This window comes from Macaca nemestrina, chromosome 15 (genome assembly GCF_043159975.1).
Source record: "Macaca nemestrina isolate mMacNem1 chromosome 15, mMacNem.hap1, whole genome shotgun sequence".
NCBI lineage: Eukaryota > Metazoa > Chordata > Mammalia > Primates > Cercopithecidae > Macaca > Macaca nemestrina.
In genome coordinates this window covers 61,763,890-61,908,068 of record NC_092139.1, presented here as the reverse complement: position 1 = coordinate 61,908,068, position 144,179 = coordinate 61,763,890, and the positions used below count along the sequence as shown (strand labels likewise).

At 39.7% G+C, this 144,179-nt stretch overlaps 1 protein-coding gene and 1 pseudogene across 2 annotated transcripts; both read right to left on the bottom strand.

Annotated features, from left to right (window-relative positions):
* Positions 1–23,674: 23,674 nt before the first annotated feature.
* LOC139358866 (protein sel-1 homolog 2-like) lies at positions 23,675–109,033 on the bottom strand. Of its 2 annotated transcripts, XM_071080929.1 has the most exons (5): positions 108,580–109,033; positions 106,613–106,751; positions 37,266–37,306; positions 36,818–36,977; positions 23,675–23,811 (listed from the first exon to the last, which is right to left on the bottom strand). In XM_071080929.1, the coding sequence occupies exons 2-5, from the start codon at positions 106,719–106,721 to the stop codon at positions 23,705–23,707; spliced, it is 417 nt and encodes a 138-aa protein (XP_070937030.1). In that variant the 5' UTR covers positions 106,722–106,751; positions 108,580–109,033; the 3' UTR covers positions 23,675–23,704. The 2 variants fall into 2 exon arrangements, with proteins under 2 accessions (XP_070937030.1, XP_070937031.1); XM_071080930.1 differs by lacking the exon at positions 37,266–37,306.
* Positions 109,034–116,160: 7,127 nt separating this feature from the next.
* On the bottom strand, positions 116,161–117,618 carry LOC139358781 (NADH-ubiquinone oxidoreductase chain 4-like; annotated as a pseudogene).
* Between the last annotated feature and the right edge of the window lie 26,561 nt (positions 117,619–144,179).

Sequence of the window (144,179 nt, the reverse complement as noted above, 5' to 3'; positions counted from 1 at the left end):
AAGTTGACACATTATCATCTGTAAATAATAATTTTGTAAGTTCTTTCATGTAACCCATTTCCTTTTATTTTATTGGGTAAAACTTCCAGAACAGTGTAATGAATTGTGGTCATGGCAAGTATTCTTTTTGTTTGTTTCTGATTTTAATATGGATGCCTGTTGTGGTTTGCTATTATATATACGTTTTGCTAATAATTTCAATTAAATGTTCTCCGTTTACTAACTTTTAGAATCAGAAACAAATGTTGAATTTTATCACTCTATTTTCAGCATGTATTATAATTATTTATATTTTTTCTTCTTAGCATATTAATAAAATTCACTTAATCAGCATTTACTAAGCAGATGGTGCTAGGTACTGTCCTCTGCACTGGAGGTTACAGAAATCAAAAAGAAAGTCAAAGCCTGTGTGCTTCTCTGGCAGAGGGTGGAAGGGCAGAAGGAACAAACTTCGTCCCTCAGGCCCTTTTATAAGGGCACCTAGTCCTATACAGGGGGCACCACCCTCATGGCTTAATCACCTCCTGAAAGCCTCACCTATTAATAATGTTATATTGGGCATTAAGTTTCAACATGAATTTTGGAGAGGACACAAACACTCAAATCACAGCAAGTACCATGAAGAAAACTGAAGCAGGATAAGTAGGTAGAAAGTGATACGGTGCTATTTTATTGAGATTAAGCTACAAAAATGTATTCTAATGTTGAATTATCTTAATATTTCTGGTTAAAAATCCTACTTGATTAAATTTCATGCTTTTCAATTTGCTAAAATTTTATTTAGAAACCTTATATTGGTGTTTATAAATGAAATCTGCCTGTTTTATTCTTCTGGATTCTTATTAAGGCATTTTAGAATGATATTTAAAGATCTTCTTTTTTAAAAATAATTTACATAATAGAAAAAAATTTATGATGGTTTTATTGTATAGAATTTCCTAGTAAAACTATCTGAGTGTAGTGTCTTTGGAGAGGCTTATCTTTGACATTTTCAATTTGTTCCATAGTTATAGGTCTAGTCAAGGCTCCTACCACATTGATATGAGTGTGACCTGTAATACCCTACAGGAGGAACTGATTTATATTTTCTGGAAAATGTCTTTATTTCATCTAGATTTTAATGTATTCACATAAAGTTGAATATAGCACTGTCTCATAATTGCTTATATTTCTTTCAATCTGTGGTTTTATTTTTAAATTCTCAATGTTACCCACTGGTTATTTTTTAAAAATTGTGATAGACTGGTATGTAACTCAGGGGCCCTGGGTTTTCCGGTACACACTGAAAAAGTGCCCACTTGTAACTGTTGCACCATGAGTTGTTTCAAAAAGTTCCTGGAAGAAGCTCAGCCCCAGAAAAACAAAAAACACTTGGATCCAGAGATGGTTGAGTAGGAGATGAACTTTGGCGAACTCTCATTGTTATCATCTTAAAAACCTGGCCCAGGGAGGAGCTTATTCTCTATTTTCTATACATGTGACATATGTAGAAACATAATCTGCCACTGCGCCTGTGCGGCCAGGACTCCTTGTCTACACACAATGATTCAGCTGACCAGCCCAAGACATGCTCGGTTTTCACGCCTGTTTGTGGGGGCACTGCTTTGGGGCACTACCTCTGGTGTCCTCCTTACTTGTTGCAAGCAATAAAATCCCCTTGTTAAATCCTCCTTGGTTATGGGCATTGGAGGCTCACCTGGCAACAACCAAATGCACCTATTGTGTGAGTAGCAGCTAGAGTTTTGTCCCTATTATTGGGGGCATTTTAAAGAATTAAAGAATTATCTCGTTTATATTTATGAAATAAGTGAGTTTGTTCTCTAATTCATTACATTGATTTCTGTTTCTATGTTTACTAATCCTTTTGTCCTACATTTATTTTGCTAGAGTTAATTTTTTTTCCTTTTTTTTTTTTTTTTGAGTCAGAGTCTTGCTCTGTCGCCCAGGCTGGAGTGCAGTGGCGTGATCTTGGCTCACTGCAAGCTTTGCCTCCTGGGTTCACGCCATTTTCCTGCCTCAGCCTCCTGAGTAGCTGGGACTACAGGTGCCCGCCACCATGCCTGGCTAATTTTTTGTATTTTTAGTAGAGATGGAGTTTCACTGTGTTAGCCAGGATAGTCTCAATCTCCTGACATCATGATCTGCCCGCCTTGGCCTCCCAAAGTGCTGGGATTACAAGCCTGAGCCACTGTGCCCGGCCATTTCTTGTTTATTAAAACACGTAAAGTTGTATATTTTCCTCTGCATCTGGCATTAGCCCTATTCCATAACTTTTACTATGTAGTATTATCATCATGATTAAGTGCTTAATATGTCAGTTCAATTTCGATTTTGCTATTAATTAGGAGACTTGTAATTTTATAAAAAATGTGACTAAGCTGTCTTTTTTTCATCATTTTGTAGTTTTATTGCTTCTAGTCAAAGCTACCATTTCTCAAATAAATTGAGATTTTTCTTTGTGGAATCATTTAAAAAAAATTTTTTTTTTGCAAATTTTTAAAAATTTTGTTTAGAATGCTTTTCTATATAGTCTTAATTTTGCATGTAGATGTAGTCAGGGAATACCTTTTGTCTGCCTGGATTTTCTGTCACAGCTGTTCATACTTTCATAACTTCAGTTAAGTTATGTGCATTATTGGTCCTACATGTGTCAAGTTTAATTGATATATACAATGTTCAAAAAGATTACGTTGAGATTTGGCATTAAAACAGAAGACTTTTAGGTGCTTTGGAAGGCGTAGAACAGAGCAGTAGAGTGCAGATTTCATATTGATAAAGCAAATATTCATTTGTAAGAAGAAGGACTACAACTTCCTATTTCCCTTCAAAGCAACAGTCAAGGTCCTAAAGAAACAAAGATATGCCAAAGCAGATTAAACTTTATTACTAAATTATATGCAAAAGGATTGGCTGTCACAGCCGAGCTATGCAACTGAAGGCAGGAGAAAATGCCAAATCCCTAGGAATCGCTGAAAAACTTCATCTGTGCTTGCTGAGAAAAGTGCATTCTACCCTTTCAATTCTGAATATAAGTACGCTTGTTACAGTTACTTTGGCTGTGGAACAAAGTACCCCAAAACTTAGTGTCATATAAAATCCATTTATTATGCTCCAAGATTCTGTGGATCAAGAATTGGGACAGGATACAATGGAGATAGCTTGTCTCTCATCCATGATACTGGGGCCTTAGTTGTAAAACTCCAAGGCTGGGGACTGGAATCATCTGAAGACTTGCTCACTCGCATGTCGGGCAGTTGATGCCAGCTGTTGGCTGAGACCTCAGCTGCAACTAATGGGCAGAATACCTACATGTGGCCTCTCCATGTTGTGTGCTCTCTTCATGGTGGCAAGCACACTGAGACAGCCAGACCTATATCTTTTGTGCGTGTGTGTGATTTAGCCTTGGAAATGGTGTAATATTACTTTCATTAATCTTTATTGGTTGTAGTTACAAGCTCACCGATACAAAGGGAGAAAAGATGGACTCCATGTTTTCATGATATGTGTTAATGTTCTGACACAGCATGTGACACTAGAAATCTTTCTGTTGCCGTTTTGGGGGCAGGGAAAGTTACTACAATTCTCAACAAAAGCCAGACAAGTATAGAAATATCCCACTCCCTCTCAGTAATCTACAGGTCTTGCCCTATTCCATCTATTTTTTCTTCCCTTCCCTTCCTTTCCCCTTCCCTTCCCCTTCCCTTCCGCTTCCCTTCCCCTCCCTTCTTTCCTTTCTCTTTCTTTTCTTTTCTCTTTCTTTTTCTTTCTTTCTTTCTTTCTCTCTCTCTCTCTCTCTTTCTTTCCTTCTTTCTTTCTTTCTTTCTTTCTTTCTTTCTTTCTTTCTTTCTTTCTTTCTTTCTTTCTTTCTTTCTTTCTTTCTTTCTTTCTTTCTTTCTTTCTTTCTTTCTTTCTTTTCCTTCCTTCCTTCCTTCCTTCCTTCCTTCCTTCCTTCCTTCCTTCCTTCCTTCCTTCCTTCCTCTCTCTCTCTCTTTCTTTCTTTCTTCTTTCCTTTCTTTTGATAGGGTCTCACTCTATCACCCAGTCTGGAGTGCAGTGGTCCCATCTCAGCTCACTGCAACCTCTGCCTCTTGGTTCCAAAGGATTCTCCCACCACAGCCTCCCAAGTAGCTGGGACTACAGGTGCATGCCACCATGCTCGGCTAATTTTTTTTTTTTTTTGGTAGAGATGGGGTTTCACCATGTTGGCCAGGCTGGTTTCAAACTTCTGACCTCAAGTGATCTGCCTGTGCTCGGCCGCCCACAGTGCTGGGATTATAGGTGTGAGCCACCATGCCTGGCCTACTTTTCCTTTTTGTAATAGAATATTTCAAATGTATGAAAGTAGTCCGGGTGCAGTGGCTCACACCTGTAATCCCAGCACTTTGGGAGGCCAAGGTGGGCAGATCATTCCAGGAGATAGAGACCATCCCGGCCTACATGGTGAATCCCTGGCTCTATTAAAACACAAAACATTAGCCAAGTGTGGTGGCAGGTGCTTGTAGTCCCAGCTACTCGGGAGACTGAGGCAGGGGAATTGCTTGAACCTGGGAGACGGAGGTTGCAATGAGCCAAAATCGTGCCACTGCACTCCAACCTGGCAACAGAGTGAGACTCTGTCTCAAAATAAAATAAAATAAGTAATATAATCAACCCCATGGTATCTATCAGCCAATTTAATTATCCATTATCAACTGATAGTCAAGTCCATTTATACCCACACTGATTTCCCCCAGCCATCCAGTTTATTTTGAAGCAAATCTTAAGATAATATAGATTTCATCTGTAAATATTTTAATATGTACCTATAAAAGAAAATCCTTTTAAAATAACATAACTATAATACCACATCCACCTAAAAGCATTAATAGTAATTCCTTAACATCATCAGTCAGTATCTACATTTGCCCAATTGCCTTATAAGTTTTTTTCTTCTTTTTTCTTTAAGTTTGTTTATTTGAATTGGTATCCAAATATGATGAGTACTTTGCAACTGAGTGGCATGTTTCTTGCCTTTAAAAAAATCTTTTTAAAAAATCTTTAAAAAAAAATAGAGACAGGGTCCCACTATGTTGCCCAGGCTAGTCTTCAATTCCTGGGTGCAAGTGATCTTCCCGCCTTGGCCTCCCAAAATGTTGAACTTACAGGTGTCAGCCACCATGCCCTGCCTCTTAAGTCTTTTTTGATCTTTCAGGTTTTTTTTTCTTCCATTTTTATTTTAAGTTGAGGGGCACATGTGCAGGATGTGCAGGTTTGGTACATAGGTAAATGTTTGCCATGGTGGTTTGCTGCACAGATCATCCCATCACCTAGGTATTAAGCCTGGCATCCATTAGCTATTTTTCCTGATACTCTTTCTCCCTCCACAACCCCCCATCTGACTGGCCCCAGTGTGTGTGTTGTTCTCTCCCACGTGTCCATGTGTTTTCATGGAGACAGCTGGTGGGAGAGGGTCCCTGGAAAAATGCCAACCAGCCTGCACACTGGGGTGAAACTGCTGGTGGGAAGCACTCTAGCAGGGACTCTGGCCTTGCAAGAGTTCCTGTTTCCTCCTTTTCTTCCTTTTGCACCCAATAAAGCCCTGTCTTATTCAGCATTCAAATTATCTGTGAGCCTGAATTTTCATGGCTGTGGGACAAAGAACCCCGTCTTTAGCTGAACTAGGGAAAAGTCCTGCAACATCATCATTCAGCTCCCACTTATAAGAACATGTGGTATTTGGTTTTCTGTTCCTGCCTTAGTTTGCTAAGGATAATGGCTTCTAATTCCATCCATGTCCCTGCAAAGGGCATGATCTCTAGTATTCCATGGTATATATGTACCACATTTTCTTTATCCATTCTATCACTGATAAGCATTTAGGTTGATGTTATGTCTTTGCTATTGTGAAATAGTGCTGCAATGAACATATGCATGGATCAATCAATTTATTTGTCCTGTAGAGTTACTCTTAGTCATTATTTTGCTGATTGAAACACTATTTTCTGTAAATTGGTAGGCAGACTTAGAGGGTTGTTCAAACTTATTGTAACTTATTTGACAAGACTGTCTCGTAGAAAGTACTATGTTTTCCATCAGGAGGTGCATAATTTATTGTCTCTGCTTTGTGAAACTAGAAGCCACTGATGAGCTTGCTTAGGTCTGATGTAGGGCAGACAAGCCCTAAAGTGGGGCTTAGCCTGTGAGGGTTCTTGGCTTTGCTCAGGAAAGAATTCAAGGGTGAGCTGGTGGTAGGGTGGAAGAAAACAGCTTCATTGAAGCAGCAGTGTTAGAGCTTCAGCAGTGTTACAGCTTTGTAACTGCTCCTGAAGAGCAGGGCTACCCCTCAGGCAGTGTGCTGAGTAGCAGTGCAGGGCAGCTCTGCAGTCATATTCATACCTACTTTTTTTGTTGTTTTTGTTTTTTTGTTTTGTTTTGTGTTTGAGACAGAGCCTCACTCTGTCACCAAGGCTGGAGTGCAGTGGTGCCATCTCGGTTCACTGCAACCTCTGCCTCATGGGTTCAAGTGATTCTCCTTCCTCAGCCTCTCAAGTAGCTGGGATTACAGTTGCCTAGCTAATTTTTGTATTTTTGATAGAGACAGAATTTCACCATGTTGGCCAGGCTGGTCTCAAACTCCTGACTTCAAGCAATCCACCCACCTCAGCCTTCCAAAGTGCTGGAATTACAGCCATGAGCCACTGCGCCTGGCCTTCATACCTACTTTTAATTACATATAGATTAAGGGGTGGTTTATGCAGAAATTTCCAGGAAAAGGGTAGTAATTTCTGGGTTGTCAGCTCATTGCCACGGAAAAGGGCAGTAACGCCAGGGTGTTGCCATGGCAATGGTAAACTGACATGGCACATTGGTGAGTGTGTCTTATGGAAAGTTGCTTCTACCTCATCCCTGTTTTAGCTAGTACTCAATTGGGTCCAGTGTCCAAGCTTTACCTCTGGAATCGAGTCCCACCTCCTATCTCGGATCCACTGATTCATTAGGGGTGGCAATGAAGACATTATAATTCTGTCATTCCTTCTTCATTTATTAGCTGAAATAATTCTGAAAGAAAACTGTCACCTATACTCTATTGTACAGAATAGGCAAGGTAAATACTTGACTCCTTTTATCAGTTTTCAAAATAATGTGAGTTGGTTCTTTAATGTCCCCCGAAGTGATGAATGAGTGTTGTTTCTAGGTATCATTATGAACAAATGAATTTAAATAGATTTTAGATGTTTCAGTCCATTGCCATCATTATTCATTTTGGTGCTTGATCGTTCCAGCTTTAGCCGGTGAGAGCCTATTTGAGTTGGCTCCTCCATCCCTTGGTCATGACCCTAATTTCCTGACACCATCCTTCCTATCGGGTATCATAAGATATTTTAAGATCGTCTTGTACATTTCTTCCCCACACCTGGAATTTGACATTTTCCAAATTGCTGGTCCCTTTTTAGTAGAAGAGGACTTCTGGTTTTTGCTTTAAAAATAATTGTTTTGAGAGGAGAGGGTTAATATCTAAATTTAACTTTTAAAATATTTTTGTCAAATTAATCAATGCACGTGTATTAAAAGTTAAAATTCTGGCTGGGCGCAGTGGCTCACACCTGTAATCCCAGCACTTTGGGAACTGAGGTGGGCAGATTATGAGGCCAAGAGATCAAGACCATCCTGGCTAAAATGGTGAAACCTCGTCTCCACTAAAAATACAAAAATTAGCTGGACGTGGTAGTAGGGGCCATAGTCCTAGCTACTCGGGAGGCTGAGGCAGGAGAATCGCTTGAACCTGGGAGGCGAAAGTTGCAGTGAGCCGAGATCATGCCACGGCACTCCAGCCTGGGCAACAGAGAGAGGCTCCTTCTCAAAAAAAAAAAAAAATTAAAATTAAAATGGTTCTGAAGAGCAGTTCAACCACTTTTAATGATTTCAACTGTTTTGATAATTACCATTGTTATGACTAGATAAATTGCTGTTGCTTAATTTACATATTTCACACATTATCTATGGATGTGCTATGGTAGATGATGATTTAGATCATCAGTGTCACTTTCTCATGGCTCCTCCTCACTCCTCTCAGTAGAGTCATTTTTTGTCAGAACAGAATTGTAAAAGTCTGCTTGGGTGTTTCTAGTATTTGCAAGGTTCTACTCATTTGGAACTCATGATTTCTGTCACTATTCTTAGACATTCATTCCACACACTTATGTGTGCCATTGGTAATATGCCTTTCTTTCTATCCTTCTTATTAGCAACACTCTGGTCTTAGCTATTCAACGTACTAGTCGAATAAGTATTTAGGAGGCCGAGGTGGGCGGATCACTGGACGTCAAGAGTTCAAGACCAGCCTGACCAACATGGTGAAACCCTATCTCTACTAAAACAAAAGTTAGGTGGGCATGGTGGTAAGCCTGTAATCCCAGCTACTCGTGAGGCTGAGGCAGGAGAATCACCTGAACCTGGGGGGAGATGGAGATGGCAGTGAGCCAAGATCGTGCCACTGCACTTTAGCCTGGGTGACAAAGCAAGACTCCATCTCAAAAAAAAACAAAAAAAAAAAAACTATTTGAAACCCATAGGGTCACGAGCAGAATCCTGTGGAGTACTTCAGAGACCTGCTTTCACCTTGACATTATTATTACTGTTAGCACTCTCCAACTGCCATTATCAAGTCCACATTTTTATTTTTGAGAATATCATGTGAGACTGTAAAATGTCTTCCAAAAATCAAAATACATCAAGGTCTTACAATTCAATTAAAACAAAAGTACATCATTTTTTAGGTTTATTATAATTTCAATTATATTTATTACAATTTCCAGTACAAAGAACTCCTTAAATTTGGAAATTGACTATGGAGTTCATTTCCTAAACACATTATAGCTCTAATATGCAGTTTATAAGCATAACTTGTGTCACTTATTTAATATATACACCAAAAATTAAAAATATATATGTATTTGGCCGGGCGCAGTGGCTCACGCCTGTGATCCCAGCATTTTGGGAGGCCGAGGTGAGAGGATCACTTGAGGTCAGGAAGTTTGAGACCAGCCTGGCCAACATGGTGAAACCCTGTCTCTACTAAAAGACAAAAGTTAACTGGGTGTGGCGATGTGAGCCTGTAATCCCAGTTACTTGGAGGTTAAGGCAGGAGAATCATTTGAAGCTGGGAGGCAGAGGTTGTACTGAGACGAGATGGCGCCACTGTACTCCAGCCTGGGTGACAAAGCAAGACTCCCTCTCAAAATAAACAAACAAATAAATAGACATATACATAAATACTCTATGATTCTGCCAATTCCTCTGATCGCAAACATTCCTCTTTTAGGAAAGTGGACCATAAAGGCTGTTTCTGCCAATAGAAGGCGTCTGGGATCCTGGTACTCCTCTAACCCTTGTAATATTTATATATATATGGCTAAATTGGCTCTTTTTAAGGATATCTTCTGCCAATATTAGATTTTTATTTTTCTTGCAACTCTTGGCAATTTTTGATTCTGCTCAATTTCGAATCTAATTTAGTTATGCAGAAACATTGATGTAAACAAATATACTGACCTTTTTTAATAAGAAAATAAATATACTGTTCTATTGAGTTGGGGTTATATTTTAAGATACTTTCACCAACAGTGGATCCTTTTGTGTGGTGCCTAGCAAACTATTTGGCCTGATCCTCCTGGAGAAATCTGTGAGCTCAGGAAGTTGTGAAGTGGGTTGTATGAGAGTTATAGTTCCATTCTGTGACTGGGGAGGGGCGTATTCCTCAGTATAAAGCTCACTCTTAAATGTAAAGAATCAAACCATGCTTTTACCAGCCTCAAATCATCAACCCAGGGTTACACTTCCACTCTCTTTAGCAGAAAACTAACAATGCGTGATTTTGAATTAATTCTCTGGAGGGCTGAGCTTTAATTTAATTTTTAAAATACTACTTGAAGTATGCCAGGACACTAGAGGAAGTCTTATGATCTTATGGGTTATCATGTAGTAAATATGCTGATTATAGTAAGCACGGTCCTATACTTTTTTTTTTTTTTTTTTGAGACGGAGTCTCGCTCTGTCACCCAGGCTGGAGTACAGTGGCGCAATCTCGGCTCACTGCAATCTCCGCCTCCCAGGTTCACGCCATTCTCCTGCCTCAGCCTCCCGAGTAGCTGGGACTATAGCCGCCCACCACTGCATCTGGCTAATTTTTTGTATTTTTAGTAGAGACGGGGTTTCACTGTGTTAGCCAGAATGGTCTCAATCTGCTGACCTCGTGATCCGCCAGCCTCGGCCTCCCAAAGTGCTGGGATTACAGGCGTGAGCCACCGCGTCCGGCCTGTCCTATACCTTAATACTTGGGCATTGTCACTTACCAACTTTAGTCCAATTTTAGTATTGGTCCTTTTCTGAGATAAAGGTGAGATAAAATGATATGGATTACAGAATGATTAAATCTTAATCCAGAAAAGAAAAATGTTGTGAATTGAAAGAGAAAGCGACATAATAGTGATGATACCAATGACACTATCAGTGGTTTGTAAAGGTCAAGTTCTGCAAATTGTTTGTAAGACTTGTTTATTTTTCCTTTCCTTTTTTTTTTTTTTTTTTTTTTGGAGACAGAGTTTCACTCTTGTCGCCTAGGCTGGAATGCAATGGTGCAATCTCGGCTCACTGCAACCTCCACCTCCTGGGTTCAAGCGATTCTCCTGCCTCGGCCTTCCAAATAGCTGGGATTACAAGCATGCACCACCACACCCAGCTAATTATTTGTATTTTTAGTAGAGACTGGGTTTCACTATCTTGGCCAGGCTGGTCTCGAACTCCTGATCTCAAGTGATCTGCCCGACTCAGCCTCCCAAAGTGCTGGGATTACAGACATGAGCCAGGGCTCCCGGCCCCTGTAAGACATATTTCTGAACTTAACCATAATGCTGTATTTTTAAGGAATTGTTGCAGTGGCTGGGATTTAAATTAATAGAGTTAAGAGTTAAGTTCAAATATTTTACTGCACTCTAAATTACTCAAGTTCCATAATAACAATTTAAGCATTAAATATTCCTCCTTCTACTTTTTATGTAAGAAATTATTATTAAAGGAGAAAAAAGATTAAGCAATTTTCCTTTAATTACTGCATGAAGCTTGAAAGCACCTGTGATCATTACTTTTAGCTCAAATTGCATACAAAACAAAAGTGTGAATCAACCCTAATGAACAACTCAGGTACTGTCTGTACTCTTAATACAAAAAGAGCATTAACATCAAGAAGAAATGCTCAATGCAGGTAATTCTAGAATTATCAAAATCATTAGGTGGATACTAAAAATAATTTTTTCTCTATAGTAGCACAGTGCTAATAACCTATAGTCCCTCTCTGAAATGCTTCTGTATTTTAATTTTTAAAAATTTTTTGGGACAGCATCTCACTCTGTCGCCCAGGCTGGAGTGCAGTAGCCCCATCTAGGCTCACTGCAACCTCTGCCTCCCAGGTTCAAGTGATTCTCCTGCCTCAGCCTCCCAAGTAGCTGTGATTACAGGCGTGTGCCACCACATCCAGCTAATTTTTGTATTTTTAGTAGAGACGGAGGTTCACCATGTTGGCCAGGCTGATCTCAAACTCCTGACCTCAAGTGATCCACCCACCTCGGCCTCCTGAAAAGCTGGGATTACAGGCATGAGCCACCACACCCGGCTCTATAATTTAAATTTGGAATAAACAAAGAAAATGTGGAATCTTTGCCATTAAAATAGAATTATTATAGAATCATAAAGCATGATAAAATAGGCAAACATATCTTTCTCTTTTATATGTCAGTGATGTTTATTTTTACATGATAGAATGAATTTTTTTTATAATCCACAGCAAAACTATTTTAAACTATGTAACCAAGGAAGTGTATACATCTAAGTTAAATATTTTTTTTTCTGATATCAAAGGTAATACATACCCATGAATAAAATATTTAGAGGAAAAAAAATCAGAGAAATATTTTTAGAAAGAAAATAGGTGGCTCATGCCTGTGATCCCAGTGCTTTGGAAAGCTGAGTTTGGAGGATCACTTGAGGCCAGGAGTTTGAGACCAGCCAGGAACATAGTGAGATCTTGTCTTTAAAAAAAAAATTAACAAACTATTAGCCTGGTATGGTGGCCTGTGCTTGCAGTCCTAGCTACTTGGGGGCTGAAGTGGGAGGATTGTTTGAGCCCAAGAGGTTGAGGGTACAGTGAGCCATGATTGTGTCCCTGCACTCTAGCCTGGTCAATGGAGCAAGATCTTGTCTCAAAAACAAATAAACCTAGAACATAATCGCCACATATAGTACCACACTTAGAGATCACCACTATTAAATTAAGTTTTAAGGGCAATACAATGCAAATGAGTAATTTCCCCTTCCTTCCTTCCTTCCTTCCTTCCTTCCTTCCTTCCTTCCTTCCTTCCTTCCTTCCTTCCTTCCTTCCTTCCTCTTTCTCTCTTTCTTTCTCTTTTTATTTGAGGGACAGGATCTGGTTCTGTTGCCCAGGCTGGAGTGTAGTGACATGATCACGGCTCACTGCAGCCTCGACCTCCTTGGCTGAAGTGATCCTCCCACCTCAGCCTCCCAAGTAGCTGGGACTACAGGCACATCCCGGCACGTGCCAGAACTCCTGGCTAATACTTTTTTTTTTTGGGGGGGGGTAGAGATAGGGCCTTACTATGTTGCCCAGGGTAGTCTTGAACTCCTGGGCTCAAGTGATTTCCTGCCTCAGCCTCCCAAAGTGTTAGGATTGCAGGCATGAGTCACCATGCCTGGCTGATCCATTTCTTGTTTTTTTTTTTTTTTCTTTGAGACAGGGTTTTGCTCTGTTGCCCAGGCTGGAGTGTCGTGGTGTGAACACAGCTCACAGCAGCCTTGACCTGCTGGGCTCAAGTAGTCCTTCTGCCTTGGCCTCCCGAGTAGCTGGGACCACAGGCGTACACCATCATGCTCGGCTAATTTCAATTTTTGTAATTTTGTAGAGACAGGGTTCTCATCATGTTGCCCAGGCTGGTCTTAAAATCCTGGGCTCAAGCAATCCCCCTGCTTCAGCCTCCCAAAATGTTGGGAATACAGGCGTGAGCCACCGTGTCTGGCCATTTTTGACTCTTAAAGCAAATGAGATTTCATCCAACCTTCTTGTCTGGCAAATTAACAAATTTCCTATCAAGGACAGTTCATCAATATTAAGGAGAGAGTGAGTCATTGTAATTCTAATTTCTGCTTCCTGGATGAGAAATGAGAAATAGAAAAATATATAACTAATCTACCTCCAGCTTGGTAAAGTATAATATTTTATAGGACATCTTCTAGGGTATGATTATTTGAAATTTCCTCTATTTCCACCATTTTCATGAAGACTATTCCGTTAATTAATAGTTCTCATTATTTGAAAGGTACAGAATCTCTGAAAATCAATTTAATGGACTCTGTTTATAACCTTAATTGCTTTTGTTGCCCTTATCTGGGTTTCCTTCAGTTTATTTGAATTTTTGCAAGGTAAACCACTGAAGGTGCATGAAAAAAAGTAATTCTGCCTCCTTTCCTCCCTCCAGCTTTCCTTTGTACATAGCCAGAAGTTGCATTTCTTCCCTTCTGTCTCCTTAATGCCACTTTAATAGGAATTCCTATGTTTTTGTTCTTGTTATTGTTAAATAGGGTCCCTACCAGACCTCTGGCACTCCAGGCTCCTCTCATCTGTTATATTTCAGTATTTCTGATTGTTCTTCCCTTTCCCCTCAGAGATAGTAGATGTCTTCATTCTCTCTTCTCTCAGTCTCGCTGTCTCTCTCTCATTCTCTCTCTCTCTTTCTCCAGTTTCTTTACCCACATTTCTGTTGCTATGTTGTCCTCACAGTTCCCAACACTTCCAGCAGTGCGGGCAGGATTTCTGTACCAGGCTGGCACAAACAACCCAAGAAGAAAGGTGGTCACTGGGCCAGCCTTATTAGAGAGCTGTGGGCAGGATGGCCTGTGGCCAGTCTGGTCCTAGCAACCAGCCATCAAACTATTGTTTGTGGCACAGAAGCTCTTTAACAAGTTGTTCCTTGCACAAGGAAATACACCAACTGCAAGGGGACTTGCTGCTGGAAACAGATTTTGCTATAGTGGTGACAGGGATGATAGTCAAAATATAGAACTGAATCCATCAAAGCACTGGAATTTAATCCAGCTATAGTGCTGGGGGCAGGATCCTGGAGGCTCCCTGCTTATCCAGATGTTAACACCTATGCTTGCTAGATCATGGGAATTTTTGGGGCAGGGGAATTCTAGTGAGGAATAAGGGTGGATGTTAGGGAGGGCATAAGAGAGGGTTGGGCAGATACTTGTAAATCAATCAATATCATAACATTTTAGTGTTTTAATAAACAGAGGGTGGGTGTGGTGGCTCAGCACTTTGGGAGGCCAAGGAGGGTGGATCACCTGAGGTCAGGAGCTTGAGACCAGCCTGGCCAACATGGTGAAACCCCTTCTCTACTAAAAATACAAAAATTAGCCAGGTGTGGTGGCACAGCCTGTTTCAGTTTCTCAGGAGGCTGAAAGCAGGAGAATCTCTTGAACCTGGGAGGTGGAGGTTGCAGTGAGCCAAGATCACTCCACTGCACTCCAGCCTGGGCAACAAATGAGACTCCATCTCAAATAACCAAACCAAACCAAAACAAACAATAACAACAACAACAACAACAACAAACTTGTTCAGCTGAATTTTGCATACCAGGTCAATGTCAGCCTTTTGGGCCATAAGTTTGTCCTCACTCATTTTCTGTCTTCTGGTTCTCCTTGAGACCAAAACACACATATCTAAGTAAATATCCCCATTTTACAGAAGAGGAAATTGAGCCCCAGAGAGGACAAGTCATTAGGGGTCAGCTGGAGCTGAGATGTAAAGCCAGAACTAACTGACCCCAAAGACAATGCTGTTGAAGTCATTAATGTTCTTTAACATTTGCTAAGGACTCTTGAAGGTATTTTTTGGTTCTTATGACAACCTTGTGAAGCAGTGTGGGTATTATTATCAATCTCTTTTTACCCTAAGATAATAGATACAGGTCTGGGAAACCCAAGGTTTAGAGAAGTAACTTCTTCAGAGATACTAAAAGAATAAACAAAAGATGGAAGAGCTATTATGTGGTAGAATATATGGACTCACATATGGTCAAAACTTCTGACTTGGGAACCTCTTCTCTGCCACCACGCTATGCCACCCTGAAGTCTGTAACTGTACATTTCTTAGAGTACTGTCTCAACAGTGCCTGTTTTTCTCTGCAAAGATGACTGTAATAATTCATGACCTGTGGTTAGACATTTAGAGTTGTTCCTCCTGGCACTGGGTTGGCACTCAGCCAATTACATTCTTCCACATGATTCTCCTTAAAACCAAAGGCAAAAAAAAGAAACAAAAAATGGCAAGCAACTGATGGTCACTTAACTGGGATTTGAGGATATTTGTGGCCATGTGATAACCACACTACTTAGAGTAACACTAGCTAGATGTAACTGACTAGATGTAACTACATTAGCTAAAGTAACACAAATTAGATGCAATAACCACATTACCTAGAGTAAAACTCCGACTTCGACTCTAAAATCCATGTGTTTTAGGAACCATTCATGTAAGTTTGGAACTTCTTTTCTGGGAGTAATTAATATTTTGACCTTGTATCAAATGCTTTATTTATATACAAACAAGTGAAATCTTTGATATTTCCTTTATCCAATATTCTAGACTGAGTGTAAATGTCACTTCTTCCTTGAAACACTCTTTACCTGCCCTAGGCAGAACTAGCCAGACCCTCTTCTGTGACTAAAGCACTTTATACGTACCTTAACTGTAGTCCACCTAAATTGTGCTGCTATTATTTGTATTTCAGGTTGACCTAGGAGGACTCTGACCTAGTAATCTTTTTCTCCCCATTAACTACATTATGTTTGACACATAGTAGCTATCCAAGAAACAACTGTTGACTTATTAACTAATGTATACACACACTAAGAAAATAAATTCATGTTGACATAGTTTGGAAAGAAATTAGGTGTTGCAATTTTTAGTGGTGGGAGTGAGGGTAACATTTGGTCTTTAGTGATACCATTTTTAGTGGAGGAAACTGTTATCTGTGGTAACATTTGGCCTGTCTTGGAACTTTTTATTTTTGATTAAGCAAATACAGGGAATGAAGGTTTAATAGCTCTCATATTTTATTATAACATTTACAAATCTGTTTATTGCATTATTTCACATGTAATTTCAAGAAAGAGTCCCTGATGTAAAAGCAGTATTCGGCAACTTAATTTAAATGATAATGATTTAAATAATTTAAAATGATGATGTCTGTCTGTATATATTAACATGGAAAGACATCTATGATACATTGTTAAGTGATTAAAGAGCAAGTTAGGAAGGAGCAACTGAAGTATTAGCTCGTTTTTGTAAAAAAAGAAAATTCTATGGAGTCTTGGAAAATATTCCAGAAGAATAATATTGGAGTAATAATATTATTTATATCCTCCTCCTTGCTTAAATCTTGTATCCTTTAACCAATATCTCCCTAATCCCCACTCCTCCCACATTTCCTTTCTCTATAATGAAAGATTACAGTGCTCCAGGTATGAAACTGTCTTCCCACATTATTTTAATCCTCACAATAACTCCATAAATTCACTTAAAATTAATTAATCAATTCCTCGTTCAACTTATAATTCTTGTCCCAGGCATTGTGTTAAATGGTAGAGATATAGCATTGAACCAGAAGGATGCAGTACCCAATGTTTCATCATTATCTTAACTTTACAGATGAAAATTAGTGAGGTTGCCCCATCCACCAGGGGTCTTCCAGTCCAACTTCTGGTTCAACTAAACATACAGACTCACAGGACACCCATGGGCTGTGTCGCCACCAGTGTATGAAGACAGGTATGGCATAGTAACCACAGTATGCCAACAGGGCAGCATCTGTACTTTTTTTTCTGTGGGAATTCTTTTTTTGTTTTGTTTTGTTTTGAGATGGAGTCTTGCTGTGTTGCCCAGGCTGGAGGGCAGTGGTGCAATCTCAGCTCACTACAACCTCCACCTCCCAGGTTCAAGCAATTCTCCTCCTCAGCCTCTCAAGCAGCTGCAATTACAGGCATGTGCCATGATGCCCAGCTAATTTTTGTATTTTTAGTAGAGATGGGGTTTCACCATGTTGCCCAAGTTGGTCTCGAACTCCTGGCCTCAAGTGATCCACCCACTTTGGCCTCCCAAAGTGCTGAGATTACAGGCATGAGCTACTGCACCTGGCCCAATTTTTTCTGTGGGAGTTCTTACAGCAGAATTCATACATTCTTCCAGGAACCACCATCTTTGGTCCTTCAGAAGATGGCTCAGATGCAAGGAGATGAGACCCACACTGGGTGGATGCAGGAGCCACCCTGACTTAAAAGCCTCATTCTCAATGTGACAACTCCATAGGCACAGTGTCCATAAGAAGTACTACCTTCATCTGGTATTTATAGTTCATGATCTTTTCTCCTAATTCAAAGGCAGTTTGCCAATCAGAGGTCATTTCTACCAGAAGCAAGGTTAACTAAAAATATAGTTGGCATTTTATTCCTATCAGATCACCAGGAAAACAGAACTAGAGAGTGAAACAAAGGTCAAATTTTCGTGCAGAAGAAGGTGAAAGGGTTTTGTAAAGTAGCTTATTCAATAAACAAATGAAAGAGTAGATTCAGACTTAGGTCTGTCTGACTCCAAGTCTAGCTTCTGAACTTCACTGGATAGTAACAAATGTGATCTCTGGGGGGAAAGCTTTTAGATTACTTTCTTTTTCATACTTTCTGAATTCTCAGATTTTTTTCCATAATCAGAAAAAAAGGTTTTCATAGTAAAGACTACAGCAACATGAAAATATGCTTTTGCTATAGCATTAAGTGAAAGTAGCCAGAAGCAAAATGATATATGCAATTGCCCCGTGATTAGGATGATGTAAAAAGAGAAACGCACAAAGAAAGAAGCCAAGCAGAAGTACAAAGCAGTCCTAACAGTAGTTGAATCAAGATGGTTGGCTTGGAAAAAGCTTTTTTTCTCCTGTTTTCCAGATTTTCTATGAAATGGTGATGTTATTCTTGGAAAAAAATGGAATGCATTTATTAAAATAGAAAAGGAATTACATTTAGCTTATAAAATATTTGAAATGTAAAAATCATGCAAACATATCACCCTAAGATAATATATATAGTTTCATATTTCTACATATAGGTGAATACATTTTATATAAAATTTAGCTGTTGGGGGTTCGGAAGTCCCAAATTATCTGAAAACACGTGCATGGTCATGGACAATAGAAAGGTGGATTAGAAAGCAGTTCTGTTCCATTCCCAAAAGTCACGCATGGAGCTAGAACAATTTGCCCAGGGCGGCTTCTGCTGCACTCCTGCCCTGACACCACTGTTTCAGTGCATTACGGTAACCTCCCTAGACTGGGTTCATGCAACAGAGCTGGAATACTATTGCTCAATTCCTTTCACATGCTGTCTACAGTTATTTCAGGATAGAGCTATTTAAGGTTTCATTTTCCTTCAAAACTCACGTTTTGGGCTTTACATGATCCTTCTTTAGCCAAGGACTCATATAATTGGATAGCTGCTGTTATATTTTGCATGCCAAAATTTCCAAATAGCAAAGCGTCAGCCATTTTCTCCATAGCTTTCAAGTTTCCCATGTCAGTTGCTTTGGCAAAAAATAGGTAGGCTGTGTTTCAAGAATATGAAGTCAAGTTTGATTTTCAAAAATGAAATTTTCTTCTCCCTCTTCAATACTATTCATACTACTTCTCTCTGACAAGCAGGGACCAGTTGTCATACAGTTTAGTGAAGTTCATTACATCTCTAGATCAGTAGATTTTTTTCATTCCTAAAGCAGTCCTAAGGTTATAATTTCAAATATATCTCACAAACAATAAAACGACTAAAAAGGAGAAATATATAAGATACACCATCTTATGCACTGATACAGAAATATGTAAGGTACACCATCTTATACACTGAGTAAGCTTATACACTGAGTAAAGTGAAAAATTGAGGAATTTATCCTAAAATAGGGAACTCTCCCATGGCCACCACCATTATTTATGAATATTTGTTTTATAAAATAAATTCTGAAAAAAATAAGAATAATCAAAATTGGAATGTAACCTCTAGGAAGTTGCTATCAGGAGTATGATGATCCCTTCATATCTTAAAATAATTTGCTAAACAGAATATATTCTCAACACAGCAAAGTCAGACTCTTTGGAAAAACAATAGTGAAACAAAACCTTAATGGCTCGGGCTCTAGATTCTGACTGCCTGGTTCAAATCCTGGTCCCACCACTTACTAGTTGGAGAACTTCAGCCAAGTTATATAACTTCTCTGTGACCCTCTAATCTATGAAATGGGGATAGTATTATAGCACCCGCTTCATAGGGTTGCTGTGAAGATTAAACAAGACAATCGTGGGAAGTGCTTGGCATTGTGACTGGTATAGAGTAAGCACTCAGTACATTTAGCTATTATTATTGGGACTGTTGCACTGATTCTAAAGTTTTATAGCATGGTAATTGTTCTCCTATAATTAGGTGGTAAGTGGTGTGAACATTTAGTGATTAAAATGATAGCTGCCACAGGATTACCTTACACTGCACTCTTCGAGTCCCAGTCAGAAGTCACCTGGACCTCATTGGTATACGAAGTGATGGAGAGTCTTGCAAGGTCAAAACGTGTCAGAGACAGAGAGTATTTTAGGCATTTATTTTCACTTTTATAACTTCCTTTTTGAAGGTAGAAAGACCAGAAAGCATTAACTTCTACCTGTGACCTTGGCTCAAATACAGGGAAAAAACCCCACAAAAATCTACCATTGCTTCTGACTCAGGAGAATCAGGAGACTCACCTTTCTGTACAGCCTATCCATGCTGAGGCTAAAATAAGCTGCTCTTGGGCAGAAGCTGGAGCAGAGTAGTCCAGGCAAGAAGGACCTCAGACAGAGAAACATCCAGGTAGGCATTAGAGTCCTGGATGTCAAAACACAGGGTGAGTACTCCAGTGGAACAAAAAGAGGTAGAAAACTGGAGTTCAGGAGATCAAGAAAGAAATTAACCCAGGTCAAAGCAAGCTGAAATTCTGGAGGTGGGAAGGCAAACAAGGTAGACGGTCTCAAGGTCACTAAAGGCAAATGTCTGGCACCCAGGGAGAGGCAACAGGAAGAGAGCCTGGCATCAGGATACAGTCTCCCTTGTGCCTTTCTGTCACGTGGCTTCCTGCTGCAACTCTATAGCCTACTGTGACAGGAGGAGCACCAGCATGGACTGGGGCACAGAAACCTGAGATAGGCTGCAGGGGCCTCCAGTAGTACACCTAGTATCTCCAGCATTTTATACTCAGTCTCTGGACCCGGAGGGCAGCAACAGGCTGCAAAACAAATCCTTCTAGGTATCTTGCATTCCAAGGGCAGTGTAGGCATATGGGTTCCCTAGGAGAAAAACCCAAGGCGCTATAAGGGATACTAGAAGCAGGAACCAGGGCTGGAGAAAGTTGCTGATAGGTAAGATTAAGATATGGGCTGCAATCCCCAAGAGGAAAAAGGTGGGAGAAGCTGGGCAGCCAGGGCAGATCCCAAAAGACAATTTAGTTAGTTATCTGGATCATCTCTACAGGGTCTGGCATTGGATGCTTAGGTGGGTGATGGGGGAGGAAGTGCTCAATGCTTCTGCAGGGCACATCAGAAACTTGGTATAAAACAATGGCTTATCTTCAAAACTTCTTTGCTGATGGGAATTGATTCTTAATGACGGGCCACCACTCTAGCTGTCAGTGAGGCTTCCTAACTCACTCAGACAAATTTGTTCTCTCTGACATATGCTTGCTTAGTATCTGTACTTTTAACAGCACTAACTTGTTCAGTGATTTTTTCCTAGTCATACAAAAGAAGAGGCTGAATGAATGAGTGAATGAACGAATGAATTGGTCCAGGATGTGGGTGTGGAGGAGCCAAAAGGATAGTCTTAACCTATCTTACATCTGTCCTGCCAACCCAGGAAGTAGCAAAGCAAAGAGGGGATAGAACAGAGGAATGAGCGGGAATGAAATTCTTCTCCTTTGGTCAGGAGGGTGTGTAGTCATTTTTTTCTCCACCTGCCCTATGCTTAGGCATGGCTGCACAGGTGTAACTTGCTTAAGGAGACAGCAGGCCATCCTGATAACACAAGAACTTCACCCAGCTTGCCCACAAACTCCTGAGATCTCTTTCTATGAGCCCATTGGATTTCAGTTCTCCATTGCTACCAACTCAAAAGGGTCAGGAGGCTGGGCGCGGTGGCTCATGCCTGTCTCTACTAAAAATACAAAAATTAGCTGCACGTGGTGGTGGGCCCCTGTAATCTCAGCTACTTGGGAGGGTGAGGCAGGAGAATCCCTTGAACCAGGGAGGTGGAGGCTGCAGTGAGATGAGATTGTGCCACTGCACTCCAGCTTGGGCAGCAGAGTGAGACTCCATCTCAAAAAAAGGTGGCGGGGGGCGGTCAGGAGACTGAGTTCTGGGGCAAGGATGTGGGCAGGACAGTCTTGGTAAGAATAGCGTGAAACTGAATGACACCCAGGTAGGCATGAAGGTTCCCACACTGATGGATGGTCTGCTATTAGGATTGGGTTTTCTCCCTGTTCTTTAGGCCAAAGAGGAAGATCCCTTTCAAGGTTAAGTGGATGGTTACCTGGGACCTTCTCAGAGTGATTTTGTCTCATTGGGCCAAATCCAGGGTTTCCTTGGACTTGATGTAACACACCTAGTGGGCCCCTTATTTGTGTGGGCTCCCATGCTATAGTCAGGGGTCATCTGAAATCTCAGGGACCAGCCTCTGCCTGGCGCTCCACGTCTGTTTCTTCTAGCTAGGCTGGCTGGAGAATGCTCTGTTCTTACTTATTTAGCCAGTGGGCATGTTAGTGAGATGAGCTCCTATTAGGCTGGATTTTATTTTTGGGATCTGATTTTACCCCGTCCTCATTATAACAGCCCCCAGGGACATTCAGTGTGAGGCCCAGGTTTTGCTGGGGTTGACTGAACCACTCCCTCACTTCTTCCTTGTCTCTTGGGACGAATTACATCATCTTTTTGACTCTCCATTTCCTTCTCTGTAATTTGGGGATAATTATCCATGTCTCACAGTATCACTGTGAGCAAAGAATAATTTACACATGTAAAGTACCTAAAACAGTAATTAGCACAAAGCAGGTGCTTGATAATGAAAGTTGTTGATGTTGTCATTACCAGGATCATAGCTGAGTGCTCCTTAGCCTCTGTATTTTTATACTTCTCAAAGGTTTGGGTTTTAAGAACTCATAGACTTTGTTGCTGCCCTGTCTGGGGCTAGCTACCACAGCTCTGGGATGCTTGCCTGTGACTGGTGTGCCTATTCTGTGTGAATACAAGAGATATCTCCTTATATCTCTTGGGAGTTCATAGAGTCCCAAGAACTCTATATGGGAGTTCAGGGCCCATACTTTCTTTTCTTTTCTTTTCTTTCCTTTTTTTTTTTTTTTTTTTTTTTTGAGATGCAATCTGGCTTTGTCACCCAGGGGCTACAGTGTTATGACATGGTCTTGGCTCACTGCAACCTCTGCCTCGTGGGTTCAAGCAGTTCTCCTCCCTCAACCTCCCGAGTAGTTGGGATTACAGGTGTGCACCACCACGTCTGGCTAATTTTTGTAGAGACAGGGTTTCACCATATTGGCCAGGCTGGTCTCAAACTCCTGACCTCAAGCTATCTGCCAGCCTCGGCCTCCCACAGAGCTGGGATTACAGGTGTGAGCCACCGCGCTTGGCCAGGGCCCACACTTTGTATTATTGGTTTAAAATACCCTTGCTTTCTTTGCCCCCATACCTTCAACTTACCAGTTAGGGGACTCAAGATAAAACTAACACACCTGTATTTCCTGGTTACTAAGTGCCAGGCACTATTGTAAGAGCTCGATTGTATTATCCAGGTCACAGAGAGGTTGAGTAACTTATCCAAGTGCACACAGCCAGTAAATGAGAGAGCTAGGATTTGATCCCAAGGCTTTGAAGGGTGACCACAAGTTGTGCCCCTCCACTGGAAGTGTGGGGTGAAGGGAGAAGATATTGTTGCCTCCCCTTTAGACAAGGTAGAAAAGTGATAAGAGAAACAATGAATAGGGAACAAGACCATGTGGTCACAGCTTGGTCACCTCTCAGCTGTCTGTGCTCAACTCCCTTTAACATGTTTGAATCTTTGTTTCCAACTCTTTAAAGGGGAAAAATGAAGCTCTTCTTACTGTTCTGGAGATAACACGGAATCACATACATGAAAGTGCTTTGAAAATCATAAGATACTGTACAAACACCCAGGCAGAATAAAGCATTTTAATACAACAACTTGCTCTAATTCAAATAACACATTTTATTTCATTTGAATTATCTAATAAATTAAAGCCAAAACATATTTCCGCATGAATGCTCAGGTCAGTGTCTTCATTCTGAATTTCACTTAATATGGGGACTGCAATCTCACATGCATTTCTCCCGTTTGTTTACAGTGATAATTTGTGGAATTCTTTCAATTCAATTTGATCCTTTTAAAAACAATAGCTTATGGGTAAATATGCTTACTCATTATCCCAATGAGCTTTTAATGATAAACTACATTTGGGATTTTTCTTTTTTCATAACCTTGAAATTTAACTTGGCTGAGGTCTCTGTATAAAGACTTACTCTTCTTTTTGTTTTTGGCTTTTAGACTGCTGGAGAACCTTGATGCCCATCTTAAAGAGCTGGTCTCCTTCATCTGTAAAATTTTTCTCTGCTTGCTTTTGTACTGTACATGAATAAACAAGAAAAAATAAAAATAATATTACTTCTATGTTCTATATTTTAAAAATAATGTGCTAATATAATTTGTTGGCATATTAGTTTGAGTTTTGTTCTACTTATTTTTTTAACCTCTGTATTCAAGAAGATCTGTTAATATTATTCCTTAGCTGAGGAGCGGTGGTAGGTCAGAAGGCAGAAGCTGCCTAAAAACGTATTCCCTGCTGGTTTTTGTGAAAGGATCTGGAAGGTGAAGTAGATAGAGAGATGCTCCTGATGGGAGAAGGGATGCTTTCGGTCTAGGGAAGGGATACAAGGTTCTCCAAGCAGAAGGCAGGAGATGCCTGGTATATCAGAAGGGCAGGATCTTAGCCCTGCCTGGCAAAGACTCCCAGCTCTTGGCCCTGGCTGGCAAAGATTCTCTTGTCTGAGCATAGCACAGCAAAACTCAGAGCCACAGGATTCCAAAAACACATGAGGACGTGGGCAACAGGCATCTCCAAGATAACCAGTGTGAATTGCTTTAAAAATTTTGTTGACTGGGTGCGGTGGCTCACACCTGTAATCCCAACACTTTGGGAGGCCGCAGCAGGTGGATCATAAGGTCAGGAGTTCAAGACTAGCCAGACCAGCCTGGCCAGGATGGTGAAACCCCATCTCTACTAAAAATACAAAAATTAGCCAGGCGTGGTGGCACACACCTGTAATCCCAGCTACTCAGGAGGCTGAGGCAGAGAATTGCTTGAACCTGGGACGCGGAGGTTGCAGTGAGCTGAGGTCGCGCCACTGCACTCCAGCCTAGGCAACAGAGCGAGACTCTGTCTCAAAAAAAAAAAAAAAAATTTTTATTGGCCAGGTGAGGTGGCTCACTCCTGTAATCCCAACACTTTGGAAGGCCAAGGCAGGTGGATCACTTGAGGTCAGGAGTTTGAGACTAGCCTGGCCAACATAGTGAAACCCTGTCTCTACTAAAAAATATAAAAATTAGCTGAGGAGTGACATGCACATGTAGTCCCAGTTACCTGGGAGGCTGAGATGGGAGAATCCGTTGAACTCAGGAGGCAGAGGTTACAAGTGAGCTGAGATCACGCCACTGCACTCCAGCCTGTGTGACAGAGTGAGACTCCGTCTCAAAAAAAAAAAGCTTTTTCTACCTAAGGCTTTTCCACCTCCCAGGACCCTTTCTAAGACCTGGGGGAAGGCACAGAGAGAGAATACTCATAATAACTTGCCTCGTAGGATGAGGGCTCAGAATCAGTTTTGTAGAATTCAAGGAAAATGAAGAAATTAAATTTTACCTGCTACAGTGATATTTTCCAAATGTTTATGTAACACTTTGCAATTTTAAAAAAATCATCATCAGTTTATAGTTGGGGAAAGCTGGCTGTGGGAAGAGTCAGACTTAAAGATATAAAGATCCTTCCAGCAATGCGTGCATGTGCACACACACAATTTCTCCCTCTCACACACACACTCACGTACATACACACACTCACACACATGCAGCCTTTTACAACATCACAGTGCCTCTTGAAGTCCATTACAACACTTACTGAAATCTTTGATTAGAAGAACCACACTTGAAGCCATTTCTTTCTTTTTTCTTTTTTTTTTTTTTATGGTTTGTGAGGCAGAATAACATTAGATTTTTCATAGAAAAAAATATACTGACCAATTACTGGTCAACTTATTATTAAAGACTTCTCACAAACAAAAACAAATATTTTGTTTTTTGTTTTTTGTTTTTAATTTATTATTATTATTATACTTCAAGTTCTAGGGTACATGTGCATAACGTGCAGGTTTGTTACATATGTATACTTGTGCCATGTTGGTGTGCTGCACCCATCAACTCGTTACGAAGCCATTTCGAAGGAAAGGCATTTGGGATTTGATGCCTCATTAACAAGACAACAAAGAACAAGCAGCTCTCTTGTTTTTTATCTTTCTGACAAGCAATCAGAGTTGCTCACTTTCCTTTTTAAATTAAATTTAAAAAATTAAAAATTTAAAAACTAAAAAAAATTCTTAACTGAAAAACCTATTTAAAATTATTTTGAATACTTCACGTTATCCAACCAATTTAGTAATACCAGGCACTTTCAGGATCTAATTTCTGCTCTGAGTTATCTATTATCTATACTTCTAATTAAAGGGGGAAAAATAATGGAGAAAACCTAATAATCTGTGTGTGGAATAATAACAGCTCCTATGAAAATGCTTTTAGAGAGTGAAAATAAATTTTGAAAGCTTGGCTCTGTATACATATACATATGAGAAATGATTTACCACTACAAATTTCTACCTATGGCTTTTACTTTTATTTGTAATTCTTTTTTGGCTTTCCAAATGCATTGCAATTCAATTATTCTTTTTCTTCACTCTGTTGTCCCGGCTGGAGTGCAGTGGTGAAATCTTGGCTCACTGCAACCTCCCCTTCCTGGGTTCAAGTGATTCTCATGCCTCAGCCTCTGAGTAGCTGGGACTACAGGCTCATGCCACCATGCCCACCTAATTTTTGTCTTTTTGGTAGAGATGCAGTTTAACCATGTTGGCCAGGCTGGTCTTGAGCTCCTGACCTCAAGTAATCCACCCACCTCAGCTTCCCAAAATGCTGGTATTACAGGCATGAGCCACCACACTCGGCCTCTGTTTATTAAAATACTAAAAAACTATGATATTGATTGATCAAATTTTCTTTACTCTAAGAGTGTTCAGGGCCAAGCGCAGAAACAGTCAAAATAAAAATGGATATGACTCACCTAATGGGAAAAATGATTTACAGGAAACACTTTCAATAATGTCAGGTAAATAAAGTATTATTTTCAATAAACAACCCATTGCTTAAAATACTTGTAACGACTTGCAATAAATTTATTTTAAAGCAAAAAAAATGTATTTATGGACCCATTTTTCAAATTTTTCATCCGTTGATATTAACTTATGTTCTCTATTGCATGATTCTGCGTGTTTGTAGCTTTGAGAAGCAGTAGGAGCACAGACTCGAGTCAGACTGTCTAGATTTGGAATGTCATTTGCTAGGTACCAACTATACAGCCTTGGGAAGATTATTTAACCTCTCAGTGCCTACATCACCTCATTGTAAAATGGGAATTATGATAGCCCCTTCTTCTCAAAAGCAGTGAGAAAATTAAGTACAAGAACTGAAACCTGTCGAGTATCTAAGTGCTTTTTAAGTTTCAGCTCTTATTCCAACATAATCGATTTTGCTTTTGATTCTTCACTTGTTTCATGAACCATATTTCTTTCTGCTAAATTAAAAAGTTTTTGAAAATGAATGAAGTCCTTGTAACAAATATACAATAATGCATAATTATATAATAAATAAGAACACAATTCCTGTTATTTCAAATTTTGTTGAGTAGATATTTGAAGAGAGATTTTCTTTCTATTTTTAATACAATTTGTTCACCATTTCTCACAATATGACTGGAGTTATTTATGTTTGACAATGATCTGGAGATTGCAAGTAAACTTGATTATTGTAAATATATTTGCTCTTATTCAAACATATTTGAGTCGATTGCATCTTTGACTAAACTCTTTACTGAATCATTCTTTCTTGGCTGAAGTGTTATTTTTAGTAATGGATCGTTATTCTTCCTCCACATCTAGGATTGTATCTTCCTGACACACATAAGGGCAAATGTGAAGAACTCTTCTGATGCATTATTCAGAAAATCTGAAGCTGAAGCTGGTTTATATTAAGTACAATTGAAATTAGATTTTAAAAAAAAGTATGCAGTGTCTGTGTAGGCTAGATTTTCTGCAGAGGAAAAGAATTTCCCATTTTTATCTTTGTATCATTTTAATGATGAAAGCACCTGATTTTTAGTCAGACTAAGATATTCACCTCGCTCACTTGTTAATTTTTTTAGCTCTATATGATCCTTTATGTGGTTTGTGATGTAAATATAACTTGAGATTCAAAATAATGGAATGTAGTTTTTCCTTTTATTTTTCTAGATAGTATTGATTGATTTGTTTTTAAATTTATGTATTAAGGTTTTAGATTTTGTAGTGAAACATATCCAAGACTGAGAAACGCAGCACAGGGCATAGGAAGGAACCAAGCAAGTATAGAGGTTCAGGAGAGGTTTAGAGCTTTGTAGGGTGGATGGCACTACAGGGTTACTCCTTTCCCACAGGCAACAGGGCTGGGCTGTTACATCCCCGCGTCTGTTAGACAATGGCTACAGGCCACCACCAGGATATCATATTTAATCAGCAGCACTTTTATTTCTTAGTGGCCGTAAAACAATGGTGTATCTTATAACTTTTGACATCTTAAATTTGACACAAATATGGTATATGAATTTGAAACAATACATTTCTCTCTAGTTACTGTTTTGGTGGCATTCTACAATTTTTATGGAGTATTTTCATTATCAATTATAAATATTTTCATATTTCTGTTCTAACTTATTCAAACAATGTTTAGAAGTGTTTATCACACTTTCCAGACATAAAAGGATTTTAAAAAATTGTCTCCTTATGGCTTGTAATTTTATTGCATTGAGATCAGAGAGCCGAGCAGAATCTCTGGTTTATGTTGAAACTTGTTTTGTGGTCTTTTTATACAGGTTCCATTTCTTTACTTGAAAAGATTATATATTCTTGGCTGAGTGCAGGAGCTCACACCTGTAATCCCAGCACTTTGGGAGGCCACGGTAGGTGAATCACTTGAACCAGCCTGGGCTACATGGGGAAACCCCAGTTATACTAATAATACAAAAATTAGCTGAGCATAGTGGCACGTGCCTGTAATCCTGGCTACTCGGCACAAGAATTGCTTGAACCCGGCAGGTGGAATTTGCAGTGGGCCGAGATTGTGCCACTGCACTCCAGCCTTGGCGACAGAGTGAGACTCTTCCTCAATAAACAAACAAACAAACAAATATATATTCTTTAATTATTGAATTAAATCCCATATATTATTAAATTGAGCTTTATATGTTCAAATCTTTTTGATTTTTAGTAATTTTTTGTTTGCTGAATCTACCAGTTTCTAAGAGATGTTAAAAAATCTTCAACAATTGTGGATTTGTTCATTTCCTATTGCAAGACTGTCAATTTTTCATTTTTATATTTTGAGGTTATGTTGATGGATACATGCTTAGAATTATCACAACTTCCTTGTGATTGTTCCTTTGAACATTGCATGGTGATTCTCTTTTTCTCCCTATTATTGACTTTACCTTGAAGTCTATTTTGTCTGAAGTTAATATGAGCATTCTTTTAATTAGTGTTGCCTGGGATATCATTTCCATCCAGTTAACCTCAGTTTTTGTGCGTCATATTTTAAGTATGTTTCTTACAAACAGCAGGTATTCAAGTATGGTATTTTTCTTTCAGTCTAAGAGCACCTGTTCTTTAACTTTTTTTTTTTTTTTGACCTCATTCAAGACAATTTCTTCTGATTTTTCTGGTAATTTGTTAATGTTCTCTTCTACTGTATCTGATCTTCTTAAGCTATCCTTTGATTTTTAATGTGAATGAATATGCTTTTTTTTTTTTTTTTTTTTTTTTTTTTTTTTTTTTTTTTTTTTTTTAGAGACATGGTCTCACTCTGTTGCCTAGGACAGAGTGCAGTGGTGTGATCATAGCCCACTGTAATCTCAAACTCCTGGGCTGAAGAGATCCTCCCACCGCAGCCTTCCAAGGAGCTGGGACTACTGGTGTGTGTCACTATGCTTGGCTAATTTCCTTTTTTCATAGAGACAGACTCTCACTATATTGCCCAGGCTGTTCTCTAATCCTTGGACTTAAGTGATCCTCCCACATCGGCCTCCCAGACTGTTAGGGTTACAGGCGTTTCATTTTTCTTAACTCTAGTGTGTTATTTTACATGGCTGCTTATTCCTTTGTCAGGATGCCTTGTTTTTATGCTTTCTTAACCATTTTAAAATACATTTATTCTGTAGACTTTTTCAGGTTGTCCTACTCTATCAAGTCTTGAGGTGCTGGCCGGGCACGGTGGCTCACACCTGTAATCCCAGCACTTTGGGAGGCTGAGGTGGGCAGATCACCTGAGGTCAGGAGTTTGAGACCAGCCTGGCCAGCCTGGTGAGATCCCATCTCTACTAAAAATATAAAAATTAGCTGGGCATAGTGGTGCGCACCGGTAATCTCAGCTACTCAGGAGGCTAAAGTAGGACAATCGCTTGAACCCGGGAGACGGAGACTGCAGTGAGCCGAGATTGCACCACTGCACTCCAGCCTGGGTGACAGAGTGAGACTCTATCTCCATCCCCCCAAAAATACTTGGGGTGCTGTGCCTCTTATTGTGTGTGTGCAGTCAGTGTGCATGTACGCTGACTCACTGAGTGGATTTTTTTCATTTGTGTATTTTCTAAAATTTTCTTGTGAGTTTCTCCCTAGTAAGGCTTCATTTGCAGGAACTGTGAGATTGTTTCTCCAGAGTGAGTTTGTGTTGCTTCTGTCAGGTTTCCAGAGTCATTATTTTATCAACTGAAGAAAAATTTTGTATTGGTTTAGAAGTTTTCACTGAAAAAATCAGGTGGCATAAATTCAAATCCAAATCTGTATGAGGCTCAGGGCTGTGGTGAAGGTTTCACCAGGGAGAGGTTTTTCCCTGTGAGAACTTCAATAGAGAACAAGTTTCCTTGATATTTGCCTACTATGGCGGGTGGTGATTGGTTTGTTGGTTGGTTTTCCCTAATCTTCTCTTTTGCTGTCTGAACATCTTCATGAAACTCCTAGCTTTCTTCATAGCTCTTCGTTCCAATTCCCTTCTCAAAAGTCCTAATGTCCTTTTTCCTTCCCCAATCTGGGACTTAAAATAAAAGGCTTAGCCTTTACCAACTCTGACTACAACTCCCCAAAACATCAACTACATACTTGCTATGGCATACTTTAGGCATCATTTTTAGGTATTTGTAGCAAGAGGATTTTCCTTTTGGATCAACCCACCATTTTGCTAGAATGAGAGATCTTTAGAAGTCTTCTTTTAAAATCAATTCACATACATAAAACTGTGGGCTGATTTAAAGAAAAACTTTTAGTAAATACTAGGAAAGGTATTAAATGGTGAGCAGGTTGGGTTCCTTGATAAGCAGACCATAGGAGTCAGGGTTTTTGTTAAGAAGTGACCTTCAGAACCACATCTAAAGAAGAAGTTGGACTGGGCAGAGGGAGAAACTGTGACGCAGGCTCACTTGGCTGCAAGAGAAACACCTGGCTGACCCCACAGGTGGAGCTCTGTGGAGCTAAAATGGCCTGCTAAAGGGTTGTCTCAGGTTAGGGTTAGATGATCCTGCCTGCATACTCCTGTATCAATTGGCCATTGGAAGTGAGCTGCCCCAGGAAGGAGGCATGACCTCAGCTATGCAGTCTCTGTACCTGAAAACAGTCCCTTCAGAGACTGACTGCCAAAGGCTGTCTATGGACTGTACTCCCAGCAATTGGGCAGCTAGTTCCTTGTTGAAGGGTGTCTGAAGAGCAGCACTCCACAGTGTCCATTCCAAATATACCGAAAAATAATCAATAAAATGGAATGCAAATATTAAATTTAGCCTAGCTGGTAATAGGCCCCAGAAGCAGCAGAAAGGAATGCCAAGACTGACTTAAAACAAGGTTCCAAGATACCTCCCTTCAACCTAGAGCACAGTGGTTATTGGGTACGATCATCAAAATTAATGATGATTAATTCTAAGGGGTGCCAGGAAGGACATGACCTGTAGTGTCCCAGTGGCCTGCAGGAATAGGTTCCACTGTTCCTACTGCATGATTGGTTATTCATTTGTCTTGCTAACAGTTTAATACAAATAATTATTCTTTTAGACTTCATTCTAACTCATATGGAAGAATTAGTTGTTGAAGTTATGGTGTTAAAATACCCTGAGGAGGGCCGGGCGCGGTGGCTCAAGCCTGTAATCCCAGCACTTTGGGAGGCCGAGGCGGGCGGATCACAAGGTCAGGAGATCGAGACCACAGTGAAACCCCGTCTCTACTAAAAATACAAAAAATTAGCCGGGCACGGTGGCGGGCGCCTGTAGTCCCAGCTACTCAGGAGGCTGAGGCAGGAGAATGGCGGGAACCCGGGAGGCGGAGCTTGCAGTGAGCCGAGATCGCGCCACTGCACTCCAGCCTGGGCAACAGCGTGAGACTCCGTCTCAAAAAAAAAAAAAAAAAAAAAAAAAAAAAAAAAAAAAAAAAAAAAAATACCCTGAGGAAAAGTGAACATGCCATTTTAAAAAAGGTAATGGATGGGAAAGCATCGTGTTCATCTATAAAATACTATCCAAATGTACTCTAAAAAAGTTAAGCCTTATTATTTTTATGTAGCACTATATTCTAATATAGCATACAGAGAATGCTAAATTTGGAGTCAGAAGATCTAGTTTACATCCTGGCTCTCTACAAAAAGAATTCAACTCAATGTAATTCAGCAAATATTTCTTCATTCCAACTATGCGACAGATACAGTGCCAGGCACAGATCTTGCCTTTAAGCTATGGGGGTATAAATGCTATTTGTTATATGTGAGAAATTCTGGGTAAAGAGATAAGTGGCAAAATTCCAAGAATGGGTAAATAGTTTTCTCTATTTTTTTTTTTTTTTTGAGACGGAGTCTCGCTCTGCCGCCCAGGCTGGAGTGCAGTGGCCGGATCTCGGCTCACTGCAAACTCCGCCTCCCGAGTTCACGCCATTCTCCTGCCTCAGCCTCCCGAGTAGCTGGGGCTACAGGGGCCCGCCACCTCGCCCGGCTAGTTTTTTGTATTTTTTTTAGTAGAGACGGGTTTTCACCGTGTTAGCCAGTATGGTCTCGATCTCCTGACCTCGTGATCCGCCCGCCTCGGCCTCCCAAAGTGCTGGGATTACAGGCTTGAGCCACCGCGCCCGGCCAGTTTTCTCCATTTTTAAAATGTAGAGAAATTTATTTATATTCTGGAACTATAATGATGTTAATCTCTAATTTTTAGAACAGATTATTATATGTGTTTTGTGAGCATTCCATTAAGAATAATCACTAAGAATTAGAAAGAATGTTTGAGAATAAGTTAAATCCCATTTCTCTTTTGTGAAGGACTGGTAGGTCTGTGGAATAGCATTTATAGAATACCTATATCTCACACATATCCTGTGCACAAAATGTTTAAATGGGAACTAAATAAGAATAGACTTCAATAAGGTTCTGAGACAGTCTGATAATCATGTGCAACCCATATTCTTGTTTCATTCCGCAGTTTATGAAGTTCAAACTCTCCTCCAGGGAAGGTAGCTTTTCCACAGCTTCGTCTACTTTGTCAACTCCTAGTTAAATAAGTACTGTTCCCAAGCTGTGTCTCATGGACCCACAGTGAAACTTAATATCTCCTTGAGTTGTCTCAAAAGGATATTTACTCTTACAAAACATTTATGAGGAATACGAATTTTATCTATGATTTCGTAGCACAGAAAGAGAAGATGAGTTATCCCAGGAACAAAAACAATTTTTAATGATCATCTTAGACATTGCTGACTTAAAAGTATCAGTTGGAATCCCCCAACTTTTAAGTTTCACTAACTTTTCAATTTAGTGCAGCCAATCACCATCTTTCTTGCTCCTCATATCTGCTGTTTCAAAAACAAAATGTCAACATTCCTCTCCCTGGTTCTGCAGGGCAATGTCTTTCCATCCTTGAAGACTTGGCATCAGCTGACACCAGGCTTCTGTGTTGCAGGGAGGTGGGAGGGCAGGAGGGGGTGTTTACCAGCCATGAATGCTTGTTAAGACATGACACCAGGCCCTTGGCACACTGCCATACAAAGGCAATGCACACCGTATAAGACATTCTGATAAATACAATTTTTTCACCCGCATCACATGCAGATTTTTATCTTATCTGTATTTGGTTAGATATTCCTGACCAAACAATTACATTTGCCCACCCACTAATAAGATACCCAGTCACCAATAAAACTCTAAAGATTTATGGTGTATTATTGTGGGCCCTAGGTGCTAAATTTGGCCCATCTTGCTAACTTCTCTAACAAGAACATGTGTAAAAGATTGGAAGTGATATGCTTGTCAAAATTTTGAATGACAGAAAGCTAGGAGAGAATAACTAATGAATTCGTTAATGCAATCAATAGGCTGGAATAATGGTCCAGAATGAAGTTTAATCCACATAAATATAAACTGCCTGTTAATGTAAATTATGCACAGTGAAGTTTAATATACATAAATGTAAAATATTACACTTAAATTCAAAAATGTAGACAAACACATAAGGATTAGGAGACACCTGGTTGTGTTGGTCAATTTCATGTGTCAGTTTGGCTTGGCTATCATCCTTAGTTATTCAAACAGGAATCTGGTTGTTGCTGTGATGCTGTTTTGTAGCTATGATTAAAACCCATCAAAAGGAGATGATTCTAGATAATTTGGGTTGGCCTGAATCCATCAGTTGCAAAGACGTAAGAATGGAGCTGCGGCTTCTCTGAGGAAGAAAAAAATTCCGCCTGTGGAGAGCAGCTTCAGCTCATGCCCAAGAGTTCCAGCCTGTTCTCCCTGATAGCCTGCTCTTTACATATGGGACTTGCCCCGCCAGCCCCACAATCGCATACGCCAATCTCTTACAATAAATTCCTAAGTATAGACATCTCCTCCTGTTTTTTGTTTTGTTTTGTTTTCTGGTTGAACCCTGACTTCTACACTGACTTAGTACTTTTAGGTGAGGACCTGCAACGTTCCTTTTCACTGTAAGAGTCTGAAACTTTATTTTACTAACTATGCTTCCACTGTGTGCCACTAAAAGCTGTTTATCCTTTTAGTTCATGCCATCTAATCTCCCCGGTCTGGAAAGCCAGGTGTGTTGGATATCTTCTAATTGCCTTTGCCTTTTTTTTTTTTTTTAGGGGAACGGAGTCTCTCTCTGTCGCCCAGGCTGGAGTGCAGTGGCGCGATCTCGGCTCACTGCAAGCTCCGCCTCCCTGGTTCGCGCCATTCTCCCGTCTCAGCCTCCCGAGTAGCTGGGACTACAGGCGCCCGCCACCTCGCCCGGCTAGTTTTTTGTATTTTTAGTAGAGACGGGGTTTCGCCGTGTTAGCCAACATGGTATCGATCTCCTGACCTCGTGATCCGCCCACCTCGGCCTTCCAAAATGCTGGGATTATAGACGTAAGCCACCGTGCCCGGCCTTTTTTGGTCTTTTTTTTTTTTTTTTTTTTTTTTGAGACAGGGTCTCCTTCTGTCGCCCAGGCTAGAGTGCTGTGGCGCAATCTCAGCTCACTGCAGCCTCCGCCTCCTGGCCTCAAGTGATCTTCCTGCCTCAGCCTCCCAAGTATCTGGGATTACAGCCACATGCCACCATGCCCAGCTAATTTTTATATTTTTGGTAGATACAAGGTTTCACCATATTGGCCAGGCTGGTCTCAAACTCCTGAGCTTAGGCAATCCTCCCACCTCAGCTCCCTGAAGTGCTGGGATGACAGGCATAGGCCATGACCCCGGCCTTTTGATTGCCGTTCTAGATCCCACTCCATCTTGTTCTGTGCCATGGGACTCTAACCCATAAGGACCACATCGCATCAATGGACTCCCTTTCCTTTCTGCTTCTGAAGAGATTTGGTTGAAAAGCATCACTAGCAGGAGGTATGAAGGGTAAGCAGGAAATGAGGTGGGACTGTTTCTTCCTTGCCTCCTCAATCTGGGTCTCTGCAGGCTGGCTTTGTCCTTGACTTGAGGCCATAGTTCTGTCACAGAGCCTTCTCCACATACCTCTGGTAGCCACCACTGCCCTGTGGCACTTCAGGGCCATGGGGGTAATGCCAGTCCTGCTACTCGCCCCAGGGGGAACTTTGTGGTTCCCCTATATCCTGTCTACGCCTTTAGAAATAGTCTCTTTATTAAACTCTTCTCAAATGACTCAATTTAAATGTGCCATTTGTTTCCTGCCAAATCCCTAACTTCAGTTAGCTAAGCATGTCAACATTTCGAAGTCATATCTAGAGCCAATTCTTCAAATGGGCAGTGAACCAGTCTTTTGGAGCTAAATGTGAGGAAAAAATACACTTAAATATTAAGATTTAAAAACGTGAAAATCCTTGTCAAAGCCGGACTCTCAGAAACAAGAGACTAACATCAATGAGTTCATCCAGCCCCAAAACTATTCTCTTTCTCCTCCATAACCCATGGTTCATAACCCATGGTTCTCAATTTCTGTCTATTGCTCTTATTAGCAGTGATCACTTTTCTGTATTTACTTGTGTCAGAAGAACACATTTTCTGATGATCAACCTTCCTTATTGTTGTCAGTTCAAATTCTGAATCTAAAATATTGGGTAACAGCCTGGGCAACATAGCAAGCCCTCATCTCTACTAAAAATTTAAAAAATTAGTTGGGCATGGTGGCACGTGCCTGTAGTCCCAGCTACTCAGGAGGCTGAGACAGGAGTCTCTCTCTCTCTCTTTTTTTTTTTTTTTTTTTTTTTGACATAGTCTCTGTCTCTGTCACCCAGGCTGGAGTGCAGTGGCGAGATCTCGGCTCACTGCAAGCTCTGCCACCCAGGTTCACGCCATCCTCCTGCCTCAGCCTCCCAAGTAGCTGGGACTACAGGCGCCTGCCACCATGCCAGGCTAATTTTTGTATTTTTAGTAGAGATGGGGTTTCACCGTGGTAGCCAGGATGGTCTCAATCTCCTGACCTCATGATCCGCCTGCCCCAGCCTCCGGAAGTGCTGGGATTACAGGTGTGAGCCACCTCGCGCGGCCCGACAGGAGTATTTCTTGAGCCCAAGGTGTGGAGGTTGCAGCGAGCCAAGATCATGCAGCTGCACTCCAGCCTGGATAACAGAGTGAGACCCTGTCTCAAAAAAATAAAATAAAATAAAATAAAACAAAGGTAGAAGCCTGCAGAATTTAATGCTTTTGTGTGTATAAATATTTATGACTATATCCTAAGACTTCTCAGAAAGCAGCTCTAAAATTTGATTTTATATTGCATGTAGTCATTTTAAATTTACATGTGAAAAGATATTCTACTTACAATGATTCTTATTTCTCAAGATATCTTTATTTTGAATTCCTTTTATTTTACATTGATTCTTCTTTTCTTCTAAGAGATTTTCTCTTTTATTGATTACATTACTTGATGTTCTTTGTTCCAATATGTGTGGTAAATATTGTTTGATTTCATTCGCTGATACCTACAAAGAAAAAGACTGTTGCTCATTTTGTTCATGTGTGAGTTTTTTCAAATGAAACAAAGGAAAGTGAAAAATTCATATATTCATGGCAAAAATACAAGCTTAATGCAATTACTCTAATTCTTGCTTTTTTCAAATCAAATTGACAGATGGCTTACTTCACTTTAGAAATCCATGTTTTATGAATATAAACCTTTTAAACCTATTATATTGTCATCCGAACTGCAGAACCAAGCATTAAAAGCTAAATGTTACAAATAAAATAGTAGGAGAATTTTAAAAATTTACCTTCCACTGGTAAGTTGTCATGGCAATGTCAATTGTGTTAGCTAAAAAAAATGAAGACGTTAATATTGCCTTACACATTACAACAAATTTATAATGGGTGGAAAGTATAGAAAATCTTCTGATTGACTTTAAAATAACAATATTTCCCAAAATATTAAAACAATATTTCCCAAAGGTCCTTTTCAGAAGTTATATAATTACAATTAATCTTTTTTAAGTAGGGTAATAGGCTTAGGGGATTATTTCTGAGTAGTAGAAAACAATGCAGGAATTAAGGGAGAAAATTAAAGCTTTATGAAAGTAAATATTCATGATTTACCTACGTAATTTTCAGGGTAAATTATATTGAAAGATTAAAATTTTTCCTTTGTCAATTATTACTATCATTATTATTATTTTTGAGACGGAGTCTCACTCTGTCACCCACGCTGGAGTGCAGTGGCGCGATCTCAGCTCACTGCAACCTCCGCCTCCCGGGATCAAGTGATTGTCCTGCCTTAGCCTCCTGAGTAACTGAGACTACAGGCGCGTGCCACCATGCCTGGCTAATTTTTGTATTTTTAGTAGAAACAGGGTTTCACCATGTTGGCCAGGTTGTTCTCAAACTTCTGACCTCTGGTGATCTGCCCTCCTCGGCCCCCCAAAGTGCTGGGAATACAGGCATGAGCCACCGCACCTGGCCTTCTTTGTGAATTACTACTTCTAAGAATCAAGATTTTTTGTTTGATTTTTTTTCCTTTTCTTCAGTGTAGTTTAAACTTTCTTTTCTGGCATGCTTAAATCCTTTGAGGTGGTAGCAAAGACATCAGGGCAATGACCCAGGGGACAGAGCAAGCAGAGACATGAAGCCACGTAAAGGACTTTTTAACAACAACTTTAGGCTAGGCACGGTGGCTCACACCTGTAATCCCAGCATTGTATGAGGCCGAGGTGTCTGGATTGCCTGAGGTCAGGAGTTCGAGACCAGCCTGGCCAACATGAAACCCTGTCGCTACTAAAAAAACAAAATATTAGCCAGGCCTGGTGGTGCGTGCCTGTAATCCCAACTACTCGGGAGGCGAGGCAGGAGAATCGCTTGAACCCTGGAGGCAGAGGTTACAGGGAGCTGAGATCGCACCACTGTACTACAGCCTGGCAACAGAGTGACTCTCAAAAACTAAAATAAAAATAAAAACAGCTTTAATGAGATATAATTCACATATTATAAATTATATATTAACCCATTTAAAGTGTACAATTCAATGGTTGTTTAGAATATTCACAGACTTGTGCAACCATTATCATGGTCAGTTTTAAAACATTTTTATCACCTTTAAGAAAAAAACCACAAATCCTTTAGCTATCTCCTTCCCTTCCCTGTACTCCCATCCTCCCTACCCCAACCCTAAGCAACCACTAATCTATGCTTTATCTTTATAGATTTCTCTATTGTGGGACATTGATATGAATAGAATCATATAGTATGTGATTTTTTTGTGTGACTGGCTTCTTTCACCTAGATTTGTTTTCAAGGTTGATCCATGTTGTAGCATATATCAGCACTTCAATTCTTTCTATGGCTAAATTAAATAATATGCTCCATGCTGTCATTCAGAGACCCAAGCAGATATTAAATAGATACTGTGCCAGCTTCAACATGTGGATTCCAAGGTCTCCTGGAGCATCAGTATCTAGCAGATAGAAAGAGAAAGAGCCTGGAAGATTATGTGGAGAAAAGGTTTCTGTTTTGTTTTGCTTTGTGTCATTTGGCTTGCTTTGCTTTCTTGGTTTGCTTTGCTTTCTTTAATAGGCCAGACCTGGAAGGGGCACATAGTGCTTTTAGCCACTTTCTTTTTTTAAATTTTAATTAAAATTTATTAGATGTTTAGTAAGTACATAATAGCTCAGTAAACATAAGGTTTTTTTGGTTTATTTGTTTGTTTGTTTAAATTTCTGCAGGTTTTGGGGGAACAGGTGGTATCTGGTTACACGAGTTCTTCAGTGGTGATTTGTGAGATTTTGGTGCACACATTACCCAAGTAGTATACACGGAACCCCATTTGTAGCCTTTTATTCCTTACCCTCTTCCCACCCTTTCCCACCAATTCCCCCAAAGTCCATTGTATCATTCTTATGGCTTTGCATCCTCATAGCTTAGCTCCCACTTATGAGTGACAATATCCAATGTTTGGTTTTCCATTCCTGAGTTACTTCGCTTATAATAAAATTATCCAGTCCCATCCAAGTTGCTTTGAATGCTGTTAACTCATTCCTTTTTATGACTGAGTAGTATTCTATATATATATAGAGAGAGAGAAAGAGTAGTATTCCATATATATATAACATATATGTATATATGTTATATGTATATACACATATGTATATATGTTGTATGTATATATACATATGTGTATATATGTTATGTGTATACATCTATGTATATATGTTATATGTATAGATACATATATGTATGCATGTCTACATGTATATATGTAATGTATATACATACATATGTGTATATATCACAGTTTATCTGCTCGTTGATTGATGGGCATTTGGGCTGGTTCTATATTTTTGCAATTGTGAATTGTGCTGCTATAAACCTGTGTGCAAGCATCTTTTTTGTATAATGATATCTTTTCCTCTGGGTAGATACCCAGTAGTGGGATTGCTGGATCAAATGGTAGTTCTACTTTTAGTTCTTTAAGGAATCTTCACACTGTTTTCCACAGTGGTTGTTCTAGTTTACATTCCCACAGCAGTGTAGAAGTGTTCCCTTTTCACCACATCCATGCCAACATCCATTATTTTTTGATTTTTTTGATTATGGCCATTCTTGCAGGAGTAAGGTGGTATCACATTGTGGTTTTGATTTGCATTTCCTGCTTTCAGCCACTTTCTGTTAGCCCCACCTAACTGCAAGAGGGCTGAGAAACATAATCTATTTAGGTATCTGCAAGAAGAGAACATGGACTTTGATGAGCATCCTGCACTCTCTGGTATAGCGGAATTGTATGTTATTGCCATTTAACTTCAACTTTTCCGTTCAACAATAAGTAGCATCTAAGTTGAGGAGGCAGTACAAGTTTGGCAAATGCCTGTGATTGTCTGATGTTTCTACTGGCTTCTTTACAGAGGCCAGTGTTTCTCGACTTTGGGTTTCTCCCTCATCCAGAACAACAGCAGAACATTGTCAGAGAGACCAAGTGTTAGGGAGCCTTGGAAGACAGAGAGGCTTTCTCTGACTCTCCAAGGCATCCAGAGATTAAATAATTTAATAACAAGCATTTTTGGAGCATCACTCTCAGTCCCTGCTCTCAGAACTAGGGATACAGTCACAAACAAACAACTAAACAAAGTCTCTGCCCTCTTGCAGCTGATTTTCTGCCAGGGAAGAAAATAGTCAACTGATAAAAGGAGGTGTTTTTAAAAAGGGAAAGGGGAAAGAAGTGATAAAAGTTAGTGTTATTTGATACAGGGTGGTCAGGGAAAAGTTCTATGATTACATTTGAGTAGACCCCTGTGGGAAGGGAGGGAGTTAGCCAGGCAAATAAACCTCAGGAAGGGAGTTCTGACAGAGGGAATGGCAAATACAAAGGCGCTGAAGCAGGAACACATAGGTATGCAAGGAAGACAGGGTAACTGGAGCAGAGTGAGTGGGGTGGGGAGAGGGGAGAATAATGAGGCAGAGAGGCAGCGCTGAGGCCAAGCTCAGGATTGGGAGTCGTGTTCTGTGTGAACGGGAGCCCTGTGGAGGGTTCTGAGCAGAGGAGTGATATTGACTGACTTAAATTTCAGAAGTATCATTCTGGCTCGTTTGTGGAGAATATGGTATGGTAGAGATGGAGTGGGGAAAAGAGATCAATTGAAATAAGCCACTTGAGAATTGATGGTGACAGTGAAGAAACAAGATGGTAGAGGGGGAAATGGTGATAGTGGTTGTGGTTGGTTTCTGGAGATATTCCAGAAACATTCCTGACAAGATTTTCTGTTGAAGAGCTTATCATGTGCATTTTAGTTTTTAAACAGGAAATGCAATAAAAGCATGTTTGTAAAACTCTCCTGGCCTCATCTATAGACTAGCTATAGCTCTTCATCAGAAAAAGAAGCTGTGTTTAGATAGTCTCTTACATCTTCACTTGCCCTTCTGCCTCTTCACTTCCCTGTATCTTGAAGATCTGAAATAGCCTTTGCCAAAATTATGACAGGGAGAAAATTATGACAGTGAAAGGGATCTGACCTAACCAACTCCATCTTACCTTTAACCTCCAAACTGCCTTTGGTCATTCCTGGGTGTGAGCCAAGCTAACTTTGGGAGAAATGATAATAGCCCTTCCCAAAAACTAAACCACCTTTGTAAAACTAATGAAAGGCCACCAGGTTAGGAGGATGAAAGGGACCCATATTCTGCTAAGATGTAGGCATAGTTCAATGATTACCAGCCACTATTCTAGAGGTCACAAGATTTACAACTACCCCAATGAGTCCTGTAAGTAACGTCACTATTGTAGAACATAAGATTGGCCTTTTGAGATGTCTTTTGAGGCCCACCTGTACCAGTGACTCCTCTGTGGTCCCCATCCAGAACTGGATTCAATACATTAAGACTGTTTTCCACACCCAGATGATTACAGCCCCAACAAATCAGCAGCACCCATTCCCTACCCTCCTATGCATCAAACTATCCTTGAAAATCCCTAGCCTTGGAATTTTCAGGGAGGTTGATTTGAGTGATAATAAAACTCCGGTTTCCCATTTAGCCAGCTCTGTGTGTATTAAACCCTTTTTCTATTGCAGTTCCCCTGTCTTGATACATCTATCTGGGCAGAAAGCAAGATGAACCCATTGGGTGTTTACAGGTTCACACTGGATAAGTTTTTCTCGAGCATCCCTTTGAACATATCACTGCCCAACTCAAGTCTTCAGTTCTCAGGCACAACAGGATAAAATCAAACCACTTTGCACAAAATCTAAGATTCTTCACAGTCTGACCTAAAAATGTCACAGTGAGCTTGTTTTGTTACTACTACCACACTTACACAAACATTGGTGACAGCCAAACTCTTCTACTCACTGTTTCACAGATAGATTCTTTCCTACTTCCTTGTTTTCTTACTTAAAGAGTTTTCATTGTCTCTTCTTTCCTGTTATCTCCAATATTACTTCTGGTTCAAGGCCCAACTACGAATCTTTTTCCCCAAGACTCATCAGTATCACTGTGACCCACCGTGATGGCCCTCCCTCTGAATCTGTAGTTTCCTTTCTTCTTGGTTAGTAGTAGTAAGACAGCCAAATGCCTAGGCAAGTAAAAAAGGGGTCCTCAGAGAATCTCCAACCCGCCCAGGTGTTTACATCAGATGCTTTCGTGCAGATGAGCGCCTGGAGCTCCACGTGCACGCTGGGGGAAGTGGGTGGAGCCAGGAGGAATTCGTGCCTTACAAAGTGTAGGAGCCTGCTCTCTTCAGCTCATGTGGTGACCCAGGAATCAATCTGGGAGGTGGTGGGGGCTAGTTACCAGAAACTCCATCTCGCATTGCTGAGTTTATTTTCTCCTTTTTGCCCAATAAAACCCTGCTCTACTCACCCTTCTATGTGTCCATGTGCCTGACTTTTCCTGGTCCAGTAACAAGAACCTGGGTTTTAGCTGAACTAAGGAGCAAATCTGCAACACAGTAGCTCACTGCTCTGCGTTCTCTAAAGCTGACCTCCTAATACATCACTATTTCATGTTTTATCTAGTCAATTATTTATAGATACTTTGTAAACATTTTGGTATATTTCTCATGTAAAATAGGCTGCCTTGAGTCAAGGGAAGCTTAATGAATAGGTGAGTTTCTTTATTTTGGGGAACCGTCTTGTTTCCTTAAAGGCAGAAAGGTGTTTCACAAGAGAAACTAAAAAGGACAGAAGGTTTCGAGCAAAGAAAGTTTGAATTTATCTTGCTACACATTTAATTGTAATTTATTTGTGGCTAATGTCTGCTTTTTGTTCCTAGAGACACTTCCAAAGCAGGACCCAGTCCTATGGTACTATGCTTGAAGGCAAAAGCAAACAAACCCACAAACAAAAACAGTGCTGGGAGGCAGAAAACCTTTTTTCTTTTTTCTTTTTCTTCTTTTTTTTTTTTTTTTTTTTTTTTTTTTTTGAGACAGAGTTTTGCTCTGTTGCCCAGGCTGGAGAGTAGTGGTGCAATTTCAGCTCACTGCAACCTCCGCCTCCTGGGTTCAAGCGATTCTCTTGCCTCAGCCTCCTGAGTAGCTGGGATTACAGGTGCACACCACCACGCCCAGCTAATTTTTGTATTTTTAGTAGAGATGGGGTTTCACCATGTTGGTCAGGCTCGTCTCAAACCCCTGACCTTGTGCTCTGCCCACCTCGGCCTCCCAAAGTGCTGGGATTACAGGTGTGAGTCCCTGTGCCCGGCCCAGAAAACCTTTTTATAGCTTCTAGTTTAAAAGAGTCTGTCAGTCTGCTAAGGCTAGACTTTGACTTAAGAGTTTTTACATTGTTTGTTTGGATGAAAATTAGTTTTATTCTCAAAACAACACACAATTTAACTTTTTAAACACAAGAAACTTTGAGTACATGTTAACATATAAACAGATATCTTATTCACAATCATCCATTCCAGTTGCTCACACCCCAAAATAAATGCTATAGATTGTAAGAATTTAATTGACATTGCTCACATCGTATTTTCTGTTTACCACTTATTAGCTGTGTCTAACGGTGAGCATTAATTAACCTCTCTGTGACTCAGTTTACCCCTCTATAAAATAGGGGTAATACACTGCCTATCTCATTGGGTTGTTTTGAGGATTAAATGAGTTAATACATGTGAAGAGCCTTGGACACTGCAAACAGTCAATAAACATTAACTGTTATTATTATATTAACTATATATGTTTTGTGTTTAAATACATTTTTCTGTTTTTCTGTTTCGGATTCTAAAATACTAGAATCTGGGTCCTCTGGCTGTTTAATTTGCTCTGTTTGTCAGTAAATGCAGGTGTTCTGAGCCTTGGAAATCAGTAAACATCATTTGTTTTATTGAAATGTGGTGGGTTTTCTCTTCTTTTTTTTTTTTCGAGATGGAGTCTGGTCCTGTTGCCCAGGCTAGAGTGTGGTGGGGGTGCAACCTCAGCTCACTGCAACCTCCACCTCCTGGGTTCAAGCGATTTTCCGGTCTCAGCCTCCTGAGTAGCTGGGATTACAAGCCCGTGCCACTGTGCCTGGCTAATTTTTTGTATCTTTAGTAAAGATGGGGTTTCACCATGTTGGCCAGGCTGGTCTTGAAACCCTGACCTCATGATCCACCTGCCTTAGCCTCCCAAAGCACTGGGATTACAGGCAAGAGCCACCACACCTGGCCAAAATATAGTGTTTTTTAATCTCTTAAGCAGAATATCTTAAAAATGTTTTATTAGTAGAAAATACTTATATGTCATATATTTTCTGAACTAATATCTTTCCAAGACACTGAACAGCAATTTTAGCATATCCTAGGACCCTGTGGCTGCCTAGGCTGTATTTGATGCTAAATATTTCAGCCCCCAAATCCTATACTTATTCTTTAATAGAATTTCAATAGCAGCAACGTGACTGATGCTAAGGGGACTATTTTAATAGACTCCTCAAATAGTTTTTTGAGAGGCAACAGGTCTAAAATAGTCATGTAATGAAACACCCTTATTTTTTTTTTTTTTTGAGATGGAGTTTTGTTCTTGTTGCCCAGGCTGGAGTACAATGGCATGGTCTCAGCTCACTGCAACCTCCACCTCCCAAGTTCAAGCAATTCTCATGCCTCAGCCTCCCAAGTAGCTGGGATTACAGGCATGTGCCACCATGCCCGGCTAATTTTTGTATTTTTAGTAGAGATGGGGTTTCGCCATGTTGGCCAGGCTGGTCCCAAACTCCTGGCCTCAGGTGATCCACCTGCTTCGGCCTCCCAAAGTGCTGGGATTACAGGCATGAGCCACTGCGCCCAGCCAACAGCCCTATTCTTTAAGAGTTATACAAAAAGCACCGATTCACTCATTCAGTACATTTATGCTAGGCATTCACTAGGAATTGAAGAAACAGTGACACATAAGACAGAAGCATTTTCTGATCATATGGAGCTTCCATTTGTCTGTAAGAAATGCAACAACCAGTAAACAAATAAACGAACAAGTTAGTATCAGATATCCATACATGCTATGAAAAGAATAAAGCAAGAAAATGTAACAAAGTGAAACATGGGGTGAAGAAGGGTTGGTGCATAATTTTGATTGGGTGCCCAAGAAAAGCCTTACAGAAGAGGTGACTTTGGAGCCAAGAATTTAATGACAAAAAAGCAGTTCTGCAAAGATATGAAGGCAGAGCATTCCAGGCAGAAAGGACAGCAAGTACCAACGCCCTAAAGTGGGAACAAACTTGTATGTTCCAGGAATGGAAATAAGTCCCAAGTGCCTGAAGGAGTGAGCCAAGGAGATAATTATCAAAGAGAAAGACACAGAGAGAAGTAGGGAGTGATATCATACAGGGACATGATAAGGAGGTGGCATTTTATCTGAAGGACAAGAGGAAGACATTGCGGTCCTAGGTGACAAGCTCTGATGGATGTTTTAGAAGAAAAAACTATCCTGGCTGACATGTGAGGAACAGATTATACAGCATCATGAGTGGGAGCAGGGGCCAGGCATGGTGGCTCATGCCTGTAATCCCAGCACTTTGGGGGGCCGAAGTGGGCAAATCACCTGAGGTCAGGAGTTCAAGACTTCCTGACCTCATAGCCTGGCCAACATAGCAAAATCCCATCTCTACTAAAAAATACAAAAATGAGTCATGCGTGGTGGCAGGCACCTGTAATCCCAGCTACTCAGGAGGCTGAGGCAGGGAATCGCTTGAACCCGGGAGGCAGAGGTTGCAGTGAGCCAAGATCTCACCACTGCGCTCCAGCCTGGGTGACAGAGCGAGACTCCATCTCAAAAAGAAAAAGAGTTGGAGCAGGAAGAACAGTTTGGAGACAGTTGCAGTCAACTTGGTGAAGGATAGATAGTGTGACTCAGCTGAGTGCAGAAGCAATGGAGATAAATTATATGGGCAGATTTAGGGTATGTTTTAGAAGTTTAACAGTATTGACTCCGTGTTAGAGAAAAGCTAGCTTGCTTGCTTGAATATAATTATCGTTTTGCTTGAGTCTGGAGATTATTCACTAAAACAGCCTTGGGAAAACAGGACCTTCAACAGAAATAAAAGACACAGACCAACAACTCTGGGAATGAGCTAACCGGCCTCATAAGAACAGGTTGACGGCCTCTGCAGAAGGTCACAGGCGTTAACGCAGAAAGCAATGATTAACTGCCTGCCTGAGATTGTGCACATTTCACAAGAATGTTTTGCTATCACTTCCCTTCATTACTCTTAAAAACCTCTGATCTAGGGGGCAGTTTGTAAGGGTGGTCTTTGAATGCAAATTCACTGCCCTCCCCAGGTGTCTGGCTTCTTGAATAAGGCTAACTTTCCTTCCATCAAAGCTCTTTTCCTGAGTTTTTGTCTTTCAAGTGATGAGTGGCCCAGTTACAGAAGTGGTGCAAGTAGAAATGGAGATGGACTGAACACAGGGGTAAGAGAAAGGACAGGGTCAAAGATAACTTCTTGTTTTGGAGCGAGACCAGCCGAGTGATTTGGAGATTCCAGTTATAGGGATGGAGAAAACTGGGGACAGAGGAGATTTTTGGAGAGAATCAAAGTCTCTCCCCAACCCCTTGCATGCAAACCTGTATATGTGGTAATATCTTCAAATCGGGTGCCTATATATGAAACATTAAATGTATTTGTCTAAGAGTAAAGAGCGAGTCATGTTTGATACGGAATGGGAAGTGAGCATCATCCCTCACAAATGATAGAAAGGTGGGAAGTAAAAGAACTGGAAAGTGAGAATTCTTTACTTGCCAGTGACTTACTTTCCCTAGGGCTCAACAATCAAAAGCATTTCTTGTTTTCCTTAACGATCTATGTCCCTTTTTATTTCCTGGCTCATATCCCCCAAAATAGTCACTGTTCCTTGGCACTGTGTAATACATTACATTCTGCTGATAAAGCTCTTGGGAAAAAGAGGAAATGAAAAGTAAGAGCTTATAGAAGGCATCAGTGAGGACAATAACAGTAGCAAACCAAGACTAGCTGGTCACCTTCTCACCAGCGGTCTTTGTCTAGGTAGATGAACGAGGTGCTATCGAGACATAATGTGGCAGAAAACACAAGATGCTGCCATTGGTTTGACAAAAGAGAGAAATGAATTTCTACTTTTCCTGCTATATATAGATGCAGATTCCATATACTATGTTTAAACCACTATATTTCCAAAGAGTATGAACACTAGTGCCCCAGATATCATAAGAAAAAAGCTAGGTTATGAAGAAAGCCAAGAGGAAGTGCAAACCAAAGAAAATGAGATTTTCTATAAGAAAACTAGGTTTTCCTAGGTCATTGGTTCTTAAAGTATGGTCCCTGAAATCTGTGAGACGTGCAAATTATCTGCTCCACCTGAGGTCTACAGAACCAGAAACTCTGGGATTGAAGTCCAGCAATCTGTGATTTAACAAGTCCTCCAGGTGATTTTGTTGTATGCTAAAGTTTAAGAACCCCTGCCCTAGGTAATAGTGGAAGAAGGTTATTAGCACATGAGAGTGAAATTGAAGTCCAACATTAAATAATACAAAAATTTAACATCAGTCATAATACAGTGAAGGTATGTGTACATATAGCAAAGACTCACATAGAAGCAGATGTTTTAATTATGGTTTCCCATCAGAAATTGAAAATATGTCAGATTATTAGCTTTCTAGGTCTTAAATAAATGCATGTACGTTTGAAAAAAATGGGGGCTGGCAATTTTAAACTTTAAAATTAACTGTTTTTATAGTTTTTCCTCCCTTAAAATAAGACTTTATTTATGAGGACCAGGCACGGTGGCTCACGCCTGTAATCCTAGCACTTTGGGAGGCCGAGGAAGGTGGATCACGAGGTCAGGAGATCAAGACTATCCTGGCTAACATGGTGAAACCCTGTCTCTACTAAAAATACAAAAAAATTAGCTGGGCGTGGTGGTGGGCTCCTGTAGTCCCAAATGCTGGGGAGGCTGAGGCAGGAGAATGGCATGAACGTGGGAGGTGGAGCTCACAGTGAGCCGAGATCGCGCCACTGCACTCCAACCTGGGCGACAGAGCAAGACTCCATTTCAAAAAAAAAAAAAAGATTTTATTTATGAGATGTTTACATTGAAGCAAAGCTGTTTTTTTAATGGACTTGATGTCTTTTATTTTTTTCCTAGGCTTTTCAATTAAGAATATAAAACAAGGCCGGGCGCGGTGGCTCAAGCCTGTAATCCTAGCCCTTTGGGAGGCCGAGATGGGCGGATCACGAGGTCAGGAGATCGAGACCATCCTGGATAACATGGTGAAACCCTGTCTCTACTAAAAAAATACAAAAAAACTAGCTGGGCGTGGTGGCGGGCGCCTGTAGTCCCAGCTACTCGGGAGGCTGAGGCAGGAGAATGGCGTAAACCCGGGAGGCGGAGCTTGCAGTGAGCTGAGATCCGGCCACTGCACTCCAGCCTGGGCGACAGAGGGAGACTCCGTCTCAAAAAAAGAAAGAAAAAAAAAAAAAAAAAAAAAGAATATAAAACAATCAGCATACATTTTCCTAACACATCTAAAATTTTTTAAAACAAAGCAAATATGTTAGATGCAATAACCACCCCCAAGTGAAAAGAATAATTATCCCTTATAGAGAAGAAGTAACTCATTCAGTTACTTCAGCAAATTATCAGTAAAAATATTTCTGCCCCTTGGCAAAGCCATTGCTTATTATTTTATTGTGTATTTGCACATCCACCTTCTAATGTCACCAAACAAGCATAATAGACAGCTTCCTAAGGGTAAATTGTGAAATACAGGGAAATGGTAAAGTAGCAAATAAAAAGGAAAAAAGTGACATGAGTGATATTAATAATACAGTGCTAAAATAAGATTTATATTAACTGCTAATGCTTTCTGAAATTCAGAGAACATTAACAACTGATACATACTAGAGTCTGTATTTATATACTGTATTTACAAGCAAGGAGCAGAAAATTATAGTTAAACATACAGCCATGTCAACTCTTCATGGTACAGGGAATACATGGATTATCAAAAGAACTCAGGCTTTTTTTTTTTTTTCATTACTTTCAGCACTTCTTTTCTCTTAATTTTACTAGAGCTACTGATAGTTTCTGTTCATTCCTTGATACACGGATTGCTAAATGACATTCATTCATTCACAAATATTTAGCAAGCACTTATTAAATTGTAGTGACTAATCAAGAGATATTTGTATCTCTGAGAACAATACAAAAAAGTAAAGAGTTCAGTTTCCTTTGAGAGAGTCAAATGGGGAGTGAAGTAATAGCAAGTTTGTAGACACATGATTACATGCAACAAGAAAGCAGATGAAGACCCAGTAGTCTGGGAGAGGAGTTAGAAAATGAGGGATGTGCTATTTTAAATTGATGATAAAAAAAAAATTCACCAATTTTTATGGGCTTAGAATGGGGGTGTGCATGCTGATTGGTCCATGGCTTGGAAAAAGCACCATTCAATTGGTTAAAAGGCATCGTCCAGAAGGAACCAATTGAGAGAGAGAAAGAGTAAGATGGGGGTAGAACTTCTCATTCTAGGTGTGGATTCCATCCAGAATTGGCAGCTTGGTTTTCAGTCTTTAACCTCTCTTTGGCTTGAAGGTCGGGTTTCAGTGGGGACCGGTCCCTGTCTGCCTAGGAATTTGTCTGTCTTCTGTTACTATCAGTACAAAGGCCCTGAGACTTGGGTACTCCAGAGATAGCATGGAGGCCAACGTGTCCGGAATAGGGTGAGTAATGGGAGTATGGTCAGAGCTCAGAGAAAGAGCAAATGCTAGTCATGTAAGGCCCTGTGGGATGTGATGAAGAGTTTAGATTTTGTCTTAAGTGTAATGGAATACATACCATGAGGTGAATAGGCTGCAATAGAGCAAGACTGCAGGAGATCAGGGAGGTGGCTACCACAGAGTCCAGACGGGTGAGCTGGTGTAGTAGTTAAAAGGGATGGGATTCTGGATATTTTAAAGACCAAGATAACTGGGATATTGTGTATGAGAGAAAGAAGCAGAGGGTGAGCTTAAGATTTTTATTCTAAGCATCTGGTGGATGAAGGAGCCATTTACTGGCAAAGGAGACATCAGTAAAGGAATAGGTTTGGAGCTGAGAAAAATCAAGAGTTCAGTAGTCAACATGTCAAGTCTTAGATCTGTTTTACACATCCTAGCAGACATGTGCCTGAAGTCGTTTGTGTCTGGGGTTGAGGCAGTGTAGGTTATAGCTGCTGGTAGGTTGATAGAGTTGTTGATGGGTGGTTATAGAATTGCTCTTCAAACTGTTTCCTTTTTTTTCAGTGTGAAAAATACAAAGCATTTTGCTAAATGCATTATGAGGGTGGCTTTCTGAAACTGGAGAACAAACAAAACCCAGGAAGGTCATCAGCTGAGATGTGTTGGAATTTTGGGAAGGGAGAAGTCATGAAATAGTAATCTTAGAGATGTGGAATAATAAATTTGACTAGGGAGATGTTCATGTTTGCTGGGAAACACTGAAGGCCTCCTTGGTCTGTGGTCATGAAATTAAAATGAGACTGGTTGCCTGATTCTCTTTATTCCCAGCCATGTTCAGCCACCCAGAAGTAGGAATTGAATAGATGGAGAACTACATTTCATCAGGGTTAAGGTTTTGCCAATAAATGAAATGGAGTGCAAGGGGAGTAACTAAACGGAAGATCTATATGAGGAAGTGATTTCACAGCGCCCCACAATGTTATCTGCAATTCCCAAATCCAAAAAACTGAACACTGAACGCTTTTTCATTAGTTTGGTGCTCTAAATCAGTTGGTGTGAAAACTTGACCTGACCTTATGTTAGGTTAATTCTGTTCTTTATTCCATTTAGTGTGATATTCTGTTTTTCTGCATGAATATTAATGAAAACAATGTATTTCCTCAATCTCTACTTGGGGTATTCTGTAATATGTTAGGAGTGTGTGTGTGTATGTTTCTCCTTCCCTTTCTCTCTTTCTTTTACATTTGACATTATTTTACATTATTACACTATTTACATTTTAATATATACTTATAGATATATGTTTACATTTCTAAAAGTTTTTTAATACTTTGAATTCTGCCTCACACTCTTCCAAAAAATTGCGGAGGAGGGAATACTTTCAAACTTATTCTATGAGGCCAGCATTACCCCAATACCAAAGCTAGACAAGGACACTACCAGGAAAGAAAACTATAGCCAATATCGCTGATAAATATTGATGCAAAAATCTTCAAAATATTAGCAAACTGTATATTAAAAATTTATATACCATATAAATTAAATGCATATTAAAAAATTATATACCATGACCAAGTGGGATTTTTTTCTGATATGCAAGGATGGTTCAACACAGGGAAATTATGTAATATGTCACATTAACAAAATGAAAGAGAAAAAAAGCACATTATTATCTCAATTGATGTAGGAAAAGAATTTGACAAAATTTGACATGCTTTTGTGATAAAAAGCATTCAAAAACAAAGAATAGAAGTAAATACCTTAATATAATAAATAAAGACCCTCTATGAAGTGTTACATACTCAATGGTTAATATCATACTCAATGGTTAAAGTTAATATCATATTCAATGGTTAAAGACTGAAAGCTTTTCCTTTGAGATCAGGAACAAAGCAAAGATACCCAGTGTTACTGCTTTCATTCAACATAGTACTGAAAGTCCTAGCCAGAGCAATTAGGAAATAAATTTATCTAGGGAAAAGTTAGAAAAAAATAAAAGTTATCCAAATTGGAAAAGAAGAAGTAAAATTATCTGTTCACAGAAGATATAATCTCATATGTAGAAATCCCCAGAGATTCTACACAAAAAAACTGCTACATATAAACAAAGTTTAAACAAAAGTTGCAGAATACAAAATCAATACAAAATAGTTGTGTTTCTATATACTACAAATGAAGAAGTCAATAAGGAAATTGAGAAAACAATTCCATTTAAAATAGCTAAAAAAGAATAAAGTACTTATAAAGAAACTCTTTCTAGATGGGTAGCCATTCATCTTCAGTCTATATCCCTTTTGAATGCATCCTGAACCCCTGGGACTCCCTTTTTAAAAAAGCCTTATTGGCTGGGTGCAGTGCCTCACACCTGTAATCCCAGCTCTTTGGGAGGCCGAATGGGCAGATCACGAGGTCAAGAGATCGAGACCTTCCTGTCCAACAGAGCGAAACCCCATCTCTACTAAAAATACAAAAATTAGCTGGGTGTGGTGGCGTGTGCCTGTAGTCCCAACTACTTGGGAGGCTGAGGCAGGAGAATCACTTCAACCTGGGAGGCTTGCAGTGAAAGCCTTCTTTTTTCCTTTATTCCTCCTCTGTCCTCTTTTCACTGATAGGTAATTGTGTCTCTGTACTCAGGACACTCCTGTCAGATGCATCCTCCAAAGTGGGAAAAGTTAATTTCCCAAACCTTAGACTGGTTGGCTTAAGACTGGGCTCAGGGGAAGGGAACCCAGAAGCTTGATATGCTGGCAGAAGGGTAAAAGTTTTTTTTACCAGTCAGGCTTTTGGCCTCCCTCTCCCTGTGCAAACTGGTAAAAGGCCTTGGGATTTTTGATGTGTCCTTACCTTTTTTCTCTTTTTGATACGTGTTTTCTAATAACCTGGTTTGTCTCTTCTCACCTTCGGGCCATCAAACTCCAAATGGTCATGCAACTGGAGCCTTGGAGGATGGCCCTTTCTGCGGGGGACCTTTAGCTAGACCTCTGGGGAGCTCCAACTGCCGTTCCCCAGAACAGCGCCCCCTGTCAGCAGGAAACAGTTAAGATCGGTCTTTGTTCTTACCCTTATTTTAATAGCAGTTAGACGTACTTCTGCAGAGGGGGTAATCAGACAGCCAAGTGTAAAAGGGTCCCTGGAGAAACTCCAACTGGGCTGCATCCTGGGTGAATGGGGTGAAGCCTCGGGCAGTTCCTGCAATTTGCAGGGAGGAGGAGTCTGGACTCTCTTATTCTGGGGTTGGTAACCTGGATTTAATTTGTGAGCCCACTGGCAGTGGCATGTGCATGTGAGCCCACTGGCATGTGCATATAGTAACTATATACACTATATATGTACTGCATGCCTTTGAACAAGTTTCTTAATCTGTGTGCCTCAGTTTCATAATTTGTGAATCTATCGATTAGTCCATTCAATACCTATTCTAATCTCCTGTTAGCTTGACTTTTTTTTTTTTTTTTTTTTTTTTAATCTTACAGAGAGTAGAAATTTTCCATTTCCAGAATCCGTTGAAGCTAGTGTTCAGGGTTTGTTAACCAAATGCATTTCCATAAACCTTTGAATTCAGACCTAGACTGTGTGGAATGAGAGATGGGACATAGGACCTTCATTTTTTGCTGGTATGGATAGTGGCAGAGGCAGCATGGTTCTGGAACTAGTCACTGTAGTGATAGTGTCCTGATTTAACAGTCAGCTTTTTTATTGGGAAGCTTCCAGATTGTTAGTTTGGAGCAACATCTGAACCAGCAGCTTCCTAATTCTTTAGGTTTTTAATAGTGATCAAGGCAACAGCGCCTTTGGCCATTCAGTTCTGCTGAGTGGTTTGAGGAGTAATTCCTCTTTTTTTTTTTTTTTTCTGTGTTGGAGTGTCACTCTGTTGCCCAGGCTACGATCTCAGCTCACTGCAACCTCCGCCTCCCAGGTTCAAGTAATTCTCCTGCCTCAGCCTCTTGAGTAGCTGGGACTACAGATGCATGCCACCATGCCTGGCTAATTTTTGTATTTTTAGTAGAGACGGGGTTTCACCATATTGGTCAGGGTGGTCTGAAACTCCTAACCTCAGGCAAGCCACCTGCCTAGGCCTCCCAAAGTGCTGAGATTACAGATGTGAGCCACTGCACTCAGCCTGAGGAGTAATTCCTAAAAGCTAGGCCTAAAGTCCATTTCTTAGTCCTCCTAACAATGATGTCAACTATGTTTCCTAATATGTCTTTTTGCTTGAAGCAGCCAAAGTGATTTATGTTGTTTGTAACTAAAAACCCAGAAGAATCAACTTACCTAATAGGGTTTTTGTGAGATGTAATAAGGTAAGGCATTTAAAGTGCTTAGAACATTATCAGGATTGCTATTTTTATATATATATATATTCTTAGGGATTGTTCTGGCTTTAGTCAATGGGACACCCACAACCATAAATAAAAAATATTTATTAGTTTGTTCATTCATTCATTCATTCATTCATCCATTAACTGAAACAAATATTTACTGAATGTCTATTCAAGGCATGTTTCAGTGGCCTTAGGATAGTGGTTACCAACCTAGCTGGACTTGAGAACCATCTAGAAATCTTTTTGAAAAAACTTAATTTCTATGCCACATCCATAACTTATTGAAAACAGGGAGTGTGTGTGTGTGTGCACGCGCGCGTGTGTGTGTGCACGTGCATGTGCATACATAAATATATTTTTAATTGGAATACAATTTACATATACTAAAGTACATAAATCTTATGTGTTACAGTTTGGTGAGTTTTCACATATGTGAGTGTATACCCACATAACCGCTACCTAGATCAAGATATAGAAAAACAGAAATTTGCATGAAAGATTTATTGTGTGCATGGATGTTTTGGGGGCCCCATTAGGAGCTAAAGTTTCAAATACATTTGAGGTTTTGCCACTTAGACGTCAAAAAAATTTAGTCATCCAGAAAGACCAGTGTAATTAGGTTATTTTTCTGTTTCTTTTTCTTCTTCATAGTATCCTTCAAATTTGTATTCCTTTTTAGGTTTATGCATTTATATGTGAAATGAAATTTAAGGAGAACCTTAGATAACAGAAAATTCTAAAATGTTAATAAGGCAGTAAATGTTATCTAATAACTCCATGACTCATAATTTCTGCCTCTGTTTATCTTATGATTGGCATAATTTATTGACTAAAAGAACATTTAACTGCCTTAAGCTTAAACAGCTTCTTCCTCATGATCTCTTCAAAGAGTGAATATCATGAAATAGTAGAAATAATTATTTTCCCTTTTTTCCAAAAGAGATAGATATTTTCGATTGTGGGCCAATGGCTGCACACTCAGTATTGCAGTGCAGAGGCTATTACAACAGCACGCATGAGCTGAGTTAGGAAGATAAAGTTACTTAAAAAGCAAATGGAAATAGTTGACTGGAGAAAGAGAACATTGTCTACAAAACATTAATAGCCTTTACAATTTTTATAAAACCAAGCTAGAACAACTTTGAAGTTGAATGATTTTGCATAATTAGCTTATTATGGAATGAAACTTTCAGAAACAAAATGTAGAATGGAAATGAACTGTACTTTTTTTGTTTTTTGAGATGGAGTCTTGCTCTGTAGCCCAGGCTGGAGTGCAGTGGCACCATCTCGGCTCACTGCAAGCTCCACCTCCCGGGTTCACGCCATTCTCCTCCCTCAGCCTCCCGAGTAGCTGGGACCACAGGCGCCCACCACCATGCCCGGCTTATTTTTTGTATTTTTAGTAGAGATGGGGTTTCACCGTGTTAGCCAGGATGGTCTCGATTTCCTGACCTTGTGATCCACCCTCCTCGGCCTCCCAAAGTGCTGGGATTACAGGCTTGAGCCACCATGCCTGACCAAGGTGAACTACTTTTAAGATGATCACATGTGATTTGAGATCAAAGTCTAGCATTGGAATACTGTTTCAAGGATAGCTAGACTACCTTGGTGAATTAAACAGGTGTGTCACCAAAGGAATGGAAAACCTTGAAATTTTATGTAGCTCCTTCCTCTACCTTCAGATAAAATTACTGTACATCAGCCTAAGTGATATGAATATTGTCTATTTCAAACACTTTTAGAAAATGAGCTTTGCGTGGCCGGGCGCGGTGGCTCAAGCCTGTAATCCCAGCACTTTGGGAGGCCGAGACGGGCGGATCACGAGGTCAGGAGATCGAGACCATCCTGGCTAACACGGTGAAACCCCATCTCTACTAAAAAATACAAAAAAAAAAACTAGCCGGGCGAGGTGGCGGGCACCTGTAGTCCCAGCTACTCGGGAGGCTGAGGCAGGAGAATGGCGTAAACCCGGGAGGTGGAGCTTGCAGTGAGCTGAGATCCGGCCACTGCACCCCAGCCTGGGCGACAGAGCGAGACTCCCTCTGAAAAAAAAAAAAAAAAAAAAAAAAGAAAATGAGCTTTGGATATAACGGCAATCTGGCTATGACATTTATTATTTTGGTTGATCTGGCCAGACTGATGTCTTAACTCCCTCACCATTGCCTGCACTGCACGTCCGCAAGTTGGTAATTATTTTCTTGGAACTTTGAAGGTCTTGTTTCATTGCCTTCTTGCTTACAGAACATTGCAATTAATAAATTTGAGGGTTTGTGCTTTATCAGTTCGGAGAAATTCTCACCCATTAACTCATTGTCTCATTGTGCATTGCCTTTCCTTCATTCTCTCTGTTAGCTCTTTCTGAAATTCCAATTGCATGCATGTTGGACCATCTCACTTTGACTTCCATATCTCTTATTTTTTTTCTCCATCTCTCTCTCTATGCTAAATTATAAGTAATATCTTCAACTTTGATTTCATTTTCTAATTATCTTTCCACTGGACTCTAGTCTTGTTTTACCTATTTGCTGAGGTATAAATGCCTATTACTGTAATTTTTCTTTTCCTGTAATTTAACATTTTTCCATTGTGCTTTTTGTTTGTTTTTCTCATTTACCTGTTCATTTCTTGTAGTTTCTTGTTCCTTACTCAAACTTTCAACTTCCTATTTTATTTCTTTAACATATTAAGCATATTTGCCTTATACCCTGATTATGTTAACGCCGATATCTGAAGCCTCTGTGGGTCTTGTTTGCCAGCTCTTTTTGCTTACTCCCACTCAGTAAAGGTAGATTTTTTTTCCCCTGTGCATTTTGAGCTCATGTTCAATAGAACCCTGTGTGGAGGGTTTCTTTTGATGTTTGGTTGAAAGTACATCCCTCTAAGGTTTACACTTGCTTTCACTAGACATATGAGGGCATGTCAGTCTGGAACCATATTAAAATAAATAACCTGGCTTGGAGGTTTTTAGACCACAAAAATAGTTCCAATTTGAGCACAAACACATGGGAGTTCTGGCTCATGATAAATTGTCTTTTTCTTTTTTTCTTTTTATTTTCTTTTATCAGGTTAAATCTTGGGGCAGATATTTCTTTTTTTTCTCTCTCTCTCTACCCAGAGCCAAGGCCAAGACAAGTTTTTGTTTGTTTTGTTTTACTATAACCTTTTACAAAGCGTTTTTTTTTTTTTTTTTCTAGTTCACTTTTTCTCTGGGGGCGTAACTTCAGGGCTCTCAGCTTTATGCGGTGTTTTCTTGTTAAGCACCCCCACCATGCCATGGCCCTAGGCTTTGTGTCCTGAACCTGTGTGGACATTGAAGCTGACGTGCTGGGTCTAGACACCAGCTCAGGGTTTGCTGACCTCTCAGAACTTCTATTCTCGTTTTGCTTTTGGTCTCTATGGGCTTTCCTTGCTTTGTTACCAGCTCAGTCATTCATTTTAAAAGATTTTTCAAAAATATTTTATCCAGCATTTTTACATGTTTGGTAACAGGAAGGATTTTCAGAATATCTTGTCCACCATATTATTTTGTCAAAAATAAGTAACTATTTCCGTGACCACACTAGAGGTATCCTTGCGAAGGTGGAAATTCAATTCCTGTGTGCCTCACTTCTAGCCTTTAATAACTCATATTAGAAAATCTCCCAACACAAATGCATCCCAAACCCGTCTTTCTCTGTCACTTAGCCTCAGTTTTCACTCTCTTCTGTCTATATTCCTTTTCTGCATAAGTTGTATTATGCAAATTTTAAATTTTGTGGCTTTTTTCCAGTTTCTGTGAGTTTTCTGTGTTCTCCGATGCTATGTGCTTCAGGAGAGAAGGCTCAAAGCTTTGCTCTCCTTAAACTCAAGTGTAAATGGGAGGTATGGGTGTTGAGAATGATCTCCTATAACTGATTTCATTGTGTTTCCTTCTTGTCTTGCCTGTTTGATTCAGTACTGCGATTCTGACTCAACCAGCAGTCATTCTGTGAACCCTAGATCTTCTCCGCCTATTCTCACAGTCTTTTGTTTTATATTTAATGCTGCCTGTTTCTCCTTCTTCAGTGTATTTACTAACTCAAACTTTTCCTGAAGCTCTTTGCTTGATTTATAGCTGTCATCAACTTACAAAAACCACTACCACCATCAGACTTTCTGAAGGTTGAGTCATTTCAGTCCCACCCACATCCTGGTGCTGGTCCCCCTTGGAGGGATGTGTTTGGGGATGGCTGGAGGGCTCCACCAGCCTGGGCTTCTGTGTTTGACACTCCCACACACTGAGGCACCTGCTGTTTCTGCCCACACTGGGATCATGTTTACTTTGCAGAGGGTGCACCAGGGACCTCTGTATAGTCATAGTCCTCCCGCTGTGAGATGGGTAATGTTCGCTATGATTCATCCCTTCAGCTCTAATGCCAGGATGGGGCAGTAGCTATTAGTAAGGCTGATGTTCCTTCCAGTTACAAATAAATGCTTGTTTGTCTGGAGTTTCCTTTCAATACAATGTCTATCACTGTGTAGTAGACATATATATATTTGAGATGGAGTCTTACTCTGTCACCTAAGCTGAAGTGTAGTGGTGCGATCTCAGCTCACTGCAACCTCCACCTCCTGGGTTCAAACGATTCTCATGCCTCAGTCTCCCAAGTAGCTGGGACTACAGGTGCACGCCACCATGCCTGGCTAATTTTTTTTTTTGTATTTTTAGTAGAGATGGGGTTTCAACATGTTGGCCAGGCTGATCTCGAACTCCTGACCTCAGGAGATCCACCTGCCTCGGCCTCCCAAAGTGGTGAGCTTCAGGCGTGAGCTGCCGCGCCCGGCCAGACATATATTAATAGAAGCATTCACTATTCACTTTGAAAAATCCCAGATGTTAAAGAACAAGTACTTTAATACTGTAACAACTCTGCTGTGGGTGCTATTCTTGTTACTAAGGTAATAATTATAAAGTATCTTTTATTTATGGAGCACTTACTAAGTGCTGGGCTTTATGCTAATAAATCATTTAATCCTTACGAGAGTCCTATGAGGTAGGAGCTGTTATTATCCCCATCTTATAGATGAGGACATGGAGATTCAGAGATGTAAAGTAACTTGCCCAGGATCACATAGCCAGTAAAGGGCTTGCTAGGACTCAAACTCAAGGCTTCTTCCCAAGTCCATGCTCACAGACATCTCTTCTCTTAGGATAAAACCAGATTTCTGATCTATGGCAATGAATTTTTGCAAAGGCCAGAACTTAAACCTACCTTACAAGGTAACATATTTGAAAGTGAAACTGTGTTGCCTGCATTGCACAGAACTGATGTTAGAATACCTTTGCCACAACTGCTTTGAGAACCAGCATGTGTAATATAAGAAAATCAATTTTATTTTGTAGACAAACCTTGCTTTTCACCCCAGGCTGTATTATCCTGCTTGATCACCTACCTTATTTACAGATTTCACTCCTCATGCCTCTTGACAGTTTCTAAAAAGAAAATTCTGTCCCCTGAGGATAGAGATTTGTCAGCAATGAGGACATTCAGAAGGAGCTTCCAGAGGGAGTGAAGATGATTCCTAAGGGGCTCCAACAGGTTCTGAGCGAAGTCATTTTACAAATAAGAGCTCAGCCCTTGGGGTGATCACTTTAAAGGGGAAGCGCTCGGCTGTATCAGTACATTCTAGTGTGTTTGTTTACAATCCATTCTCTGACTTCACAGATATACTTAACGTTGACTTGATATGGAGTGAAATCTGTTTACAAAAATCCACATCTAACAAAAATTCTATGGCATATAGAAAAGCGCCAGACTTTCCTCATCTGTTGCAGATGTTGCCTTCTCTGGGAAAGGATTACTGCAAATGTCAACACTGAAACTGGCTCTGTTTTGATAGGAATCTTGTTCTGTTCCTCTTTAAATCTTAAAACTACCAAATACTGACTTGTTGATTTGGACAGATTTTGGGAGGCCCCACAGCCTCCTCTTGAAGGAAAAAGGATCATGTTTCTGCTTCCCCAGGAAATGGGGAATTATCTCTCTGCTGAATATGCATCAAGCAACACTCTGGTGTCATTTTTAAAGTGCTTATATTTTTCTTACAGATAAGGTTGACGTTTGAAGCATCATCTTAATTAGCTGCTCACATTTAATGTAACTGGGCCGCAGTAAACAGTCATAATCAAAATAGCGATGTTGCCGTAGCAACCAAGATCCAACTCAATTTCTTTTCCTCTCTGCTCACAAGTGCTGCTTACCATCTAGGCAAGGATGTGAAACAAATCTGCTGAAACCTCCTGTGTGAAATGAAAGTTAAAAACCGCTGGGGAAAAACATTCTTGAATGATTGTTTTAAGTGTTTCAGTGACGCTCCTGGCTCCAAATGGCTCCTGAAGGAAATTGTCCCCCCCGTTCTCTTGTCTGACAGCTTTGCCTCTTGAGAGCTGTTCCCCACATGTGCACGGGATCAGGGGAATCATAGCTTTATTCCAGATCAAGCTGCAAGGTCCAGGAAGTGGGAGAGTTGACCCAGATAATCCCCCCTGGCTTTTCTAGCTATAAAGTGATCCTTTAACTTGGTTATTCCTAAGCAAAATACAAAACCACGCTGTTTTAAAACAAGCCTCAGGGCAAGCCTCAATTTCATGGAAAAGAAGACAGAGGATTATTAATCCTTTTTATGCTGTAAGCCAGTAGTTCCTAAATTTGTACTATCTGAATCCTTTAGGGAAGCCCTCGAACTCCCCTGCTTGGTCCATCATCACTAGCACTGGTTCTAGTGATGTCAAATGATAGCCATGTGAAGATCATATTAGGGTTTTTCTTTTTCTTTTTTGCTAATTATTGCATATTTTGGTATGAGATCATATTAATGAAGAATATTAATGAGCAGATAAACCTTTTCTGTGTTCTAATTGCCAACCCCTTCACCCAGTGATTCTGGAGACTTAGTCTTGGTCTCAATTTTCTTATCTGGAAGATAAGACACAGTAGAGCCGAATATTTTCCATGCTCTTGGATCCAGCTTGGTACATGACTTATTAAATAGAATAGAAAAACAGTATCACCTTTTGGTAATGATAAGCCGACGCTGTGAGGGTTGTTTTGCTTGAAAAAACAAAACAAACCCTGTGGCTTCTCAGGAGGTCCTTGTTCCACCCTCACCTTCTTTTTATCGCTTTCCATGTAAGAGACGGGAATAATCCAGTTGTGACATTAATCAAAGAGAAATCAGACAAAAATGTTTTCTTTGTAATTCATTTTGTATGTCATTAAAAAGACGGGAATAATCTCATTGTGAGATTAATCAAAGAGAAATCAGATAAAAATGTTTTCTTTGTAATTCGTTTTGTATGCCATTAAAAAAGAAATAAGATAAAAAGAGATAGTGAAAAAACAAAGTAGAAAAATGGTGAAGAATATGAATAAGCAGTTCACAGAAAAGGAAACGCAAGTGGCCCGAAACTGTATGAAAAGCATCCCCACCATACGAGTTGCCAGGGAAATGCAAACCCAAATTGGAGATACAACTTTAATGTCTGACAATATCAGAATTTGGCAAAAATGTGGAGAAACAGGAAAACCCGAACACTGCTGGTGGGGGTGTAATTGTTATTGTACAACCACTTTGGAGAGCAATTTGGCAGGATCTAGTCAAGTTGAAAATGCCAATTCCCTTCGATTCCATAATTCTACTTTTGGATGCATTTCCAGAGAAAGTCTCCTCCTGGTACATATGCACAAGGCGGTATGTATCAGGAGGCTCACTGAGGCCTTATTTGTGATAGTGAAAAATTAAATACAGCCTACCTATCTATCAGGAAGAGAATGGATGAAAAATAATGTAGCATGTTCCTATATTAGAATACTATAAAGCAGTTTTACATAATCAACAAGGGCTAAAAGTAAAAACAATCATAAAGTAGCATGCAAAACTTTGTATTTTGAAAACAAAATGCAAAACTTTGCACATTGAAAGTTAAAATGACTACCACACACAAAGCAACACTCTTGCATATGGATACATATATATATGTGTGTGTATGTGTGTATATATTTATATGATGAAAAATGGGCTGGGGGCTGGGCACGGTGGCTCAAGCCTATAACCCCAGCACTTTGGGAGGCTGAGGCAGGCAGATCACTTGAGGCCAGGAGCTTGAGAACAGCCTGGCCAACATGGCAAAACCCCCTCTCTACTAAGAATACAAAAATTAGCTGGGTGCCAGCTACTCAGGTGGCTGAAGCACAAGAATCACTTGAACTCGGGAGGCGGAGATTGCAATGAGCTGAGATTAATTTTTTAAAAGCAGGGGAGGGGCTAGAAGCAATCAAATTATTAGGTTGGTGCAAAAGTAATTGTAGTTTTGGTCAATGTCAAAACCACAATTACTTTTGCACTAACCTATAATATCTGTGAAAAAGCAGTCAACTTTAATTTAAATGTTTAATAAAAAGAACGTTTTGAAGCAACTAGGACAATGTGTTAGTTGCCAATTTGAGGTGGTGTGAGCTTGGATGTTATAGTTCTCTGTATTTAGAACATTTGAATTTTTCAAGAAAAATTTAAAATGCCAAAGTAGAAGATTGCTTACAAATCAGAACATTGGTCTTATTAAATTGCCCTGGCACCTACTTTTAGAACTATTTACTAATCATACCGGTCTTTGTTTTTTTTTTTTTTTTTTTTTCCGGCATGCATTTTATTCCTCCGTGGTGGCCTCTTAGAGTACCCCGTCCTCTGCTCGTGGCATCGGTTTGTCATTAGGATGAAGGATGATAGCATATGCCACTTGCCCTCTGGGTGATTCATCCAGTTTGAACTTTCAGATATAAACAAGCACAGAAACTGTGGTTTCAAAAGCACCTGACCAAACCATCCGTCCCTTTGAAATGTTAATTTGGATTAAATATCGTGATATCCACACACTCTCACTTTGTGAGGATGTGGTTTTGTCCTTTAGAGGAACAGTTACAAATACTAAAATATATGAACCGTGGATGGCAGGATTGCTATCAGGAAAAAGGAAGCTTAAGCTTATTGTTTTTCTGTCACTAATTTTATGGGATTAATAAGATAGGATGTAAGGTGCCCTAGAACTCCAACCCTGGTGTTATTACGCAGTAGGGAAAAGCCAGACTAGACCAGAAAGAGAACTCAAGCGAGGTGCCGATGGGTCGGAGTGAATCAGGGCCAGCTCACTGGCTGAACAGTAACCAAAAGGTTTGTACAGCTAGGAAGTGGGAGAAATGCCAGTAGTGAAAACAGGGAAAAGGAAAGGAGGATTGGCTTGGAGCGTCATAGGACAAATCCATGGAAGTTTAGCCAAAAACAAAAGTCTGTAGACACCTTATTGTTTATAACATGGACTGGGATGATTTCCAGCATCAAATATCAGCCCTCCGGGACATAACTGTGTAGTAGGAACTTTCCACTGTTAACCCAGGTATATCAGCCCCACTCCTCCAGCACCAGTTTGCGTAATGTGTCATCATGCATGTATACATATAATGAATTGTGTGATCAAGGGCCCTCTAGAAAGTGAAAAGTGGTGCTATTAATAATTCATTGAGGGTGGGGTGATGGCTCATGCCTGTAATCCCAGCATTTTAGGAGGCCGGAGCAGAAGGATCACTTGAGCCCAGGAATTTAAGACCCGCCTGGGCAACGTAGTGAGACCCCGCCTCTATAATCATAGTAATAATAATAATAATAATTAACTGAGACAACAGGCCTAAACCAGGACTGTCCTGGGCAAACTTTCCAGTCACTCTAGTGAGTACCAGTCCCTCTAGTAAGAGCACACTTTTTTTTTTTTTTTTTTTTGAGACGGTGTCTCACTCTGTCGCCCAGGCTGGAGTGCAGTGGCCGGATCTCAGCTCACTGCAAGCTCCGCCTCCCGGGTTCGGGCCATTCTCCTGTCTCAGCCTCCTGAGTAGCTGGGACTACAGGCGCCCGCCACCTCGCCCGGCTAGTTTTTTGTATTTTTTAGTAGAGACGGGGTTTCACCGTGTTAGCCAGGATGGTCTCGATCTCCTGACCTAGTGATCCGCCCGTCTCGGCCTCCCAAAGTGCTGGGATTACAGGCTTGAGCCACCGCGCCCGGCCAAGAGCACACTTTTATAGAAAGGAATGCCTGAAGTTAAAAGGTTAGCAGAAGTGTTTACCTGGCTTCTTAGCCTAGCCCCCAAGCCCTCCAGAGCCTACCCCATTTCTTCCTCTCTTGTAAGGATTCTCTGCACCTTCCAGACCACCTCTCACTAGGCTCTTGGGCAATCTCATGTCTGCAGCTAGCACTGGGCTTCCCCTCCCTGAAGTAGCTTTCTTCCTCGGCCTGGTCTGTCTGAGGATGACTTGCCTTCACACTCCCAGCTTTTTTTAATTTTAATTTTTTTTTTTTTTGAGTTGGAGTCTTGCTCTGTTGCCCAAGTTGGAATGCAGTGGCCAGATCTCGGCTCACTGCAACTTCCACCTCCTGGGTTCAAGCAATTCTCCTGCCTCAGCCTCCCAAGTAGCTGGGATTACAGGCACGCACCACCACACCCAGCTAATTTTTGTAGTTTTAGTAGAGACAGAGTTTCTCCATGTTGGTCAGACTGGTCTCAAACTGCTGACCTCATGATCTGCTTGCCTGGGCCTCCCAAAGTGCTGGGATTACAGGCGTGAGCCACTGCACCCGGAGCCCAGTCCCAGCTTTACCTCTCATTCGGCTTTACTCTGCATTGCCTCCAAGAACTTGGCCATCCTTCACTGAGCTGAACCTGTGCCTTGGCTGGTGGATGCTCCGTAATTATTGAGTATGAAAGGGAGGGACAACTGGGCCACTTTGGAAGACTGGTCCTTGCTTCTTCGCAGTCATGGTCTCCAGGGGCAGCTGGCCAAGGAGGACAATACAGCACACAGACCAACCAGTATGGACATCTCGTGCTTCTCTAACAGTGAGGGACATCGTAGCACAGCATAAATCAACATGGCTGCCATCTGAATGCCACCTGATTTCTGAGAGCTTCAACATAAACCTTCAGGAAAGATTATTGAAACCAAAGCTTTCTTAAACCACAACTATAAAGAATGTCTAGCCAGGCATGGTGGCTCCCACTTGTAATCTCAGCTACTTGGGAGCCTGAGGCCAGAGGATCACTTAAGCCCAGGAATTTGAGGCCAGCCTGACCAACACAGTGAGACCCCATCTCTACACAAAAAATTTAAATATTAGCCAGGCACCATGGTGGTGCATGCCTATAGTTCTAGCTACTCAGGAGGCTCAGGTGGGAGGATCCCTTGAACCTAGGACTTTGAGGCTACAGTGAGCTATGATCATGCCACTGCACTCTAGCTTAAGTAATAGAGTGAGACCCTGTCTCCTTAAAAAAAAAAAAAAAAAAGAAAAAAAAGAAAGAAGAAAAGAACAGTCTACACCAGCCATTTTCCAGTAAAAATATTATGTGAGTTACACAGGTCATTTTAAATGTTCTAGTAGCTACAGTTTAAAACATAAAACAAAGAAGAAAAAATAAAAACCTAAACTATTAATTTTAATATGTTTTATCTAACTCAATATATCCAACATATTTTCATTTTGACATGTAATTGATATTTTTAAATTATTGAGATAAATATTTGAAATCATTTGGATGTCTGTGCCCCTTAAATCTCATGTTGAAATGTAATCCCCAGTGTTGGAAGGTGGGGCCTGGTGGGGGGGGCGTTAATTTAATTAAAATTAAGTTAATTAATTTGGGACCGCATCCAGCCTCAAATCACTTTCATTTGACTGTGTAGACTTCGTTACTTTTATTGCTATTGTAAAGTTTTTTTAAAAATCCTTAAACTATGTCAGTCTTTAGGAAATATCCCTGGGTAGTATTGTGTTTGGGCCATGAGGGTGGATCCCTCATGGCTTGGTGTGGTCCTCGAAATAGGGAGTGAGTTCTCACGAGATCTGGCTGTTTAAGTGTGTAGAACTCTCTCTCTCGCTCCTACTTTGGCTGTGTGACATGCCTGCTCCAGCTTCACCTTCCACCATTCATAAAAGCTTCCTGAGGCCTCCTTAGAAGCCTAGCAGATGCCGGTGCCATACTTGTACAGCCTGCAGAACTATGAGCCAATTAAACCTCTTTTCTTTATAAATTACTCAATCTTGGGTATTTATTTATAGCAACATAAGAACAGACTAATACAATATTATTTTTTCATCCTAAGTTTTTGAAATCTGGTGTGTTTTTCTGCTTATGGATCCATTCAGGCTGGCTACATTCCAACTTCCCAATGCTACACATGGCTAGTGGCTGACTGCTGTATTGGAGAGTACAGATCTAGATGCACTATATGCATTATGTTGCTCAAATCACCTTTTCTTTCTTTCTTTTTCTTTCTTTTTTCTTCTTTTTCTTTCTCTCTCTGTCTCTCCTTCCTTCCTTCCTTCCTTCCTTCCTTCCCTCCTTCCCTCCTTCCCTCCCTCCCTCCCTCCCTCCCTCCCTCCCTTCTTTCTTTCTTTCTTTCTTTCTTTCTTTCTTTCTTTCTTCTTTTCTTTTCTCCTTCCTTCCTTCCTTCCTTCCTTCCTTCCTTCCTTCCTTCCTTCCTTCCTTCCTTTCTTCCTTTCTTCCTTTCTTCCTTTCTTTCTGAGTATTGCCCTGCCCTGTCACATAGGCTGGAGTGTAGTGGTGTGATCTGCAAGCTCCACCTCCTGCGTTCAAGAGAGTCTCCTGCCTTAGCCTCCTGAGTAGCTGGGATTACAGGTATATGCCACGACTCCCAGCTAACTTTTGTATTTTTAGTAGAGATGGGGTTTTTCCATGTTGGCCAGGTTAGTCTCTAACTCCTGACCTCAAGTGATCTGCATGCCTCAGCCTCCCAAAGTGCTGGGATTATAGGCGTGAACCACTGCATCTGGCCTCAAATCACTTTCTTTTGACTGTGTAGATTTCCTTACTTTTATTGCTATTATAAAGTTCTTTTTTTTAATCCTTGAACTATGTCAGTCTTTAGGAAATATCCCCGAGTAGTATGTGTGTTGGGACTAGAGAGGAGTTTGGCTACTCATACTTTTAACGTTTGTTGCTTATGTTTCTCATTCGGAAGTGGTTAACCTTTGTTTCATTCATTCATTTGTTTATTCATTCCACAAATGTACCAAGTTCCTGGGCTCTGGAATTACTAAACATACAGGAAACAGGTCTATTGTGTATTAAAGGTTTATTATGCCTATGAAAATAAAACTCATCAAATAAAAACATCCAAATTTTTAAATATGCTGGGTATCTGTGTTAGGCCAAATATGCCACTGTGTTAGGCCCTGGGGAAACAGCAGGTAACAAGAGAGGTAAAAATCCTTGAGGAGGAGAAGTTAGAAAATAAACAAATTGGCCAGGTGCAGTGGCTCATGCCTGTAATCCCAGCACTTTGGGAGGCCGAGGCAGGTGGATCACTTGAGGTCAGGAGTTCGAGACCAGCCTGGCCAACATGGCGAAACACCGTCTTTACTAAAAATACAAAAAATTAGCCGGGTGTGGTGCTGGGTGCCTGTAATCCCAGCTACTCAGGAGGCTGAGGCAGGAGAATGGCACGAACCTGGGAGGCGGAGCTTGTAGAAGCTGAGATCGAGCCACTGCACACCAGCCTGAGCAACAAAGCGAGACTCCAGCTCAAAAATAAATAAATAAATAATAAACAAATTGTGTGTGTGTGTGTGTGTATTTAGGTGGTATTAGGTTTGTTGTTTTTCATTCAAGACCTTTTATTAGAATAGTTACAAGGCCACGGTTATCTGTTTTTTCCTTAATCTAAAGCTTTGACTGATTGGGTTGTTTAGGTGGCAGAGTGATCCAAACTTTTATTACTCATGTAAAGTATAACCTCAGTAGTGTGGCCAGGGTTGGGCTGCTGTCATCTACTAACCTGCCCCTTAGTGTCAGAAAGTTTGCCTGCGGATTCCCTGGACTATGTCCCCTGCCTGTGTTGCTTAGGGTGATCTTTGATAAACACCCTAGCCGGCACTGCAGCTACCTTTTATTTCCTTTTATTTGCCTGTTCATAGTAGCAAAGTCTTCACTTCTACTTCCTTTTTTTTTTTTTTTTTTTTTTTTTTTTTTTTTTTTTTTTTTGGAGATAGGGTCTGGCTCTGTTGCCCAGTCTGTATTGCAATGGCGTGATCTCAGCTCACTGCAACCTCTGCCTCCCGGGTTCAAGCGATTCTCCTGCCTCAGCCTCCTAAGAAACTGAGATTACAGGCATATTCCAACACTCCCGGCTAATTTTTGTATTTTTAGTAGAGACGGGGTTTCATCATGTTGGTCAGGCTTGTGTCAAACTCCTGACTTCCAGTGATCTGCCCACCTCAGCCTCCCAAAGTGCTGGGATTACAGGCACAAGTCACCGTGCCCAGCCTTATATTTTTTGGTATTTTTTTGGTAGAGACAGGGTTTCACCATGTTGCCCAAGCTTGTCTTGAACTCCTGAGCTCAAGTGATTGTCCACCTTGGCCTCCCAAAGTTCTGGGATTACGGGTGTGAGCCACAGTGCCCAGCCTCCACTTCTGCTATAATAAAATTGCGTTCCTTGGTAGAAGCATTCCTCCTTAAGTTACTAAGGCTTCTAAACTAGCAGAACAGAGAAACCCAAGAAAGGCAATCAAGCTATGAGTGGGACTCTAGATATTAGCTTTGTGAGAAATGTAAGGCAGGGAAGGGAGATAGCGATAGCCAAGACTCAGGGTAGTGGGAGAAAGGTAATTTTTAAAAATTGTGATAAAATGCACATAACGTGAAGTCTTAATCATTTTGAAGCATATAGTTCTGTAGTACTAAGTTCATTTGTATTGTTGTCAACCAGTCTCCAGAACTCATCATGTAAAACTGAAATTCTATATCCATTAAACACCAAATCTGCATTTTCACCTTTTCCCCTCTCCCCAGCTTCTGGTAACCACCATTTTGCTTTCTATCTCTATGACTTTTTTCTTTTTTTTTAAGAGACAGGTCTCGTGCAGCCACCCAGGCTGGAGTCCAGTGGCAGTGGCGTGATCACAGTCCATTGCTGCCTTGATTTCCTGGACTCAAGTGATCCTCCCAGCTCAGTCTCCCAAGTATCTGGGACTACAGGCATTCACCACCATGGCGGCTAAATTCTTTATTTTTTTTGTAGAGGCAGGACCTTGCTATGTTGCCCAGGTTGGTCTCAAACTCCTGGCTTCAGGTGATCCTCCTGCCTTGGCCTCCTAAAGTGCTGGAATTACAGGTGTGAGCCACGGCACCCAAGCCTGTCTCTATGAATCTGACCACGTTAGGTATCTCATCTAAGTGGAATCATATAGTATTTTCCTATTGTGACTGGCTTATTTCACTTAGCATAATGTCCTCAGGGTTCATTCATGTTGTAGCATGTGTCAGAGTATCCTTTCTTTTTAAGGCTGAATAATATTTCATTGTGTGCACATACCTACACATTTTATTTTTGAGACAGAGTCTCGCTCTGCCACCTAGGCTGGAGTACAGGGGGATGATCTTGGCTCACAGCAACCTCCACCTCCCACATTCAAGAGATTCTTGTGCCTCAGCCACCTGAGTAACTGGGACTACAGGTGCATGTCACCACGCCTGGCTAATTTTTATATTTTTAGTAGATACAGGGTTTCACCATGTTGCCCAGTCTGGTCTTGAACTCCTGGGCTCAAGAGATCCACTTTCCTTGGCCCCTCAAAGTGCTGAGATTATAGACATGAGCCACTGCACCTGGCCTGCCAACCGCATTTTATTTATCCATTTATCTGTTGATAGCTGGGTTGCTTCTAACTCTTGGCTAGTGTGAATATGAGAAATGCAATTTGAAACAGTGTGCCCAGGAAAGGTATGGTAGACTGAATTATTCTTCACCAATATTCTCTGCCTCTCCCTACAGGATAATCGTTCATCCTCATCCTTTTGAAATCAGGCTTGGCCATATGACTTCACGTTAGCCAGTGAAATATGAACAGAAGTAATAGAGCTTTCCCAGTCACTGCTGGCTTCCCCATACTCTTTCCTCTGCTACAGTCACTAGGCAATGTTGAGATAGTAGCTGCTCTGTTGGTCTGGGTTCTGGAGTGAGGGTGAGGATGAACAGATCTACTTATATATGTGTATACTTGTAGTATGACACAGATCTCTGGGTATTGAGAAGTAACCCTTTGCTGTTTAATGCCCTTGAGATTTGGGGCTTACTTGTTATGCAGCATAACCTGGCCCATTCTGACTGAGAAGCCCTCACTGAGAAAGTAACATCTGAGCAGAGACCTAGAGGAGGTGATATGTGGAGCAAGCATGTTCAATGGCAGAGCAACAGCAAGTGCAAAGATTCTTAAGAGAAGTTTGTTTCAAGGCTCAGGAAAGAAGCCAGATTTATGAAGGAGGCAGTGAAACAGACAAGAGTGGTAGGTGCTAGTCAGACTTTCATGCAATCCTTAGGGCTGGGCTGGAGGTGGGACTGAATTTTGTTCACCCAATGATTCTGTTCCCTCCTCCTTTCCTCCATGGAGAGTGAAATGGGTGACTGTAGTGAGGGGGTAGAAGAAGGAATGAAGGAGAAAAAAGTGAGGTGTGCAGCAGGAAGATGCAGCCTAGCCCAGATCCATGGCCCATGGCCCCTCGTATACTTAAAATGGTAGTGTCACCCATGAAGCCACCTTATCCAGGGCATGGTAAGGCTTCTGAAGTCTGACTTCTGTCATAAGATGAATAGTGCATCAAGAGTTGCTGATAAGTGATCATTGATGACTAGGACATCCCCCACTACTCCCTGTTCACCTTGTTCTTTTCATGCCTGTGACCTTAAAAAAACTTTTTCTTTTAATTTTATTTTTTAATTGGAAAAAACATTTTATATTTACAGTTCAACTGATAATGCCAACACTTGTTACTATACAGTGTATTACAGGATTTGTAGTTGCAAAAAGTTATGTAATTTAAGTTTACTGTTATCGCTACTCACCTAAGTCTAAACAAAATCTTATGTTCCCATTTGTAATTTAATTTGTAAATTAAAGTTTTGTTTGGTTTTTTTTTTTTTTTTTTTTTTTTTTTTTGAGACAGTCTCACTCTGTCACCCAGGCTGGAGTGCAGTGGTGCAATCTTGGCTTACTGCAACCTCTGCCTCCCGGGTTCAAGTGATTCTCCTGCCTCCCGAGTAGCTGGGACTACAGGTGCCCACCACCACACCCAGCTGATTTTTGTATTTTTAGTAGAGACAGAGTTTCCCCATGTTGGCCAGGCTGGTCTCTTAACTCCTGACCTCAGGTGATCCACCTGCTTTGGCCTCCCAAAGTGCTGAGCCACCACACCTGGCCAAATTAAAATGTTTTAAACATATGAGTCAATTATGAACATTAGTTTAAAGGGGACTCATAACTATTTTTAGAGCCACACAAGCCCAGGGAGCCTCCAACAGACCAACCAAGGAAGCGGGGCCTGGGAATTTAGGATTGTGTCATGCAGGGCCCTGAAAAAGGGACAGCTTCCCATCCAAGCAGCAGAAAAGGAAACTGAATAAGCCACATACTCCTTCTTCCCTTAAATCCTGATACTTTTTCTTTTTTAAAAACTTAAGTCTTGGCCAGGTGCCGTGTCTCACACCTATAATCCCAGCACTTCAGGAGGCCGAGGCGGGCAGATTACTTGAGCTAAGGAGTTTGAGACCAGACCAGCCTAGGCAACATGGTGAAACCGTCTCCACAAAAAATACAAAAACAGTTAGCCGGATGTGTTGGCGTGCACCTGTAGACCCAGCTACTCTAGACTGAGGTGGGAGGACCACCTGAGCCCAGGAGGCGGGCTCAGGCAGTGAGTTCTGGTTGCGCCATGGCACCCCAACCTGGGGGCAACAGAGCAAAACCCTATCTTAAAAAATATATATCTGGGTGCCCTGGCTCACGCCTGTAATTCTAACACTTTAGGAGGCCAAGGCAGGTGGATCACAAGGTCATGAGAATGAGACCATCCTGGCTAACACAGTGAAACCTTGTCTCTACTGAAAATACAAAAAATTAGCCAGGCGTGGTGGCAGGCGTCTGTAGTCCCAGCTAGCCAGGAGGCTGAGGCAGGATAATCGCTTGAACCCCAGAGGCAGAGGTTGCAGTGAGCCAAGGTTGCGCCACTGCACTCCAGCCTAGGTGACAGAGTGAGATCTGTCTCAAAAAAAAAAAAAAAAAAAAAAAAAAAAGGCTTGGATTTCTTTCAGCTCTGTAACATCCTTGAAACCATACATAGGTCCTCTTAATCAGCAGTTGCTAGTAAAAGAAACTGGACAAATCAAGCAGGGTGGGTGGGTGGCTATTGATTCAGATGCATGTAGAAGGCAGAATTCTAAGTATCAAATCTATTTAGTAGAAACCTGTTACAGTTGAAAGCAAAAATGTTTCACAGAGATGAAACCCTGCTGTGCATTTATGAACTACAGAAATACCCATGGAAATTTCTCTGGAAGAATCCCTCATTAGATATCTGGGTTTCTAAAGGCTAATGGCATCTCTCACAGAACACAACCATTAATCTCAAGTGCTCCATGCCAGTTGACTGTCTTGTGAATTCAAATAAGCACCTACAACTCCTAAAGATATAAAAATATTTTTAGGTGTGTAACAATCTCAAGTATCAGGGTGAGCATGGTGGCTCATGCCTATAATCCTAGCACTTTGGGAGGCCAAGGTGGGCAAATCACTGGAGGCCAGGAGTTCGAGACCAGCCTGGCCAACATGGCAAACCCCATCTCTACCAAAAGTACAAAAAATTAGCCAGGCAGTGGGAAAAAATATAAAAACATGTTTTTTAATATTTTTCTTTTAAACCAGAGAAATGCTATCCGATAGAAACAGGCTTTTACAAAAACTGGGGGAAAAGAGTAATGATGATATACATGCAAAAGAAAAGATATTTTAAAAATAATTTTTGATATGATCTGGGATTTATATTATATATACAGAAATCAAATAAGCGACTTTAGAAGTATGCCAGAAAAGAGAAAACGTATTAAAAGTTTTCCCTTGTAACATTTTTATCTGTTGGTTAAGCATTAGAATATGTTTGAAGACAGATTGGTTAAGCATTAGACTGTGTTTGACGATAGATTGTGAAACCTTAAAGATATATATTTTAGTACTGACAGTGACTACACAAAAATTCATTGTGAAATTTTCTTCCGATTGCTTTAAAGTGTCCAGTGCAACAGTACATAATATAATTGGAGAATGTATTTGATACATGAGAAGATTAGAAAAAATGTGAAATGGTTATTTAGAATTGAATAATGCTTCATGATTTCTGTTCAGTAAGAACCTACCTGAGGTACATGGTCAAGAATTTCATGAGAGCAGTCAGAAAAGTATTTTTGTCCAGTTTCTTCAGTTGCATGAAAATGTAAAGAATTGTATTTAAGTAGGGTTTTGCTCCTGGTAAGCAAGTAAAACAGCAAGGAAGGGAAAAGGAATTGAACATGTCTGCAGATTAATGATTATGACAAAACATGAATTTAGGCAGAGTAAAGAAGATGAAAGGACTTGAGTTGGGTAAAAAAAAGTCAGAGAAAGGTGGTCAGACCAATGGGTGGTTGTTCTGGTGGGACTGAAGTTGGAATTTTTAGAGAGAATATAATTGAAATCCAGCAGGTGCTGTTCGTAGACTGGAGTGCTACAAATTAATGAGTAGTGAATTTGTTAAATATAAAATTTCACACAAAGATTCTGTAGTTAGCAGAGTGTAACAATGTTGGGACTTCTTTTAATTAGATTCCAATGTCTAAGTATGTCCAGGGGTAGTTTACATGAATAGTAGTGATAAACCCATCTACAATTTCCCTCATGATCTGAAAACAGAACAAAACTCAATGGAAGGAAGTTTAAGGCATGTCATTCAATACTGCACAGCAAAAAGTGCACACAGCTTGTCCTGCAGTCCGTTTGGAACTTAGTTCTTTTCAGTGTAAATTTAGGTCTTCAGACCTTCTTAAACAATTAGGCTAAATTTCAACACATCCTCAGTATATAAAATACTAGTATTCTAAAAGACTCTTTTCTTCTCTATATATCATTGTTTCTGCCATGCCAGGTTAGTAAAAATAAACTTACATAAATGATAATGGTCAGTTGCAAAGGATATCATAGTTTTAGTTACGAGGCTTGCCAGTGACCTATTAAGCATCAGTCTTTTCACTACTAAACTCTATGATTGAGATAAAACAAGAGTAGTCTTCAGTGAAAAGCTGCTGTCAAAACCTTGCCTGGACTGTATTTACTAAAATTAAAATTTGAAGCCAGTCACTCGAACGGCTTTAGATTGCTCCATGTCTGTTGTTTATTTTTCTTCTTCAAGGTTTCAGACCAATTCACTAAAAAGTTAAAATTTTAAGGTACTATTCTGTTATATATTTTTCTTCCCCTCCTGCTATGGTTCGAATGTATGTGTCTGCTCACAATTCATATGTTGGAGTGTCAGACTCAATGTGATAGTATTAAGACTTGGGACTTTTAGGTGGTGATTATTATCAGGGCTTGAGGCAAGTGGCAAGACCCTTTTGCCCCTTCCACTTTTCGACATCTGAGAGAACAGCAACCGTTAAGTTCCATCTTGGAAGCAAAGATCAAAACTTCACCAGACACTGAATCTGCCAGCACTTTGAATTTGTACTTCCCAACCTCTACAACTCTGAGAAAATGGATTTCTGTTGTTGATAAGTTGCTGTGTCTCAGGTATTTTGTTATAGCAGCAGGAGCCTTCTAAGACACCTGCTAGAATACAAGCAAATTAAAAAATAAAATGGGACAGACAGATCATTAAAACTATGATGCATGCTTTAACACTGACAAATGCATTTATATAATATGGATTTACATTTATAGCCAAAAGACTAATGAGCTATGAATTGCCATCTTTCCAGCCTAAACAATGAGATTCTCAACCTGGAAAATATTGAGGAGAGCAGCGTATTCTTACCTAACTAGGATTATTGCTTCATATCAGTTTAGGAAAGAGTCAACAATCTCCGACTCCCTGGTTCAAGCAATTCTCTTGCCTCAGCCTCCCTAGTAGCTGGGACTGCAGGCACATGCCGCCACACCCAGAAGATTTTTGTATTGTTAGTAGAGATGGGGTTTCACCATGTTGGCCAGGATGGTCTCCATCTCCTGACCTTGTGATCCACCCGCCTTGGCCTTCCAAAGTGCTGGGATTACAGGCGTGAGCCACCGTGACAAGCCTTCAGGATTCTTATAGATTAATAAATTACTATCAGGAAAACTGGACCAGTAGATATCAGAGAGCAATCAGTGATCACACTCAGCCTCCAAGGGAGAGATGAGTAAGGAAAGTGAAGGGAAAATTTTATGAATTTTTCTTATCATGAAAGATATTTCCTGTGGAACCTTAAACACAGAAGAAATGTTAGCCCTCTAACAAATTAGAACTATAAGATATTTAGCCTCCAAATGCAGTAATGCAAATCAGAACTGTGGCGTGTAGCAAACCAAAACATATTCAGTACAATGTCCTAGACTTTAAAGTATTCATTTAGAAATAAGTATATAAAAAGTATTAGTCAAAATGACAACATAAACTAAAAGAAAATGTAAAGAAAAATAAATATATGAATAGGAATATGAAGCAGAGGAGGGAGAGATAAAGGTAGTGAGAGAGAGAAGAATAAACAAGCAAGCTGAAACTGAAGTTTTGGGGGGAAAACCAACAAAGTAGAAAAACTTCTTATAAGTTCTAACTAATCAAGTAAATAAAGGGAAGGCAGAAGTGACAAATCAACAAAGTTAGAAATAAGAAACTGATATAAGCAAACGTGCATACGAAGATCATTAAAGTACAGAGTACAGATCAGAATAGTCAGTAGAGAACACTTTGAAAAATATGTTAAAGTGGTGAAAACCTAAGAGAAATTCATGTCTCTGAAAAAATAAAAAATTGGAATTTCCATTTAAGGAAGAGCTAGAAAGCATCCAAAATCAGTCTTTATAACATGCATTGGTAATTTAAAGCATCATGCATAAAAAGAAATGTGGATCAGTGAGTCCTTGAGGTTTATTAAAACTAGATTTTAAGGAACACGTAATCCCCACTTTGTATCAATGTTTTTTTTTTAATTTATTTATTATTATTATACTTTAAGTTGTAGGGTACATGTGCATAACGTGCAGGTTTGTTACATATGTATACTTGTGCCTTGTTGGTGTGCTGCACCCATCAACTCGTCATTTACATCAGGTATAACTCCCAATGCAATCCCTCCCCCCTCCCCCCTCCCCATGATAGGCCCCGGTGTGTGATGTTCCCCTTCCTGAGTCCGAGTGATCTCATTGTTCAGTTCCCACCTATGAGTGAGAACATGCGGTGTTTGGTTTTCTGTTCTTGTGATAGTTTGCTAAGAATGATGGTTTCCAGCTGCATCCATGTCCCTACAAAGGACACAAACTCATCCTTTTTGATGGCTGCATAGTATTCCATGGTGTATATGTGCCACATTTTCTTAATCCAATCTGTCACTGATGGACATTTGGGTTGATTCCAAGTCTTTGCTATTGTGAATAGTGCCGCAATAAACATATGTGTGCATGTGTCTTTATAGCAGCATAATTTATAATCCTTTGGGTATATACCCAGTAATGGGATGGCTGGGTCATATGGTACATCTAGTTCTAGATCCTTGAGGAATCGCCATACTGTTTTCCATAATGGTTGAACTAGTTTACAATCCCACCAACAGTGTAAAAGTGTTCCTATTTCTCCATGGTACTGGTACCAAAACAGAGATATAGACCAATGGAACAGAACAGAGTCCTCAGAAATAATACCACACATCTACAGCCATCTGATCTTTGACAAACCTGAGAGAAACAAGAAATGGGGAAAGGATTCCCTATTTAATAAATGGTGCTGGGAAAATTGGCTAGCCGTAAGTAGAAAGCTGAAACTGGATCCTTTCCTTACTCCTTATACGAAAATTAATTCAAGATGGATTAGAGACTTAAATGTTAGACCTAATACCATAAAAATCCTAGAGGAAAACCTAGGTAGTACCATTCAGGACATAGGCATGGGCAAAGACTTCATGTCTAAAACACCAAAAGCAACGGCAGCAAAAGCCAAAATTGACAAATGGGATCTCATTAAACTAAAGAGCTTCTGCACAGCAAAAGAAACTACCATCAGAGTGAACAGGCAACCTACAGAATGGGAGAAAATTTTTGCAATCTACTCATCTGACAAAGGGCTAATATCCAGAACCTACAAAGAACTCAAACAAATTTACAAGAAAAAAACAAACAACCCCATCAAAAAGTGGGCAAAGGATATGAACAGACATTTCTCAAAAGAAGACATTCAGACAGCCAACAGACACATGCAAAAATGCTCATCATCACTGGCCATCAGAGAAATGCAAATCAAAACCACAATGAGATACCATCTCACACCAGTTAGAATGGCGATCATTAAAAAGTCAGGAAACAACAGGTGCTGGAGAGGATGTGGAGAAATAGGAACACTTGTATCAATGTTTTTAACTAAATATAAAGAAGTCTACTTATTGTATTTTAGAAGAATATAATTACACACACACACACATTCATACATAGAGAAGTAATGAAAATAAAAGGAAAGAGCTGTTTTTAACTAGACTGTTAGTCAGATACCATCTCCAACTTCTGAAGCCAGTTTTCCACGGCCTAGTACACTATCTATACAAACTCAGCACTCACGGTGTACATACTATAGTACTGTATCTATAAAAACTTAAACTCCACAAGGCATTAATGGGTGACTAAGAAGACAGAATTTAATCATTGACTTCACAGAGCTTTCTATCTAGTAGAATTGATAATATTTGTATATAAATGTAGTAAAAGATGAAAAGTGAAAAAGGTTATTATAAATGTACCAAAATCTGTAAAACTGGTTAAGTGGTAAAAGAGGGGAAGGGGAAGAGTGTGAGTGAACATAGGATTCATCAAGAATGCGCTAAATAAGTTAAGGAAATAGTATGATTAGACTCTAAGGCTCATTTAGGGACTTCTATTAAAATTCTGATAACACAGCATTTCATACTGTAGACTATTCAGCATTCAGTTAATTGAAAGTAATCTGGAAATTCAAAAAGGCCTTCCTTTCGATATTTGCTCACTTGCAATATGGTCTCATTTTTATGATGTATTTATCTAGTGGATTAGTGAAGTGGGTATGTCAGAACGATTCAGCTTGCTAATTAGCATTTTTAATGAGTTTTTACTATGTCACTCCCTAGCAGTCTATTTACCATTTTCCATACTATAGTTTGGAAGCCAAAATCTTAGTGGGTTGCAATTAACTAAAATTATTTCTATTGAAATAAGCTCAGTCAAAATATTTAGTAAATTCAACAATAGTAAACATAGTAATAACAAGGCAAGGTATAAGAACAAATATATACAAAATAAATATAAAAACATCAGAACATTAAAATTATAAAGTCAGAGTAGAAATGTGTTCATATAGAATTGAGCAAAGAAGATCTCTATATGTTATTATATATGAAATAATGCTTGTTTAAATGAAATGTTAATGAATTTGCAGTTACATTTAAATAATTTTAGTTTCACAAGCTGTAGACTATGTAATAGATTATTTCATTTGCAAATTCTGTGGCTTTGATGAATGTAAAGTAACTTATAAGCAGCACTTGTATATTAACTGCATTGATTTATTAGTATATTGTTACTGCATTATTATACCTTTATAGTAAATCCTGTATTAGTTCACCACAAGTAATAGCGAAATGAAGATATATGTGTCAATCATGTGCATCTGAGTGTGTGTGGCAGTCTATGGTCCAGAACAATGCAGGAGTAAGTTAATCCTAATATACTATATATTATCATCCTCACTGTATTACAACCTCACCTCAGAAAGGGTTTCAAGTCATATTTCAGACTTAGGGAGTTCTAAGTTTTGTACAAGACTGAGGTACATCAACTGTGTCCAAGGTGAGATTTTCTTTTAACTTTCCTGAGTATTTGTGTGGAAGACGTGACATAGCTGATAAGTTCCTCAGTAACAGTATGTTTTTCCCTTTCACATTACATGGCTGTCATTAGGAAGCTGGCTTCTCAGCTAAGGAGGGCATATCTGTTTGACCCATTGTCTTTGATGGTAGTGTGATTTCTCTCCAACAAAATCTAAGCAGAAATGGTAGGCATCCTTTCCAGGAAGGTTGACCAGGGAGGCATCTCCTTTTCCCTGTTGAGAACTGAGGGCAGAGAATTATAAATATCGAGGGGATTGTAGAACTATACTCTGGAAGCAACTGGGTTCCTGAATCAGCATAGAGAGCAAACAATCCCACGTTAGATAGGAATGCTTACATATATCAGCTAAATGGATGAGAAGTAAATTTCTGTTCTGTTAAACCACTGAATGGTTGTTTTATTTATTTGTTTATTTAGTTAGTTAGTTAGTTCATTCGTTAGTTAATATTGTGGAGAGCTATTCTAACTACAGAAAAAAATTAGAATTCCTCTACATACATGATTACTTTAAAAAAATTCAGTGTCTCAGCAATCATTTGAATGCTTATTGGTTACATTTGCAAATTGGCCTCCTAATAGAAACCTATGAAATGAAATCCAATGTCTTTATATCCACAGGAATTATACATATTTAAAGAATGAAGTGAAACTAAATGTTAAATGTTAATATCAAGAAAAATGCCTAAAATGCAGCTTTCCCCTCCCCCAATGAACACTTTAATTCAACCAGCCTCTCAACAGATTGTGATGAAAAGATAAACACAAATACATGTTTTGTTTCATTAGGGATTGCTTCACATCCTCTTTTCTCTTTATTTTATGTGTGTTGCTGTGAGGAATTGGGAGCCTATTATTAAAACAGTTTTTAATCTTAAGAGAAAGAAAATAAACTGATGACACAGATGGAAATTATGTGAAGAGAATGAGCTACAAGGAAGAAAGGGTTCAATGAAATCATATTACAGAAAAAAAGGTGCAAGAACTCTGGCTTCCCCATGGGAATCTATGATTATACAAAACTAACTTGAAATACCCTTTGTTTGTTATCACTTATTGATGGTTGGAGGCAACATAGCTAAAATATGAAAAGCGAAAATTTAATTGATCACTTGACTCTACTTACAATGAAATGATAGTTACTTAGTTACTAATAGTTACTTATTTACTAAATATATATATATAATAAAATTCTCAGGCATAATTATCAGAAGTTCCCTCAAAGAGTGAGTATGAGTTCAGTTTCTAACATTTGTATGGTGGTAGGATCAGAACACTTTATTTGCAGAGAGATTCTACTCAATCCGTCAGTTGCACGTAACTGGACAAGGAGTGGCTACCTATTCTAAATTAGTGGCTACCTATTAAATTTTAAATCAATAATCAGAACTTCTTTCCACAGAACTTTCAATTGATATTAGAATCACTTTTCCCATGTCCTTTGGATATTTAACTTGTAAACTCATGAAATCTGAATAGGCACTTTTGTCATATAAATTCAGTTGCCCATCCAGAGGAAGAATAATGGAGCAGGAGACCAGCAAAATAAGAGAAAGAGACACATGAATGACAAGCTTCTCAGGGATGCTTGAGGCCTTCCTGCTCACTAAAGATCTAGATAAAGAACAAGTTTTGCACCTCATTTTTTTTATTTGTAGTACTGAATTAGTAACCCCTACTTTATGAGATTTAATTAGAATTAACTTTAAAAATGTACCTATCAGAGTAGGTATATTTACTTACTCATTTCCAATTTTACTGTAAACATACCAGCAGAAAACACTGTGCTATGTTGTTTATATCCACATGAGCACCATTCAAAATATCTTGTACAGAGAAATATTTAATAAGAAATATTTAATAAGTTCCTTATGGGAATTGACTGCTAAAGTTAAAGTTCAGTTTTCCCATTTTGCTGTGCATTGTCTCTTGAAAGCTCTAATTTCACCAAAGATAATTTGTTCTTCCCCTATTTTCTTGCATTTACTGCTAACACAAAGATGTCCAGTTTCAGAGTTATTGAGGAAAGAAACATTTCCCTCCTTCTATTTTTTGCACATAGTCATAAGATACAATTTTAAGGAGAAAGAATCCATGGAGTAATACAATTTTGCTTTTGTGTGTGAAAGGTATTACAGCTAATGGTCCTGGGTAGTCTAGAGTGTCCTCATTAGTTGTGATTATGCTTTTTCAATTATACCTCTTTCTCTTGTTACTATTATTTGATTTTCTTAAACTCCTAATGTGCTTGAAAGAGTTTTGCCTTTCAAAAATTTTCAAAACAAGTTTTCAACTGATCACTGAGAGTTTTGACCATATTTATACAAAAGACATAGAAAACAATCAACAAACACCACTTTGATACTGTAGACCGGTTTCTCTCTCTTTCTCTTGCTCTTTCTCATTGTCTGGGTGTAGGGGAGAAATAATTTTATCTGTATTATGCCATAAATAGAGAAAGATAGAATCTTTCTTTGCCATTACTTGGAGTGCAATATATTCAAGTTGTCTGTGGAAGCTCTTGAGTTCTCTGGTAATTTATATGACTGGCGTTTTTGTACATTTTTTTTTTTCTGGAAATTTACCCAGTGTTTTTTAAGAGGCTAAAATGTTTTGCTTTTAGTGAAGATTTATTTTCGTGGAATCCATTTTGAATATTAAGATAGAACCAATTAATTCCACATAAACTTAGCAAACAGAAGAATTAGAAGAGATCTTAGTATCCATAATAATCTAAACTTCATCACTGGCAACTTGCTATCTGACCTCTGTTTCAATACATCTAAACTGGAAGTAGCTATTTCTCAGTGAGGCTCCTTCAACTTTGTCTATATCTAAATTCAGCAAATGTTCTCTTGTACAAAACCTGTAATTTTCTTCTTAATATTTCCACTCAAGCAAGTTTATCCTTAATTTGAGAGTCACTGAATATGAACCTATTACTTTTTTCTTTATTAGATACAATTAAAGAGTACAAGTTCAGGTATGATGGTTTTCTCACAACAAATAATCATTTGTACCTTGTAAGTGTTTTGTACAAATTTTACCATTTGATTTTCATAAAAATTTACTTGGGTAGGTATTTTCACCCCAATTTTGCTTAGGAAAAGGAAATCAGGGTTTAATTTCTTATGTTAAAATCGAACTACCATTGCTTTCACATGACTTCTTTCTCTAAGAAAAATAGTAATTTTTTAATAAACTGACAATTTCAACTTTTCCTTAGTACACTAATTTATATCCATTAGCCATACTCTATTTTTCTTTATTTTTTGTAAGTGCATCTTTTAGAATCATTACCAAGAAATGGAAGGAAGGAAGGAAGGAAGGAAGGAAGGAAGGAAGGAAGGAAGGAAGGAAGGAAGGAAAGAAAGAGAAGAGAAAGAGAGAAAGAGAAAGAGGGAGGGAGGAAGAAGGAAGGAAGGAAGGGAAGAAGGAAGGAAGGAAAGGAAGGAAGGAAGGAAGGGAAGAAGGGAGGGAGGGAGGGAGGCAGGGAGGGAGGGAGGAAGGAAGGAAGGAAGGAAGGAAGGAAGGAAGGAAGGAAGGAAGGAAAAAGAAAGACAAAGGTTTTCACATGTAACTCTCATTAACACTTTTGTCCTAAATTGTGAATAATAGGTATTCTTCATTACTATCTATAATTGTCTACATAGGTATAATTTTGAATCTCAAAAGTCTCCAATTTTGTATAAAATATTGTTGATGCACCTATGGCTCCTTGGTTGTAAGAGCATTGCTATCTACAGGATACTTCTAAGAATGGCATGAGATAAGAAAATGCCTACATTCCTAAGATTGTCATCCATGAAAGCAACTATTAAATAGATAATGGAAAAGAAATTTCTAACCTTTGCAATTATTAAAAACTAACATACAATGCTTTTAAGTCACTTTTCTCTATATGTTGAAATATAATTATAATTCAATCTAATACCATTATATTAATACAATCTTTCCAATTCTGTTTTATATTACATTCACATATTTGGGTCACATACATGCATTTTACCTGTACTCCTAAACATTTATTCTTATATGTAAACATCTCTTACTCTAATACCTTTGGATAATTTCTATACTTAGGTAACATAAATATTTATTGCCCAATAATAACTAACAAATATTTATTGGCACAAATCTTTGTACTTTTTTAACTCGTAATTCCCATTACAGCCATATATATGTGTGTGTATATATATATATATTTATATATATACACACACACACAGACACACACAGACACACACATATATATATATATATTTCTCCTCCTTTCAAAAAATGATGCTGTAGCACAGATAGAGTAATATATCCAAATTTACAAGGTTCGTTAATGGTAGTGCCTGGGTTGGAGTCTAGGTAATTTGGTTCTAGAATTCATGCTGTTAATCACCATCTCTTAGAATTTATTATTTTAAGTATCCTTATTCCTTACAAATGCAGGCTATATTAAGTTAGATTTCTTTTAGAGCTCATGTTATATGGCATAGTCTACCATAATTGTTCATTATAATAGTACTCAATTAGTGACCAGTTTTAACATTTCCAACCACAAACATGTGCACAAACACATACCCAGAATAATTCCTGGAAAACAACTTGAGGTCCGGCTGGGCATGGTGGCTTATGCCTGTAATCCCAGCACTTTGGGAAGCCCAGATGGGCGGATGACCAGGTCAGGAGTTCGAGACCAGCCTAGCCAACATAGTGAAACCCTGTCTCTACTAATAATACAAAAATTAGCTGGGTGTGGTGGTACACACCTGTAGTCCCAGCTACTCGGGAGGCTGAGGCAGGAGGATCACTGGAACCCAGGAGGCGAAGGTTGCAGTAAGCTGAGACTGCTCCATTGCACTCCAGCCTAGGGGACAGAGTGAGACTCTGTCTCAAAAACAACAATAACAAAAAATAAAATACAAGAAAATAACTTGGGGTCTAATACACTCTCAGGTTTCTTACCTTTTGACAGCAATTGGTGGGGTGACAGACAGTTTAGGAGCTAGTGCTAAGACAGACCTGAGTTTATATATACGGTCATAAATCACCTATGGTCATGAAATTTTTATTCATCTTTTAAGAATTCCTGGAATTGACATTGTAATTTGTTACCTGCTATTCTCAAGATATTCTGCCTTTCTTCTTAAAGTATGATCGCCATGATACTTGACACCATCATACTGACCACCAGCATTTAGCAATATTACCTGAGAACTTCTAAGAAACACAGAACCTCAGACCTCATTTGAGATCTACCAAACCCAAATTCTGGTTTTTCAAAGATCCCAGGCAGCTTATATGCACATTAAAATTTAATATTCAATGTTTTAGAATATTCAATAGACTCTACCTTTTAGTAGCATTCATTCTTCTCTACTGCACTGTATGGTAGCCACCAGTCACGTGTGGTGTTTACACTTATATGTAACTTATTTTAAATGAAACAGCAAGAAAAGTCACTTCTTCTGTAATACTAGCCATAACTTAAGTGTTAAATAATTACTCCTGTAAGAGTGAATATTGTCTTGGATATCTGTGATATAAAATATTTCTGTGATTGTTGAAAGTAATATTGAAAGTGCTGCTGTGCTGCAAAGATCAACAATTTTTATTTTTACTTTTTGTAAAGAGTCAAGAAGTAAATATTTCAGGCTCTGCATTCTATATACAGTCTCATTTCTCCCTCTCTTCCCCCTACTTCTCCTTTAACAACCCATTTAAAAAAATGTTAAGCAATACTTAGCTAGTGGGTAAAAAATAATAATAATTAATTAATTAAAAAAATAAACAGGCCGTGGACTGAATTTGGTCTATAGGCCATAGTATGTAGATGCCCACTCTAGGTAAAGAATTTTTGTAGATAAAACAGGTGATTAAATACTACTTACAAGAAGAGATGTGAAAAGTACTCTGTTGGGTCCAAAAAATCTAAAATAAAAACTAAAAACCTACAAAACTTCTAGATTTTATTGTTATTTAAGGCATTCCTGAATTTTAATCTGATTTTTTTCTAAGAAAAGGCAGAGGAGGTACAAAACATATCTCGAGTTTCACCCAGTGCTAAATCAGCCCTGCCATCAAACATAGCTGCACCAAGGAGGAATGAAAGATTATCATTCTAAATTGACAACAATGTGACACTGGTAACTGGAGGCACAGAGTGGCCCTTTCAAGACACAATAATGATGACAACAAATTAACTGAAATAGTCTCCTTTATTACTGGCTCCTCTTTACAAAGACCCCAGAGCCCTGTAAAGTATTACAGAATTGTTTCTGTGAGAAGCTTGGGGTATTTCAGTTGTGCTTTTAACAAAAAACGCACCATTATAGTTCCCTTATTTACCGCTTCTGTGCATGGAAATTGTATTTCCTTCTGTAATCCTAACCCCCAAACCCACTCACAGTTAACTCTTTTTTGAAATTACACTAAATTATAAAATTCTCCAGGCAATGGGAAAAATATGCCTTAACTTGTGTTTTTCATAAATTTAAAAGAGATCCCATAATTTCAACCTCAATCTGACCTCAGACTGTGTCAGGAAATTTATATAAATCCAATGGAAGACACCTGGCTCTAATCAGAATTCCTCTCATCCAAAATTGAAGAGTCTCTTAATGAACTTAGCTTTTAGAAGCCGGTCTAGTTTTCCCTTTGAATGAGTTTTCTTGTAAGAAGGGCCTCTGCTTCTCTGTAAAGAGGTTTCTATTGAACCTATAGAGTTTATTTTCCAGTGTTCCTAAATATGTCTGGACCCTAGCACTGATAATAGCCCAGATTCAGGTGATATTCCTGCAACATATACAGTAAAGATGTAATAAAGATTATTTCTAAAATGTGTTCTGAATACTAAAACTCAGAATAAAAGCAAAATAACTTTTGTATGGTATTTCTAACTGGTAAGTTAAATATATCATTTCATGATTAATATAAAATGTATTTGTGTTTACATGGTAAAACCATAAAAACATTTCATTTTATCATTTTGTTGAGAATCCTTCACATAAAAAAAAAAAAACAGAAACACACTTTAATACTAAAAATATGTATTTCTGGCAGGGGGCAGTGACTCATGCCTGTAATCCCAAAACTTTGGGAGGCCAAGGCAGGTGGATCACTCGAGGTCAGGAGTTTGAGACCAGCCTGCCCAACATGGTAAAACCTCGTTTCTACTAAAAATACATAAATTTAGCCAGGCAAGTAGCTGTGGTCCCAGCTACTTATGAGGCAGAGTTGGGAGAATTGCTTGAACTGGGAAGACAAAGGAGGCAATGAGACGAGATCACACTATTGTACTCCAGCCTGGTGACAGAGCAAGACTCTGTTTCAAAAACAGTCAATAAATACAATAAAAATATGTTTTTCCACTTTATTTGGGTTAAACATCTCAAACTGGTTTATGGTGCTTAACCTGTCCCTGCATCTAAAACTGGCCATTACTTCTGCTTGTAAATAGCCTTTTATTGTAAGTAGGAAAAAAACTCTTCTATCTCAAACTCCTTAAATTATTTGTCTGATTGTGTAAATTGTAAATGTTTTAATAATGGAGTTACATGAAACACATAATGCCACTGACAACTAATTATATTGTAAATTGCATTATAGTATGTTTGCTATTTCAATTTTACTCCTCAGCCAGGAGGTATAAAATTTGTAGCTAAGTATTCAAAATATAATTACTTTAATAAATGTGCCATTCCTTGCATATTTATTCAAGCTCCTATTCATTAAAAGAATCATAACTATGCTTCAACAAAAATAACTTGATTCTTCCTATATCTAAATATAATTAAATTTTAAAACTATCACCTTCAAATGGAAAAGTGTTAACAACCTTGAAAGCATACTGATAATACTTACCAGACAGATAGATGTAAGTCAACTAAACTCTATTTTCATATTGTACAAGGTTTGTTCCAAAATGTTTATTAATTGATTTCTCATCAAAAAGACAAACTAAAATATTTGGGAACTAATATAAATATATAAATATCTGTAACCATAGATATAGAAATAGTAACTTTTTAGGCAAAGGCTCTCCAAAAGAATTAGATTATAAATGAAAACAACTACAGATACAAACTACAAACCACTCAGGGCAGAGAAGGCAATAAGGCAAAAATCTATTTTACACATTCATTGCTTTGTTGTTAAGACACTATACCTTGGCAGTACAGTAGATCTGTTCCCCATAAGATCACCTCATCAATTCACACTACACAAAGAGTTAGAAGAAAAAGTTCAAAGCTGACGACTCAGATAAAAACCCAGACTCTGGACAGACAAGATATTTTGTAAAACACATTATTTGAATATTATATATTAATATCTCTATTTGAATATATCCTATTATCTGCAGGTTACATAAGGAGTACAAGTCTAGGAAACAAATTCTAATGCCTCACTAAAAAAAATCTTATGCTCTCCAAGTGGCCAAGTAATCAATCTAAACTTCAGTGTACACCTGTGAAAAAAAAAAAAAAATGAGTTTACACTGTTGGCTCAGACTTTTATCCTAAGCAACTCTTCGATTTATGTACTTTCTTTCCTCCAGATTTTGCTCAATGCACTTTTCTTCTGGTAATTTTTATATGTATAATTCTGCTATGATAAACCATAACTTTGAGGGTAACAACTTTTGGGTGCTGTGAGCCCTTCTAGTCTGTTGGTCAGATTGGCCCTTGGCTGATGTCTAGAAACTTGGTGGGTAAATGATTCCTCGTCAGCCTTGATATCCAAACCAAATTTTGGGTGCTTATCTATCCTGCTCTGTAGGTTGACCACAAGATAGAGGGTGCTTACAGCAACAGCTCTGTGCAAACCTTGGATATTTACTCTCTGATTATATTTCCTTAGAGACAACACTTTATGCACTTTGTCACACTGTTTACTGGAAAAATTAAGTGGGTCCTATGCTGCTCCACTGGGAAAGAATATGAACCTGGTTTCCTTCAGATTTTGCCCTATGCACTTTCCCTCTGCTGATTTTGATTTGTATAATTTTGCTATGATAAACCGTAACCTTGAATATAACAACTTTTGAGTGCTGTGAGTCCTTCTAATTAATTACTGAACCTCAGTGATATTAGGGACCATCACATAACATGTTAATATTTTTGCAGAGGACTAAATTAGACTCAGAAGTATGCGTAACTCTCCTCTTGATGCCACGTCTATCTCCTATTATTACTTACCTAGGGCCTAATTGTGCAACTGATTGATCATGTTGCCATGCCTTCTATGTCAGTAGAGATGTTCACAATCAAAAACAAAAAGTAGTTTTTCTATAATGTTTTCCAATTTTATATCCTGTTAAATTATGACACTAAATTATAATTGTGAGAAATAACAAACCTGCATTTGGCACATCATTATAAATAAATGGCATCAAATTTATTTTCTAATAAAAGTAAACATTACAGAAAAAGTAGAAAAAGATTTAGAGAAACATTGTTTTATTCTTCTGAAAACAAATATTGAAATAAAAGTTGGTGTGCTTACACATTTAGGAAGTCCTTGGAATACACATTACTACATTTATTTACATAATCATAAATATTATTTATAAATTGAATTCATTTTGAAACTGATTCTGACAAAACGATGGCCTCCCATTGCTTTTTAATTTGAATCCTTACTCTCATTATGAAAACAATTTATGTTTATGGTAACCATGTAAAATGTAGAAAAACAAACCTGTAATAACAAAGTGATATGCATTTTTGTCTTCCCATTATCCAGGGGTAGCTTTGTTATGACTTTAGTGTGTGCCCTTTGCCTGTGTATGTGTCACTATATTTTTTTCTTTTTCTGCATATATAGTCTAATTAAAATTTTAAAGCACTATTCACTTAAAAAGTATGTTACGAATATTTTATCATTTTTGTTTCTAAAAATGATTTTTATGACCCAACATTACTTTTAGTACTTATGATCCAACTTTACTATTAACATTTCTTGTTGGTCTAGAGGAAACATGAACAGGTTTTCAAAAGATGGGTGTTAGTGGGAACAACTTTATGTCAATTAATTTGACAATTTTTGTGAAGGTGGTAGTTTTTGAGAAACACAATGTACCAAAACAAATAAAGGAAGCAATAGGTATTCTGAAAGTCTGATATCTGTTACAAAATTAAAATTGATTATTTAAAATTCTATAAAAATAAACCCATATGCTTAGACTCATATAGATTCCTCATATTCTTCCAAACACTTAAGAAATTCATATCAAATTTATACATAACCATTCAGATAATGGAAAATGAAAGAAGAAATAATAATTATTTTCATGAGGCCACAGTAGCATTGATACCAACACAAGATAAATTTATTACAAGAAGAGAAAAATGCAGAAGCACCACTGTCCTAAACATAGATTTAATAATCATTGATGAAATATTAGCAAAAGAAATTAGGCAATAAGGAAAGGGATAAATTCATCAACCAAAGGAGGTTAATTCACAGATGCAATAGTAAGTTAGCATCTGCAAACATTCAATATAATTCATAGCATTAACAAAAATCAAAGGTCATATCATTTCAATAGATAAATAAAACTCTCTTAATAAATAATAAGTGTACTCATAACATTCACTTTTAGTAAAGCAGAAATAGAGAATGACCTTTTTATTAAAATAAAGAGTACTACTGGCCAGGTGTGGTGACTGAAGCCTGTAACCCCAGCACTTTGGAAGACTGAGGCAGGTAGATCGCTTGAACCCAGGAGTTCAAATCCAGCCTGGATAACATGGTGAAATCCATTCTCTACAAAAATTACAAGAATTATCCAGGTGTAGTGGTGTGCACCTCTAATCCCAGTTACACAAGTTGCTGAGCTAGGAGGATTGCTGAATTCCAGGATGTTGTGGCTGATGTGAGCCGTGATTGTGCTACTGCACTCCAGTTAGATCAACAGAGTTAGACCCTGTCTCAAAAAAAAAAAAAAAAAAAAGAAAGAAAGAAAAGAAAAGAAAAGAAAAAGAAAAAGAAAAGAAAAGAAAAAAGAGTAATACCTCAGTGGAGTGATGTCACCAAAATGGCAGAATGCTAGTAATCTGGCTTCACTTCCCCACAGAAAACCAAAACCAAATATCCAGCATCAGGATCATCACTAGCACCAGGAACATCACCAGCAGTATCACATGTACTTCAAAAATATGTATAACTATTATGTATTGATAAAAATAAACCAATAATAAAGTTCAGAAAACTACAACAAAGTACAAAGATGACAAATAATAGTAAAGTGTGAAAAAGTTAACTCAGTTCTGCATGAGACAGGGATGCCTGATACTGTGTCTACTACAAAACATTCCACAGAACTGGGGCACAGCCAGACAAGAGGACCAAAAATTTCCACCAACACCAGTACAATACAGTGAAATATAATACAAGACAAGACAAGACAAGACAATACAATTAAAGACAATACAGTGCAACACCATAAGAACATTTTTAAAATAAAAGATATATTATTTGAAAAAAAAAAGATTATTGCACTTAACGTAACCGACTCAAGTCCAGCTATTTGGTGCTCAGAGTCAAAACATGAGAAGCTAGGTGTGGTAAAGAAAAGCAGCTTTTATCAACCAAATGCTGGCAGATGGGAGAATGGATGAACTTAAGCTTCAAAGGAACCATGTCAGCCTTCTCGGCTGAGTGAAGAGGTTTAGGAAGTAAAATTTGGTGTGGGGTGGTGCAAGAGGGTGCAGGTCTCTGTATCTTGTTTTGAAGGTTATCTTGGGTAACCACCTGTCTGGAGGTTGGGTTTGTATCATGCTGACTTTGGCCCAGTAGTGGTGGACTAAGCAGGGGATTTGGCAGCTTGATGTCTATCGCTGATTTGATTCAAATTGGCCCCTGGAACTTCTTTCTTTTGGGAACGGGGAATTTTTAAAAATTATTTGTAATTAACATATAATAAGTATGTATATTTACGGAGTAAAATGTAATTTTTTAAAAAATTCAACTTTTAGATACATGGGGTATATATGCGGGTTTGTTACATGAGGATATTGGGTGATGCTGAAATTTGGGATGATGATCCCATCACTCAGGCAATGAGCATAGGACTCAATAGTTAGTTTTTCAACCCAGCCCTCTCTCGCCCTCCCTGTTCCAGTAGTCTTCATTGTCTATTATTCCAACATTTATATTCACGTGTGCTCAATATCTAGCTGCCACTTATAAGTGAGAACATCCAGTATTTGTTTTTCTGTTCCTGCATTAATTCACTTAAGCTTATTACCTCCCACTGCATCCATGTTGCTGCAAGGGACACGATTCTATTTTTTATGACTGCATAGAATTCATGGTGTATATGTACCACATTTTCTTTATCCAGTCTACCATTAATGTGCACCTGGGTTGGTTCCATGTCTTTGCTATCATGAATAGCACAGCAGTGACCATACATATGCATTTGTCCTTTTGAAAGAATCATTTATTTGCCTTTGGGTACATACTCAGTAATTAAATTGCTGGGTCAAATGGTAGCTCTGTTTTAAGGTTTTTGAGAAATCTCCAGACTGCTTTTCACAGTGGCTGTACTAATTTACATTCCTACCAACAGTGTATAAGTTTTCCCTTTTTTCCACACTCTCCCCAGCATCTGTTTATTGACTTTTTAATAGTACCTATTCTGACTGGTGTGCAATGGTATCCCGTTGTGGTTTTGATTTGCATTTCTTGCATGATTCGTGATGCTGAGCATTTTGTCATTTGTTAGCTACTTGTATGTCTTCTTTTGAGAAGTTTCTGATCATATTTTTTTTGCCCATTTTTCTGATTGAGTTTTTTCTATTTTTATTTTTATTTTTTGGCTTGTTGATTTAAGTTCCCAATAGATTCAGGTTATTAGGATTTTGTTGGATGTATTGTTTGTGAATATCTTCTCCCATTACATAGGCTGTCTGTTTGCTCTGTTGATAGCTTCTTTTGCTATGCAGAATCTCTTTAATTAACTAATTAGTAATTTCATTAGTAATTAGTTTAATTAGGTCCCACTTGTCTGCTTTTGTTTTTGTTTTGTTTTTGTTACAATTGGTTTTGCAGATTTACCCTCAAATTTATTGCAAGGTTGATATCAAGAAGAGTATTTTCAAAGTTGCTGCCTAACATTTTTATAGTTTGAGGTTTTTCATTTAAATCTTTGATATATTTTGAGTTAATTTTTTGTACATGGTGAAAGGTAGGTATCCAACTTCAGTCTTTGGCATATGGCTAAACAATTATACAAGCACCATCTATTGAATAAAGAATCCTTTCTCCATTGCATGTTTTTGTCTGCCTTGTACAAGATCCGATAGTTGTAGGTATGTAACTTTATTTTTAAGTTTTCTATTCCGTTTTCTTGATATATGTGTCTGTTTTTGTAGCAGTACCACGCTGTTTTGGTTATTGGAGCTTTATAGTATAGTTTTAAATTGTCCCTAGAATTTCTAAGCAAGCACATAATTAGATAAGAGAGTGCTGTGCATGGAAAGTCCTGGTGGGAAAGGGATATAAACAGAAAGTTTTGGGCCAGGTGTGGTGGCTCATGCCTGTTATCCCAGCACTTTGGGAGGCTCAGGCAGGCAGATCATCTGAGGTCAGGAGTTCGAGATCAGCCTGGACAACATGGTGAAACCACGTCTACACTAAAAATATAAAAAAATAGCAGGATGTAGTGGTGCGAGCCTGTAATCCAAGCTCTTCAGGAGGCTAAGGCAAGAGAACTGTCTGAGCTCAGGAGATGGAGTTGCAGTGAGCTGAGATCATGCCATTGCACTCCAGCCTGGGTGATAAAGCCAGACTCTACCTAAAAATAAAAATAAAAATGAAAGTACAAGGCTGTAATTCTGAGATTTGGATGGAAAGAAAAAAATTCAAAATTAATTTCAAGCCTGAGATACTCCGTTACATTACTTTCAAATGTCACTATATAAGCACCAGAATGGCTAATATATGAAAAATACACACAACAAAATGTTTAGGAAGTCTCAAACTGCTTAAAATATCATAATTACTGTTGGTAATGAAATTTCGTAGAATACCTTTGAAAAAGTAACCATATGAATATTCTATAACTCAGCAATTTTATTTCCAGGTAAATAACACAAATGTGTTTAAAACTTTTATAAGAAGAAATGTACATTATACATTAAAATGAGAAACTGTATATCAGCTCAATGCTCATCAACTTCAGAATAGCATTTTGTTATGTAATAGAATATTATTTAATAATTAGAATAAGTATATAGAATAATATGGAATAGTCTTATGAGGATAATATTTATGAAAGACCTAGACCCAAGAATATGTTCTATATGAATGTATATCAAGACAGAAAAAACTCATCTTTGGTTTTGAAAATCAAGATAGGGCTTACATTTTGGTAGGTGGAGTTAGTGACAGGGAAGAGGCAAAGAGTACTGAAAATTTTCTGATTTTTGAGTGATTAAGTTTTAAATAGTTGCTTCTCAGTTTACATTTTTAATAAAATTATCAGTACAGTATTATCTAAAAACTGTATATAAATTTTGATATGTATTAATTAACAATAAAATTTATGGTCTATATAACATTTTTATTATAACTTTTAGGTTCAAAGTTACATGTGCATGTTTGTTATATAGGTAAATTGTGTGTCACTGGGGTTTGGTGTACAGATTATTTTGTCACCCAGGTAATAAGCATAATGACTAATAGGTATTTTTTTTCTGATCCTGTTCCTCCTCCTACCTCCACCCTAAAGTGGGCCCCAGTGTCAGTTGTTTCCCTCTTTGTGTCCATGTGTTCATGTTGTTTAGCTCCCACTTATAAGAGAGAACAGGCAGGATTTGTCTCTCTGTTCCTCTGTTAGTTTGCTAAGTATAATAGACTCCAGCTCCATTTGTGTTGCTGCAAAGGACATGATCTCATTCTTCTTTATGGCTGTGTATGACTCCATGATGTATGTGTACCACATTTTCTTTATGTAGTCTACCATTGATGGGCATCGAGGTTGATTCCATGTCATTGCTATTGTCAAGAGTGCTGCAATGAACATGCACGTGCATGTGTCTTTAAGGTAGGGCAATTTATATTCTTTTGAGTATATAACCAGTAATGGGATTGTTAGCTCAAATGGTAATTCTGTTTCAAATTCTTTGAGGAATTGCCACACTGCTTTCCACAATGGCTTAACTAATTTACAGTTTCACCAGGAGCGTACAAGTATTCCTTTTTCTCTGCAACCTTGCTGGCTTTTGTTAATTTTTGACTTTTTAATCATAGCCTTTCTGACTGGTGTGAGACAGTATCTCATTGTGGTTTTGATTTGCATTTCTCTAATGATTAGTGATGTCGAACATTTTTTTCCTATGCTTGTTTGGCCTATATAGCTTTTATTTTAATAAGAGAGATTTCATCAGTTAAGTACTATATTTTGAAAAGTCCCTTTGTTATGCCAGAAATTTTTACTCCCAAGTTACTATTCTATGGTAAGACTTCAAATACGTGAGAGATACATGAGAGGACAATGTGAAAGGGTAGGCAAGAAAGGATTGGCAGATGAATTCCTGAAAAAATAAGTTTTAAAGAAGCATGTAAATAGAGGATGAGATTCCGAAATTTCATTATCTTTACACATTTATAGTCTCATGAACTTTGGAAAGTTTCATGCTTCCTGACATAATTATACTACACTGTTTGCCTTTCAACTTCATCATTATATGCATATTCAACTATAAGAACATTTTACAGTAGGCAGAGATGTAAAGAACTGTTCCATGAAAGAGGTTCATTCTAAGTGATAAGGGCTGTGGGGTGAGTTAGAAAGGGTAATCCATGGGAATTTTCTAGAGAAATGGAGATTCATGTGTGATGGAAGTTACTTTTCTGGGACCACCTCTATGCTATGTAACCATTCTGCCATAATAAATGGAGAGAAAAATGAGATGGAGAGAGAAACACATAATTAGCCAATTATCTAGAAAATAGATTAAATGACTGCTCATGAGTTTTATTTGAAAGAAAATTATAATTTCATTTGACCACATAAGGGCATTTTATACAAAGGTGGAGGAAAATAATTACAAAGGCAAACACACTTATTTTAAAATTGTGTCTATCGCAAATTATTTGCATTTTTAATTCAGGGATAGTTTTCAAATTTCAGATAATTATTTTAATTATTGTTTTTATAATGCATTTTAAAATATTATTCATATTGAGAGTAATCATGAACTATAATTCATAAAGTATTTTTTATTCTATACATGGTTCTACAAAAGCAAATCTATTAACTTTTGATTTTATTCATGTAAAGTGACATATTGTTAAGATTCCTCAGAAATAAGCTGGGCATCATGACTCACACCTATAATCCCAGCAGTTTGGGAAGCCAAGGTGGGCAGATAACTTGAGGTCAGAAGTTCAAGACCAGCCTAACCAACATGGAGAAACCCCGTCTCCACTAATAATACAAAAATTAGCCAGACATGGTGGTACATGTCTGTAATCCCAGCTACTCGGGGGGCTGAGGCACGAGAATCACTTGAACCCAGGAGGTGGAGGTTGTGATGAGCTGAGATGATGCCATTGCACTCAAGGCTGGGCAACAAGAGTGAAACTCCATCTCAAAAAAAAAGGAAAAAAAAAAGATGTATTTTTCTTCAAGGATAGGAAAACATTTGCCATGGTGATTCATTTTTTTTTTCCATGTTTCTATTGAAGTAGACAGTTTCGTCCCTTTGAAAAACATTTTAATTGAAAACCATGAACCTGAAAGCTCAACTCTATTTACTCACACCAGGAAAGCGTGACTGTTTTTTATTTTTTCTTCTTCTTTTTTTTTTTTTTACATCGTTATCTCATAACACCACTTTGATGATTTTGAATATATCATAGATGTTTAATGCTTATTAATATATTGTTATGGGTTCAATGTTGTTGTCTATTCAACATTTACATAATGAAATCCTAACCTCCAGTGTAGTGGAAATGGGGACTTTGGGAGTTATTTAAGTCATTATGGTGGAGCTCTCATGAAAGGAGTTAGTGCCCTTATAAGAAGATACAGACGAGAGTTTGTTTTCTCCCTCTCTCTGCCCACCGTAAAAGTATGTAGGAAAAAATAAATCCATTACAAACGAGAAAGAGTGCCCTCATCAGATATTGGATCTGGTGGCACCTTGATCCTAGACTTAACCTCCAGAGTTATGAGAAATAAATGTTTATTGTTTAAGCCACCTTATCTATTGTATTTTACTATAGTAGCCTGGACTGACTGAGGCATCTATCTTGTCTTCAACTATTTTATATAAATGTAACATACACAACAATTTAAGTAGCACTGAAAACAGTAATGCAAGTCCTTTAGCACAATATTTTATAGCGTGGAGGCCATGTTATAAAGGTTGCTAAAAATATATCAACTTTATGGTTCCAGATTTAAATTACTAAGATTCCCTGTACAGAAAGTACGGGTATGGGCAGATGCTTTTTACTCACATTCGTTCTGTTGCTTTTTGGTGTGTTTCCTCTTTGGTCTCAAAACAGTTTTATCTCATTCCTGGTAAAGTAATATTACTTAGAGAAACTACGACTTTTCTCTTGCCTAAACGTTGGTGTTGCTATGATATGCATTCCCTATAAGCTGACAGAAATAAAACTTAAAAGAAAGGAAAGAATGGAGACATTTACCCTTAGCCTTGGATATCAACTTGCAGAGACAAAATCACATTTCATTAAAAAGAATAGAAAATAAACTGAAATCTATTACTTAAATGTGAGTAGTTTTCCCCAATAAATAAAAATTTGTCTTCTATCCAGATAGTCAAATTTACTTCATTTGGAAGTCTCACTCTCCTGCAGAGATCTTCCTGTTTGTTTTCTTTTCCTTTCTTTTGTTTTTTTAATATGAGAAAAGAGTTATGATTAAAGTGTTCCAATGATTTACTAAACTGTCTACTCTCTTGTTGTGGAAATTTTTATTCCTTTGCTAATATTATTATTTGCTAAGCAGCAGATGTCAGATGCTATAGCTGAATCTGCTTAGCTGCCCAAATCAACCCTTTAAAAATTAACTTTATATTGAGCGTAAACCGACAAAATTGGCTTAAGTGAAGCTTTGCTAAGTGTCTAAAATTGGCTTGTAAAATAATTGACCACTGTAGCCGCAAGTTCAAAAGCAGGTTAGTATGCATTTGGTTTCTTTCCATACCAATTATTACAGACTGAAAAGTTTATCTTCCATAGGACCATTTCCATTCTTCTGTCCCTGTCACTTTTCGACTTATTTCTAGTCATTGCTATCCTTTTTCTCGATAATGTAAACGATGGGTTAATTTTAAGGATCTAGTTACCAAAAAAATTATTACCTAAAGATGAATATTTAAATGTGGGAATTAAAATGATAGTGAAAAGCAGCCAGTGGTTAAAGCTGTGGCCATTGACAATGTTCATATGCATAATTATTCTTTCTTGTTTTTTTCTTTAATTTTTTTTTTTTTTACATGTTTGGGGGTAAATTGTAGTTTTGTTGCATATATATATTGCATAATCAGCAATGGCACTTATTTTTTAAAATACTACCAACCATATTTCTATAAGTAAATAGTATATGGAATGGAACAGCCATAATTATCAATTGAGATCAATTGATAATCTTACAAGAGCTCCTGAAGGAAGCACTAAACATGGAAAGGAAAAACCAGTAGCAGCCACTGCAAAAATGTGCCAAATTGTAAAGACCATCAATGCTATGAAAAAACTGCATAAAATAATGGGCAAAATAACAAGCTAGCATCACGATGACAGGGTCAAATTCAAACATCACAATATTAACCTAAATGTAAATGGGCTAAATGCCCCAATTAAAAGACAGAGACTGGCAAATTGGATAAAGAGTCAAGACCCGTCAGTGTGCTGTATTCAGGAGACCCATGTCACATACAAAGACATACATAGGCTCAAAATAAAGGGATGGAGGAAAAACTACCAAACAAATAGAAAGAAAAAGAAAAAGCAGGGGTTGCAATCCTGGTCTCTAATAAAAGAAACTTTAAACCAACAAAGATCAAACAAGGATCAAAAGAGACAAAGAAGGCCATTACATAATGGTAAAGGGATCAATTCAACAAGAAGAGCTAACTCTCCTAAATATATATGCACCCAATGCAGGAGCACCCAGATTCATAAACCATGTTCTTAGAGACCTACAAAGAGACTTAAGACTCCCACACAATAATAATGGCAGACTTTAACACCCCACTTTCAATATTAGACAGATCAACGAGAGAGAAAATTGACAAGGATATCCAGGACTTGAACTCAGCTCTGGACCAAGCAGACCTAATAGACATCTACAGAACTCTACACCCCAAATCAACAGAATATACATTTTTCTCAGTACCACATCACACTTACTCTAAAATTGGAAGTAAAATACTCCTCAGCAAATGAAAAAGAACAGAAATCACAACAAACTGTGTCTCAGACCACAGTGCAAACAAATTAGAACTCAGGATTAAGAAACGTACTCAAAATCACACAACTGCATGGAAACTGAATAACCTACTCCTGAATGACTACTGGATAAATAACAAAATTAAGGCAGAAATAAGTAAGTTATTTGAAACCAATGAGAACAAAGACACAACATACCAGAATCTCTGGGACACATTTAAAGCAATGTGTAGAAGGAAATTTACAGCACTAAATGCCAATGAGAGAAAGCAGGAAAGATCTAAAATCGACACCCTAACATCACAATTAAAACAACTAGAGAAGGAGAAGAGCAAACAACTTCAAAAACTAGCAGAAGGCAAGAAATAACTAAGATCAGAGCAGAACTGAAGGAGATACAGACCCAAAATCCCTTCAAAAAATCAATGAATCCAGGAGTGGGTTTTTTGAAAAGATCAACAAAATAGATAGATAGACTCCTAAAAAGATTAAGAAGAAAAGAGAGGAGAATCAAAGAGATCCAATAAAAAATGATGAAGGGGATACCACCACTGATCCCACAGAAATACAAACTACCATCAGAGAATACTATAAGCACCTCTACACAAATAAACTAGAAAATCTAGAAGAAATGGATATATTCCTGGACACATAAACCCTCCCAAGACTAACCCAGGAAGAAGTTGAATCTCTGAATAGACTAATACCAGGTTTTGAAATTGAGGCAATAATTAATAGCCTACCAACCAAAAAAAAAGTCCAGGACCAGACGGATTCACACCCAGATTCTACCAGAAGTACAAAGAGGAGCTGGTACCATTCCTTCTGAAACTATTCCAATCAACAGGAAAAGAGGGAATCCTCCCTCATTTTATAAGGCCAGCATCATCCTGATACCAAAGCCTGGCAGAGACACAACAACAAAAAAAGAGGATTTTAGGCAAATATCCCTGATGAACACCAATGCAAAAATCCTCCATGAAATACTAGCAAACCAAATCCAACAGCACATCAAATAGCTTATCCACCACGATCAAGTTAGCTTCTTCCCTGGGATGCAAGCCTGGTTCAATATACACAAATCAATCAAGGTAATCCATTACATAAACAGAACCAATGACAAAACCCACGATTACCTAAATAGATGCAGAAAAGGCCTTTGACAAAATTCAACAGCCCTTCATGCTAAAAACTCTCAATAAAATAGGTATTGATGGAATGTATCTCAAAATACGAAGAGCTATTTATGACAAACCCATAGCCAATATCATATTGAATGGTCAAAAACTGGAAGCATTCCCTTTGAAAACTGGCACAAGACAAGGATGCCCTCACTCACCACTCCTATTCACCATAGTATTCAAAGTTCTGGTCAGGTCAATCAGGCAAGGGAAAGAAACAAAGGGTATTCAATTAGGAAAAGTGGAAGTCAAATTGTTTGTTTGCAGATGACATGACTGTATATTTAGAAAACCCCATCGTCTCAACCTAAAATCCCCTTAAGCTGATAAGCAACTTCAGCAAAGTCTCAGGATGCAAAATCAATGTTCAAAAATCACAAGCATCCCTATACACCAGGAACAGACAAACAGAGAGCAAAATGATGCATTAATTCCCATTCACAATTACTGCAAAGACAATAAAATACCTAGGAATCCAACTTAAAGGGATGTGAAGGACCTCTTCAAGGAGAACTACAAACCACTGCTCAACGAAATAAAAGAGGACACAAACAAATGGAAGAATATTCCATGCTCATAGATAGGAAGAATCAATATCGTGAAAATGACCATAGTGCCCAAGGTAATTTATAGATTCAATGCTATCCCCATCAAGCTACCACTGACTTTCTTCACAGAATTGGAAAAAAACTACTTTAAATTTCATATGGAACCATACACACATGTACACACATAAACACAAATATACACAGTAATTGTAAACAGTGTGGTAATTTCTTTAAATTTTGTTAAAATACCTCCTGAGAAAAATGAAGAAAACTGGGGGAGAGAATCTCAGAGCTTGAAGACTATCTTTATGAAATAAGACAGGCAGAAAACAATAGAGATAAAAGAATAAAAAAGAGTAAACAAAACCTCCAAGAAATATGGGATTACGTAAAGAGATAGAACCTATGACTGATTGGGGTACCTCAAAGAGATGCGGAGAATGGAATCAAGTTGGAAAACATACTTCAGGATATCATCCAGGAGAACTTCCCTAACCTAGCAAGACAGGCCAACATTTAAATTCAAGAAATTCAGAGAACTTCAGTAGGATACTCCATTAGAAGATCAATCCCAGGACACATAATGATCAGATTCTCCAAGGTTGAAATGAAAGAAAAAATGTTAAGGACAGCCAGAGAGAAAGTCCAGGTCATCTACAAAGGGAACGCCACAAGACTAACAGTGGACCTCTCAGTGGAAACCCTACAAGCCAGAAGAGATTGGGGCCAGTATTCACATTCTTGAAGAAAATAATTTCCAGCCTAGAACTTCATGTCTGGTCAAACTAAGCTTCATAAGCGAAAGAGAAATAAGATCCTTTACAAACAAGCAAATCCTGAGGGAATTTGTCACCCTTGGGCCTGGCTTATAAGAGCTCCTGAAAGCAGCAGTGAAAATTGAAAGAAAAAATTTTTACCAGTCACTACAAAAACACACTGAAATACACAGACAAGTAACACTATGAAGCAACCACATACACAATTCTGCAAAATGACCAGCTAGCATCATGATGACAGGATCAAATTCACACATAACAATACTAACCTTAAATGTAAATGGGCTTAATGCCTCAATTAAAAGACACGGAAAGGCAAGCTGGATAAAGGGCCAAGACCCATCACTATGCCGTCTTGAAAAGAGCCATCTCACATGCAAAGACACACAGGCTCAAAATAAAGGGATGGAGGAAAATTTACCAAGCAAATAGAAATCAGAGAGAAGAAGGGGTTGCAATCCTAGTCTCTGACAAAACAGACTTTAAACCAAAAAGATCAGAAAAGACAAAGAAGGGCATTACATAATGGTAAAGGGTTCAATTAAGCAAGAAGAGCTAACTATACTAAAATATATATGCACCCAATACAGGAGCACCCAGATTCATAAAGCAAAGAGTCACAAAGAGACTTCGACTCCCACACAATAATAGTGGAAGACTTTAATACCTCACTGACAATATTAGACAGATCACTGAGACAGAATTCTAACAAAGATATTCAGGACCTGAACTCAGCTCTGGATCAAGCAGACCTGATAGATACCTACAGAGCTCTCCACCCCAAAACAACAGAGTATACATTCTTTTCAGTACCACCTGGCACGTTAAAATTGATCGCGTAATCAGAAGTAAAACACTCCTCAGCAAATGCAGAAGAACTAAAATCATAACAGTCTCTTAGATGGCAGCACAAGCAAATTAGAACTCAAGATTAAGAAATTCACTCAAAGCCACACCATCAAATGGAAATTGAACAACCTGCTCTTGAATGACTCCTGGATAAACAACAAAATTAAGACGGAAGTCAAGAAATTCCTTGAAACCAATGAGAACAAAGATACAGTGTACCAGAATCTCTGGGCCACAACTAAAGCAGTGTTAAGAGAGAAATTTATAGCACTAAATGCCCACATCAGAAAGTGGGAAAGATCTAAAACTGACACCCTAACATCACAATTAAAAGAGCTGGAAAGGCAAGAGTAAACAAATTCAAAAGGAGCAAAAGAAAACATATAACTAAGATCAGAGCAGAACTGAAGGAGATGCAGAAATAAAAACTCTCCAAAAAATCAATGAATCCAGGAGCTGGTGTTTTGAAAAAAGTAACAAAATCAACAGACCACTAGCTAGACTAATAAAGAAAAAATGAGAGAAGAATCAAATAGACACAATCAAAAATGGTAAACTCCACAGAAATACAAACTACCATCAGAGAATACTATAAACACCTCTATGCACATAAACTAGAAAATCTAGAAGAAATGAACAAATTCCTGAACAGGTACACCTTCCCAAGACTAACTCAGGAAGAAGTTGAAGTCCAGAATAGACCAATAACAAGTTCTGAAATTGAGGCAGTAATTAATAGCCTACTGATCAAAAAAGGCCCAAGACCAGGTGGATTCACAGCTGAATTCTACCAGATGTACAAAGAGGAGCTTGCTAACATTCCTTCTAAAACTATTCCAAACAAATGAAAAGGGGAAATTCTTTCCTAAGTCATTTTATGAAGCGAGCATCATCCTGATACCAAAAACTGGGAAGAGACACAACAAAAAAAGAAAACTCCAGACCAACATCCCTGAGGAACATCAATGCAAAAATCCTCAATAAAATACCGGCAAACCGATTCCAGCAGCACATCAAACAGCTTATCCACCACCAAGTCAGCTTCATCCCAAGGACACAAGGCTGGTTCAACATTTGCAAATCAATGAACACAATACATCACATAACCAAAACCAAAGACAAAAACCACATGATTATCTTCACAGATGCAGAAAAGGCTTTTGATAAAATTCAACATCCCTTTATGTTAAAAACTCTCAATAGACTAGGTATTGGTGAAACATATCTCAAAATAATAAGAGCTATTTATGACAAACCCATAGCCAATATATTGAATAGGCAGAAATGATTAGGTAGGCATAATACTATTGCACCCTTACTACAGTGTAGTATAAACATAACTTTTATATGCAAAAGTTCTTTTATATGCAAAACACTTCGTCTGACTTGCTTTATGGCAGTGGCCTGGAACTGAATCCACAATATCTGAGGTATGCCACTATTTGAACTGAATACAATTGGTAGCTTATACTTTCCGTTTTTACTTCTTCAGCAATCAATACACCAAAAACAAATTTTGCTGTATTTAAAGTACAGCAAGGTAATTATTATCTTCAAAGAGCCCCTAATTTAGTTGAGAACAGAATACCTATAAAATGTAAAAACAATGCTGGTAAAGACAAATGGCATAATAACGGAATAGGTCGAATGTTTAAGAAGTGCACAAAAATTAAAATCACTCTATATTTAAAAGAATTGGAAAAAGCATCAGGAATGGTATCTTATTTTAACAAAATTTGTAAAATTCAAAAGGCTGACAGAAGTGATGGGCTCTGGGTATATGGAACAGGCTGAGAAAGAGTGGAGTGTAGAAATCTCCCAGATAATTGAGAAATACTTTTATGACTTGTATGCCTGAGAGGACATGGCAAACGCAGTGCAATGTTAAGACTATAGATTTGGAGTTGTTTCTAGCCTCCACTCCTGGTTATTTCCTACTGATTAGCTGTGTGGCATTAATGAAGTCACTTAACATCCCTCAAATGGAGTTTTCCCATAGATGGAACGGGACTAGTAATACAATTGATTTACAGCTATTAAGATAGAATATTTTGTTAGTGGAAGAAAGAGATGGATAGATAAAAAGATGAGATAACTCTGGGGAAAGAAATCAGGTCTTTTAGAGATGTACATTAGGGATTTAGAACTTCCTGCCATAAGCATGTAAAATTTAACTTGGATTACATGAACTGGTTAATGTACATGATACAATTAATTAATTAAATTCAGAAGAATTATTAATTTATGCTTACTAGGTTACCTATGACAATGAACTTTCTGACACTGAAAACTCCAAGGTAAGTAATAGCTACAATATATTTCCCTATATAGTTGATATTTTACTAGATTCTACATGCTACTAGAACATTCAAGTAAACATAGTAGTCAAGATAGAGCAATGAGAATATTTCAAAATCTAACTTCCCTTAATAAAATTAATTTAATGTGATGTTAATATATTTTATACAATTAACATCATATAACAAATTTTATAATAAAATGTGCTTTATTATGACAAAACTATTCTTCCTTGACTGGATTTACAAATAGCTGACAGCAGTTACTTGCCCTTGACTTTTGTGGAGACCACAATCTGCTGGTTTACATTATTAATTTGTTTAGAGACTCATTTTCCTAATTAACTGAACTGAGGCAAAACTTCCCAAGTTCCAGAAATTAGTGATATTTTATTCACTGAGTATTCCACGTAAAAAGGGAATTTTTGCTAGGATTTAGATAATTGTCTTAATTTGTTTCATAGCTTTCTACTTACCATCATTAGAGTTTAAGAGAGGTAGTTAGGAACCAGGTGTGTATTCTAACAGGCAGAGGTCATCAGTTGAATATATTTATAGCTGATTCAACCTATGTTAAGTGCCTCCTCCTCGGTAAAATATGTGCACATGATTGCACTGTTGAAGGTGCATTATCAATAAAGATACCATGAAAATGCAAATCAATTCATAAAACACTCAAACTTTTTCTGAAGAATAGCTTTTTCTGTGTTTTTCTCTCAATGATAATGTTAGCTTTAAAAAGACACACTGAGCTGCCCCAATGCTTCCTCTCTTTGTAAGCTGTATCTTGGTAAGTATTCAGAACAAAAAATAAGTATCCAAATTTTTTAAACTTCATTGTAGTAAAAGCTAAGACATAAATACACACACACTAGCCTAGGCCTACACTGGGTCAGGATCATCAATATCAGTCTCCCATCTCCACATCTTGTCCCACTGGAAGATCTTCTGAAGCAATACCACACATGGAGCTGTCATCTCCCATGGCAACAACGTCTTCTTCTGAAATATCTCCTGAAGGACCTGCCTCAGGCTGTTTTACAGTCAACTTTTTTTCTTTTTAATATAAGTAGAAGGAATGCATTCTTTAAAAATGCCCAAAACCATAGTATACTAAATACATAAACCAGTAACATCGTTGTTCATTATCATTATCAACTTTTATGTACTATGTGTAATTACATGTGCTATACTTTTTTATTTTTATTTTTATTTTTTGAGACTGAATCTTGCTCTGTCGCCAAGTCTGGAGTGCAGTGGCCTGATCTCAGCTCACTACAAGCTCCACCTTCCGGGTTCATGCCATTCTCCTGCCTCAGCCTCACAAATAGCAGGGACTACAGGGGCCTGCCACCACCCCTGGCTAATTTTTTCTATTTTTAGTAGAGACGGGGTTTCACTGTGTTAGCCAGGATGGTCTGGATCTCCTGACCTCGTGATCTGCCCGCCTCGGCCTCCCAAATTGCTTGGATTACAGGTGAGTCACCACGCCTGGCCTGTATGTGTTATACTTTTACAGAAAGAGGAGCTCTCGGTAGGTTTGTTTATGCCATCATCACCACAAACACGTGAGTACTGCATTGCATTACAAGGTTAAGATGGCTATGCTGTCACCAGGCAATGAGAATTTTTCAGTTTCATTATAATTTTATAGGACTACCCTGATACATGCAGGCCATGGCTGGCAAAATGTTGTTATGCAGTGCATGACTATATTACATTGGAAGAGAGACAGAATATGCTGACACTCCCACCTGGTTCATGCGCCAGCAGGAGGAGGTCGCCCTCCAGAGACTGCAAGAGAAGGGGTAGAACTCCTCATTGCCCTGGCTGTTCCTCCACCATTTCCACCGAGACTGTGGTACAGCACCCGAAGCTTCCAACCCAGCCCAGTCCTGGCCGGGCAGGCCCCTCAGCGCTCCTACTCCCTCTTTCCGGCCCCCAGACTTGCTGCTGCTGCCACCACTAGCGTGGATGTCAGTACAACCATTGCTGCTGTTGCCCTCAATGCACCGGCCCACCCTGCAAAGCTCCTACTACCTGGCCACGCCGCAGCCCTGCCCCTGCCATGGCCGCAGCTGGCCGTCCTCTTACCGTTTTGGCGCGCTGCAGTCTCCGTAGCTGCCACCAACCGCAGCGAGGGGAGCGGCAGCCCCAGGCCATCTGCAAGTTGCCAGCATGTAACTCCTCCTCCTCCTGGCATGGAACAGCTGGGCAGGCAAAACCAAAATGCCTAGAGGAGCACGCAAAGTGATAGCGTTAGAGCCTCACCCTGTCATCCTGGCCACTGGGTGGCAGGGGCTGGTCTCAGTGAAGGCACTCACATCCACCCTCCGAAGTCCCGCCTGTCCTTTTGGCCCAAGCGGACCAGGAACTGGGGCGTGGAGTGGAGACGGGTAACACCACATTGCCTGGCTCCAATCCACAGGAACCGCTGGGCGCACCAGGGCTGCGCTCCTTGGGAAGCAGAACCAGCAGGAACTCACACCCAGCCAGCCCTCCCACCCAAGCGCCGGTTCCCGATCCTGATGCCTCCACCCACAGAGCCCTGTCCTCCCGTGGTGTCCGCTACTCCGTGTCTGTCGTTCCTACGGGTCCCAGGTGATCTCTGCAACACAGAGAGAAAGGTCGTGGCCCCGGGAACCACAGCGGGTGTTAGGGCCTATGCCCTGCTCAGGATTCCTGCGGAAACGCTGCGTGCTTGCTGCACTGGAGCAGGAGCAGGAGGAGATCGCCCTCTAGAGTCTGGAGTCCAGGGAGAGGAGGAAAGCTCCTTCCTTGGAGACCACTGCTGTTGCTGCAACCTCTGCCACCACTGGCACGACAGGCCCTGATAGCGCCCCTAACTCGCTGCCTGCTCTTGGCCGCGGGACAGTGCCCCTAACACCGCCCCTCGCCGCTGCCAGGTAGAACCCAATAGCGCCCCCAACCTGCCCCTACCTCGGACATCGCAGCACCAGAACAATTCCCCATCCTGCCCCCTGCCGTGGGCCATGCAGCCACTGAGAGGACCCCTAACCCACTGCAGGCAGTGACGCTCCAGGCAGAGCACAGCAACCTCCTCCCCGCCGTGAATAGTGCAGCCACGGATCCTTAAGATCCGCAACCCCCTCCCCACGAAGTGTAGTGCAGCCCCACATAGCAGACAGCACCCACCAACTATCCTGCAGCCAGGGGGAATAATGCCCTGGATAGCGCACCCCACCCTCATCCCGCCGTGGGCATTGTAGACCCCGTCAGCACCCCTAAGCGGTATGCCGCTGCCAGAAATATCGTCCTCGATAGCGCACCAAACCCGGCCCCCACCACAAACAGTGCAGCAGCTGATAGAGCCCCTAACTCGCCCCCACTGACCGCAAAGCAGCCCCCGAACGGTGCCCACAACCCACCCTACCACCCCGCCTGCCACCGGCCAGGTATCGCCCCCAAACTGCCCCTTGCTGCGGGGAGTGTATCTCCCAATAGCACACCCAACCCACCCTCTATCATGGACAGTGTGGCCCCGATAGCGCCTGAAACCACACCCTCCAAGCACCTATCTGCACCCCTCACTCCCCTGCCCCACCACCAGCAGTGTAGCACAGGATACTGCCTCTAACCTATTCCCCTGCCACGGGCATTGCAACCCCACATGGTGCCCCCAACAAGCCCCCCGCCACGGGCAGAGCAGTCCTGGAGAGCATCCCCACTCCGCTGTGGGCAATGAAGCCCGAGCAGTCAGGACCCGACCAGTCCTCCCACCCCCACGCCGCCGGCAGAGTAACCACAATAGCGGCCCCAACCCGGCCCCTGTCGGGGGCAGTGCAGCACCCAATAGCGCCCCCAACCAGCCCTACTGCGGCCAGCAATACAGCCAAGATAGTGACTCCAATCCGCCCCTCCACACTGCCACCCCGCCCACACCCCCCTCTACGTCCCCCTGCTGCTGAGAGAAGCGAAGTCCTGACAGCACACCTGAAACTAGTGACGCCCGGAATAACACTCTAGCACGCCAAAATAGTGACATTCCAATAACACCGCAACCAGTCCCCGCTGTGGGCAGCCCCGGAGAGCGCACCTACCCCATCGCCTTTCTACGCTCCGGCCAGCTGCAGTGTCCATCGCTGCCACCAACCACAGTAAGGCGACCCAGGGAGGTGAGGGTCAGCGAGGCCAGCCGCAATCCCACAGGCTGTAGCCTCCAGCCTGTGGTAGGTGCCTCCTCCTCCTTCCCTTCCTGTAGCCAGGCATGCAGCAGCTCTCACCACCAGCTGCCTCTCTCCATTGCCGCCACACACCAAGCAGAGGCAAGCCCTGGCTCCACAGGCTCCAGCTTTCAGTGTGAGGGGGCAGAACCGGCTTCTGCCTGCTCTAAACTGCAAGTCACAGAAACGCAGGGACTAACACAGCAGAACCCACAATGACGTGACTCCCATTAGTGTGCCTTATATACTGAGGTTGTGCAGGCCAGGTTCCTGGACTTCATGTTCTGATTGGATGAGAGAAAACTGCTGTGCCTACTCTGATTGGACGTTATTTTCATGTTCTGATTGGATGAGAGCAAGTCGTAGACTAACCAATCAGAATGTGAAAATAAAGTCCAATCAGAGTAGGCCTAGGCTTTTCCTCTCATCCAATCAGAACATGTAGTTTATAATCCGGTATATAAAGACTGTTAAGTGGGCCAGTCTCCCTATACCAGCCTTGTCTGTGTCTGACTTCATAGCTGCTTCGTTCCCAGTTTGGAGTAGGAGGTGCTGGCTGCCGCAGGCTGGAGGCTGGAGGCTGTGGGGCTGTGGCTGTCCTCGCTGACTCGCCTCGCCGGCTTGCTTTGCTCGCTGCGGTTGATGGCAGCCGCGGACACTGCAGCTGGCCAGAGCATAGAAAGGCGTCAGAGTAAGTGCGCTATCCAGGGCTGCACTGCCCGTGGCCTGGGACGGTTTGGGGGCCCTATCTGAGGTGTCTCCGCCCGCCTTGAGTGGCTAGTTGGGTGTGCTATCTGGGGCTGTGCCGCCAGATAGGTTATGACCATTATTGCTTCTATGCAGTGATAGATTAATCCGATGTGATATAAAGAGTTCAGTGGTGTGTTTGGAATTTTTTATATGGTTGGTGTTGAGCTTGAACGCTTTCTTAATTGATGGCTGCTTTTGGGCCAACTATGGAGAATAGGTTTTTTACTCTGTATACAAGGTTTTTTCCTGATGTCTGAAGAGCTGTCCCTCTTTAGACTAGCAATTAAGTTTACAGGGGGATTGAGTAGTTCTGTATGTAAACTTAAGGTTGAACTAAGATTCTGTCTTGGGTAACCAGCTATCACCAGGCTCGGTAGGCTTGTCACCTCTACCCATAAATCTTCCCACTATTTTGCTGCATAGACGGGTGCGCTCTTTCAGCTGTTTTTGGGTAGCTCGTCTGGTTTCGGGGAATTGAGCTTTAGTTCTCTTTGCGAAATTGTTTCTAGTTAATTCATGATGCAGAAGGTATAGGGGTGAGTTCTTGCTATTTTGTGCTTGTTTGATGTTTTTCGCTTTCCCATACGGTACTGTATCTGTAGCGCCAGGATAGAATTTCTATTACCTATACTTTTGGATTGGTAAATGGTTTAGTGTAAATTAGTTTGGTATTAGTTTTGATTGGGTTTGGAGCTAGTGTTAGCTCAAGGCAATCAAATGGTATTGAGATCTTCCGGGTGTAAGCCAGATGCTTTATATTAAGCTATGCTTTGATTTATCCAAGTGCACCTTCCAGTACACTTACCGTGTTATGACTTATCTCCTCTATATAAATATTGGGGTGTTTAGTTAAGTTAGTCCTTAAATATACTTGAGGAGAGTGACGGGTGGAGTGTACGTGCTTTATGGCCTGGTTCAATTAAGCACTCTGTTCTTAATTGACTGCTAAATCCTCCTTGGACTCTTAGGTTTCATAAGAGTTATCGTGGGGTTTTCTGCAGTAGAAAATGTAGCCCATTTTTTACCATCTCATAGGCTACACCTTGACCTAACGTTCTTGCGGGGACGGTTATGCTAACTTTGGGGCCTTATCAGGGTTTGCTGAAGATGGCGGTATATAGGCTGAGCAAGAGATGGTGAGGTGGATCGGGGTTTATCGATTATGGAACAGGCTCCTCTAGAGGGATGTGAAGCACCGCCAAGTCCTTTGAGTTTCAAGCTGTTGCTTGTAGTCTTCTGGCGAGTAGTTTTGTTACTTTAATTATTGAGGTTTAGGGCTAAGCATAGTGGGGTCTCTAATCCCAGTTTGAGTCTTAGCTATTGTGTGTTCAGAAATTTTAAAGCCACTTTCGTAGTTTATTTTACATCAGCTAAGGTTTTACAATGTAGATGGAGTTTAGCTTTATTCGATTAGATCTTAAACACCCTTTACGCCGGTCTCTATTAGCTTGGGTTAATCGTATGGCCGCGGTGGCTGGCACGAAGTTAACCAACCCTAATTGTAGCATAGCTTAGTTAAACTTTCATTGATTGCTAAAGGTTTGTCATTGCTGTCTCCCGTGGGGGTGTGGCTGAGCAAAGTGTTTTGAGCTGCATTGTGCGTCCTTGATACTTACTCCATATGATCGTTGTGATTTATAGGGTGTCCTCACTGGGGCGGAGATGCTTGCATGTGTAATCTTGCGAAGAGTTAATACAAAGGCTAGGACCAAACCTATTTGTTTACAGGGTATGTAAGTCCGTATAGACATTTTCAGCGTCTTGCTTTAGGTGGATTAAGCTACATAAACAGGAAAAAAGTATAGTTGTGAGGTTTTGTCTTTGGGGTTGTGGTATAAGGATACAGATTTAGTAGTGAGTAAAAGCGTGGGAACGAGAAAGCAGGGAGAAGATGGAAATTGGTGTTAAGAGTGGTAAGGTGAAGTAATTTTATATTAGTTGAGGGAATAGCAGTTGAAGTTGTGCATAGCTAAAAGATGAGAACGTAAGCTCTGGCTGGGCGAATGGAAGGCTTTTGTTTTTGGGGTTTGGCAAAAGCGAGTTTTTAAGGGGAGAAGTCAGAGATGGGGGTTGTTAAAAGTTTCTTGTGTTTTTGTAGTGTAATTAGGAATGGGCTGTAAAACAGTTATTAATATGTCTTACAAGCATGAATTAAATAACACCTTGTAGGAATCATGTGGGGCTAGGATATTGAACGTAGGTGCGATCGATAATGGCATGAACTAGGAATCAAAGACAGGCGCTGTGGTGGGACCGGCTTTCTGCGATGGGGTTGCGTGCAGACCAGAGATAAAAAATACCAAATGCATGGAGAGCTCCCGTGACTGGTTAATAGGGTGATAGACCCGTGATCCATCGAGATGTCTTATTTAAGGGGAACGTGTGGGCGATCTTGATTGTATGGCCCTGCGGTAAGAACCAGATGCCAGATACAGTTCATTATAGCTACCCCCACGGTTTATGGGCCCGGAGAGAGGAGAGTAGCACTCTTGTGCGGGATATTGATTTCACGAAGGATGGTGACCAAAGGACACCTAAGTGAGGGGGGTATCTGTAGTGACGAGGATTTATTTAATCGGATGTGCTATGTCCGGCAAATGATGTGATGTACTGTGTAGGGTAAGTGAATAATTAGGTTGGTTGGTATTCGGGGTGGGGACATTTGGACTTTGAGGCTTAATAGAATGTGTTACAGTTGATTAATTTATGAGAATACTTGCTTGTAAGCATGTTGGGGACTGTTGTTAGTAAATATGTAATGATATGTGTTGTGTACAGTTAATCATATATAGTACTATATAATATTCATGTTGGCTAGCAGTAATGCACGATTTACGTAACAGTGTATGAAAATAATTTAATACTTAAGTTGCATTTAAAGTTTGCCCACCATAGAATACAGAAAGTAGTTCAAATTAGAATGCCGGTTTTGGGTGTTGGTGGTGAAGTTAAGTACTTTCTTTCTGAGTTGCCCTAGGGGAAATTTTGCATTTCCAGTTTACAAGACTGGTGTACTGATCTGTACTACGAGGGCAGGTTCACTTGAGTAAGTTGTTTTCGGTTAGAGAGGCAAGTGGTATTAAGACTGAAATTGTGATAAAGTATATTACGGATGCTACTTGTCCGATAATCATAAAGGGCTGGTTTACTGGTTGGCTTCCGATTCAGGTGAGAGGTAGTAGAATTGTGGTTAGGAGTCAAAATAGGGATTGGCTGAGTGGGCAGAATGCTATACTTTGTTGTTTAGATTTGTGGAGAATGGGTATGATTGCTAAGATAAGGATTGATAGGAGAAGTGGCAACACCCCTCCTAATTTATTGGGAATAGATCGTAAAATTGCATATGCGAATAGGAAATATCACTCTGGTTTAATGTGTAGAGGAGTGTTTAGGGGGTTGGCTGGGATATAGTTATCTGGGTCGCTTAGAAGGTCAGGTGAGAATAGTACTAATGTTATTAAGGCTATAAAGAGGAGGATTCGGCCTAAGATATCTTTGATTGTGTAGTAGGGTTGGAAAGTAATTTTGTCGGAGTGGGTGGAAATTCCGCAGGGGTTATTTGATCCTGTCTCGTGTAGGAATAATAGGTGCAGGGTTGTAAAGGCTGTGATAATAAACGGTAGGATAAAGTGAAGGGTGAAGAATCATGTAAGAGTTGGGTTCTCAATGGAATACCCACCTCAAACTCATTGGACGAGGTTGGTTCCGATGTATGGAACTGCTGATAGTAGGTTTGTAATTACAGTGGCACCTCAGAATGATATTTGGCCTCATGGGTGTATGTAGCCCATGAAGGCTGTTGCTATGGTTATGAGTAGAAGTGCAGTGCCAATGTTTCAGGTTTCTATAAGCAGATAGGAGCCATAATAGAGGCCTCGACCTACATGTAGAGACAGATGAATAATATAGAGGCACAGTTAGCGTGGAGATAGCGAAGGATTCAGCCGTAGTTACGTCTCGGACGATGTGTGCGACTGAGGAGAAGGCAAAGGAAGTGTCTGGTGAATAGTGTGTTGCTAGGAATAAGCCTGTAATAATTTGTAGAATTAGGCAGGTTGCAAGAAGTGAGCTGAAGTTTCATGATATGGAAATGTTGGATGGGGTGGGTAAATCAATAAAGGTGTAGTTAATTATTTTTAAAATCGGGTTAGATTTGCGTGTTGGGATCATGGGTGTTTTTGTAGTTGAAGTACTACGATGGTTTTTCATATCATTGGTCATGGTTGGAGTCCATGTGAGAACAATGGTATATATTTTATTTTTATTAAGTGTCTTATTAGTCATGGGGTTTATGGGATTTTCTTCTGAACCTTCTATTTATGGAGGGTTAGCATTGATTGTTAGTGGTATGGTGGATTGTGTAATTATTTTGAATTATGGGGGGACTTATATGGTTTTAATGATGTTTTTAATTTATTTGGGAGGCATAATTGTTGTTTTTGGTTGTACTACGGCGATGGCTATTGAGGAATACCCTGAAGCATGGGGGTCAGGGTTTGAGGTTTTTGGAAGCTTTCTGATAGGGTTGGCGATGGAGGTGGGTTTAGTTTTATGAGTTTTAGATTTTTATGGGTTGGTAGTGATGGTTAATTTTGATAATATAGGGAATTGGGTAGTTTTTGAGGGGGAGGGATCAGGGTTAGTTCGAGGAGATTCTATTGGTGCAGGTGCTTTATATGATTATGGGCGTTGATTAGTAGTGATTACTGGTTGAACGTTATTTGTTGGTGTGTATATTATTATTGAGATTACTCGTGGTAATAGATTATGTTATTAGGAATAGAGTTAGAATAAGGGGAATAAGAAAAGAGAGGGAGTAAAACTTGATTATACCTTTCTGAGTGGTTGTGATGGTGAAGGTAATAGTGTGGATATGTGAAATTGTTTTGGGCATAGATTTTTCTAGTCAGATTGAGTCCAGTAAGAGGGAAGATAGGTTTTGGCTTATAAGTAGATTTTGGTAGGAGGTCATACGGTGGATTGTAGTGGGATAATAACCTAGTATATTAGAGAATTTAAATACGTGTGATGGTATATTTATTTTAAGTTTGTTGGTTATCAGAGTAAGGTCTAGGGCTACTAGGAAGCCCAAAGCGGTTAGGTACAGGGCTGAGAGTTTTAGGTGGAGGCGCATTGTTGATTGGGGGAGTGAGGTAGGAGAGATGTTACTGGTGATGAGAAATCCTGCTAGCATACTGCCGATTGTGAGACGTTTGATTGGGTTCAGTAGGGTGGGGTTATTCTCGTTAATGTTGATTGAGGTTGGGAAGCGAGGTTGTCCTGTTAGGCTTATGAAGATAGTTCAGGTGCTGTATGCTCTTGTCAGGGATGTGGCAATGAGTGTAATAGATAGGGCTCAGGCGTTGGTATATGACATGTTTGCAGTTTTGATGATAAGGTCTTTGGAGTAGAAGCCTGTGACAAAAGGTATACCTGTGAATGCTAGGTTGCCGATGATTAAGGAGGTTGAAGTAAGGGGTATTATTTTAAATAATCCTCCTATTTTTCGAATATCTTGTTGGTTGTTTAGGTTATGGATAATAGATCCGGAGCTGAATAGATCCGGAGATGAATAGTATAGCTTTGAAGAAAGCATGAGTACAGATATGTAGGAATGCTAGATATGGTTGATTGATCCCAATAGTAACTATTATGAGGCCCAGTTGACTTGAGGTGGAAAAGGCTATGATTTTTTAAATATCATTCTGTGTTAGGGCGCAGACTGCTGTAAATATGGTGGTGATGGCTCCTAGGCATAGTGTGAGGCTTTGGATTAATGTATTATTTTCTATTAGAGGGTGGTAGCGGATGAGAAGGAACACCCCGGCGACAACTATTGTGCTGGAGTGGAGTAAAGCTGAGACTGGGGTTGGGCCTTCTATGGCAGAGGGTAGTCAGGGGTGAAGTCCAAATTGAGTTGATTTTCCTGTTGCTGCCAGGAGAAGACCTATCAGTGGGAGAAGACTTGGGTTGTTGTTTAGAACGAATATTTGTTGAAAGTCTCATGAGTTATAATGTAGGGTAAATCATATTATGCTTAGGATAAAGCCAATATCGCCGACGCGATTGTATAAGACTGCTTGAATGGCTGCTGTGTTGGCTTCTGTTCCAGCGTGCCATCAGCCGATTAGCAGGAATGATATAATTCCCACGCCTTCCCAACCAATGAAAGGTTGGAAGAGGTTATTGGCGATGATTAAAATTAGTATAGTGATGAGAAACGTAAGAAGATATTTAAAGAATTGATTAATATTGGGTCTGAGCTTATAGACCATAGTGAGAATTCTGTAATAGACCAAGTAATTAACAATGCGATTGGGATGAATATCATAGAAAAGTGGTCTAATTTAAAGCTTAGTGTTAATTCTAATGTTTGGATTGTTATTCAGTGTCAGTTTGAAATAATTGCTTCTTGATCCAGGAAAATGTATAGGACTGTGGGAAGGAGGCTGATGATAAAAGTATATATTATAGTTGTTTTTACATAGTGTGGGTATGAGTGCTTTTTATTGGGTTTAATAAAAGTAATAGTAAACGGTAGGATTAGAGTGGTTAGGGTTATTATGGTGATGGAGGTATACATAGTTGTTACTTTTACTTGGAGTTGCACCAATATTTTGGTTCCTAAGACCAATGGATAGCTGTAATCCTTTAAAAGTTGGGAAAGCCGTATTTATTAAAAACGGAGGTATGGATTAGCAGTCCTTGCTAGCTTTCTCGGTAAATAAGAAGTGGTAGGCCTCTATGATTAGATTCACAATCTAATGTTTTGGTTAAACTATATTTACAAGAGGTAAAGCCTAGAATAATACTGAGGTTAAGGGTCAGGAGGATAATAGGGGCGAGGTGCATAAATATTAGTATGTTTTCTCGTGTAAAGGAAGGTTTTATGTTAGTAATATGATATGTGAGTATTCCTCGTTGTGTTGTGGTAAATATATGGAGGGAATAGAGGGCTGTGATCAGTATCTTAAGTCCTGTAAGTGTAATAGTGACATATGATCAGGAGAATGAGGTTATTATTACAAAGAGTTCCCCTACTAGGTTAATACTAGGGGGTAGGGCAATATTGGTAAGGTTTGCTGTAAATCATCAGAAGGTTATTAGTGGAAGTAGCGTTCGGAGTCCTTGGGAAAGTAGTATGATACGGCTATGGGTTCGCTGATAGTTTGAGTTTGCTAGGCAAAATAGTATGGATGAGGTGAGCCCATGAGCGATTATAAGAACAGTTGCGCCAGTAAAGCTTCAGGGGGTTTGAATGAGGGAGGCTATAATTACCAGGGCTATGTGACTTACTGAGGAGTATGGGATGAGTGGTTTTAGGTCTGTTTGTCAAAGACAGGTTGAGCTTGTTATGATTATGCCTCATAAAGATAGTATGAGGAAGGGGTAGGCTATGTATTCTGTTGTGGGACTAAGGATAGAGGTGAGTCGTATTGTGCTATAGCCACCTAGTTTCAGGAGTACTGCGGCGAGGACTATTGACCCAGCAATGGGAGCTTCAACATGGGCTTTGGGAAGTCATAAGTGTAAGCCGTATAGGGGTATTTTTACTATGAAGGCTATTATGCGTACTAGTCAGGTAAGACTATAGGATCAGGTAGTTGTTAGTTTTTGAGCTACAAGTGTTAGTAATGTGATGTTTAGTGAGCCTAAATTATTATAAGCATAGATTAGCATAATAAGTAGGGAGAGAGAGCCGGCTAGTGTATAGAAGAGGAGGTATGTGCCTGCGTTAAGGCGTTCTGCTTGGCTGCCTCATCGGGTGATGATAATTAGGGTAGGAATGAGAGTGGTCTCAATTCGAATATAAAATATGATTAGTTCTGTAGCTATAAATGTTAAAATTAAAGAGATTTGTAAGAAGACCATTATAGAGAGGTAAAACTTTTTTTGTGGAGGGGATTCATTGTGTAAGTGGTATTGGCTTGCTGGGATTATAAGAGGTAAGAGTCAGGCGGTTAATATTAGGAGGGTTGGTGTTAGTGGGTCGGAAGATAAATAGGTTGAGTAGTTAAGGAGGTTGTTGCTGGTTTGGTTGAAAAATAACAGAGGGATAGTACTGATGATTAGACTATGCACAGTTAGGTTAATTCAGATTATGTTATTTTTGGAAAATCATGTTGTCGGTAGTAGTATAATTGTGGGGATAACTATTTTGAACATTGAAGTAAATTTAGGTTGTGGATATAGTCTATACTGTATGTGTTGGAGATTGAGATTAGTAGGGCAAGGCCAATCGCTGCTTCGCAAGCAGCAAATACTAGTAGGGCAATGGGTATAATATTAGCTAGGGAGGAATGTATGTTTGAAGCTGTAAGAGCACTTATAACAAATAGTGATAGCATTGTTCCTTCTAGGCATAGTAGGGAGGATATTAAGTGTGAACGATAGTTTAGCATGCCTAGGAGTGAGATTATAAATGCTAGTGTGATGCTTATATAGATGAAAGGCATTTGATCAGTATGACTATCATAATCTAATGAGTCGAAATCATTTGTTTAAACTACTTACCAATTCAGCTCTATCTAGTCCTTTTTGAGTTCATTCGTAGGTCAGACTGAGAGTTAGAATAATAATTAGTATAACTGACGATTTAAGCATAGTTGGAAGCTCTGTTGTTTGAAGGGCTCATGGTAGGGGTAGTAGCAGGACAATTTCCAGGTCAAATAGTAGAAAAGTAATGGCAACTAAGAAAAATTTTATGGAGAAAGGAATACGGGCAGGGTTTAATGGGTCAAAGCCGCATTCATAAGGATCGATTTTTTTGTGCATAAGAATTCAGTTGAGGTAGTCAGAATATGATGATGATTAGTAGTAGGGTTAGAAGAGTGTTAGTCATTAGGGTCAATACTAGGTTAATTACTCTTTTTCGAATATTATCGAAACTAGTTGATTGGAAGTCAACTGTACTAGTTATATTAAAAGAATAGGACTCTCATCAGTAGATAGAAACATAGAGGAATAATCAGACAACGTCTACAAAATGTCAGTGTCAGGCAGCGGCTTCAAAGCCAAAATGGTGGTTTGATGTGAAATGATAGAATAGTTGACGGATAAAGCAAGTAATAAGGAATGTAGATCCAGTGATAACGTGAAGTCCGTGAAAGCCTGTAGCAACAAAGAATGTTGAGCCATAGATACCATCGGAAGTAGTAAAGGGTGCTTCCAAGTACTCTGAGATTTGTAGTAGGGTGAAGTAAATGCCTAGTAGGATCGTAATGAGTAGAGCTTGAATTATTTGTTTTTGACTATTCTCTATTAGACTATGATGGGCTCAGGTGATTGTAACCCCTGATGCAAGTAGTACAGAGGTGTTTAAAAGAGGTACTTGTAGTGGATTTAGGGGAGTAATTCCTGTTGGTGGTCAGTGTCCTCCTAGGTGTGGGGTAGGAGCGAGGCTTGAGTGGTAGAATGCTCAGAAGAAACCAGTGAAGAAGAGAATTTCTGAGATGATGAATAGGACCATTCCACAAGGAAGGCTTTTTTGGACGGGTGTTGTATGGTGGCCTTGGTAGGTACTTTCTCGGATGATGTCACGTCACCCTTAGTATAGGGTTAACATATTGGTTAATAGGCTTAATATTAATAGAGTGGTGGAATGAAAGTGGAATCATATAATTAAGCCAGATGTTATTAGGAGAGCTGAGAGAGCTCCTGTTAGTGGTCAGGGGCTGGGTTTAACTATGTGGTAGGCATGAGATTGGTGGGTCATTAGGTGTTATCTCATAGATAAAGGCTAACTAATAGTGTGAAAACATAGGCTCGGATCAGGGCTACTGCGATTTCTAGGATAGTCAGTAGTACTAGGAGTACGGAGATTAGTGAGGTAGCAGGGAGGTTGATGGCTGATAATGCTAGTGCAGCACTTCCTATTAGGTGCATTAGTAAATGGCCAGCTGTGATGTTAGCGGTTAAACATACAGCTAGGGCCACTGGTTGAATAAGTAGGCTAATTGTTTCAATGATTACTAATATAGGAATAAGGAGTGTGGGTGTACCTTGTGGCAGAAAATGGGCTAGAGAGCTTTTAGTTTTGAAGCGAAGACCTATAACTACTGTTCCTGCTCATAGAGGAATCGCTACAGCTAGATTTATAGATAATTGGGTGGTGGGTGTAAATGAGTGAGGTAGAAGTCCGAGAAGGTTAGTTATTGTAATAAAAATAATTAAGGACATCAGCATCAAGGATCAGGTTTGTCCTTTTGTATTATGGGTTGTTATTATTTGTTTTAGAGTGAGTTGGATTAGGTTTTGTTGAATAGTAATCGGTTATTAATAAGGCACTTGGAGATTGGAAGTAGTAATGTGGGGAGTAGGATGATGGGTACTGCAGCAGGCTCGTCTAGGATTGCTGGAGCGGTAAATGGAGTAAATAGATTTTTGTTCATTTTAATTGTCAAGGGTTGTTGTAGGTTTGTGTACTGGGGGTTTTTTGTAAGGGGGGTGAATAGTAATTTGTGTTTAGTAGTTTTAATTGTATAATAAGAAATAGTGTGGGGAGTATAGTTATGATAATAGTAAGTCATGTGGATGTATCTAGTTGGGGCATTTCACTGTAGAGAGGAATGTTTCTCTCGATCTTCAACTTAAAAGGTTAATGCTAGAGTAGCTGTACAGTGTATCCGTAAGAATATTTTGTAGAGAGTTGTGGAGTGAGGTGTGTTAGAAGTGTGGGGGGGGGTCTATAGGGTAAATACGGGTACTATTTCAAAAATTTTTAGTGGAATTAATTCTGCAACAATAGGTATAAAGCTATGGTTGGCGCCGCAGATTTCTGAGCATTGTCCGTAATAGACGCCTGGTCGTATAGCGGTGAATGTAGTTTGATTTAAGCGTCCAGGAACTGCATCTGTTTTCAGGCCTAGGGTAGAAGTTGTTCATGAGTGTAGACCGTCCTGAGATGTGATTATCATACGGACAGGGACTTCAATTGGAAGAACTACTTGATTGTCAACTTCTAGAAGTTGAAGGCCTCCTGGGTTTAAGAACAGCGAGGGGAGTATATAAGAGTTAAAGATCAGTCCCCCATAGTCTGTATATTCGTAGGTTCAGTATTATTGGTGTCCAGTTGATTTGATAGTAAGAGAAGGGTTGTTGATCTCATCTGTTAAGTATAGGATGCATAGGAATGGAAGAGCAATTAGGATTAAAATGATTGCGGGTAAGATAGTTCAAATGGTTTCTATTTCTTGAGCGTCTGTGATTTTGGTGTTGGTTAGTTTTGTTGTAAGGGTTGAAGATAGGATGTATAATACTAGGAAGCTAATTAAGGATACGATTATAAAAGTGTGGTCATGAAAAGTATTAATTTTTCTATGATAGGAGATGTGGCATCTTGTAGGCCTAGTTGAACTGGGTGAGCCATATAAGATATATAGGGTTTAACCTATGACTTAGCTTTGACAAAGCTATGAAATAGTTTTTCTAATATCTTATTGAAAAAGTTGCAGAGTTTGCAGGGTTGGCTTGAAATCAGTTTTAGGAGGTTCGATTCCTTCCTTTTTCGCATAGTTTAATGTAGGCTGGTTCTTCAAATGTGTGATAGGGTGGAGGGCAACCGTGTAGTCATTCTAAGTTGGTGGAAGGTTGTTCAATTAATGAGACTTTACGCTTTGAGGCAAAGACTTCTCAGGTTATATAAATTATTACTACTACTGCTACTAGGGAGATGAAGGAGCCTATAGATGATATAATATTTCATGTGGTATAGGCATCGGGGTAGTCAGAATAGCATCGGGGTATTCCGGATAAGCCAAGGAAATGTTGTGGGAAGAAAGTTAAATTTACACCTACAAATATAATGGTGAAATGAGCTTTAGCATAAGTTTGGTCTAGAGTGTAGCCTGAAAATAAGGGAAATCAATGAATGAAACCTCCTGTGATAGCGAATACAGCTCCTATTGACAGGACGTAGTGAAAGTGTGCTACAACATATTATGTGTCGTGTAGTACGATATCTAGTGATGAGTTTGCTAGTACGATACTGGTCAAGCCCCACATAGTAAAAAGAAAGATAAAGGCCAAGGCTCAAAGTATTGCAGGGGATCATTTGATATTCTCTCCATGAAGCGTGGCAAGTCAGCTAAAGACCTTAACACCAATGGGGATTGCAATAATTATAGTGGCGGAAGTAAAGTAGGCTCGTGTGTCTACGTCTATACCCACTGTAAACATATGATGGGCTCATACAATAAAGCCTAAAAACCCAATTGATATTATAGCTCAAACTATACCTATAGCCAAATGGTTCTTTTTTTCCAGAGTAATGTGTTACAATATGGGAAATTATCCCAAACCCAGGCAGCATGAAGATATAGACTTCGGGATGGCTGAAGAATCAGAATAGGTGTTGATATAAGATAGGATCCCCTCCTCCAGCAGGATCAAAGAAGGTGGTGTTTAGATTTCGGTCTGTTAGTAGTATAGTAATGCTGGCAGCTAGTACTAGTAGGGAGAGGAGTAGAAGGATGACTGTGATTAATACTGATCAAATAAATAAGGGGGATTGATATTGAGATATTGCAGGGGGTTTTATATTAATGATAGTGGTAATGAAATTGATAGCTCCTAGAATGGAGGAGATGCCTGCTAGGTGAAGTGAGAAGATAGTTAGATCTACAGAAGCTCCTGGGTGGGAGAAATTTCCTGCTAAAGGAGGATAAACTGTTCAGCCTGTTCCAGCACTGGCTTCCACTATGGCAGATGCCAGTAATAGTAGAAAGGAGAGGAAGAAGTCAGAAACTTATATTATTTAGGCGAGGGAATGCTATGTCAGGGGCACCAATCATTAGAAGTACTAATCAATTTCCGAAGCCTCCAATTATGATGGGTATGACTATAAAGAAGATTATGACAAATGCATGGACTGTAACAATAACATTATAGATACGATCCTTGCCTAGTAGGTTGCCTGGTTGACCTAATTCATCTCGAATAAGAAGGCTTAGAGCTGTGCCTGTGATTCCAGCTCATGTGCCGAACAGTAGGTAAAGAGTTCCAATATCTTTATGGTTTGTTGAGAATAACGGTAGACGAGCATATGTGGGAAAAAGGAAGGGGAGGGGGGTAAAATGGCTGAGTAAGCATTAGGCTGTAAACCTAAAGACAGAGATTAAGTCCTCTTTTTACCAGCCCCGAGGTGATTTTCATGTTGAATTGCAAATTCAAAGGAGCAGCTAATTTCTGCTGGGGCTTCTCCCACCTTTTTTCCCCTGCGGCGGGAGAAGTAGATTAAAGCCAGTTGGTTAGGGTATTTAGCTGTTAACTAAAATTTGGTGGGTTTGAGTCCCATTAATCTAGTAAGGGCTTAGCTTAATTAAAGTAATTGATTTGCATTCAGTTGATGCAGAGCAGAATCTGCTTAGAAATTAAGCATGGTTTGACTTACTAAGGGCTTTGAAGGCCCTTGGTCTTACTTAACCTAAATTTCTAGAAGATGGCTAAGGTTAGTGGGGAAATTGGTAAGAAGAGGGTGGTGAGGATAATGAGTGAGGGAATGAGAAGTGTGGGTTTTGTGCTTTCAAATTGTCACTTTATTTTTGTATTGTTGGATGTAGGAAGTAGTGTTATGGAAGTGGTGTAGATTAGGCGTATGTAAAAGTATAGGTTGAGTAGGGTTATGATAATTATAATGGTGGGAATGGTGAAGTTATTGTTTTTTGTGAGTTCTTGGATGGTAATTCATTTGGGCAGGAAGCTGGTTAGTAGGGGTAAGCCTCCTATACATAGGAGAGCAGATGATATTAATGGTATTAATCAGGTTAGTTTGTTTCAAGTGCGTGATAGTATGAGAGTTGTGGTGCTTGAGCTTAGGTTGAGAGCTAGGAATGCAGTGGTTGTTACAATAATGTATATAGCTAGGTAATAGATTGTGACATTTGGGTTGTAACTTAGTGTTATTATTATTCAGCCCATGTGAGTAATTGAAGAGTGTGCTATAATTTTGCATAGTTCTGTTTGGTTAAGGCCCCCTCAACTACCGACTATAATAGATAGAGTTGAGAGGGTTAGGAGAATGCTTGCATTAGTTGAAGGGTATATTTGATATATAATTGAGATGGGGGCTAGTTTTTGTCATGTGAGGAGGAGTAGGCTGGAAATTAAGGATGTCCCTTGAGTGACTTCTGGGACTCAGAAGTGGAAAGGAGCTATCCCTAGTTTTATGACCAGGGCTGTTGTTATAATTAAAGAAGAAAGTTGGTTGATGTTGCTTGTTATGGTCCAGCATCCAGAGAGCAGGTTGTTGGAGATGACTGCTATTATGAGAATTATAGATGCGGTGGCTTGTATTAGGAAATATTTAGTAGCAGCTTCTGTAGAACGGGGGCTTGTCTTTTTGATTAGGATTGGGGTGAAGGCTAGTATATTTATTTCTAAGCCTGCTCAGGTGAGGAATCAGTGTGAGCTTAGTGACGTAATGAGAGTACCTGTGATTATGGTGGAGTAAATAATAAGTTGGGCTAGTGGATTAATTAGTACGGGAAGGGTATAACCAACATTTTTGGGGTGTGGGCCCGATAGCTTATTTAGCTGACCTTACTTTAGGATGGAGTCTGGTGGGTAGCACGGAGAAATTTGGGTTCTCAGGGGTAGGTTCGATACCTATAATCCTAGAAATAAGTGGATTAGGGCTTCTGTCATTTACTCTATCAAAGTAACTCTTTTGTCAGACATATTTCTAGGTCTGAGGGGGGATGTTGGAGATTGCAATAGGTGTTGAGATATGTCATATGAGAAGGGCTAGTGTGAGTAGGAGAAAGTTTTTTCATAGTAAGTGTATGAGTTGATCATAATGGAATCGGGGGTATGCTGTTCGGATTCATAAAAATAAAGAGGTTAGGAAAAGTGTTTTGGTGGCAAAGCATGTCGTAAATAGTTCTGGGAAGTGAATAGAGTACAATGTGCCTAGGAAGATTGTGGTTGTGTTAGAGCATTTATTATAATAATATTTATGTATTCAGCCATAAAGAACAGAGCGAATGGACCTGCGGCATATTCAATGTTAAAGCCCGAGACTAGTTCTGATTCGCCTTCTGTGAGGCCAAAGGGAGCTCAATTTGTTTCAGCTAATGTGGAAGTGAATCATATTGTAGTCAGGGGTCATGATGGTAGGAGGAGTCAGAGATACTCTTGTGTTGTGATAAGTATATGAAGATTAAATGAGCTGCTTATCAATAAGATTGACAAGAGAATAATAGCGAGAGTAACTTCGTATGAAATTGTTGGGGCGACAGCTCGTAGTGCTCCGATTAGTGCATAGTTTGAGTTTGATGCTCATCCTGATCATAAAATAGACAGTTAGGCTAGATGTAGCTAGGATAAATAAAAGTCCCAGGTTAAAGTTAATTAGTGGGTGGGGTATAGGGGGAGGAGTTCATAGGAGAAGAGCAATGGAAAAGGCCAAGACTGGTGCGGTAATGTAGAGAATGGTAGTAGATGTTGAAGGTTTTAAGGGCTCCTTGGCGAATAATTTTATTGCATCAGCAAAGGGTTGTAGTAATCCATAAGGGCCAGCAATATTTGGCCCTTTGCGTAATTGTATATAGCCTAATAATTTTTGTTCAATAAGCGTGAGAAATGCCACAGCAGCTAGTACAGATATAACAAGGAGTAGAAGGTTTGTTGTTGATACGGTGTTAAGAAGAGGAGTTGAACCTCTGATTGTAAAGTTTTAAATTTTATGCAATTGTCGGGCTCTGCTATCTTAACACACCCTGTTTTTGGGTTGAGTGGGTGTTATTTTGTTAGATTGAGATTAGGTCATCTATGGAATGAGGGCACTTTATGAAGTGGGCCTTATTTCTCTTGTCCTTTCGTACAGGGAGAAATATAGAATAGATAGAAACCAACCTGGATTGCTCTGGTCTGAACTCCGATCACGTAGGACTTTAATCGTTGAACAAACGAACCCTTGATAGCTGCTGCACCATTAGGATGTCCTGATCCAACATCGAGGTCGTAAACCCTATTGTCGATATGGACTCTGGAATGGGATTGTGCTGTTATCCCTAGGGTAACTTGTTCCGTTGGTCAAGTTATTGGATCAATTATAGGTGTTAGTCCGTTTTGGCTTGTGTAGCCTTAGCATAGGTTGTTCAGAGATTTCTTTAGTTATGCTCCGAGGTCACCCCAACCAAAATTTTTAATGCAGGTGTAGTGGTATAAGAGTCGGTAGATTTATGTAGTTTTAATTGCATTAATAAATTAAAGCTCCATAGGGTCTTCTCGTCTTATTGTTTCCTGCCCACCTCTTCACGGGCAGGTCAATTTCACTGGTTGAAAGTAAGAGACAGTTGAACTCTCGTGGTGCCATTCATGCGAGTCCCCATTTAAGGAACAAGTGATTATGCTACCTTTGCACGGTCAGGGTACCGTGGCCGTTAAACATGTGTCACTGGGCAGGCAGTGCCTCTAATACTGGTAATGCTAGAGGTGATGTTTTTGGTAAACAGGTGGGGTTGAGTCTTCTGAGTTCCTTTTACTTTATTTTAACCTTTCCTTAAGGCATGCCTGTGTTGGGTTAACAGTATGAGAAGTACTGGCTTGTTTGTATTTATTAGTACTGGGCTGTTAAGTATCGGTGAAGTTTTTCGATCTGATTTAGGCTTATGCAGTGGAGAAAATATTCATATTACTTATATTTCTGATGGCTTCAATTTCATTACTTGTTACCAATCTGTTCTGGTCTTGCAGGTTTTTACTGTTCAACCTAAGCAGGTTGTATGCGTCTAGAAATTTGTCAATTTCTACTAGGCTTTCCAATTTGTTGGCGTATGATAGCCAGTTATGATCCTTTGAATTTCTGAAGTATCAGTTGTAATGTCTTCTTTTTTTATCTGTTGATTTTGTTTGACTCTTGTCTTTTTTCTTAGCCTGGTTAAAAGTTTGTCAATTTTGTTTAGCTTTCCAGAAAACCAACTTTTTGTTTAATCTTTTGTACTTTTTAATTTAAATTTTATTTCTGCTGTGATCTTATTTTCTTCTTTTGGGTTTAGTTTGTCCTTACTAGTTCTTTAAGATATATTGTTTATTTGAAGTTTTTCTTTTGTTTGGATGGTAGGCACTTCTAGCTATAAATCTCTGCCTTTGTACTGCTTTCTGTGTAACGTAAGTTTTGCTGTATTGTGTTTTCATTACCATTTGTTTCATAAAATTTTTCAATTTCTGTCTTAGTATCTTCATTGACCCACTAGTCATTCATTCAGGAGCATATTGTTTAACTTCCATGTGATTGTATGGTTTTCAAAATTACTCTTCTTACTGATACCTAGTTTTATTCCTTTGTAGTCAAAGAAGGTGGCCATGGAGACAGCAGCATGGTTGGAGTGGTAGGAGCCGGCCATCAGTGAGAGCTGCTCCAGGCCTGGCTGCTGAGTGCTAGAGCCTGCGGCCCAGTGACTTCCTTCACTGTGGTTGGTGGTGGCGGTGACAGAGACTGCAGCATGACCAGAGTGGTAGGGCAGGGGCTATCGGGGCTGCACTTTTCGCAGTGTGGGGTGGGTAGGGGGCACTATCCAGGGTGTCATTGCCTGCATTGGGGGTACTAGTTGGCAGCACTGTACAGGGCTGCACTGCCTACGGTGCAGGGGGTGGGTTATAGGCACTTTCTGGGGCCACAATGCCCATGGAGGAGGACAGGTCAAGGCACTATCGGGTATATGCTAGTGGCGGCGTTGGGGGATGGAGGTGGGGTGCGCTATTGAGGGCAGGACTGGCCGTGAAGTGGGTAGAGTTTGGTGCTATCAGGGGCTGCACTGCTGGCGGCAGTCAGCAGAGTTGGCAGCAACAGTGTGGCATCCAAGGAAGGAGCGGTTCTGCTCTCCCTGGATGCCACACTCCAGAGGGCCACCTACTCTTGCTCATACTGGAGCACGGCAGGCGCACAGTGTTTCCGTGGGAATCCTGAGCGTGGCAGAGCCCCCACACCCACCGTGGCTCCTGGGCCCGTGCACCCTGGGTCTGTGCCTTAGAGGCTGCCAGGACCCCTGGGTATGGAGTAGCAGACACCATGGGGGAAAGGGCCCTGTGCGTGGAGACATCCAGAACAGGAACTGGCACCTGGGTGTGGAGGGCTGGGCTGGGTCTGAATTTTTCTGCTGCTCCTGTTCCCCGAGGATTGCAACCCCAGTGGGCCCAGTGGTTCCTGTGGAGTGGGGAGCTGGGCACTGTGGTGTCTCCAGCACCCACTCCAGGCCCCAGTTCCTGGCCAGCTTGGGCCAAAAGGAGAGGCTGAACTTTGGAGGGTGGGTGTGAGTGCCTTTGCTGAAACTGGCCCCTGCCACCCAGTCCCTGGCATGACAAGTTGAGGCTCCTAATGATACCACCCCTCACATCTTCCTCTAGGCTTTTCTGGCTTTGCCCGCCCAGCTGCTCTGTGCCAGGAGGAGGAGGAGACACCTGGAGCCTGTGACACCACGGCTTGCCTCACTGACGGTGGGTGGCAGTGACGGAGACTGCAGCGTGCTGGAACGGTAGGAGAGTGACCACGCTAGGAGGTCAGGCGGCTACAGCCAGGGTTGGGGGTCAGGCTTACAGCAATGGCCGGGCTGCAGCAGTGGCCGGGTGGAGGAAGCCTTGTAGGGAGGGCTCTTGCATAGGCAATGTGCCTGGCTTTGCCCTGCCACTGCCGTGGACCTGGCCCTGTACTGCCCTGCCTTGCCCTGGCCCTGCCCTACTGTTACCTGGACTGTCTCGGCCCTGCCCTGCTCTGATCCCATGCTGGTTTTGCCTTTGCACTGGCCTTACCCTGAACCTGTGCTGGCCCGGCCTTGGCTCTGGCCCTGCCTCTTGTCCTGACCCTGGTCCTGTCATGGCACTGGCCCTGCTAGTGGTCATGGTCCTGCTCCTGTTCTGGCCTTGACCTGGCCTTGGACGTGTCCTGGCCCAGATTTGTTCTGGCCCTGCCTTGGCCCATCCCTGCCCTGGCCCCACCATGGCCCTGCCTGTTGTGCCCTCTCCTGGCACTGACTTTGCCCTGTCATGGCACAGTGGTGCCATTGACCTGCCTTACACTGCCCTGGTTGTGCCCTGGCCCTGCCTGGCACTGGTCTCTCCCGGGACCTGCTCTGACCCTGCCTTGGCCTTTGCCCTGTCCTCACTATGGCCTGGCCCTGGCCTTGTTCTGGCTTAGCCTGGGCCCTGGCCCTAGCCCTGGTCCTACCGTATCCCTGGCCTTGCCCTTATCCAGACCCTGCCCCTGCCTCTGCCCTGGCCCTGGCCTGGAACCTGGTCCTGTCAAGGACTTGGCCTGACTCTGCCATGGCCCTGGCCCTGCTCTGCCTTGGTCCTGGCCCTGACCTGGACCCTTTCCTGGCTGTGCCCTGGCCATGGCCTTTCCCTGGCCCTGAGTTGGCAGTGGTCTGCCTCTGGACTTGCCACCACCCTACCCTGCCATGCACTGGATGTGTCATGAGCCTGCCCTGGCCCTACCTTGTCCCTCACCCTAGTCTTCGCTAGGCCCTGCTCTGGACCTGGCCCTAGCCCAGACCTGGCCCTGACCCTGGCCCTGGCCTTTGTCCTTCATAGCCCTGGCCCTGAAGTGGACTTGGAGGTGTCCTGGCCCTGGAGTGACCTGGCTCTGCCTTGGCCTGTCCTTGCCCTGCCCCTACCATCACCTTGCCCTGTTCTGCCCTGTCCTAGTACTGACCCGGCTGTGGCATTGCCCTGCCCTACCCTGCCTTGGCTGTGCCCTGGCTCGATTCCGGCCCTGGCCCCGCCCTGTGCATGCCATGACACTACCTCAGCCTTGGCACTAGCCTGGTCCTTTCCTGGCATCAGCCCTGCTCTTTCTATGGACCGCCTTTTGTCGTGTCCTGCGCTGGCCATTCCATGCCCTGCCCTGCCCTGACTCAGCCCTGGCCTTGGCATTGGCCTTGGTCCTGCCATATTTCTTGCCCTGTCCCTATCCTGGCCTTGGCCCTGACCCTTACCTTGCTCTGGCCCTGCCCTTGCCCTTACGCAGCCCCTGGCCCCATCATGGACCTGCCCTGGACATGTCCTGGCCCTGGCCAGATCCTCCCATGAAGACCCAGCAGAGGGACCTCCACACAGAAACTCCCGACAGAGACTCACACAGAGACTCTTCAAAAGCAACACAGAGATCCCCACGGAGACACTCAGAGTGACTCTAACAGAGACCTGCACAGAGAAAATATATCAAGGTCACTTTGCTACCCCCTAAAATCCCTAGCACTGCACTCACCTGGTGAAAATGAGTGGCATCTACCTCATTACCAGCAGCAGTTTTCTCCTGGCGGCCTCTGCCCTCTTCTAGATAAGATTCCTTGAGATACCAAACAATAGAAAAGCCTCCTCCATCAGACAGTGTCCAACGACCCGCTGACAGTTCCTTCTCAGGATCACCCAATCACAACCCCCATGCTAATATCAAACTGTAACGTTCATGATAGAAACGGTCAGAGTGCCTCTGATGCCATCCTTCTGAGACCGCCCTCATTTCCTCAGGCCATGCTCCCCCTCACTGTCAAGGGAATCCACCCGGCTGGTCTAGGTCGGCCTTGCTCACGGGGCTCCTCTTGCAGGCCTTGTGCTGGAGCACACAGAACAGGAAGGATCTCGGCTTGGACAAAGCTTCCTCAGAAAACCTTCTCTGGCTCCCCTATGAGGCCAGGCCCCCTGTGCTGGGTTTCCCACCCTGGCCCTTCTTCCCTTGTGACAGCCTCTGCACACCTGCACATGTTTCTCCTAGAACCCTGAACGCTTCCGGTGGGCCCAGTGAGGAGGGAGGCGTGCCTGACCACACTCCCAGTACTGACTGTGGCCCTTGTTAAAAATTGTTTCATAAAATCTCCTTAATTAATGGGCACAGGAATCAATGCTTCCTCTACCTCATATATAAGTTGCATTACTAAAATATTTTCATGAAGGGTCTTAACTCTTTCCAGTAGCCAATATCATGTTTCAAAGAAAATCTGTAAAAATAAAATGGCATTGAAACTTCAAATTTAGTGGTATAAAGAAATTTCCAAATTCAAATTATTCCATCTAAGTTACTTATTTTATAGTTCAAATATGAATACTCTTGTAAGTTTTGAAAACCTTCAAAGTAAAATTCTGATGTTTAGAGAATACAAACTAAAAACATTTTGCTTAAAAACATTCTTTCTAATGTGCCACAAATTTGTTTTACAACACGATTACCAAAAAAGATGTATTTTTAAGTAATTTAAATAGACAACTTGGATCAGACACATATTGCAAATCCACTCTTCTAAAAATGAGGAGTAGCTATATGTTTAACATCTAAGATACTGAAATATCTATACAACGAGTTGCCTATTTACAGTCACATGTAAAATAGGGGATTGATAAATAATTCAGCATACCTATTCTGTTTGAAATTTTTTTAATTATTGAAAGTAACTGGAAATCTTACAACACATCATCTGTTTGAAAGATGTTAGAAAAGAGAGGGTAGAAAAATAGGACTGCACATTTATTGCTTAATGGTTTAACTTCAGTTATAAATACACATATATTATACATATCTATGTGTGTATATGTGCATAGTTCTATATACACATACAGACATATGGGTGTGTTGTAACATCATTCAATTAGCATCACCTGTTCTCTTTTTTTGGTGGAATACACTGTTTTTATTATTCTACAGAGAAGGGTACATCACAATTGATGTCTAGACTTGCCCAAGTAACTTTCTCTCTCCAGCAGGTTCTGCAAGTTCTTGGGTTTGGAAATTTCCTTCCTGCTCACCTCCACTGACAGCATGTTCACCTCACCTTAGGCCCTCTGGTTTTATGCTCCAAAAATGTGATGAGCCTAAAGATAATTTTTCTCTCAGGAAAACAATAATGACTCGATCACTGATACACTATGGATTCATACAGAATGGTGAGTCTATTTGATTTGTCTATTAACCTGGAAGAGCACATTGAATATTTTTTCTTTTTTAGATTAAGTACAGGTACACATTGATCTTTTACTGAAAGTTAAAAAAAAAAACATTTAAAGATACATATAAATAAGAACAAAGTACTTTTATCTAGCCCTGGATCCCAATAATTTTTTTAGAACTCTCTTTTCCTAAAAGGTTTATAGTGTAACCTTTTATATTTAAATTTGCAAACATTTCAAGTTAATTAGTGTATAAAGTGTGAGGTTTATGCTGAGATTTTGAGCCTATAAATGTTTACTTTCTCCAGTAACATTTGTTAAAAAGACTATTCTTTCTCCTTCAATTGCTTTTGTACCATTGTCAAAAATGAATTGGGCATATTTACTTGTGTCAATTTCTGAGTTCTTTATTCTGTTCTGCTGACCTATGTCTCTATCTCTCCACCAATAGCATGTGCCTTTTCATATAAACTTAAAATAGGTCTATCTATATGCATAAAAATATGTAGTTGGAGCTTTTATGACTGTCGTCAAATCTACCGATCAATTTGAAGAGAGTTGACATCGTTGCTATCTTGTGTCTTCCAAACCATTAATAAGGTATGTTTGAATTTATCTAGTTCTTCTCTCAATTCTTTCATGCACATTTTGTCATTTTTGCCATCTCGATTCTGCATGTCTTATCAGATTTATGCCTAAGTATTTTCTTTAGAGCAATTGTAAAGCTATTGTCAGTTTCCACACATTCACTGTTAGTCCATAGAAATACGATGAATTTTGGAGGATGGATCATGTATCCTGTGAACTTGCTAAATATTATTATTTCTACAAGACTTTTTTTAGTTTCTCTGAGACTTTACAAAGACAATCGTGTAATCTGCAATAGACACCACTTTCCTTCTTTCTTTTTTTTTCAGTCAGTATGCCTTGCTTGTTTTTTGCCCAATTGTGCTGACTAGAACTTTCAGTGCTCTGTCAAATAGCATTGTTGAGAGCAGACCTCTCTGCCTTGTTTCCATTCTGAGGGGAAAACTGTTCATTCTTTCATCAATAAGCATGACATAACTGTTTGTTTTTGATAAATAGGCTTGATAAAGTTCAGGAAGTTTCCTTCTATTTTTAGGTTTCTGGAAGTTTTTTTATCACAAAATTGTGCTATATTTTGGCAAATGTTCTTTCTGCATCATTTGAGATGAGTAGCATATGTATTTTTGAATCGTGTTTCCTTGTACAGGTTGATATTGCCTGTGTTTTAACCAACATATGTACACAATTTATATTTAAGATGACTGTAATATATATGTTAAGGCCTAGGTGTTCTACTTTATAATTTATTTTCTGCTTGTTCATTCTCTTTTGGTTTCCTCTGCTCTCTTTCCTTACCTTCCTGTGAGTTACTGAAATAGTTTTAGGATTACATAATGATTTACTTATACTGTTTTTTAGTACATCTCTATATAATTTTCTTACTATCTTTACCTTATTATCATTATACATGTGTAACTGACCACAGTCAACTGGTATTGATGTTTTACCACTTTAAATGAAGTGTAGAAATCTTATTTCTATTTAGATCCTTTTACCCTCCTTGTTTTTAAAAATAGAATGGCACTGAGTAACACATTCAATACACTGGATGCTTCAACAGGCAGTGTTATAATTTTTGTGCAAACATCAAATATGGTTTTAAAAACTTCTGAGATTATGAATAACCTATTACATCCATTTACATTTTCCCATTCTCTTATTCTTTTCTTTCTGAAGTTCCAAGCAGTTTTCTGATATCATTTGGTTTCTGTTTAGAGGACTTATTTTTCACCTTTTTAAGAGGAGTTTTGGTAAAACACAAATTGTGTCAATTTTCCTTCACATAAGGATGCCTTTATTTCTCCTTTCTTTTTGAATGTTATTTTTGCTGGAGATAGAATTTGCATTTGATAGTTCTTTTCTTTCAGGACATAAATGTTGGGACACTTTCTTGTGTCCTACACTGTTTCAGATGAGAACTCTATTGTTATTTGTATTTGTGTTTTTATAAGTCTATATCTTTTTTTGAGGGTAGGCTTTCAATAATTTTTCTTTGTCTTCTGTTTTCAGAAATTTTTATATTACATTTTTAAATATGAATTCCTTTAGGTTTATCTTATTTCGTATTTACTCAGCCACTTCATTATCTAGGTTTCTGTCTTTATCAAAATTAAGATGTTTTCAGATGTCAATTTATTGACTATTTTTCCAGTGCTGCTATTTGTTTCTACTCTCTTTCTTGGTCTATGATGATACATAGACTCAGTATTGTGATGCTGTCTGACAGGTCCCCGAGGGTATTCTCTGTTTTTTCATTTTGTATCTATTCTGTTTTGTTCAGAATAGAATCAGTAAATCCTACTGATTTGTCCTCAAGTTTACTGATTCTATCTTCTGTCTTCTCCTCTTTACTATTAAGCTTATCCAGTAAAGTTATTTCAGTTATCTTATTTTTTAATTCTTTAATCTCCATTTGGTTAATTCTTATAACTTCCATTTTTCTGGTGGAGATTTTCAAGATTTACATTTGCTTCAGAAGAACTCCTAATTGCCTGCTGGTGCCACCTCACTCAGTCTCATTGCAGCTGTGTGTGTTGAGGTTTGGTTCACCCCTGGGTCCTACTGACACCAGAAGTGGGTTTGGGGGGAAATTGGAGATGATGCCACCTTGTTAGTGTGGTTGATTTGGGTGGCAGCAGAGGCTCAGATTCCTGCTTGACTTCAGTGACACCAGGGTTAGGAAGGTGACACTAGCGTACCTCACCCTGCCTCAGTCTCATTGTTGCTGCATGAGTTTGAGGCTAAGCTTACCTCTGGCACCTGCAGACATGACTTTGGCAAGTGAATTGTAGAACTGTCTGCTTTTGCCCAAAGATTTATCTCCGTTCCTGTCCCCACTGACACCATCAGGCAAGGGAATCAGAGCACTGCTGCTTCCTTCCACTCTGTGGAAGTGAAGTGGATCATCAGCTCCACACTGGACTCCACTGAACTATGATGTTTGGGGTTTTTTCCACTGATGTTTGGCTACAGTCAGGTGGGTATTCCCTGCTAGGTCATTATTTTCCAGGTTCTTTGGCTGAGACAGCTGAGATTCTGTTAGGTTTGGTTTTGTTGGGTGTGGTTTCTGGTTGGAGGCTTCTGCAGTACTCTCTTCAGGGAATATAAGAATAGGAGACCCAAGGAACTTCCCTGGGGAGACTGACTTCCTTATTATACTTTTCCAACACTTCACATGCTCATTTGTTGTTTTATGTGCAGACTTTCATTTAGAACACAAAGGATGTGATAGTAATGAGGCTTCTCCAACTGGGCTGAAAACAGATGTGTTTTTGTCTTAAAATCATAAGAGCAAGTATTTAAAAAAATACTTGAGTAGGTTGGTGAGAATCCTGGGGTGAATTAACAAATGACTGGGAAAAAACATTCTCAACACTAGAAGAAAAGATCATTTCATAACCGTAATAACTCTAGCTCACACTGTCTACAACTTACTTACTCATTTATTCTAACCTGATGTCAAAATTATCATTTGTCCCTGTGATAAACAAAATTACCAACCAAAATGGAGTGTTTTTATGCAGCTTGTTTGGTCTTAACCTTAGAGTAGCCAATCCAAGTACCTTTTTCCAAAGTGTCTTTGATCAGTTTCTTTTTCCTCCTGGAAACCTCTGACTTCCTGGTGGGGTTTTTTTTTTTTTCTTTTTTTTTAATTTGCTAAAAATAAGAATGAGGTTTTGTAGTGTAGCATTTGGTAGGTTTTGAGAAACCCATAGAGACATATGTCCACCATCCAGCACTACAGAGAACAGCTGCATCACCCTGAAATTCTCTGTGTGATGCCTTTGTGATCAACCCTTCCCTTTCTCCCAGTTGTGGGCAACCTCTGATCTGTTTTCTCGACCTATAATTTTGCCTTCTCCAGAATGTTATATGAATGAAATTGTACAATATGTAGACATTTGGGGTTGACTTCTTTCACATAGCAAAATACATGTAAGTTCTTCTGTACTGATGTGTAAGTAAGTGAATAGTCTGTTCCTTTTTATTGCTGAATAGCGGTTGATGGTATTGAGACAATAGTTTATCTGTTCACCTGTTGAAAGATGTCTTGGTTAGCCTGGGTGCAGTGATTCACACTTGAAATCCCAGCACTTAGCGAGGCCGAGGCGGGTGGATCTCGAGGTCAGGAGTACAAGACCACCCTAGTCAACATAGTGAAACCCCGTCTATTAAAAATACAAAAAATTAACCGGGTGTGCTGGTGGGTGCCTGTATTCCCAGCTGAACCTGAGGCAAAAGGATTCCTTGAACTTCAGAGGCAGAGGTTGCAGTGAGCCGAGATCATGACATTGCACTCCAATCCGGGTGACAGTGTGAGACACCGTCTGAAAAAAGAAAAAGAAAAGATATCCTGGTTGTTTCCAGGTTTTAGAAATTATGAGTAAAACTGCTAAAACATTTGCCTAGCCTACAGGTTTTTATGTGAATTTGTTTTAGTTATACATTGTTAAATATATAGGAATGGAATGGCTGAACCTCACACTGGATGTATGTTTTACTTTATATAAAGCTGCCAAATTATCTCCTAAAGTGACCATGTCATTTTACATTCCCAACAGTAATGAAAGAGAATCTTTGTTGCTACACATTTTCAGGAGCATTTGATATTTTAATTTTTTATTTCCATTCTAATGGCATGTAGGGATATCCCATTGTAGTTAAGATTTGCATTCCCCTATTAATTAATAACAATAAACATGTTTTCATATGTTTATTTGGCATGTTTGTCTTCTTTTGAGATGTATGTGCTCAAAATTTTTGCTCGTTTTAAATTGGATTGTTTGTTTTGTATTGTTGAGTTTTAAGGGTTCTTTATTCATTCTGGATGAAAGCTTGTCTAAGATATATGACTGATATGGTTTGACTGTGTCACTGCCCAAATCTCGTTTTGAATTGTAGTTCTCATAATCCTTATGTGTTGTGGGAGGAACCTGGTGGAAGGTAATAGAATCATGGAGGCAGGTTACCCCCATGCTGCTGTTCTCATGATAGTGAGTGAGTTCTCATAAAATCTGATGGTTTTATATAGGGCTTTTCTTCCTTTGCTTGGCACTTCTCTCTCCTGCCACCATGTGAAGAACAACATGCTTGCCTGCCTTCTGCTGTGATTTTACGTTTCCTGAGGCCTCCACAGTCATGTGGAACTGTGAGTCAATTAAACCTCTTTCTTTTATAAATTCCCCAGTCTCAGCAAGTTCTTCATAGCAGTAGCAGAACAGACTAATACAGCGACTTAATAATATTTTTCCCTGATTGTTTTAGGTTTTCACTCTTGTAATGGTTCTTTCAAAGAATGAGCATTTTTAAATATGATAAAGTCTACTTTTTCATTTTCTCTTTTATGGATCATGTATATGGTGTTTTATTTAAAAACTCATCAATGACCCCAAAGTCATATCTTATTTCCCCTGTTTTATGATAGCATTTTGTTGTTGTGTATTTTACACTTTTATATGGTCTATTTCAGTCCAGATTTGTAAAAGTTGTAAAATATGCATTAAGGTTCCTTTTTTTACATGGGGAAATCCCATTATTACATCCCCACTTAGATAATAGATTATATTTTCTCCTTTACCTCTGCACCTTTTTGAAATCGCAGTGGAATGTATTTGTGTGGGTCTATTTCTGTGGTCTCTATATTCATTCCACTGGTCTATGTGTCTCCTGTTTTAACAATATTTTAACAAAACCACAATATTTTGAGAACTGTAGCATAATAGTAAGCCTTGTAATCAGTAGTGTATGTCCTATAATTTTGTTTTTTTAGAAGTGTTTTGACTATTCTAGTTATTTTGATTTCCATGTAAATTTTAGAATCTCCTTGGTGATATCTACAAAAACAAAACAAAACAAAAAAAAAGCCTACAGGAATTTTCATTGTTAATGCAGGAACTCTATAAGTAGAAATGGAAAAGGCTGGCATCTTAACTATATTGAGACTCTGAATTCATAAATATTTCATTACCCTCTTTTTAAACTTTCTCTTATTTATTGCATTTATATTTTGTAGTTTTCAGCATACAGATCTTGCACTTCTATTGTTACAATAATACCTAAGTACTTAATTTTGGTTTCTATTTTAAATAGTAATTTAATTTTTTTGACTGTTAATTCCTGACATATAGGAAATTTATTGACATTCTATATTGACTTTTGGTAATAAAACACTGTTAATTTCACATATTTGTTATAGAAGCTTTTTGTAAATACTGTAGGATTGTGTATATAAATATTTGTTTTATCAGCAAATAGAGGCAGTTTTACTTCTTCCTTTGCAATATGTATGTTATTTATTTCTTATTCCTGTCTTATTGCACTTTGCAAATTTTTGAATACAATATTGAATAGGACTTGTCTTCAGTCTTAAGGAAAAATCATTCCATCATCACCGTATCACATACAGATATAAACATATATTCTAAGTTATTTTATTCCTAATTTTATGAGTTTTGGTCAGAAATAGATGTTGGATTTCATTGAATGCTCTTTCTGCATCTCTTGAGAAGAACATTTTAAAAATAGTCTTTCTATGGCAGATTACTTGGATTGAATTTTAATAGTGAATCAGCCTTGTTTTTATTGGACATAATGAATCATCCTACATGAGATGCTCAGTTTGAGGTCACAATATTTTGTTGATTTTTTTTTCATATATATCTATGACTGATATTTGTCTATAGTTTTCTTTTCTCTCAGTATCATTTTTTAGTTTTGGTGTTATTGTAAGGCTGGCCTTCTAAAATGAGTTGGTAATGCTCCCATCTCATCTATTTTCTCTAAAAGATTGTGTACAGTCAAAATTATTTAATCTTCAAATATTTGATAGAAATCAGTGAAAGAACACGTGAATAGATTTTTTGGTAGATTTTATTTACAAATGCAATTTCTTAATTAATACAGGACTATTTGTTACCGTTTCTTCTTCAGTGAGGTTTGGCAGTATGTGTTGTGTCTCTAGAAGAATTTCTCTTTTTCATCTCATCTATTAGATTTGTGTGTGTAAAATTATTTGTAGCATTACTTATTTATGCTATAATGTGTATTGATAGTTTGTCTTTCAGTCCTGCTGTTAGCGATCTGTACTCTCTCTTCTCTTTTCCTTTCTCTCTGATTTGTTTTCAATTTCACTTATTTCTGCCCTAATTGTTATTAGCTCCTTTCTTTAGTTACTCAGATTTAAGTTGTTCTTCTTTCTCTACATTCCTAAAAAAGAATCCTGGCTACTGATTTGAGATGATTATTCTTTTCAAAGAGCCAACTTTTAGCCATGCTTATTTCTTCTACTGCTTTTCATCTTGCTATTTTCTTGATTTATGCTCTAATCTTTATTAATTCTTTACTTCTGCTAGCTTCAGATTTAGTTTTCTCTGGTTTTTATACTGCCTTTAGGTATAGAGTGAGGTTACTGATTTGAATTTTTTTTAAATGTAGTTTTTTATATCCATACACTTTCCTTTGAACTCAACTTTCACTGCATTCACTAAGTTTTGGTATGTTTTGTCTTTATTTTGTCTCAAGATATTTTATAATTTCATTTGTGATTTAATCTTTCATTGGTAGTTTAAGAGTGTATTGTTTAATTTCTACGTATTTGTGAATTTTTCAGTTTTCATTTTTTGTTTATGTGTTGTTTCCTCCATTGTGGTTGTAAATTATATTTTGTATGATTTAAAACTTTTAAAAATGATTAGGACATATTTTTGTGGATGAAGATATGGCCTATCCCAGAGAAAGTTCTATATCCACTTAAAAAGAATGTATATTCTGCTGTTGTTGGGTGGACTGTTCTGTACATGCTCTAAATGGCTTATACTGTTGTTCAAGTCTTCTATTTCTCATGAAACTTCTGTCTGGTTTTTCTACCCATTAATTAATATGAGGCATTGAAGTGTCCAACTACTACTATAGAACTCTGTGTTTATCCTTTCAATCCTGTTAGTTTTTTTCAGTTTTACCGAGGTATATTTGAGAAATAAATAATGTACATATTCAGGTTTACAATATGATGTTTCTATCTATAAGCACATTCTGAAATAATTACCAAAATGAAATCAATTAACGTATTAATTACCTAACATAATAGTTTCCTTTTTTGTGTGCATGCATGGGGTAAGAATACTTAACCCTATTCCTAGTGACTGCAGAGCTGCCATTCCAGCTGCTCCAGGCCCCAACAGAGGAGGAGTGGGGAGGGTGGCACTGCCAGTGGGGCCCTCAGACCCAGTGCACTCACATTCTGGAGGCTGCCTAGGCCAAGGTGTAGCCTCCCTCTGCCCTGTGTGTGCAGGCAGCAGCCATTTGTTAACTCCATTGAGGCCTATAGTGAAAAACCAAATATCCCACTATAGTAACTACAAACCAGCTATCTGTGAAAACGTTTTGCCATGTGTTCATTCATCTCACAGAACTATACCTTTCTTCTGATAAGGCAGGTTGGAAACACTGTTTATGTGGAATCCATGAATGGACACTTTGGAGCCCATTAAGGCCTCCATGATAAAAACAAGAAACAACCTATCTGTGAAAGCACTTAACAACGTGTGGATTCATCTCACAGAGGTAACTCTTTCCTTTGATTCAATAGGTTGGAAAAAATATTTTTGTATAATCCACAAAGGGACATTTCAGAACCCATTAAGGCCTATAGGAAAAAACAGAATTTCCCATGATAAAATTATAAGTAAGGTATCTAAGAAACCGCTTTGTGATGTGTGGATTCATCTTACAGAGTTAAACCTTTCTTTTGATTCAGCAGGTCGAAAACACTCTTTTGTAGAATCTACAAAGGGTCATTTCAGAGCCTTTTGAGGCCTATAGTGAAAAATCAAATATCCCACATTGTTAGTATGATGGGCTTCCCTTTGTATGTCACCCAATTTTTCTCTCTGACTGTCCTTAATTTTTTTTTTTCATTTCAACATTGGTGAATCTGATAATTATGTGTCTTGGGGTTGTTCTTCTAGAGGAGTATATTTATGGCTTTCTCTGTATTTCCTGAATTTGAATGTTGGCCTGTCTTGCTAGGTTGGGAAAGTTCTCCTGGATAATATCCTGAATAGTGTTTTCTAGCTTGGTTCCATTTTCCCCATCACTTTCAGGTACACCAATGAAATGCAGATTTGGTGTTTTCACATAGTGCCATATTTCTAGGAGGCTTTGTTCTTTCCTTTTTAGTCTTCTTTCTCGAATCTTGTCTTTTTGCTTTATTTCATTTAGTTGATTTTCAACCTGTGATATCTTTTCTTTCATTTGATTGATTTGGCTATTGATACTTGTGTATGCTTCACGAAATTCTTGTGCTGTGTTTTTCAGCTCCATCAGGTCATGTATGTTCTTTTCTAAACTGGTTATTCTAGTTAACAGTTCATCTAACCTTTTTTCAAGGTTGTTAGCTTCCTTAGTTGGGTTAGAACATGCTCCTTTAGCTCAGTGGAGTTTGTTATTACCCACCTTCTGAAGCCTACTTCTCTCAGTTCGTCAAACTATTCTCTGTCTGGGTTTTGTTCCCTTCCTGGCAAGGAGTTGTGATTTATTTTATTTTACTTTATTTTATTTATTTTTTTGGACATGGAGTCTCTCTCTGTCACACAGGCTGGAGTGCAGTGGTGCGATCTCGGCTCACTGCAACCTCTGCCTCTAGGGTTCAAGCAATTCTCCTACCTCAGCCTACCGAGTAGTTGGGATTACAGGTTTGCACCTCCACGCCCAGGTAACTTATTGTATTTTTAGTAGAAATGGGATTTCACCATGCTGGCCAGGCTGGTCTCAAACTTCTGACCTAGAGTTCCACCCAACTCAGCCTCCCAAAGTGCCTGTGAAGGCATGAACCACCGTGCCTTGTCTATTTTTTTATATATGATCAAAGAACAATCAGACCCACTCATCAGTGTGGCGATTCCCTAGACAACAAGGGAGGAAGGGACTTGGAGGTTGGGGCAGGGGCAGTGGAGAAGATGCAGTTGCCCCGGGCTGTGCACAGGTGGCCTGAGATTCCTTCCTCCTTGAGGCCTTGGTTTTCAGAATAACAGTGTCCATTAGGTGATGCCCGATGTCTACCAATGAGTGTCTACCTCGAATGAACTGGGATCACCTGGAGTGGGAGGGAGGAGGGGAAGGATGGAGGCCCCCACAGCACAGTGGGTAGCCATACCCTCCCAAGGCAGTCTCCATAACTAATCAACCAGGGTCCCTGAAAGACACAGCCTAAGTCCTCACCCATCGGATCATCTGGAACTTCCGTCCAGAGACTGACTGGAAATTCCCTCAGGCAAGGTACAAACCTAAAAGAATCACTGGCACACCCACAGGGACTAAGACAACTTTTTTTTTCTTTTTAAAGATAGAGTCTCACTCTGTCACCCAGGCTGGAGTGCAGTTGCACTATCTCCACTCACTGCAACCTCTGCCTCCTGGGTTCAAGCAATTCTCCTGCCTCAGTCATCCGAGTAGCTGGGGTTACAGGCACATGCCACCATGCCTGGCTAATTTTTTCGTATTTTTATTAGAGACGGGGTTTCACCATATTGGTTAGGCTAGTGTTGAACTCCTGACCTCATGATCCATCTGCCTCGGCCTCCCAAAGTGCTGGGATTACAGGCATAAGCCACCATGCCCGGCCTAAGACAACTTTTAAAATAATCATTTCTGTGTTTTGGATGCATCCATGTATTTCTGTACAACAAAATTACTTATTGTAAACGTCACAATTATTTTACTCCTTAATGTGTATGGTCCTGTGATAGACAGACCAAGGCATTCATTAGCTCAGAGTCCTTGAGTCCTTGAGGCCTGAAGCTGACATCCTAAATTTCTATTTAGAATTAATTTAAACAACCAGCCAAATACTCTGAAGTGAAACTTTCATAAAGATAAGCAATTGAGAAAAGGAAAAAAAAAATACTTTCAAGAGCAGTGACTCACACCTGTCATCCTCGCACTTTGGGAGCCCGAGGGCAGATGGATCCCTTGATCCTAGGCAATCAAGGACAGCCTTGGTGACATGGTGAAACCTCATCTCTACAAAAATTAAAAAATTATCTGGTTTCATAACCTGGGCTCAAAATTAATAAATACGTTAAAATTTAAAATAAAAAAATTTAAATGCTGTATTCTGTTATTTTTGTTTCCTACACTAAGAAGGACATAATATAGCTGTTGTCTGTCTGTCCATCTGTTTGTGACAGGGTCTCTGTCTGTCACCCAAGCTGGAGTACAGTGACATCATTATGGCTGATTGAAGCATCAACCTTCCCAGGGTTAGGTGATTCTACCACTTCAGCCTCCCAAGTAGCTGGGACCACAGGCACACACCTGGGGTTTTGGTCGTGTTGTCCAAGACTGGTCTCGACTTCCCGAACTCAAGCAATCCTACCACCTTAGCCTCCCAAAGTGATGGGGTTGCAGGCATGAGCCACCATACCCGACCTGATTAATACATCTGGTCTCACTATGTCCTGACCACATGCCCGTGAAGAACTCAAGTCAAAAGGGCCAACAAGAGACTATCAGCATTCTCTCCTGAAAGCAGTGAGGTGGATGGTGGCCAAGTGTCCCATGCTCCTGTGGTTTTAAGTGGCCATGTGTGGAGAATAGATTTCAAATGCTTCTGTATAGGCATGAGCCACAATCATTTGGGGCATCCAAGCATGGTATGGGGTTTCTGACATTGCCTTAAGGGCCAGGAAGGGCCAGGATCTGCCAAGGCCTGTGTTCCAGGGTGGAGAAGAAGAAACCCAAGGTAGAGGGAGCCATCATTCTGCACTGAGCTCTCGCCCTAGGCCCCACTGTGCAGACCAAGTCAGAAGGAACAGTCCCTCATCCTACACGCCACATCTCTCCACTGAATTTGAAAGCAGATTGGTTTTCCAAACATGTGGTGACTCTCGGTTTGAAATGGATGACTAGGGACCTGGCTTTCCTGAGTCAGCAGGATAAAGAAGTCATTCTGTGGAGGCTGAGACAGGAGAATCGCTTGAATCCAGGAGGCAGAGCCACTGTAACTGCAGCCTGGGGGACAGAGTGAGACTTTGTCTCAGAAACAAACAAACAAAGCCAATGAAAGTGTTTAACTCAAAGTGTCTTGCTTGGGACTGTTGACAGGATATATCAAGCACCTGTGGAAATGCCCAAGGGGGTGGGGTGGAATCTGTTTTGTGGCCTCAGTGGAGGGTTTGAGAGAGAGTCCCACAAACGTGAGGGCCTAACTAATCCCTTCGGCTCACAAAGCCATATTTATTTCTAGCCAGTAGCCACCCACGTGGGAGAACCAGGCTCTCTACACACCCCCTCATGAAATGGGCTCTAGCCCCATTCAATGAAAATGGTAGAAATAAATAAAAATGGTAGAATCTGTTTCCTAGGATGCAGCCGCACATGAACGATGATGGCCAACATGGTGAAACCTCATCTCTACTAAAAATACAAAAATTAGCCTGACGTGGTTGTGTGTGCCTGTAATCCCAGCTACTGAAGGCCGAGGCAGAAGAATCACTGGAACCTGGGAGGCAGAGGTTGCAGTGAGCTGAGATAGCATTACTGCATCCCATCCTGGGTGAAAGAGTGATAGACTCAGTCTCAAAAAAAGAAAAAAAAAAAAAGACTGAAATACTCCCCCACCTTCCTTCCCTTTCCCCCTTCAGAACCTACCGTGATTTGCAGTTTCTGATCCTTTAAGAGGCAGAATACATTCGATGGGACTAACTGTGGCTTTCTTCCATTGCCGCTGAACATCCCCAAAAAGGCCGGAAACCCCCCGACTCAGG

Excerpts from the sequence above, each read along its gene's own strand:
- LOC139358866 (XM_071080929.1), bottom strand. The coding sequence starts at position 106,721 with ATGCCAGGAGGAGGAGGAGTTACATGCTGGCAACTTGCAGATGGCCTG. Across the intron at positions 37,307-106,612 it reads GACTGCAGCGCGCCAAAACG|CTAACACAATTGACATTGCC; the intron begins GTAAGAGGACGG and ends CATTTTTTTTAG. Across the intron at positions 36,978-37,265 it reads TGACAACTTACCAGTGGAAG|GTATCAGCGAATGAAATCAA; the intron begins GTAAATTTTTAA and ends TTTTCTTTGTAG.